The sequence below is a fragment of the Durio zibethinus genome, chromosome 16, assembly GCF_047325235.1.
Source record: "Durio zibethinus cultivar Kanyao isolate XHJ-2024 chromosome 16, ASM4732523v1, whole genome shotgun sequence".
Taxonomy (NCBI): Eukaryota; Viridiplantae; Streptophyta; class Magnoliopsida; order Malvales; family Malvaceae; genus Durio; species Durio zibethinus.
This window is the reverse complement of record NC_143177.1, coordinates 1,911,272-2,055,450: the sequence shown is the minus strand read 5'-3', so window position 1 is coordinate 2,055,450 and position 144,179 is coordinate 1,911,272. Positions and strand designations below refer to the sequence as shown.

The 144,179-nt window shown below is 31.3% G+C and overlaps 6 protein-coding genes and 3 pseudogenes across 15 annotated transcripts; 6 read left to right on the top strand and 3 right to left on the bottom strand.

Annotated features, from left to right (window-relative positions):
- Nucleotides 1-23,125: 23,125 nt before the first annotated feature.
- On the bottom strand, nt 23,126-25,162 carry LOC111298542 (uncharacterized). Its single transcript, XM_089745152.1, has one exon. It carries the CDS (start codon nt 24,964-24,966, stop codon nt 23,401-23,403), a length of 1,566 nt encoding a protein of 521 aa, XP_089601278.1. The 5' UTR covers nt 24,967-25,162; the 3' UTR covers nt 23,126-23,400.
- Nucleotides 25,163-37,576: 12,414 nt separating this feature from the next.
- On the top strand, nt 37,577-65,954 carry LOC111291998 (serine/threonine-protein phosphatase PP1 isozyme 2-like). 3 transcript variants are annotated; one of them, XM_022884176.2, is made up of 4 exons: nt 37,577-38,589; nt 39,679-40,238; nt 40,326-40,547; nt 65,594-65,954. In XM_022884176.2, the coding sequence occupies exons 1-4, from the start codon at nt 38,415-38,417 to the stop codon at nt 65,633-65,635; spliced, it is 999 nt and encodes a 332-aa protein (XP_022739911.2). In that variant the 5' UTR covers nt 37,577-38,414; the 3' UTR covers nt 65,636-65,954. The 3 variants fall into 3 exon arrangements, with proteins under 3 accessions (XP_022739911.2, XP_022739919.1, XP_089601277.1); XM_022884184.2 differs by lacking the exon at nt 65,594-65,954 and adding an exon at nt 63,841-64,065; XM_089745151.1 differs by lacking the exon at nt 65,594-65,954 and adding an exon at nt 41,392-41,729.
- A 10,487-nt stretch (nt 65,955-76,441) lies between these two features.
- LOC111298543 (inorganic phosphate transporter 1-4 pseudogene) lies at nt 76,442-78,272 on the top strand (annotated as a pseudogene).
- Nucleotides 78,273-80,670: 2,398 nt separating this feature from the next.
- LOC111292030 (low affinity inorganic phosphate transporter 1-like) lies at nt 80,671-81,546 on the top strand. Its single transcript, XM_089745705.1, has one exon. The coding sequence runs from the start codon at nt 80,671-80,673 to the stop codon at nt 81,544-81,546; it is 876 nt and encodes a 291-aa protein (XP_089601831.1).
- A 102-nt stretch (nt 81,547-81,648) lies between these two features.
- Nucleotides 81,649-82,422, top strand: LOC149514197 (low affinity inorganic phosphate transporter 1 pseudogene; annotated as a pseudogene).
- Nucleotides 82,423-84,093: 1,671 nt separating this feature from the next.
- LOC111292019 (cryptochrome-1-like) lies at nt 84,094-88,468 on the bottom strand. 5 transcript variants are annotated; one of them, XM_089745147.1, is made up of 5 exons: nt 88,108-88,468; nt 87,591-87,976; nt 86,658-86,879; nt 85,560-86,272; nt 84,094-85,079 (listed from the first exon to the last, which is right to left on the bottom strand). In XM_089745147.1, the coding sequence occupies exons 2-5, from the start codon at nt 87,946-87,948 to the stop codon at nt 84,447-84,449; spliced, it is 1,926 nt and encodes a 641-aa protein (XP_089601273.1). In that variant the 5' UTR covers nt 87,949-87,976; nt 88,108-88,468; the 3' UTR covers nt 84,094-84,446. The 5 variants fall into 5 exon arrangements, with proteins under 5 accessions (XP_089601273.1, XP_089601274.1, XP_089601275.1 ...); XM_089745148.1 differs by having other exon boundaries at nt 87,591-87,971; XM_089745149.1 differs by having other exon boundaries at nt 87,591-87,929.
- Nucleotides 88,469-89,540: 1,072 nt separating this feature from the next.
- Nucleotides 89,541-117,613, bottom strand: LOC111292039 (actin-depolymerizing factor pseudogene; annotated as a pseudogene). 2 transcript variants are annotated; one of them, XR_016328551.1, is made up of 3 exons: nt 117,406-117,613; nt 89,765-89,985; nt 89,541-89,672 (listed from the first exon to the last, which is right to left on the bottom strand). The product of XR_016328551.1 is annotated as an actin-depolymerizing factor pseudogene, transcript variant X2 (transcript). The 2 variants fall into 2 exon arrangements; XR_016328550.1 differs by having other exon boundaries at nt 89,541-89,985; nt 117,406-117,612.
- Nucleotides 117,614-120,625: 3,012 nt separating this feature from the next.
- LOC111292048 (chromatin modification-related protein eaf6-like) lies at nt 120,626-124,554 on the top strand. Its single transcript, XM_022884234.2, has 6 exons — nt 120,626-120,973; nt 121,101-121,201; nt 122,717-122,786; nt 123,840-123,867; nt 123,953-124,013; nt 124,184-124,554. The coding sequence occupies exons 1-6, from the start codon at nt 120,869-120,871 to the stop codon at nt 124,296-124,298; spliced, it is 480 nt and encodes a 159-aa protein (XP_022739969.1). The 5' UTR covers nt 120,626-120,868; the 3' UTR covers nt 124,299-124,554.
- A 9,436-nt stretch (nt 124,555-133,990) lies between these two features.
- Nucleotides 133,991-135,928, top strand: LOC111298279 (transcription factor MYB15-like). 2 transcript variants are annotated; one of them, XM_089744994.1, is made up of 3 exons: nt 133,991-134,375; nt 134,715-134,844; nt 135,196-135,928. In XM_089744994.1, exons 1-3 carry the CDS (start codon nt 134,264-134,266, stop codon nt 135,782-135,784), a joined length of 831 nt encoding a protein of 276 aa, XP_089601120.1. In that variant the 5' UTR covers nt 133,991-134,263; the 3' UTR covers nt 135,785-135,928. The 2 variants fall into 2 exon arrangements, with proteins under 2 accessions (XP_089601120.1, XP_022748799.1); XM_022893064.2 differs by having other exon boundaries at nt 133,994-134,396.
- The last annotated feature ends 8,251 nt before the right edge of the window (nt 135,929-144,179 follow it).

Genomic DNA, 144,179 nt, shown 5'->3' with positions numbered 1-144,179 from the left:
GAAATTTTTAAAAATTTCAAATAGCAAATTTTTATAAAATTCTTAGATGAAAAATTTTCTCTAAATTTATCCTAAATTATGAAATAATTTAGATAAAGTTTCAATAATAATAATTAATAATTATTTTTAATGAAAAACAAAAAAAATAAAAATTTTTGGAATTAAATATTAATTACCCAATAATGATATTCTTAGAAAATTCAAATGGTAAATTTTTAAGAATCTATAGGTAAGAAATTTCTCTAAATTTATACCAAATAGTGAAATAATTTAGATAAAATTTTAATAAAAGTAATTGTATTCTTTTTCCAATAAAAATTTTTTTAATTAAATATTTAACAATTATCCAAGGATGAAAATCTTAAAAATTTCAAAAAGTAAATTCTTAAGAAATTCGTAGGTGAGAAATTTCTTTAAATTTATCTAAAATAGTGGAAGAGTATAAATGAAATTTGAAGAAAATAGTTGTCATATTATTTTCTTTCCAAAGAAAAAAAAGAAAAAAATTTCTAAATAGGGCCAAATGGTGAAAAATTTAGAAATTAAAAAAAGAAGATATTTCTAATTTGACCTAAATGGTGAAATAATTAGATATATTTTCAAAAAAAAATTAATTAATTAAATCCCTTTTTGACGATGAAGTCTCTTCAAGAAAATGAATAGGATTCTTGAATACTTTTGAGGTGATGAAATATTTTTAAGAATTCTACTAGAAGGATGAAGAATCTTAAAATTTAATATGTAAACATTAAAACTTAAAACCATTAGAATCAAGACCTTATGATAAATTTAAAATTAAATGGTACCATCTTTTAGGTGGGTATGTGGGGGTGCTATAATCTTCTTCACATGTAATTGAATTTTCGAACCCTATTCTAATTAGTAGACTAAAACCTATTCTTTTAAGGACCTTTAGTCAAGCTTATGAGCTTTTTAAAAGGATAGATTCATTAGGTAGCCAATCACACCTAGTTAAAAAAGATTGGTGGTGACTCCTTTTGTTAAGTCTAGCTATAGATTTATAGATCTATATGTTATAACAGTTTGGCAACTCCATTGAGGACGCTATAGAGAGTCAGGCCATAATATTTTGATTTTATCCTATCTTTTAATCTAATGGTTTTAAGTTTTAATTTTTTGTTTACTAATATTTTTTTTTGTCTTTTATTTTATTTATAGGGTTGAGAATTTTATGTTCCTTCACATACACTATCACATGCATTTGCATTACATGAACTCTATACTCAGGCTTCATTCATCTTAGAAGGGAGTAAAGTACATATGCTCTCATGAGATAATAATTTCTGTAATAGCTAACAAAATACTCCCACTCAAATTGAATCTGTTTCATTGGTAGCCTATGGTAAGTGAAGATTGGACTATCTTACTAGTCTGTGATAGATAATAATGTAAGGAATAATTTGAGAACCTTTAGTAGTCAAAGTCACCTAACCCTACATATAGTTTACACTTAAGAAGCCAGCCTTAAGATAGAGCCATTCCCACCCGTTAATAGATGCAACTTGAAATTCAGACATAAGAAGGAGTAGTTTGATTATCCAACCATTTTGTTTGTTTGACTTTATGCATTTGCATTATCATTTCATGCATTATTTTCATTGTCATATTTAACATTGTGCATTTGCATAATTTTCATATTAGATTTCATCCATGAAAATGTACATTCCATTTATGCATTAATATACCAAACATAAAGCATAGCATTTCTAATAATGACATAATTGTGGTACTCAAAGTTAAAAAATAGCTCCACCAAGCAAAAACCCTACATAATCAAATCACCAATACAATACAAGAGCTCGAGCCAAACAAATGAAATAAAAAAATTTCAATTATTTCGAGAGGATAGAGAAAGCTCAAGAGAAACTTGAAAAGGAGTTGAATAAGATTTGAATGCTTTAAACAAGTTAAATAAGGAGAAAGGGATAGAAAAAAAATACTAGCCAACGGGACCATCCATCACAAGAGGTGATTGATCCTTTATACCTTTTTAGTTTTGGTCCGTAACAAGCCCAATCCATTCAGGATGCACCATCATAACAGTTTACATACCCTATAGGGTATACATACCTTGGAATGCCATCAGCTTCAAATCCGTCTCATTACCATAGCTATGTGAATATTTTCTTTACTGAGAAGGTAGTAGAACCAATCCAGTCCCTGATTTGGACGATTTAAAAGGGAAAGAGAAATTAAAAGCAAAAGGAGATAAGCCATTGGAAGATTCAATAACTGATAGAAAGATGAGTATGCTAGAGGAAAGGTTGAGAGCAATAGAGGAAGTTGGTTTTTATAGTTCTATAGATGCTATTGAGCTTTATTTAGTCCCAGATGTTGTTATTCCTTTGAAGTTTAAAATATCAAAGTTTGAAAAGTATGATGGTACAAAGTCTCCAAAAACTCATATTACTATTTATTGTCGAAAGATGATAGCCTATGCTAATAATGAGAAGTTGTTGATGTATGTGTTCTAAGACAGCCTTACTGGCTTTGTTACGAGGTGCTATATCTAGTTGAGTAAGACCTGCATTCATTCTTATAGTGATATAGCCCATGACTTCATTAGTCAATATCAGCATATTATAGATTTAGCTCCTAATTATTTGTCTTACAAAATATAAAAAAAAATAAATGAATCATTCAAGGAGTATGCCCAGAGGTGAAGGGATATAGCTACTCAAGTGTAGCCTCCTCTAACTGAAAAAAAGATCATAGTATTGTTTATCAGTATTTTAAAATCTCTTAATTATAAAAAGATGATAAGAAATACAACAAAAAATTTCACCAACATGGTGATCTCAGGTGAAATCATTGAGAATGCCATTAAGAATGGCAAGTTAGAAGGAGGAAAAGTTTCCACCAAAAGATAACAAAGAAAAAAAAGATTTAAACTCAAGCTGTGAGTTTTGATAGACAACAATTCAAGGGTTATCAACCTTATCCACCACAACCTTACTCCCCATATTATCCTGCGATAAACAATACCTTACCCATATTAGCCTACCCCACAATCTTCCTACCCACCAACATATCAGCTTGCTTTCAGACCTCAAATTACCATTCATCTTACTAGCCCAGCAAGTAGTTCACAAGAGCAATGAATTACTTGAGAAAAACTTGCATTTGATTTGATTCTCATGACTTATACAAAAGCTATATTAAGAGCTCTACAATAACCACTTGATTACCCCTCGCCAATTGGAGCCACTCAAGTCACCTTATCTTAAGTGGTATGATCTTGTAGCTCATTGTAACTACTACTTTGGAATTGCTAGTCACTTCACTAAAAATTACACTAATTTAAAGCATAAAGTGCAACGATTGATTAATGATGGAATGATAAATTTTAACATAGAAGAGATAATAATATCAAATGTTAGTGTCAATCCATTACCTAATTGCAATGTTAATGCTTTGAGTAAGGATCAAGAATGGGTTTGATTTGGAAAGGCTTGGTGAGCATCAATGAATTAGGGGATCAAATGCTAATAAAAGCCTTTCTTCTGATCATTGGGGGCATAATTTTGAGAAGGATGTTAATGTTAATTAAAAATGGCTTGTCATTTTAAGATTTCTTTTAGAATAATGTTAGAATTTCTTTAATGCAATAGGATTTCATTTGTTATCATTTTAATAAAAGGCAAGTTAATACATTTCATTACATTTTCTCTTTCATCCTGACCATTATTCCATGCTTTGTTATTTTTCATATCTTTTTATTCCCATTTTCAAATTTCAAATAATGAATGTTTAGACAATGATAACAATAACTTTGGGATTTAATTTTGGAAACTCATTCACATTGAACTATGAAGACTATTTGAGCAAAAGAAGTAAGCTACTGGCAAAAGTAAAATAGATATGTCTTGAAGATATGTAGTCTTTTATAAATATTCATAAGCTTGTTTTTGTTTAATAGATGATTTTCAAAGAAAGCATTCACATTTAAGATGAAAAATGGCCATATTTCTTTTACTATTCATAAAACCATCCATTACTACCTTTTTGAGCCTATTATGATTTTTTTCCTAAATAACCCCAACCAAGGATCACTTTTCATACTATGAGGTAAATTTTGAGAAGAACATGATTGAACAAGAAAATAAGTAAAATATCATAAAAGGTATCAAATATAAAGTCAAAATAAAAAAAAACCCTTTTATAAAAAAAAAACAAAAAAAAGAAGAAAAATGCCACAAATGAGTTGAGGCAAAGTAATAAGACTTATTTTGTAAGGAATAAGATAAGTGGAAAAAAAAAACAGTGAAAAGATGTGGAATGAGAGCAAAATGCCAAGTTACATCAAATGATGAAAAATGATCATTTGATTTTGAACCCTTTAAACATGTGTTTTGAGCTTATCTTATCCATTTCTTTTATAACGCCTTCACCATAGCCTATTACAACTTTGAAAATCTATTTTGATTAAATATGAATACTCAAATTAAATGATCATATATTAGGCTAAGACATGCTTATGATGGAACAATGGAATCATGCTATGTTGTTTTAGAGATTGATTGTATAAGATATCAATAATGGATGGAAAAAAATGAAAAAAAAAGGGAAAATGAAAAAAATAAAAAAAATGAAAGAAAAAAATAAAAAATGAAAAATGAAAAATGAACACTTAAATTGAAAATCCAAAAGGGAGATTTGGGTAAAAAAATAATCTTTGAACTAAAAGTTGGATGGACAGTTCAAATATATGGAGGATCAAAGAAATTTGAAGATCCTTCAAAGCTGGGGCAAAGTTAAATGAGCTTAAAATGACTTCGAAAGTCAATGAAATGAGTTTTTGAGAAATAATTCTAGATTATTGTTAAGAATAGTCTAAGTATTTATTGTTTGAACAATGTTACACCATTCAATACCATCTCTAGTGACGTACTTTGAATTTGTTCCTTTGTCTATTTATTTTTGTACCAGACTCACTCCTTATTGATTATCTTTCTCCAATTTACCTTATACTCTTTTATTTTTATATCCCCAGAATGAATCAAAAAAATGTATGCTTGCATTATATTTGTCATGATTTGAAATGATAATGAATGAATGTTAATGTGCATAAAAGATTCTTGCATTTCTTTCAAAAAAAATCTAGGATGATAAGAGGCAAAAGAAATGAAGAGATAGCAAAAACCTGAAAAGATGATTTGGAAAAGCACGTGATGTGACCAAATGAATATGGTGATGGATTGATCGACATAACTTATGAGATGTGATCAGATGATAAAAATAATGTGGATTAGTAAATGAAATTCATGGCTAGTGCTAAGAAGCCTATGAATAGTGATCAAATGATGAACATAATGTGGAGTAATTGATAGAATTTGATCTAAAATAGCTAATGTTGAGAAATTAAAAAAAGAAAAATGTGAGATGATGGAGTCTTAAGAACCATATCAACCCAATTAATTAGAATTTCATTACATTCATGTTAGTGACATCTACATTACATATATGTAATTTGGTTTGGTTATGCACTTGCATCATGTAATGAACATGTGAATCACGATTTAGAATATGGCATCTGTAGTATTGTGAGAATCTAGACCGTTGCATTTGCATCATTAAGAAAGTATTTGCATCATTATCATGACAAAATTTGGACTTTAATGAAAGATTGAGAATTTTCATGACAAAAAATTTTAAATTTTTAGAGGAAAGTATGGCTTTAATTACATTTCTAAATGTTTAGTGCATAGCATGCATAGCATGTGAGAATGTCCAGTGCATAAAGCAGAGATATTTTAAGATTCCCTATGGAGAAGATAAATATGAAATCTTTCCAATGAAAGAATTTCAACTTCTTATTTGAAAAAAAATACCTTTGAGGTAAGATTCTGGTCTTTGGAAAAGGATATTTCTTAATATTAGGAATGATTTATAAGACTTCTGGACATAATCTCCTAAAATTTATTCAGACATGATTTATGACTCCTCTGGACATGATTGTCGAGGATTTACTTATTTTCAAAAGTCGTTAAGCCTCTGTTTAAAGGAGTATTATTTATTTTTTCAAAGTCGTCGAGTCGTTGTTTAGAGGAGTATTATTCATCGAGCCATTGTTTAGAGGAGCATTATTTAGTTTTTGGAAGTCATTGAGCCTTTACTTAGAGAAGCCTTATTTTATTTTTCAAAGTCGTTGAGCCTCTGTTTAGAGGAATTTTTATGAAGTCTAAGTATGCTTAAAAAAAACAAAAAAAAAACAAAAAATAAAATAATATGTGTTGATTCCTGATTGGGTTGTCTACGTCTTTGCACAATTTTTGTTTTACAAAAAATACGTAAAGAGAGACAGCTATAGACACCCTAATCTATCTGGGATTCTATTTGGGTTAATTTTGTTAAAAAATAATAAAAAAAAGAAAAAACTAGAAAATAGGTGGTTAAATTTGTGTGAAATTGTTTAAATTGGATTTGATGTTGGGATTTAAAGAAAATTGGGATTCTTTTCTAGATTTTGTTCTTTGGATTTTTCTTTTATAAATACAGACCTTAAGCAAGTTCAAGGAATATAAATCATAGAGAAAAGCATAAAGCAATCAAAAAAAAAAAATTTTAAGATTTTTTTGGTTTAAAATTTTTTTTTTCCAGAACAGTTTAGAAAATTCCTAGATTCTAGCGATTTTTTCTAGTTTTTGGTGAATTTTTTGGCATCAGTTGAATTTTTTGGTAGGTTTTTCAAAATTTGATTGAAGATTCCAATAAAGTTTAAACTTTTTAACAAACTTCTGATGAACCAACCTAAATTCTGACAAAATTTTTTAGAATCTGACGTAGATTCCACTGGAGTTCTTTAAGTTTAGAGAGAGGGAAAGAAAAGAGAAAATGGGAGAGAGAGAGAGAGAGAAAAGAGGAAAATTTTGAGGAAAAAAAAAATTAGCCTTTTATATTGCTATCAAATGACATCATTTTGGGCATTTAAGAAACTCAAGATCCACGTGTTTAGACGCGCTCCAACCCAACCCAAGCGTAACCTGCTCCGTCGACCCATGTCCTAACTAAATCCTTTAGCTGAGTCGAGTCTCTGAGTCTTCTTCTATACCGGGAGCTGAGTCGCATCGAGCCATTCCAGCTGATTCGTTTCTGTTTTTTGATTTTTTTTATTTTATTTAGTTATTTATTTATGTGTTTGTTTATTTTAGGGATATTTTTGCATGATTAAGTTTAGAAAAAATAATAAAAAAAATATTTTTTGAGAATAAATAATAATTATCCAATGATAAAATTTTTAGAAATTTTAAATGATAAATTTTTATAAAATTTTTAGGTGAGAAATTTTCTCTAAATTTGTCCCAAATTATGGAATAATTTAGATAAAGTTTCAATAATAATAATTAATATTTATTTTCAATAAAAAAATAAAAAATTAAACATTTTTGGAATTAAATATGAATTACCCAATGATGAGATTATTAGAAATTTCAAATGGTAAATTTCTAAGAAATCTCTAAGTGAGAAATTTCTCTAAATTTATCCCAAATTGTGAAATAATTTAGATGAAATTTTAATAAAAGTAATTGTATTCTTTTCCAAATAAAAATTTTTGGAATTAAATATTTGACAATTATCCAAAGTTAAAAATCTTAGAAATTTCAAATGGTAAATTCCTAAGAAATTCTTAGAGAAATTTTTTTAAATTTGTCCCAAATGGTGGAAGAGTTTAAATGAAATTTCAAGAAAATAGTTGTCATATTATTTTCTTTCCAAAAAAAAAAAAAAAGAAAAAAATTTTCTAAATAGGCCCAAATGATGAAAAATTTAGAAATTAAAAAAAGAATATATTTCTAATTTGGCCCAAATGATGGAATAATTAGATATATTTTCAAAAAAATAAATAATTAAATAATTAAATCCTTTTCCGACAATGAAGCTTCTTCGAAAAAACAAATGGGATTCTTGAATATTCTTGAGGTGAGAAAATATTTTTAAGCATTCTATCAAATTGATGGAGAATCTTAAAAGTTATTTCTAATATTTAAACATTAAAATTTAAAACCATTAGAACTAAGACCTTATGATAAATTTAAAATTAAATGGTACCATCCTTTTTAAGCATTCTATCAAATTGATGAAGAATCTTAAAAGTTATTTCTAATATTTAAACATTAAAATTTAAAACCATTAGAACTAAGACCTTATGATAAATTTAAAATTAAATGGTACTATCCTTTGGGTGGGCATGTGAGGGTGCTATAACCTTCCTCACATGTAACCGAACTTCTGAACCCTGTTCTAATTAGTATACTAGAACCTATTCTTTTAAGGACCTTTAATCAAGCTTAAGAGCTCCTTAAAAGAATAGATTTATTAGGTGATCAATTATACATAGTTAAAAAAAAATTTATGATTACTCTTGTTAAATCTAGTTATAAATTTACAGATCTATATGTTATGACATACATAATGATATTATATGAAAGATACAAAGAATAAATAAATATAAGTAGTGTCACGTGCTAGCTAACATGATTTGAACGAACGTTTATTCATAGATTTTGAATGTAACTTAATTGGTGATCACAAATTTTAATTTCAGTTATACTGTAATTTTAGTTAATTTAGTAACCTATTCTAAATAGACATTCTCCTAATCTGGGTTTATGCAATATAAAAAATATTGTCAACTTTATTGTTACTTTTTCTTTGGCAAGCATGACCAACTTTTCTTTGTTCAGAAGATCAAAGCGATGGCCCAATATAATTATTTCTTCATTTAGAAGATCAAAGCAATGATCCTTAAATTTTGGATTGCATATTGTTTTACTCGTCAAAATTTCAAAAGTAACTTAGTCGTTTCTATACATCTAACGTTATAACAAAAGGGTCCTTCTATCAGTCAGACTGTTATTAGTTTCTATGTATTAACAATTCATGACAGAGGAAACCAGCTATAATTGACTGAAGGGTTATATCCTAAAATTAATTGGATGCCTTGAAATCTTAAAATCAGCAACTTAGCCTAATAGGTTATATGCTTGTTTCCTATATAAAGAAACTGACAAAAGTTTTACATATTCGGTGACTTTTATTTGGATTCTCTTGTCCTTTTGAGGTCCCTAAAATTTATGATTTCGGCTAACAATTGCGTGGTTTATTAGTAGAGTTTTAAACTCCAGAGTTTTGTTTGGTAGTAAGCTTGAAAAAGTTAAGAATGAAAAACCTATTAATGTAATAGTTAAAATTTATAACCTTTTTTTTATTTTGTAACTTTATCATTAGATTAACAAATTTTCCATCATCACCTTTTTTTTTTCTTACCAAACAAAATCTTGGTTATAGTAACCAAGTTCAAATCTTGGCAACCGAAGCATAAAAAAAAGGGAAATTTATGACTCCCTTGGCTTGTCAGTTCTGTTGCATACTACGTAGGCTTATTTGTTACCTTACCTGGAGCTAACTGTAACAGCTATAAATTTTTGCTGAACTTTAGTTGCTTCTATGTCGATATACTAGATAAGTAAATGTTGTTGATATGTCCAGAACTTTACTTGGCATAGTTTTGACATCTCTTGTTGGGTTAGATTTGTTTGGCAGTCTTCATAAGTGAGCGCATGCAAGTTGGTTTTTGTCTTGGTCAAAAGTGATACCTGAAGAAAAAGTAGGACATCGAATTGTCTAAATTCTTTAATACATGTCCTAGAGATTTTCTTCATTAAAGTTTTGCAGCTTTCAAGTTAACTTGGTTTAGGAAGTTGGAAGTCTTCTGCATGCAATTTTCTAGTTGTTGTGAGACGGTGCAGCATGATGTTTGGAACATTTTTGTGGATTGTGCAGTGGAATTCCATAACAGTCTAAAAAGGGTACTTCTTTTGCATTTTTGCAGAACAATCAATGATAGAATATCAAGTGCACCAAGGAAAAGTTCAGCATCTTAAGGTTTCTATCTGACAGTGGTTAAAAATGCTTTTATTTATTAACGCACGAGACTTGACAGTATTTTTCTATTTGAAAAGATGCATTTGAGCCAGTGGAGAGAGAAGGAAAGATAAACCATGATTGACTCTATATCTGGGAAAATCAGAAATAGAAACAGGTTAGTAGTTGTTTTTTTTTTTTTTTTAGAGATAGGTAGCAACGACTTTTAGTTATTGATCATGCTTCTCTTAGTATTCTAGTTGGCAAACACAAAATCAGAGAAGTATTTTAAGGGTGCATTTGGATCATTGGAAGGATAATGAGACTTTAGATCGGATACATATTTGAGTGTAAATATAATGATAATCGTAAAATTTTTTATTTTTATATTAAAATACTCATTTGTCTTAAGATACAATTGTTCACTGACCCTTCATCTTCCAATATGTGATTCAAAGGCAATCAAATCTCCTGTCAATGAAATCCAAACGGTCCCTAAAGCATATTTGTCAGGAAAAGTTTCAGAAATTGGCTATAATTGTGGCCAGCCAATTAATGGTGGTTGGTAAGGGTACCTCTCAACTGCAGTTAATGTGAGGATTAATAGCATGCTTACATTAAAGATTATAATAAATATATCACCATACAGGTACCATTTGGTTGTACCAACGAGGAAATTGGGGGATGGAGCTGCATGCTCTATCACAATGTCAAAAAGCATGTGTTAAACAATGAATTTATTGTTCTTGATAAGGACCAAGCCTAATCATGACCTCTACCATTCGCAGTTAGTACGTTTGGTAGAGATTTAATGTTTTTGCCCATTTCTTCGTATTTTTGTTGATTGATATTGAAGTTAACAACTTTTAGGATTCATGAGCTCAATTGAGAGGACTAGGTCCAGTTATAAAATGTAAATTTTGATACGGTGAGAATCCTTTAATTGGGCTTCCCAAATAGATGATTAATGGTGATATCAATAATAATATCATGCAGATTTATATGGTTGAAAATTAAGATTCTTAACGGATGTTTATAATCATTATTTTAGAATAGTTAAAATATTATTTTTTAAATATATATATATATATTTAATACATTGTTTTCATTATGCTAAAGCCAAAAGGGTTGTGACTAAATTAGTAGGAAATAAGCTGCCAGCATATGAAAGAAGCTAAGAAGGTGGGGAAAGTTCTGGGTTTTTTGTCTTTAGCATCTCACAGTAGTAGTTAGCAAAAGGTTTCTTTAAAAGATGCACCACACTCAAGTAATGGGGCAGTACAATGTAATCCGATGCAGCAGAGATACTGGTCCGATGGCATTGAATGAGATTTATGACAATGCAGTGGCGTAAAAGAACAAATCTATACAAGGAGTCACTAGGAAAAAGATGATCATATCTAATGGATCATCAGAAGATAAAATTTTCTGGTCTGCTAAATTTTTGAATGAAATTATGTTAATATTTTATGCTCTTTGCATGAAATGGACTGAAAACTTGAAATTTATGAAGAAAAAGAAGCATTTATTGACATCCTGTTCCAATGAACTGTAATCATCATTTGCATTTATGTGTAAGACCTACTCTACATTTGTTTGGGCCACTTTGCTAAATCACCATAATATGCTTGCTTGACTCTTCCTATCATTCTACAAAAGCAAAGTTTGTTCATTTGTAATTTGCAAAAGCACTTAGATGAAACTTGATTGTATGTGTTTCATCAACAAGCTCCAGGCTAGCTCAATACAACAACTAACCTGATGGAATGAACCAGAAAGGGCTAGAACATGGGCGTGATTAGATAGTTAGCTGGATATGGAAACACTATAACGTGGTTTAGATGGGCCATGATCAGGTATAGAACTTTTGAAAAAAAGAAGGGGAACAAACATTAGAAGAAAATTAAAGTTTAAAGGCTGATTTCAAAGAGTTGATATTTATAGTTTTATGAGGTGCTGCCGGTGACAGTGACTCTAAACTCTTTTAGCCCCTTTAAACCTCTAATTATATAACAAGGTGGGATTTGGTAGCAAATCCACAAACAGGGTGGTGGGGGGGGGGGGGGGGGACCTTGCATGGATAAGGTGCCCACGGTTAGGTATATACAAAAGATAATTTGGTGGTTAAGACAAGCCAAAGTCGATATGAGAAGAGTAGGCCTTTAACATCGTCTAAAAAAAGAAAAAAATTAGGCCCCAACAAAATTTGGGGTGTTAGTGCTGAACTCTGACTTAGGAGTATTCTTGGAAAGATAGAAGTTAGAGGCCAAAACTTAGTGTGTTTTTTACATTTACACTCTGACGCGCAAGTCTGAAAGATTTAGGTCAGAAAGGAAGTAGGAATGAAAGAAAAGGAGTAGGTTCAATCTGCCTTAATGGTGCTTAGACCTTCATATTTATAGGTAAGTTGTGGGCGACCATAAGAGGATAATAAGGATAGTATCAAGCTGATGTGGCATTGAGCATATCAGACTGACCCTGAGGTCTACTAAAGGTTTCAAAGAGAGAAAAAGACCATTATACCTTTTTGACCATTAAATGTCCTAAACATTTTGTCCCCTACCAGGTGGTCTGAGTATGAGATCATTGAATGTATGATCGATGTCCTCAATGTAAGATAGATTGGTTGAAGAAGAAAACCTAGAAGTTTGATTCTTTGAAGCTGACATTATAAAGGGAGGTCGATCTTAGGGGATAACTAGTTTTAAGTGTGGCCTAACCTTGCAGTTGCCTAATCTCACACGTACATATTGGGTTGAGTGCATAGCTGGTTTAAAGGTTATTGAGGTGATGATTGTTTGGAATAATTTGAGGTTAATGCTGAAGTTCATTTGGCCATGGTGAAACTTGTATTTTATTTTCAAAACTTGGATTTGAGCTTTTACTTTGAACTTTAATAGTGAATCAGGCTCTCGATTTGCCTTGAAGAGTCACTCAATTTAGTTGGTTCAACCTTGGGTTCGTCTAGTTAGCCAGTCTAACAGCATTAAATGAGGATAAAGGTAGTTTTAGTGGGAAAATTTTAAGTGGGGAGATGACAAGACGTCTTCCCACCTATGCTTCGACAAGTGGTGTGACCTACATTGTCTATTTGATCTATGACACGTTTATATAAAAAGTTGCTAGGGCTTCAAATTTTCACCTTTCTATTTTCTTTGCTCTCGATCTGTCCTGAATTTTTTTATCTCAAAAGCTTTTCGACCTTTAAAGTTATTCTACACCTTTTTCGGTATGTATTATTAACCATGTCTTCTAGTATGAGTTCTTGAGAGGCCGAAAGTTATCGAGTAAAACCTAAGAGAGGTCAGCGTGGGTAGCAAGATGATGATCTGATCCCATCAATTATCGAGGGTCGTAATTATAAAAAGACAGCTTACTGGTTCAATTCAATGTCCAAAGAAGGGTAATGACAAAATGAAGAAAATGCTCAGGAAAGAGCTGTGTGCTCAAATTGACTTCAGCTTGTAAAATACTCATATTTTCCCTATCTTTTAGGTTAGTTCATCTTCTATAGCCTACTTTTTCTCATCTTCGATTGTTCTCCTCTCTAGGGTTCAATTTCATTAACCTTTTTTTTTTTTTGCTCTCTCTTTATCAATGCCCCTATCGTCATTTCCATCCTTCCTCAATCAATTTTTGTTGATATCTCTTCTTCTCCTAAATGGTCTCTACCTCATTTTTCTTTCTCTGTTATTAAGTTACTTTCAGCCACTACTTTACCTTGGAATTCTACTTCTACTCGGGAGTCAGAGTTTTTTGGTGGTGAGGATTTTGACAAAAAAAGTTTCAAAGAGGAACAAGGGGAAGGGAATACCTTAGTCAGAAAAAGTGACGACGAGAAAAAAAACCCTATGATGTAAGATGAACTTCTTGAAGTCTCTGTATATACTCCTTATGACCTTAACATAATCCCTAAAGATGTGATGAGTGAACTAAAGGGCAAGGCAAATATTAAAGATTGTCATAACATGTGTTCAACTTATTATGTTTGTGCTTTGGGTACAACTTTTCTTTTTCTCTGAGAATAGTATAGTATAATAATGTCAAACTCTTTAGACCGAGTCATTGATAGATTTGAGCCACAATAGCTCTATGTGTATTAGGATTCTTTCATGGCTGGTCTGAGGTTCCCACTTCATCCCTTATTTGTTTTAATTTTTAATTTTTATAATTTGACTATCACTCAATTTACTTCTACCTCTATAAGGTACATAATAGCCTTCATCATTCTTTACTAACACTTAAACATTCCTCTTTCTCTCTTCCTATTTAAGGAATTCTTTTCTTTTAAAAAAATCCCAATGATAGCAGGTGGTATTACATAATAACTTGATCACATAAAAAATTTCTTGACGATTGCTCGAGCTTAATAAAAAATTAAAAGCTACTCTTCTTTTGCCTTGAGAAGTAAAATATAAATAAAGATGGTAAGCTTGGGTTGAGGTTGATCTTAAGGTTGAGGCTCGAGAAATAAGAAGTATGCCTGACTCTTTCATAGATGCACCGATAGCCTTTTCCATCTTGGATCATCAGATTATGATAAACTTTTAGAATATACCTATAGGGGGAGGTCATCATTAATGCCCATGAGTTGACTTCTTCAGAAGTAATAAGCAGGACAAAGTACTAAGGTAAGTTTAAGGTAACCTCATAAGATTTTATTGTAACTTGATTTTTATCTAATTGTTAGCTTGGTTTTGCAGAGATGGCTAACAAGGATGACTTTGATTTAGGGTTATACCAACAAGCCCTTAAGCCTAGAGGGGTTAAAAGAAAATTTAGCTTGGGGGCCCATCTTGGATGGGAGACAAGGTGATCAATACCTCCCTGCATTACTCTCCCATAGGTCAAAAAAATAAAAACCAAAGGTAGCCAGGTTCTATCTTTAACCTTGGCACTAACACCACCTCATTTTCCTACTAAAAAGCCATGTATGGAGGCCTCCTCTTCCACCTTGGAGAACCTTGAGGCTAGGGTATTAACACCCAACTCAAAAAAGATTTCTGCCAACTTCAAATACACTCTTGTCAATGACCCCATCACCAACCTACCATGGCAAAGACATTCAGCAAAGTCATGGTCCCTCATAATGGTAAGCCGTGGCTGACTTTAGCTCAGTTTTATTAGTATTATTCATTTTTCTAAGTTTGAGGTAATTTTGTACAGTCTAACAAAAATTTTCCCTTTAACCCTTAAAAAACATTAATAAAGCCCTTTACTATGCCTACCTTGTAATAACCCACCTATTGAGGTTTGAAAAGGATATGATTACCTTAGTTGAAAAACATAAGAATAGTTCAAATATGTTGAATAATGTTTTATCTAATCTTAGCATGTCCCACATAAAAAAAGCTAATCAGAAAAAAAATTGACAAGCTGATAGCAAAGTAAGAGGTTGTCTTGATTGACATAGCTTCAGCTGACTCAATAAGGGAGTAAGCAGAGCTTAAACTTAATGACACTCAGCAAGAGATAACCAAGGTTAGGTCTAAGCTTGAGGCCAAGGAAAGAAAGGAGAAAAAATAAAAAAAAAAAGTGATAGAGGAGTTCAAGGCCTTTAATGAGTGCCTCCAAATAAATGTGGAGTTTTAGAAGAAGAACATGTTAGATGCCATCTAATTGGCTAATGATGAGGTGTAGTTTAAATTTTTCACTCTCAACCTTGACCTTTCTGACATTGATATCAATAATATGATATCGAAGACTCATCCAAATCAAATTAGAAGGATAAAGAAAAGGAAAAAAATATGAGGATGAGGCCTTAGAGGTTAAGTTGGAGGTAGCTCTAAGGTCTGAGGATAAGATGTTAGAGGTCGAAAAGGTGAGGTCATCACTTTACTCTTGCTGATGAGGGTGCTACCTTCACCACTGCTGTCGTTGACGTTACTGATGAATAATTCTTTTGACTTCTTGTTTTTTATTTTGTAAATTTTTTGTTAATGTACAAGGTCTATTTTTTTGTAACGACCTCGAGTAAAGATAATCTATTTGACCAACAACTGATGTACTTAACAAAAATAAAATAGAAAAAAATTTTTGTTCTATTCAAGTTTCAACTTGGTTCTATTATGATTTTCTCTTTATTTGCACAAGTTTGAACATGATTAACTGAACTAAGCACGAATAATTGAACTGAGAATTTATGTGATCACTTGGATCAAATTAACTTGAGAATCTATCAAAGTTTTAGGTTAAATTTTGTTAGATCGGATAGGTGTAAGCTCATTGAGAATAATTTAACTCATGTATTCAAGTACAAAATAAAATATAAGTTTGATCGAATTAACTTAGATTCACATGATCACTTGGATCAAATTAACTTGAGAGTTTATTAAAGTTTTAGGTCAAATTTTGTTAGATCAGATAGGTGTAAGCTCGTTGAGAATAATTTAACTCATGTATTTTAGTACAAAATAAAATATAAGTGTGAGCTTGGTTTAGATCGAGCTACTGCTAATAGACATTCAAGTTATTTACTTTTAATGTCCTTGGGACTACATTACCATTTAGGTTCTGTAATTTGTAGGTTGCATCAGAGATGATTTTTTTAAAAACATATGGTCTTTCCTAGGTTAGGTCTAATTTGTCATCTCGATCATCTATTATTAAAGCTTTTACTTTTCTAAGTACCAAGTCATTATTCTTGATATGCTACACTAAACCTTTTTATTATAATAGTTGGCCACTTTTTACTGTAAGCCATTATTTGTGTTAAAGTTATATTCTTCCATTTTTTGATAAGGTTGAGGTTGGCCCTAAATGCTTCTTCATTTTTTTTCTCTGATCTTAATTTGACTTTTAAGCTTGAAAGGCTGATTTCAACAAGTACCATAGCCTCTATTTCAAATGTTAAATGCAATGATGTTTCATCAATGGATACCTTCGTGGTCGTATTCAAGTCTTATAATACTTTTGGTAGCTTGTTGGCCCATTTCTTTTTTGTTGCGTCAAGTCCTTTTTTTAGGATATCTAATATTGTATCGTTCACAGTTTTGGCCTGCCCGTTGGACTAAGGGTAGGTAACTTACGTGAATTTGAGGTTGATGTGAAGGTTTGAATACCATTCCTTGAATCTCGAGTTTTCGAATTGTTTGTCATTATCTATTATTATAGGTTGATGTAAGTCGAATCTATAAACTATGTTTTTTCACACAAATTTCTTAACTTAGGCCTTCTTAGTGGTAGCTAATGCCTCAACTTCAAGCCCTTTTGTTAAGTAATTTACTACTACTAAGATGAATCTCCTCTGATCCATGGACGGGATGAATAGTCCGAAGACATCCATTATCCACTGCATGAAGGGTCACAAGTTGATGATAAGAGTAAGATTGATCAAGGAGAGATGTTATACGTGATCGAATCTCTGACACTTATCGTATCTTTTTACTAGTTAAATTGCATCTCTCCCGATGGTGGACTAATAATAGCCCTACCTAATCATTTTGTAGGCCAATGGCTGAGGTCTCAGGTTACTTCCACATATTATTTTATGGATTTCTTGCAGAACGTAGTCTACCTTTTTCTCATTAACACATCTTAATTAGAGTAGGTTAACAGATCTTGTGTATAATTTCTCTTCAATCATTATATACTAATGGGTTTTTCTCATATATACCTTAGCTCAGATTTTTTCATTAAGCAGTACTCTTATAGTCAAGTATGCCTTAATTGGTGTCATCCAAGTTTTTTTTCTCTATAATCTATCCTATGAGCTTAATATTGGTGTTTTTGTGTGTTAGCTCTTCTACCAAGACTTAGTCTGAGCTTTTCATTATTATTCCTGAAGTTAATTTAGACAAAAAGTTTGTTAATGAATTCTCTGACCTCGATATCTTTTTTACCTTGGCTTTTTTTAAGCCAGCATCAAGGTTAGCATTTTATGGAGATACTTTTGAATCCTATCTTTTCAAGCTCTTAACTCTTTATTTATTTGATCGACCACTAGTTAAGAGTCATTATATGTGATAATGTGTTAAACGTTTAGCTCGGTTGCCAACTTTAGACGAACTATGAACACTTTATATTCCACTTCATTGTTGGATATCCTGAACTTGAATCTCAAAGTACATAGGTACTATAGCCCTTCTGAGTTGATCAAAATAAGGTTGACTCATTTGTCATGGCTTATGGCTAATCTATCAACATGGAGTTTTCCAATTATCTTTATCTATAATTTTCTCTTTTTCCTCAAATTATCTTTTTGAATAAGAGCTTTACGACAAAGTTTATCAGTACCTATGATTTTAGAGCTAATTTAGGTAATATGTGTAGATTAAATTCATTGAGCTCTGCCATCTATTTAATTAATCTTCTTGACATTTCTAGTTTTTGAAAAATCTATCTCAGTGGCTAATTAGTCAATACGTGAATCGTGTGGGCTTAAAAGTATGGCTTGAGTTTTCTGGCTAAGGTGACAATAGGATAAGCTAGTTTTTCTATACCATTATAGTTAATCTCTGGCCCTGTCAGTATATTGCTTATAAAATATATCGATCTTTGTTTCTCTTTTTTTTCTTAGATTAAGATCAAGCTGATGGCATGATCTGTACTAGTTATGTATAGTACAAGGTTTTGTTGGACCTTGACTTAAACAAAATGGGTAGAAAAGATAAGAATTTTTCGAGTTCTTTAAAAGCTTTTTGATACTGAGGAGTTCACCTAAAGTTAAAGACATTCTTGAGGATTTTAAAGAATAATAGGCATCGTTTTGTCGACATGAACATGAATTGGCTGAGTGTGGCTATTCTACCAGTTAACCTCTATGCCTTTTTTACCAAGGTCAGCGCCTTCATATTTAGGATTGACCAAACTTTATTTGTTAATTATGTAACCAAGAAACTTGCTTGATGTGACCTTAAAAGTATATTTGCTCAAATTAAGCCTTATATTATATTTTTTTAGAGTATTGAAGGTTTTTTTATGGTCTTTTAGATGCTAAATCAAACTCTTACTTTTAACTATCATGTCATCCATATATACCTCTATGTTATGATCAATTTGATTTTTAAACACATTGTTTACCAACTTTTGGTAGGTTACCTTTGCATTTTGCAATCTGAAGGGCATTAACTTATAATAGTAAAGGCATTTTTAATGATAAAGGCTATCTTTTTCTCATCATCTTTTAGCATTTTGATCTAATTCTAACCAAATACGCATCCATAAAATTAAAAAGGCTATGCTTGACACTATTATCCATCGATCGATCTATGCTAAGGAGAAAAAAATTATTTTTCAAGCAAGATTTGTTCAAGTCAGTAAAGTCAATACACATTCTCTATTTTCTGCTATGCTTTTTGACCATGACCACGTTGGCTATCCATTCAGGATAATAGACCTGCCTAATAAAGTCAACTCATAACAATTTGTCAACCTCCTTGATAGCCTATTGTCTTTCAAGGGTAAAAGTTCTCTTTTTTTTGTCAAATTGATTTTACCTTAAGATTAGTGTGTAGCCTATAAACCATCACTTCAGTATCAATACTGGGCATATCAAATGGTATCCAAGCTAATAGGTTAACATTATCTTTTAGGAGTTGAATTAACTGATCATTCTGTTAAAGTTTAGCCTCAATCTGTATGTGTTGTTAAAAGATGTTATCCTAAAACGGAACTGTTACGAGGTTCTCAATTGGTTTTGGTTTATTTTCATTCGAATTCAATTTTTGATCAATTATCCCTTTTTGTTCAATTAGGTTGAGATCATTATCTTTGAAAATAAATCCTGACATGATAATCAGTATGCTATGAATAACTTGTTGAATATGTATGTAGTGAAATTGGTGTGTATTTTTCATTTCATACTGTATTTTGACCAGCATAGTAGCTCGATCCAATGAAATATGGTCATTTACATTGGCTTAAAAGCTTAGTCATCTTTGGTGTTACCTCAAAAAATTTGAAAAATAGAACAAAATTTGTCGTTTTCTTTTTGTTAAAGCTTGAAAGTAGCTTAAGAACATGCTTTTGTTAGGTCAATCTTTTGTTCTATGCTCTCATTAGTGACTTCATGCTTTTTATCGATTTTTTGTAGTTATCTTTTTTTACTTTTGACCTCAATTTTTGTCAAACTACTTGCCTACTTTCCAATTCTGCCCCTCATAATTATGACATAACATTATCATGCCATTGACTGATCTTTCCAATCTTCTCTAACCTCACCAGATGTTAGGAATTTCACTTTCAAATGAAAAGCTAAACCTATAAACCACATTATAGATTGGCTAAGTCAGTCTAATATCATGTTATAAGCTGATGGGATGTCCACAACCATGAATTCTATGACCAAAGTGATCATTCTTGGTTTAGTCTTTAAAGAGATTAAAAGCTTGATAATTTCTTTTATTGGCATTTGCTCGTTCATAAACCTTATAAATATGATGGTGATTGGCTTCAACTGATCTTCACTAATCTCTATTTTTTTCATGCAACCATAGTACATGATGTTAGTTAAACTTTCATTATCAAATAAGATTTTTTTGACTATACAATTGTATATTAAGGCTATGATCACTGTGGCATCATCATATAAGTGTTGGATTCCTTCCAAGTCTTTTGAGCTAAATGAGATTGGCTGTTCTTTCCAATCTTTTTCTCTTTTTATTGAGGTACCTATCGCTATAACTATGCTCGAGTTGAACTTCCTTTTGGCTAAGATGGAGCTACCTCTGGTGATTACATTAATTACCTCGATAATTGGCCTATTATTGTTAACTTGGCCTTTTTTTTTAGATTAGTTCATCGTCGTGAGCTTTTTTTCTTTCATTTTTTACTTTTTTCTCTCTATCCTGGATGGCACCCACGGTCTTGCCTATAGTCAAGTCTAGATTGGTCTTGTCTATTCTATCTCACAAATCTCTTCAACTGATATTTATCTTATCAGAGTTTTTATCTCATTTTTTAGGTCGATACAATCTTCAGTGTTATGACCTATATCTCTGTAAAAGTCACAACTTTTAGTCAGATCCATTCTCATGTTTTGTCTTAGTGGCTTTGGCCATCTAAAGTCTAGGTTTCTTTCAATTTATATTAGAATCATCTCTCGAGAGGTATTCAGTGTGGTGTAGCTTCTTTCTCTACTAGGGCTTCTAACCCTATGTTGTCTTTCTCTTAGGAAAGGATCGTAAAAATCATTATCTTTTTTACAATCAAAGAGGAAGGGATAAGCCTCTCTCATCTCGATTAATTTTCATTTTAGCTTCAGCATTTATGTACTTTTCAGCTATCAGTAATATGTCGACTAGAGTTTTAGGCGATGCTAGAGATAGAGTTAACTTCAGGTGATACTCTTTATCACTAAGTCCACTTGTCAAGGTGACGACAATGGCTATATGCTCTAGGTCTTTAACTTGCAAAGTTTTTGCATTAAAATACGTGATATAACTCTTTAGAGTTTCATTCTGTCCTTGGTGGATTGACATCAAACTTAAAGTCGTCTTCTTCGCTCTTTAACTACTCACAAACCTAGATAGAAAAAAGTGGCTGAGCTCCTTGAATGTCATGATTGACCTCGGTTCCAAGCTACTATACCATAATTGAGTTGTGCCTTTTAGTATAATAGCTAAACCATTACACATTTGAGCCTTGTTTGCCCTCTACATCAGCATGTTGGTTCTATAAAATTCTAAAAGATCGAAAGCTCAGAAGTACTATCGTAGGTTTCTAAGGTCGGCATCTTAAATCTTTTGAGAGGCATGGCTCTGTCAATTTCTTTGATGAAGAGTAAGGTCTTCAAGAACTTGAGATCATTTTCAAAAGTTACTATTTTTGTTTTTAGCTCTTTTTTCATGGCCTACATCTGAGCATCTAAATCTTTATTTGATTAGGGTTTAAGGTTTGTTTGTTTGGATTTTTGGGTCATAGCCTATGTTGAAATGTGGTTAGGGACGTGTGCTTATTTTCCTTGAAGGCCAAAAAGTCTTCTACCTCTACATAGCTCGGTTGTTTGACAATGACTCTTTGACCAAGCGTAATTAAGTCAGGCACTTTTGAAATTTGGGATGGAGTTATAATTTATAACATTTGTTTGAGCACTCGTATCTATTCAGCTAGGGCTTGAAATTGTTTTATGATCAGGCTCACCTGCAGTTAGGCTATCGGACGGAATGCTGACTGTGGAGGGTTTCTATTCCAGTTGAGATGGTTGACTCTCCTTCCTTTAAGGTTCTATTCCTTGGCAGCATTGTTTTATGCTCGACTAATGAAAGAAAAGGTCCCTTAATTGGCACACCAAATATTAGTGCCGAGCTTCGACGTGGGAAAGACAAAAAAAAAGGGCAATTAGAGGCAAAAACATGGTGTGTTTCTTGCGTTTATACTCTGATGCGCAAGTTAAAAATATTTAGGTTGCAAAGGAAGTTAGAATGAGAGAAAATGAATAGGTTCAACTTGACTTAATGGTGCCTGGACCTTCATATTTATAGGTAAGTTGTAAGGGACCATCAAAGGATAATAATGACAATATCGAGTTGATGTGATACTAAGCATGTCAGATCGATCTAACATGTCAGGTCGACACAAGTGACAAAAATATTCTTAGTTGTTTGCGAAGGCTTCAAAGAAAAAAAAAATTATTATGCCTTTTTTACTATCAAATGCCCTTATCATTGGGCATCCATAATTTGCCAATAATTCAGTGTAACGACTTTCGTATAAATCTTACATCATGAACAATATCATTCTTAATTTAGGGTTAGGCAACTTTTTATTACTAAACAATTCAATGTTTCTTTCTGATTATTTTAGAAATAATAAAATTTTCATTTCTTATAAATTTTATAGAGTTAGATGTTCTTTTAAGTTTATTCATATTCAAAAATAGATAGCCCATTTAAAATGAAGCTATACTTGAAATTGAACTTGACCCACTTAGGATTCCTTTAAGGCATACTGATTGACGGCAAAATCCAAAGGAGAATAAAATTAGCCAGATTAATGTAAAATTGAAAAACATTTATAGAGATAAGATTGCTTAGTTTTCTAGCCAATTTTCTTATGCTGATGCCTTTTTTCCGTTTTTAGTTCACAAGCATGACAAATGTTAGCATTTTTGTTAACATATCCGGTCACTCTAGAAGATTGGCCATTGCAACTTTCACCATTGTCTCAAATTTATTTGCTATCTTGGTCTATCTGCCACTATTTTCTGCGCGCATGCATTGAAACATAAGAAAAGTTGAATTCTGAAGCTGTTTTGGATGGCCAAAATTAAAGGCACATGCATGAGAATACAAGAAAAATCTGTGATAAATACTCCTGCAGTTGGCAATTGCATTTAAGTTGAATGAGGATATGCTTATGGAGCAACAAGAAGATACAGAATAGACATTTCAAAGAGTACAGACATGAGCAACATTCTCGCTAGTGTCTCTCATCAAACATGACATAAATGAAAACATTACATGGAATAAAAGAAAACAGCACGAGTTGGCAGCAGCTCTTATTTATAGGTACTGATCTATCTATATAGCCATAGCAGCTCAGTTGTTTGGTTGGCTAGCTAATGGGGACTTTCTGTTAAGGCTTCTCCGATGGAGGGTGTCCTGGATAGTGACCGTAAGGTGGCTCATATACTGGTGGTTTCTTGGGAGGTTCATATACTGGTGGCATTGGTGGCTTAGGTTCAAAAACCGGTGGCTTTGGTGGCTTAGGTTCGTATACTGGTGGTTGGGGTTCTGGCTTTGGTGGCTTAGGTTTGGGTTCTGGCTTTGGTGGCTTAGGTTCATATAATGGTGGCTTTGGTGGCTTAGGTTCATATACTGGTGGTTTGGGTTCTGGCTTTGGTGGCTTAGGTTCATAAACTGGTGGCTTTGGTGGCTTAGGTTCATAAACCGGTGGTTTGGGTTCTGGCTTTGGTGGCTTAGGTTCGTATACTGGTGGTTTGGGTTCTGGCTTTGGTGGCTTTGGTTCATATACTGGTGGCTTTGGTGGCTTTGGTTCATATACTGGTGGTTTGGGTTCTGGCTTTGGTGGCTTAGGTTCGTATACTGGTGGTTTGGGTTCTGGCTTTGGTGGCTTAGGTTCATAAACCGGTGGCTTTGGTGGCTTAGGTTCGTATACTGGTGGTTTGGGTTCTGGCTTTGGTGGCTTAGGTTCATAAACCGGTGGCTTTGGTGGCTTTGGTTCGTATACTGGTGGTTTGGGTTCTGGCTTTGGTGGCTTTGGTGGCTTAGGTTCGTATACTGGTGGTTTGGGTTCTGGCTTTGGTGGCTTAGGTTCATATACTGGTGGCTTTGGTGGCTTAGGTTCATAAACCGGTGGCTTTGGTGGCTTAGGTTCGTATACTGGTGGTTTGGGTTCTGGCTTTGGTGGTTTGGGTTCTGGCTTTGGTGGCTTAGGTTCATAAACCGGTGGCTTTGGTGGCTTAGGTTCGTATACTGGTGGTTTGGGTTCTGGCTTTGGTGGCTTTGGTTCATATACTGGTGGTTTGGGTTCTGGCTTTGGTGGCTTAGGTTCATATACTGGTGGCTTTGGTGGCTTTGGTTCATATACTGGTGGTTTGGGTTCTGGCTTTGGTGGCTTAGGTTCGTATACTGGTGGTTTGGGTTCTGGCTTTGGTGGTTTGGGTTCTGGCTTTGGTGGCTTAGGTTCATAAACCGGTGGCTTTGGTGGCTTAGGTTCGTATACTGGTGGTTTGGGTTCTGGCTTTGGTGGCTTAGGTTCATATACCGGTGGCTTTGGTGGCTTTGGTGGCTTAGGTTCGTATACTGGTGGTTTGGGTTCTGGCTTTGGTGGCTTAGGTTCATAAACCGGTGGTTTGGGTTCTGGCTTTGGTGGCTTAGGTTCATATACTGGTGGTTTGGGTTCTGGCTTTGGTGGCTTTGGTGGCTTAGGTTCATAAACCGGTGGCTTTGGTGGCTTAGGTTCAGGCTTCTCCTTCTTAGGAGGTTCATAGACAGGGGGCTTGGGTGGCTTAGGTTCAGGCTGCTTTGGAGGTTTGTAAATTGGTGGTGGCTTCACCTCGGGAGGTTCGTAAACAGGAGTAGGTGGTTTCCCATAGTTTGGTGATTCATAGGTACCTAGGGAGGGAGTGGTGAGAACCACCACTCCAAGGAGCAATACTAGCAGGTACGTAAGATACATCGTCGAGCTCTGTCTTCCGATGTTGCAATGAGAAATGCGCTTTTATAGTGCTAAATCAGCCTTTTCTTTAGTCTCGGTGTCAAAATATCTCTTGTTTGCATACATCATGCAGTAGTCACCCAGATTTGTAAATCTTTCAGTAATTCATAATGTAATAGGGTCCATTTAGGTCCCACTTAGTTGAAAATTTGGACTACGGATACAAGGCCTTGTTCATGAGTTATTTCCTGTTTTAATGTCCTTTAAAGTCTGGGACTGCTACAATAAAAACCATACAAGTGTTTTGATGAAAGCATACAATATTGTTACTAATTTCAAACATAATGGCAGAGCTAAAATAAAAACAAAGCCTACAGGAGAGTTTGGTACCTTGAGCATTGCATATCTAAGTTTGATTAAGGGAGATTATTTGTCGGTAATGACCGACGATGGATACACTTTTTCTCTTTCTATTTTTCAACTACCTTCTTCTGTCAAGTTGGGAATTGGCAATTAAACTTTTCTTTTGCATCTAATGATCTTTATTGGCTTTTAGAAGTAGTATTTTAACTCTCTTGTTGATTGTACCTTAGCTGACTAAGTTCCAGAAAAAGCTTTCTTAAGCTATCATATTATAATTTTTTTACCAACATATGTTGGTTTGAGTAATAAAAAATGTAATTTTTTTAAGTAAAATTTTAATTTTATGAATAAAAAAATAAATTTAATAAAATTTAATTCAATTCAAATGTAAATTAATTATAATTTAAAATAATTATCAAACAGTAAAAAATCTAAAAACATATATTACAATCTCTCTCTACCCATTATCTAACTTAGGTGTATCAGCAATAGGTTGACACATTTTCTTACGGATTCGTATGACCCTCGTACTGGATTTGACACAGACTGTAATATTTTCTTTTCATTCTGGATTTTTTTTTTTTTCATGGCGTAAAATTGGACATTAGGCATCCGCGTTTCTTGATTTCCCGTATAGTTTGCGACGTTGATGGCTACTTGTTAGTCACAGCCCGTAGGTAGTTGAAACTGTGGAATCATGTGAATGAGTGCCCAACACTTCAATCCAAAAATGCAAATGAACCCGAAAAAAGATAGTTTATCAGATATCTTTGGACTTGATTACAATTAAAAAAAAAAAAAAAACAGAATTTCAATAATTCTAGGTGAAAATATTTTTTTTTACAAAAGAATTCTTAGTTTGAAAATTAAAAATAAAAATAAAATTTGAACTGCCAATGAACATGGTGAACTTTTTTCAAAAAGAACTCGCGACTACTGGTCTCCCTGCCTATAGTTTCTCCATGTGATATGACTTGTTTCATCAAGATCCATGAAGTACTAAGATCCTAACTTTATCCTCCAATAAGCCAGCTTCAACCCATGTCTTGCAAATAAGCATTTTTTTTAATATATCCTTTGGCTGATGTAAATAAATAAAGAAAATTTGGTTTGACTTGCCGGTGCACGATAGGTCCAATGCTGCATAGCTGTATGGTTTTCTAGGTCTTAGCTGGAGACTTTAATTCTCCGGACAGGGCAGGTGAAATTGAATAATTATATGAGTTGTTTAATCCTAAATGGCTCACCTTTTTTATCTCTCGCATTGCTTTTTTTTTCCCCCTAATAATTAAATGGTCCAACAACTCTATAAAATATTATATTTTCACTTGTTCATCCATTCAACCAAAGATATACTATAGTGTTTTTTACTTACTAGATTTATATATGTAATTTAATTTTTAATCTTGAATAATGACAAAAAATTTTTAAGTTAAATTTTGATTTTTCAAATTTCATGATCAAAATAAAATTTTTAAAAATTTAAATAGCTAAATGTGTAATTTATTTTTTTAATATGTAAAGGTAGATGGACAAAGTCAATGCTAACCAATATAAAATCGATTGATTGTCATTGTTACAACTATTCATAAGCTGGTTTAATGAGCTTTTCAACTTGAGTTTGGTATTGGACAAAACTTTTACAGCTTAAGCTCGATTCATGCGTGTTATTATATTATCCAATAATTTATTTTTTAATTTTATTTTAGTTATGAAATATATTTAAAATTATTAAATGTAAATTAAATGCATTTAATAATTTGATAATAAATAAAATTAAAATGAAATAAGCAGTTGGGATCAGTATGCACATGGGATTCTAAGGTGTTAGCTTGTCCCAGGTTTTAATTTTTCTTTAATATCATACTTGCTAAAATAATTTTAAATTTAGAGATGGGAAAATAAGCAATAAATTGGTGAATTTGATTATAATTTATGTAACATCATCGGTTTAATATAACCGGGTGGCAAAGGTCTCAAAATTTCATCACTCGATAGTTATTGGTGGGGTTTAAAGCTTTGTTGTTTGTCAACTAAAATCCAGAATATGAAACTTTAGAAAATCTACGTCATAAAAACAAAAACCATGGATATATGACGCAAGAATTTCTAAAACAACAAAAAAGAAATCTGCAGAATCCATGTGCAGCAAAGGACGATCAGGGTAACTTGGATATGTGACTAGCTACCTAGAGACTATAATAATAAAGAATAAAACAATATCAGATTTATATATATATATATATATATATAAAATCATAGTTCAAAAATATAAAATAAAAATTAAAAATATTAAAGTTTAAACTCAAAATTTATTAAATATTATTTGTACAGTAAAAATGTTTGAGCATGAAACAAGATGTTATTCCATGAATTCTAGACGTCTCCCTTCTAAACTAAAGATTACCTTCCGTGTGGTTTAAAAAATTTTGGGCTCGCTTGGCTCATTTTCGACTCTGAGGGCTTTTTTAGTTTTCATGATTGTGGTTTCGTTCTTAGTGCTTTGTTAGGTGTTTATGTTTTGGACTTTCTCAATCCAGATTATATAAGAAGTGAAGAGGTATCATGAGTTAATCTTGTATAAGATTATGATCAAGTATAGGATATCATGAACTATTTTTGTATAAAGTCATGATAAAGTAAAAATGCTAAGAAAGAAGGTAGATCTTATGTGTTAAGAAATAATGTATCAATTTTAAATATTATAATGATTATTGGTGGCATAAATGTAAAAGCTTTTAAACTCATTAAAGGGTGTAAGCAGTTGATGGATTGTTGGGCTGCTTTACTAATTAAGGTATGTGTTAGATCACTTATCTAAGGCTACCCCTTTAGCCCTGACAATAGTGAAAAAACTCAATGCTCCTTTTATAATCATTGTAATCTTATTGCTATAAATAAAATTTTTTTTTTTAGGGCACAAGAGTCAAACTGGTGAACATCCATTATGTCTCGATAAATCATTGCATAAACTCCATAGAAATACACTTTATGTGGCACTTTTTATTGCAGCTCTTTTTTCATGATATTTTTTAAAAAAGTGCCATTAGCTTGATTAAAGCTTGAGTTGTTATGTATCAAAATGGTTTATGCAGAGTGCACGCCAAGTGTTTGTGTTGTCTATTAGAGCCTTTCTCCCAACACTTCTATCATAATTCTTGAAGCATTTATCTTTGAATGAGTAGCTTTATTTCATGCAGATGATGGTTAAATTAGAATTGACTTTGTAGTAGCTTTCATGCAATATACATAGCAGCTTTCAATGATTTGATTTAGTAGGTGAATTTATGTGGTTTAGTTTAAAAACAATAGTTCCTATCACTTTAAATTTTGTATATCTAACTATTAATGGCATTATAAGCTAAATAAAAAGATATAGATCCTACCACTTACTTTTGTTCATCATGCTTTTGTGATAATAGAGAAACCTAGAGAGCTTATTTCATGCCTCTTGTAACAAAAACTTAGCCTATTCACGATTTCTTGTTAACTTACTAAGCAAATTGTAATATGCATTTTTGCTTTTGTATCCCTTTCCTATGTAGTATTTGCTCCTTTATTTTGGGGCTACATTCAAAGACACACACACACACACACACGCACACACACATACACACACTCTCTCTCTCTTTTATGGGTAATCAATATGTGCTCTTGACTTACGCCTTTTGGTCATTTGAGCTTTGTTAATACCTTTGATTGCATACCATCAAGCAAATATGAAGCTTATTATAAGAAACAAGGAATTGATAAAGATAAGGATGATGCAAGTAAACTAACTGTTATTGTTGGCACACGCATTTGTATTCATAAATCACACACACAGACACATATACATTATTGTTTCATTATTAGCTTGTTAATCGATTTGTATGCATCTTTCTTAGGCCCTACGTGAGGAACTGGCTTTTACAAAAGAGAGAGCAAAAGAAGAACATGTAGCACATAATGCTACCAAAATGGTTCATATTTGGAACATTGATTTATTTGTTGTTATCTTGCACTTTAATAATCTCTATTTTTGGAACAAGCTACCGTGGAAAAGGAAGTTAAATTGGAACATCGAGTTGTTGAGGCATCCACAGCTCTTGCTAGGATCTAGGTAATGTAAATATTCTTTATTTTTTATTCCATGGCCAAATCAGTACCTAATTTACATGCATAATATTCTTGTTTTGCTTGATAATCAAGTAACTTAGTGTTGCATATTCAATACATTTCAGTTAAATGTAATATTAGCCATTTAAATTTAGCCTATTCCTCAAGCTTTTTTAAATGGATATTAGCTAATTCAAGTTAATGCCTTAATGTGGTAGAAATTTTGCATTAATATCCATTTGGAGAAGTTATGTCAAAAATTTGGATTTCTAAATATGGTTATCCAAGAAAACATCATTTGCAAACATATTCACATTTTTATTAATAAAAGTTTCTTGTTTGGAATTTCTTTCCTAGCAAAGTAAGGTTACTAAGACAAAAATGTGATTGCAATGGTTTATTGGATGTTTTGTCTTTTGAATTCTTTGGATTCTGGTGTTTCGATATGATGTATAACCTAGTATGCCTGCACAATCTTATTTGCCACCACTCCTCTAAAAAAAGGTGGAAAATCAATGTTTAGTGATCTTAATTTTCTTATTAAGGTATATTAGTGATTGATGAGGAATATTTATTAGGATTATGATTACATTAAGCATAGTGCAGCTTTTTTATTTTTATTTTTATCTTTTTTGAAATAATTAATTTGCCTCATATAATCAATTTTGTTAGACCCAAAACTTAGCCACAAATTAGCTAAGGTTTAAGGCCAACCAAGACATGCTTCAAGATTGATATATTTGTTATTTGATGATAATTACATCAATAATTACAATAAGCTTTTGGCAAACTAACAAAGAAGGCATGAAAAAGCTCTCAAATTTTCTTAAAGTAAATCTTTAATTAGATTTTCATAGACATATTTAATTATTTGGTTTAATTAAGTTATTATAACAAACACTTAAGATTTATTAGATATACAATTATGAAATATTCATTTTCCATTAGTTTTAATTGTAATTGTTTTTTTTACTTAAAACATTAAAGATTTAAATCTTGATAATTGAAATTAAAAATTTAGTATTTTATCAACAAATCATATGATTGTTGATTAATTGTAATTGTTAACCATTAGGATTTTTTTTTCATGTAGAGACACTTATTTTTATAAGATTACACCATAAGAAACATTCCTCTTTCATCAAAAATATGTACTCTAACTCCCCCTTCATTTTTCAAGTTTAAATCTCAAGTTAGAATTAGGTTCAAAAGGTTCAGATGTTCCTTTAATTAAACATAATACTTATAATTAGTATATGCATAACAAATTTCTAACAACTAATTAATTTAACTAATCATATTAAAATAAAATTTCAAAGACTAGATAAAAAATATAAAATTACCATTTTTGGAATGCCTGAGTTATTGGATTTAGTTCTTCATTCATATTCTTACCATCTTCCTAATCATTGCTTGTAGTTCAATCGATCTTATATTAGAAAGGCTTTGTTTATAAGGTAGTCGAAGACAAACTAAGTATGCACTGCAAAGACACATTTGCCAATCGTACTATAATCTTTAGGATGTATAGCTCAGATTGCAATGCATGTTTTTGAAACGAAAGAGAATGAAATTGAAGAATTTGTTGAATGCACAATATATTATCCTTTTTATGTGTTTAGATATTTAAATATTTATAATATTTAATTTATGAATTTCAATTCATTTTTATTTATTTAAAAAAAATCTATTTAATTATACTAGTAAAGATTGAAAGAAATAAAAAAAAAATTTCTAATTAGCGGCATTTGTATGAAAAACGTCAATAAACATACAAATGTTACTAAATTCAAAAATTAGTGGTGTTTGTGTACAAAACTGCCATTAAATTTAGTGGCGTTTGTGTACAAAAATACTTTTAAAGTATACAAATTAATGGCATTTATATCCAAAAAATATCATTAAATTTAGCAACGTTTGTGTAAACAAATATCGCTAAGTTAGTAGCGTATCTTCCTAAATTTTACTATTTTCGTCTATGCAGGTATAGCCGATGCTCTTAACAATATTTTTGGCAAATGCTACTAATCATTTAGTAACATTTATAAACATTGCTAAACATTAAAAAAAAAAAAAAACACTGTTAAAAACTTATTCTCATGTAGTGATACCATTGAGATTAACTTATGGCTTGCTTGTTGCTTATTCAAATTTCAAGCTATCTTAGTTTATTTGTGTGGAAAGCATCTATTCAAGTGTTGTACAGTCTATTGCTTTATCAAAAGAAAGCTTAGTTCATGACGCATGGTATTAGAGCACAATTGATAAGTGTTAATGTGAAAATAATGATGGTTACAACGAATGGTGGACTAAATGACCAACAAAGAATTGAGAAGTTTGAGACCACATGGTGGCCATCTTAAAAGCTCACATAGTAACATATGATTAGTTAAAGGGGATTGAAACAGCTGAACAGGAATTGTCTAGTACTGTAAATGCCTTAAAGGAAGAGATAATAGACGCTATGAGCATCCTCTAAAAAAAGTTTAAGGAGTTTAAGGCCCAAATTAGTGTACTATAATTGTCAGTGGCCAAGCTTACCTTTACTTTAACAAATAAGGGAAATAGAGCCAAAGTGTCAAAACCTGATGCTATGAAGAGGTAAGAGATGCCAAAAATCTTGAAATTTTTTGTTTGATATAGAACAATGCTTTTGAGTTGTGCACACAAAATCAGAGGAAAACAAGGTTGCAAATGGCCTTAATGTATCTTGTTAGGGATGCTAAACTATGGTAGCATTCAAAGTTTGTTGATGATGAGTGTCCTATCAAATCTTGAGTGGACTTTAAGCAATAGCTGAAAAATCAATTTTTCCCTAAGAATGTGAAGTATATGACCTAACAAAAGCTTTGAGAACTAGTGCAAACAAGAATGATTCGTGAGTTTTTAAAGGGTTTTTCTACCCTGATATTAGATATAAGCACCCTAAACTAGTGAGAAAATTGAGATAAGCTAATAAAGATGGGTTCAATATGGTTTTCAATGCTATTCGTACCTAACTCAGCATGATAAAGAAAGAACCATGGAAAGGCTTAATGTATGTACACTTGGTGCTTAATAGCAAAGAAACAAAGGACATGGTAGACAAAAGTGCAACCGTTGCTAATTATTTATTATTCTTTAAGGAATGTTCGTGTGTTGTGCTAGCCATGATCCTCTCCAAAAGTGGGGAAAAAATTATTTCAGTGCTACAATTCAAGAAAGAAGTAAGAAAATGGAAACTTTTTTATGTGGCCATGCCAATTTATAAAGATGTCATTAAGTTGGAACCAGTGCCCAACAGAGTAGAAAAGGTATTGAAAAAGTTTAAAAATATGATGTTAGAATAATTACGCAAGGTCTTACCACCTTAAAAATCAATAGACCACGAGATTAAGCTTCTTTCAAAAGTTAAAGCTCCTACTAAAGGCCCATACTGCATGGCTCCACTAGAGTTGGCTGAATTAAGAAAACAATTAGATGCACTCTTGTAAGCTAAATTCATTAGGTCATCAAAAGCACCATTTGGGGCACTAGTGTGATTCTAGAAAAAAATATGATGGTAGTTTGCACTTAGTGTATATTATAGGGCCTTAAACAAAGTCACAATAAATAACAAGTATCTAGTTCCTCTTATCACAGATCTAATATATCAACTGAGCCAGGTAAAGTTCTTTCATAAACTTGATTTAAGGTTTGGCTACTATAAGGTTAGAACTATGTAAGGAGATGAACCAAGACCACTTGTGTATGATATTTTAAATTTCTAGTCATGCCTTTTGGATTGAGTAATGCCTCTACCACATTTTGCACTTTGATGAACTAGGTGTTCCATGACTATGTTGACAAGTTTATGGTTATCTACTTAGATGACATAGTGGTCTATAGTTCTACCTTGAAAAAACACTAAAGGCTCTTACATATTATGTTTTAAAAGTTTCAAGATAATCAGTTGTATGTGAAAAGGGAGAAATCTACATTTGCGTAAATGCAAATTCACTTCTTAAATCATATTGTTGAGTAGGGCCATATTCAAATGGACATGAAAAAGGTCAAGGCCATCAAGGAATGGGTAACGTCAAGGAATGTCAATCAACTTCACTCATTTTTAAAGATGACTAACTATTATAAAAAATTTTGGTGGGGTACTCTCGCAGAATAACAACTTTCATCGAGTTACTAAAAAAAAGTGCATAAATAAAGGTGAATGCCATAAAGGTTTTAAAGGTGTAGAAAAAGCTATGATGAAAGACCTTGTCTTGGTTCTCCCTGACATTGAAAAACCTTTTAAAATTCAAACACATACATCAAATTTTGCTATTGAATGAGTGCTTTTACAAATGCAACATTGAATTATATTTAAAAGTCAAAAGTTAAGCGAGGCCAAAAAAAGATATACAGCTCAAGAAAAGGAGCTGTTGGTGATAATCCATTGTTTAAGGGCATGACGACACTACTTGTTGAGTTTTCAATTTGTTTTTAAGACTGACAATACTACGATTTGTCATTCTCTTACCCAACTGAGGCTCACAGCTAAATAGGCTAGATGGTATGAGTTTCTAACGGAGTTTGATTTTTGCTTTTGAATACAAAACTGAAAGAACTAGCCAAGTGGAAGATGCATTAAATAGACTAACAGAGTTGGTAGCTTTAAAGAAAATCGCCTCAATGTCAGCTAGTAAGGTTACAACAAATATCCGTAAGCTAATTAAGGATAATTTGAAGAAAAACTTATAGCTAATGCCATCTTAAAGTTAGTAGAAGATAGAAAGTCTAAGTACTTTTAGTAGAAAAATGAGGCATTGTTAACAAAAGGTCCCTAGTTATTTTTGTTGAAAGTAGGAGGTTACAAACAAATGATAATGCAGGAATGCCATGACATACCATTAATGGGTCACCCTAGTTAGTAATGCATTTTAGCCTTACTAAGACAAGGCTATTATTTGCTTCATATGCAATAAGATGTGATGGACTATACAAAAACTTACTTCGTTTGCCAATAAGACAAAGTTGAAAAGAAGAAACCAATAGGTATGCTCGAAATGTTACTTATACCTATGAAACTTTAAGAATGTATCTCCCTTGATTTCATATCAAGCCTCCCTAAAGTTGGTGATCTTGGGTCTATTCTAGTGGTGATTGATTGTTTCTCGAAATCTGCCACATTTATTCTAAGACGAAAATATTATACTTGGAAAAATACAAACTCACTTAATATTTAATTATGTGATCAAGTACTGAGGCATTCCATAAACCATTGTTAATGATAAGGATCCAAAATTCAATAGTTCATTCTAAAGAGAACTTTTCAAGATTTTGTGATCTCAACTCAACATATTTTTAAGTTATCACCCACAAACTGATGGTCAAGTTGAGTGATTTAATGGTTATTGGAGGAGTACTTAAGACATTTTGTTCAAGCAAATTAGAAGAATTGGTCTCTATTGTTAGATGTAACTTAATTTTTTTTTTTAATTTTAACAAGTATTATTTCACAAATAAGAGTCTTTTTGAAGTGGTTACTAGGCAACAACCGAGGTTTCCTTTTAGCTTTCTTGAACCATATCGAGGAAAAAATCTACGAGCTTTCAACTTTACCAAAAAATGAATATAAAACATAGAAATTACACAAGCATACTTAGAAAAGGCATCGAAACGTATGAAGAAGTGGGCAAATAAAGGTCGAAAGGCACAGCAGTTCAAAGTTTGTAACCTTATGCTTGTCAAACTAGTGCCTAAGCAAATCGAGTTTTTATGAAAGTGGTATTGTAGGTTGGTACCTAAGTATGAGGTCTAATGATAATCCTTTCTAGAGTGGAGAATGCTTCTTTCAAAATCAACGCACCAAAATAGATGAAGGTACATTCGATGCTTCACGTAAGCAACTTAAAACCCTACCATATAGATCCCATAAATGCAAGTCATAATGAAATAACCAAGGTTGCCATCACCATGAAACCACCATTAGAACATCGAGTGAAAGAGATTTTAGTTGATAAGATAACTCGAGTATCTTGAAAACCAATCCATGAATACCTAGTAAAGTAAAGTAAAAATTCTAGCAAAAAATTGAAGAATTTTAGGCCAACAAGTCAATGAAGACGTTGATAGATTAAGTAGGGGAGTATGCTAGTAGCCAACTTGTATAAGGCTATTACTGGGTAAAGGTGCCAAGAATGAGGTAGATCTCATGTGCTAGGAGAAAATAACCCCATTTCAAATATTATAATGGTTCTTAGTAGTATAAATGTAAAAGCTTTTAAACTCTTTAAAGGGGATGAGCAATAGGTGGATTGTTGGGCTACTTTATTGGATAAGGTACATGCTATACTACCCATCTAGGGCTACCCCTATGGTTTTGATGATGGTGGAAAAACTCGATGCTCCTTTTGTAATTGTTGTAATCTTTTTGCTATTAATAACATATTTTTTCTTCCTGGGTCACTAAGAGTTAAGTTGGTGTGCACCCATTATGCTGTGATATATCGTTGCGTGCTATTAAGTTTTTTCTATCAATTTGTTTAAATCAAGAAAAAATCTAAAAACCCACATTCTTTTTTTTTTTTTTTTATCAATTTGTAAAGGAGCTTAAATTATTTAAAACAGTTCATTTTTTTTATGGTGTTATGAAAATTTTTCAAGATATTCTTAACCCAAAATGTAACTTTTTTTTTTAATTTATCAAATATGAAAATCCATTAAATTATATAACTTACTAATATATATGTATATATATATATATATACACATAAGAAAGCTTTAAAATAAAAATAAAAATAAAAAAGATAATTAAATAATTTCACTTAAAAAATTTTTTGAAAAAAAAAAAAGATATGGAGAGCAAAAATAGAGGTCTATTTAGAACCTTTCTTGTGCAAGTCGTTTGAATTATTATCCTCCTTCCATTTTCTTGTCTTCGGTTCTATTCTATCTGCGATTGTCGTCACATCATACTCACGGAAAGTCTTGTAGAATGTTGGATGATAAATGAGTGTTTGGAAATTAAGTAAGGCTCATGACAATAAATGTAGTTAATTAGAGATTTTAGACCAATAATTTAGCTGAAGAAAAACCCACACTCTTGATTATTTACTATCATACCAATGACTCATAATCTAGCTTTTTTTTTTTTTTTTTTTAAATTTTAAGTTTTAAACTTCTCTATTCATCAGTAGATATTTGTATATTAGCCAAAATTAAGCTTGAAACGTAATGTTTTCGATATGGAGTTTATTATTTTATTCAACTTATACATATCAAGCATCAATAACTATGTAATCTATTAATAAAATATTTTATTTTTAATTTCAATTATCAAAATTTAAATTTTAATAATTTTAAATAAAAAAATCAAGTAGGTATATGATAATTGTCACTTTAATTTTGGTCAAAAAAATAAATATTTGAATCTCAAGCTTAATTTAATTACTATATATAATTATTTTTAAAAAATAATTTAAAATTTAAAATTTTTCTTTTACCTTTAAATTTTTTAGTTTTTATATAAAAAAATAAATATTTGGGAGCTCGTAGAGTCCAATTCAATATTCGAAGCTTTGCATTGCAACAAATCTCAAGCGCGGAACGTAATCACAAAATGTCAGAAAATAATGGAGACGACGAGGAAGAGGAAAGAGAAAAAGAAACAGAGATTTGACTTAAAAAGAAAAAAAAAAAAAAAGAGAAACATACATTGGAGACTTACTGTTAAATGATGTAACCTAGTATTGAAACATATATTAAGGGATAAGAGTCAATGATGAAGGAAAAGAAAAGTTGATTCAGTTTACATTAATTTAATCAAAAAGTAATGTGTCAGCATAGCTAATAATTGCCGGAATTGACCATTGTTGCAATTTGCAACTCACCAGGGTTATTTGCAGCAATTTAAAGAGCAAAGAAGGAATAAAAACTTTACTTAGCCAATGATCGTGTTCTCTGTTGATGGAATATTAATTGAATTTTTTTATTTTAATTATAGATGTTAATCCTTAACAGTTTGAGATGTGTAAAAAAAAAAAAAAAAAAAAAAAAAAACCTTTACTTAAAAAAGAAAAGAAAATAAAAAGTTACTAATAATCCATATGCCTTCTTGATAAGAATAACTAATAAGGAATTTCTGACATTTCATGTGGGCAGCTTCGATTCATGCCTTACATATATGGGAATAATTAAAAAAAACAAACAGCAAACAATGAAATTCTTCTTCAGTGAGCGTGCTTGTGACAACCATGAAATTTTGGTTTGCTTTGCCAGTTGCCAAACTTACCTGTTGTTGCTGTCTGCCTACCTCGTGGTTTCAAAACCAAGCCTTCCCTCTAACCTCAAATTCCTCAGTTTTAAACATTACAAAAAACATCAAACAAATTGAAAAGACTCTCATCTATCTACATTTTGATGCTCCACCTTCTTTCATTTCATTTTCATTTGCCATCCTCTCTTTCTTTCAATGGTGCCACTGTTTCTCTTGGGGTCCATTTTTTCACCTAACACACTCCTTTGCTTTTTCAGTTCTTTTTTTTTTTGTTCATTTGAGTCACCTTCTCTTTCTCTTCTCTTCTTATATTCTTCTTATCATTCTCTTCAATATTTCTTTTCTTTTTCTTTATATAAAAACTGGAAAAAGAAAGCCAAGGCTATATATTCTTGTGGCTGCCATTTTGTTCCAAGGGACAACATTAAACCAACCAAACCATTCTTTTCAGCATGAACAAGAAAAGCTAAAACGAAAACAATAATTTAAAGTGTTAATGTAATATTCTGAAATAAAGCCCCCGCGCACCAAGATGCGACCATTCCATGCTTCAACCAAAAAAAAATATTCTCTTTCACTTTCACTAGGAGATCATAGCATGTAGGTGGTGGAGGACTTCTTGGTTCCTTTATTCTTTCTCTTTGCCTTTTTATCATCTTTACTTTCTGTTATTCTTCTTCTTCTTTTCTTGTTTCCACTTCCTTTTCTTGTTTTCTCCAAGGAGTCGATCAGTTTTGTTTTTTGGAGGATAAGAGAAGGAGGGTTTTGTTGGATTATGGAACCTCGAGTTCTTGATGGCATAATCAATAGGTTGCTTGAAGTTAGAGGGAAACCAGGCAAGGAAGTCCAGCTTTCTGAGTCTGAAATAAGGCAGCTTTGTCTTGTTTCTAAAGATATCTTCTTGATGCAGCCCGTTCTTTTAGAGCTTGAAGCGCCTATTAAGATCTGTGGTATCTTCTTTTACTCTGTTTTCTTCTATTTATGTTTGTCTCTCTGTTCATAATTATGGTTTAAGTTTGATTCTTTTGAAGTTGGTTGTTACGAGTTTACGAGTCTGAATTTTGGAAAGTTCTTGTTTTTGGTGTGCCATGTTGTTTTGGGGACGCTGATTGATAAATATGTTCATTTATTCTTAATTTCTGTGATGGTCTGGATGAATTTAAAGTACTTGAAATGGGTTGCCATCCATTTTTTGGGAGATAGGTTTGAAGTTCTTTGACTGTATGGGCAGTTTAGTATTAGTTGTTTTCTTCCTAGTTTGGTGATTATTGCAGGTTGTTAGTTACTACTGTCATCTTTGAACATGGTTTTGGTTTTTTAGTTCATGGATTCTTATTCAATTGACACATTTTGGTATGAACCATGTTGGTTTGTCAAATTCTGGCTTTGGCAATTGTGCAATTTGAATGCACAATGTTGACTGGTTTTGGTTTTGGCTTGAAAGATCATATTATGGCTAAAATTGAGTTGCTTTTTTGAAAGTTGATGTGGTCATATATTGTGCTTAGTAGTTCTCAAGCTTGTTAGTTCCATTCTGAGTTTCAAACTAGGGGATTCTGTCACTGAAATGCTGAAGAGGCACATTCCTTTCCCATAAATAAGGTGCAATTCACATTTTTTATTGCCTATGTGAATTTGATTGCCACTTTTGGAAATATCTTATTGCCATAGACATACACTTGGCAGACAGACGTATTCTGTTTCTGAAAACTACAGTTCTTTGTGTCCATGTCATTCCTACATATATATTATGTAATCTTGTTTGGAGATACAAGACCATTGGTAGGATTTGCAATGGATTTTCCTTGGTAATGTAATGTTATGAATCATACAATTGGAGATCTGGTATGTGTTTAGAAAACAGCAACTAGCATTTAGTGACAACTACTCACAAGGGATAGTTTCTTTTGTTCTGGAGTTTTCATAGGGCAATTTATTACTTATTTACTGTTTGTTATTCATTTCAAACCTCTGTTGAGAGATATAACATAAACCATTCCGAATTTATGTCTTATGTGCTGCTTCTTTTCATGATCCAGGAGACATTCACGGTCAGTATTCTGATCTCCTGACGCTTCTTGAGAATGGTGGTTTCCCTCCTCGTGTCAATTACTTATTCTTGGGTGATTATGTAGATCGTGGAAAGCAAGGCCTGGAAACCATATGCCTTCTCCTTGCATACAAAATAAAATATCCTGAAAACTTTTTCCTTCTGAGGGGCAACCATGAATGTGCTTCTGTGAACCGTATCTATGGGTTTTATGATGAATGTAAACGCAGATTCAATGTCAGGGTCTGGAAAGTATTCACTGATTGTTTCAACTGCCTGCCGGTTGCAGCTCTGATTGAGGAAAAGATTTTCTGTATGCATGGTGGCCTGTCACCTGAACTCCACAATTTGGATCAGATTAGAAATTTAAAGAGGCCTACAGATGTTCCAGAATCTGGTTTACTATGTGATCTCCTATGGTCTGATCCTAGTAATGACATTCAGGGCTGGGGGCCGAATGATAGGGGAGTTTCCTACATGTTCGGCGCTGATAGAGTGATAGATTGTCTCAAGAAGTTTGATCTTGATTTAATATGTCGTGCACACCAGGTCTAAACACGCTTTACATGAAGCATTTGCTAAATTCTTATAACTCTCGGGTTCCTTTATCTCATTAAATGGTATCTATGCTTGCAGGTTGTTGAAGATGGATATGAATTCTTTGCTAATAGGCAACTTGTAACCATATTTTCAGCACCTAATTACTGTGGAGAGTTTGACAATGCTGCCGCCATGATGAGCGTGGATGAGACGTTAACGTGTTCTTTCCGCATATTAAAGCCTGCAGATAAGAAACCAAAGTTTAGCTTTGGAACCTTAACTTCAACTAATAAGTCTTATGCTCCTTCTAGAATCAAGGTATATTCAAATCCCTGCACATGTTGCTTCAAATACATGAATTTATTCTTCATGCCCTTGTTCCTCTTTCTTTACTGCTGTCTTGGACAACTTGTGAAAGCATGTTGTCGAATTCTAGGGATCGAGGAGTGATTTCGCATTAGATCTAACCCCAAAACAATAAGTAACGGGGAATCTGATATTTTGTTATGCATAGAGCATAATGCATTGTCTAACAAAAAGGCCTAAAATGCAATTTTGAAGGACAATGAATTGTTCTTTCAGACATTTTAAAACATCACTTTTAAACCTGGGAATCAACTATAGGGTTATCTCATTTGCACAAAATGCCTTGTTTTGTTATTCCTCTATAAAGTTAGCCAAAAAGTTTCATCTGGGCATCAATAGCTTCCTTACTCCGTGCTTTTGTGGAAACTTGCAGCAATTTCTTTAAGGTCATGTTTGGTGTATAGGATGATATACAGAATAGTATGATAATCATTCTATATAATATTTGATTTGTATCTAATTAAAAGGGATATGATTACAATGAGGATTATCATCTTCTTGGTATAGAATGATTCAATCTTCCCAAAGTGAAGAGAATTATTTTTAATTCATGGGATTAAACTTATATATCCTATTATACTCTTAAAAATTACATTAATAATTCAAATTATATAAATCTTGAGGAAGAATAATTTTGACCAATAAATAAATTATCCTATTTTAATTGTTACACACATCAAACATAAAATAGAATGACATTATTTAATCTAATCATATTCATAATATTAGCTTATCCTATCCTATCATAATTTTGTTTACCAAACATGACCTAAACGTCTTATATTTTTGTTTTTAGTCATTTTTTGGAGCAAAGGTATAAAACGTTTGAACTGATGGAGATATAAGAAGGAGGTTGCTGCCTCTGATCAAAAGGCCTATGCAATGTTTCCTCCATCTGCAAAATTATTAGAGCCTGCAACTTTTTATGCTTTGACCCATGCATATTAGTTTCATCATAGTCTGAGTCCCTTCTTTCCCTCTTCTTTCATCTTTGTATTTGCTTAGCCTCTTATGTTGGGATGCTCTAGTTGTATAATAATCAAAGGATGAAAATGTAAAATGGATGGAGGCTTTGTGCATCAATTGGAAATCCAAATGCTCTTTGATCTTGAGATTTGCTGATTTTGGATCTCATTGCTTGTAAATTAGTTTAATACATACTTGTGGAAGCCTTAGGACATCAGTTTTTTTTCCCCTACAACAACTAATTTGGCAAGTCTATCAGTAGACATTAAGGCATCAATCTGAGAAATTAAGGTCTGTCATATTTATTTGCATAAGGCTAAACCTTGCTATAGTCTTCTATGGCTAATGTTCATTTCCATATAGTTTCTGCCAAGGTAACAAAATTTCTATATAAGCTCATTTCTGTCCCTTTATTTCCAATTGTTTGGCATTAAAAGAGAAAGAAATAAAAAACATCTCCTACTTGAGATTAAGGGGGAAAGAGATTGCCACTGTTCATTAGTATCCCTCTTAATGGAATATCTGACTTGAAAGATATATCAACTGGTCCCTCTCATCAAATTCACTAAACTTCAGAAAGCATATATTCATATTCTTAAACTCTTCTTCAAAAAGAAAATATGATTTGAAGTACTCTCTATCATAACATATAGATTAAAAAATCTATTGTTAGATTTATCAAATGATTGGAGTCGCCACCAATATTTTTTATTAGGTGTGATTGACCACCTAAGGAATCTATCATTTTAAGGAATACCTAAACTTAAGGATCCCTAAAATAATAGGTTCGGGTCTACTAACCAGAACAGGTTTGGGAGTCGATTACATATAAGGAAGGTTATAGCACCCCTATATGCCCATTCGAAGGATGGTACCATATTATTTCAAATTTATCCTAAAGTATTGAGTCTAATGGTTTCAAATTTTAAGTTAAATATTGAAAATAATTTTTAAGATTCTTCATCAATCTAGTATAACTCTTTAAAAAATATTTTTTCACCTCAAGAGTATTCAAAATTTTCATTTATTTCCTTGAAGAGGCTCTGTCGTTGAAAAAATGTTTAATTATTATTAGTCGAAAATATATCGAATTATTCCACCATTTGGGCCAAATTAAAAATATTGTTTTCTTTTTGAATTTCTAAAATTTTCAACAATTTGGGCCTATTTAGAAATTCTTTTTATTTTTTCTTTGGAAAGAAAATAATATGACAATTACTTTTATTGAAATTTTCATTTAAATTATTTCACAATCTGAGCCAAATTTAGAGAAGATTTCTTACTTAGAGATTTCTTAGAAATTTACCATTTGAAATTTCTAAAAATCTCATCCTTAGATAATTATCAAATATTTTCAATCCAAATTTTTATTTAGAGAAAAAAAATACAATTACTTGTATTGAAATTTTATCTAAATCATTTCACCATTTGGATCGAATTTAGAGGAAATTTCTCACCTAGAGATTTTTTAGGAATTTACCATTTGAAATTTGTAAGAATCTCGTCATTGGGTAATTTGTATTTAATTTCAAAAATTTTTATATTTTTATGCTTTTTATGTTTTTAATTTTTTTGGTTTGAAAATAACTATTAATTATTGTTATTGAAATTTTATCTAAATTTTATAAAAACTTACCATTTGAAATTTCTATAAATTCCATTATTGGATATTTAATATTTATTCTCAATTTATTATTATTTATTATTTTAATTTAATAATTAAAAAAAACTAAAAAAACAAATAAATCAAATAAATAAGAAAATACCAAAAAAAATATAAAACGGCTTGGCTCAAGACAGAAATCACGGCTCAAAACGCAGCTCGGGGTAATCGGCTCGACTCGACTGGGATGGTTGGCTGGAACTCGGGTCAGCGAATCGGGTTGCGATCGAGTTGGGTTGAACCAAACAGAAACGCATGGATCCTCTAGGATTTTTAACACCAAAACGATATCGTTTTAGCAGGGTATAAAAGGCTCCGAACTCAGCCTTTCAGTAGATTATTTCCTTCCCCTCTCCATTTCCTCTTCCTTTTTCTCCCCATTCTCTTTAAACAGAACCCAAATTCTGATTGAAGTTCTGTCGAAATCTGAAAAACCCGCCAAAAACTTCAAAGTTAGTCGGAATACTCGTCAGAAAACTTAAATATGACCAAAATTTTCACCAAATTCTGGAAATTTTCCAAAAAATTTTCAAAAAAAAAAAAGTCAAAAATTCTCCAAAAATTTTTAAAATTTCTAAATTGCTTCTAACCACTCCTAGAATATTTCTAAACTCTGCCTTTTATTTTTTAGCTTTCTGATTCGTCTCTATTTTTGTGTCCTCCCCCTTGTGGTTTTGATCTGTGTGTATTTATAGGGATTCAATCTCAGAGTCCCTAACCAATCCAAATTCTTTTTCTGATTAGATTTCTACTCATTGAATTTATACAATACATGATTTAATCCACCCATGATTCCCTGCTACCCTTATTTATAACAAAAATCTATTCTCATTTTAATTATTATCTCCTAATTAATGAAGAAAAGCAAAAATAAAATAAAATAAATAATAATAATAAAATAAATAATGATAATAATAATAAATAATAAACGAAAAAAAGAAAATAATAATAATGCTAATAATAATAATAAATAAAAATAAAATAAATGTGGGTCTATCTTGCCCATTTGGGCCAGGCTCAATTGATTCGAGCCTGGACCAAATTAGGTGTCTACAGCAGCCATTTTTTACACATTTCCTGTGAAACAATTCTTGTTTCACAGGAATTGTGCAAAGACATAAACACTCATTTAAAACTCGACTTGACACTTTTTGTTGTGATTTCTCCTTTTTTTATTAAAAACTTGATCAAAGCTCCTCTAATCAAAGGCTCAACGACTTTTGAAAATATAAACAAAGCTCCTCTAAGCAGAGGCTCAACGACTTTGGAAAGATAAACAAAACTCATCTAAGCAGAAGCACCATAATTTTGAAAATAAATTGCTCCTCTAAACAGAGGAAACAACGACTTTTGGAAAAAATAAAGGCAACCACGACTTTGGAAAAAAATAGATTACTCCTCTAAATAGAGGCAACCACGACTTTGAAAAAAATAAATTGCTCCTCGACAATCATGTCCAAAGGAGTTATAGATCAGATCTGATGAAATTTGTAATGAAAACTCAAAGATTCTCAATTTGAGTTCAAAATTCAAAGATTCAGATTCATAAGAACCTTTTAGTTTCATAAGAATTAACTGAAATTTGACTCTCAAAATTTCAGTTTCATAAGAATTCAAATTTGTAAGATCTTAATATTCGCATTCGTAAATTATAAGACTCGCATCCATATTCAAAGAGTCTCATTTGAATTTTGGAGATTCACATCCAGAAGTTTAAAGCTTCTCATTTGAGTTCAAAGGTTCACATTTGATAAATTTAGGGTTCACATCCAAAAGTTTAAGCTTTTCATTCGAATTTTGGAGATTCACATCCAATAGTTCAAAGCTTCTCATTCAAGTTCAAAAGCTCACATGCAATAAAACTTAAAGTTTCACTTCTAAGTTCAAAGGTTCTCATTCAAAAATTTAGAGATTCGGATCCAAAAATTAAGTTCAAAACTTTTCATTTGAATTTTGGAGATTCTCATCCAAAAGTTCAAAGATTCTCATTCTAGTTCGAAGATTCACATTCAACGAACTTTAGGGTTTCACACCTTAAAGATTTTCATTTAAAATTTAAATATTTTCATTTGAGTTCAAAGATTCTCATTCTTATCAAACATTCACAATTAAAATTACGCATGCAATGATTGTCATGATTAAAGACGCAAGTGTTTTCTCCATGATGCACATGCAATAATCTAGATTCTCACAATGCCAGATTCTTAATCATGATTCACATGTTTACTGCATAATGCAAATGCATATCCAAACCAAAGTTTTAAACATCTTTCAAAAAAACAATGTTAATGTAATGCATGTAATGCGGATATCAAAGTCATGAAATTCTAATCAAAATGTGGAAATATGGTCTTCAAGACTCAACCATCTCTTATCTTTCTTTTCCAACTCTAGCTTCTTAGCACTCTAGAACAAGTTTCATCAATTAATCCTTGTCATTTTGATCATCATTCATAGGCCTCTCAACACTAATAATTCCAAAACAAGTTCTGTCTGTTGTCCCATATCATTTAATCATGACTCACAGGCTCTTCAGTACTAGTAATTTCAGCATAAATTTCATCCATTGACCTATACTATTCTTACCATTTGACCACATCTCATAAGTTATGTCAGTTAATCCATCATCATCTTTTTAGATTTTTTCCCTCTATTCATTTTGTTAAGCAATCCATCCCTATGTTCATCATTTGGCCATCCCATGTGTCATTTTATCAAGTTTTTACCATTTCTTCATCATTTTTACCTTATCATCTTGGATTTCTTTCAAAGAAATGTAAGAATATTTTATGCACATTATCAATCATTCATCATCATTTCAAATCATGACAGAGATAATGCAATCATACATTTTCTTGATTCATTCTAGAAGCATTGGGTGAATTAGGAGAAAGGTAATCAATAAAGACAAGTTTGGTACAAAAACAAATGGAGAAAAAAATAAGTTGGATGCATGTCATTGGGATGAGTGGTATATTCAGATAATTTTGAGCATTAATCTAATATTCTTTTTCAAAAACTTATTTCATTGACTGTCGAAATCATTTTGAGCTCATCAAACTTTACTTCAGCTTTTTAGATGCCTTGATCTTTTATCTATTTGAACTGTTCATCCAACTTTCAGCTCAAAGATTTGTCTACTCAAATCACCTTTTCGGGTTTTTAATTTGAGTATTCCTTTTTCTTCTTTTATCTTTTTCATTTTTTTTTCATTTTTTCTCTTTTTTCATTTTTTTTAATTTGTTTTTTTTTTAATTTTCTTCATTCTTTCACCAATTATGGATATCTCTTCCATATCAATCTGAAGCATAATTTTGTCATTCCATAATGAGCATGCCTTAGCCCAACATATGATCATTCAATTTGAGCACTCACATTTGATCCAAATAGACTTTTAAAAGTTGTAATGTAGGTCATGGTGAGGGGTCATGAAAGAAATTGATAAAATAGGCTCAAAACATGTGTTTAAAGGGTTCAAAACCAAAATATCATTTTGTAACTTGGCATTTTACCCCATTCCACATTATTTCACTATTTTTCCTTTTCTATCTCATTCTTCACAAAAAGATTCACCTTACTTCACCTCAAATCAAGTGTGGCATTTTTCTTTACTCTCTTTTTCTTCTTTTTTTTTTTTTTTGAGACCTTTTAGACTATTTTCTTTCAAAAATTACCTTCCAATGTGAAAAGTGATCCTTGGTCGAAGTTTTTTTTAGAAAAAAAAATCATAACAGGCTCAAAGGGATAGCAATGAATGCTTTCCAAATGGTTAAAAAAAAAAGATCATTTTTCATCTCAAATGTGAATACTTTCCTTGAACATCATCTATTGAGCAAAAACAAGCTCATGAGTTTGTATAAAAGACTACACATCTTCAAGATATATTAATTTCACATCTGTTAGTAGCTGGCTTTCATCACTCAAATAGTCTCCTCAGATCAATGTGAATGAGTTCTCAAAATTAAATCTCATAATTATTGTTATCATTGTCTAAATATTCATCATTTAAAATTTAAGAATAAGAATGAAAAGGTAACAGAGCATAGAACAATGGTTGAGTGAAAGAGAAAATGTAATGAAATGCAATAACTTGCTTTTATTAAAATGATAACAGATGAAATCTTATTGCATAAAAGAAATCCTAACATTACTCTAAAAAAAATCCTAGCTTTATCTTCATTCTCCAAAATTATGCCCTTGTACAATCAAGTGAATGATCTTTATTAACATCTTTTCCCTTGAATCATTGTAGCTCTTCAGGCTTTTTTGAATTAACATGTTCTTGATTCTTATTCAGAGCATTGATATTATGATTAGGCAATAGATTGCTACTAATATTAGGTGTTGTTGCTCTTCCTTGATCAAAACTTACCATTCCATTATTGATTAATCGTTGCACCTTATGCTTTAGAGCAGTGTAATTTTTAGTAGAATGGCCAGTAATTTTATAGTGGTAGTCATAGTGAGCTATAAGATCATACTACTTAGGATAGGGTGGCTTAAGTGGCTTCACACGATTAGGAGCAATCAAGTGGCTGTTGTAGAGCTCTCGATATAACTCCGTATAAGTCATGAGAATTAGATCGAATATAAATTTTTCTTGGGTAATTCGTTGCTTTCGTAAACCACTTATTGGGTTAATAAGATGAGCCTGAGGCCTTATGAGAGGTTGAATATTAAGGCTGTATGTGGGAGCCTAGGGCTAAAAATAAGTTGGTATGTGGATGAGTAAGATGGTTAGGGTATGGGCTGGTATAGGTAAGATGAGGTATTGTTCATAACAGGATAGTATGGGAAATAACCCTGTGAATAAGGTTGGTATCCCCTGAACTGTCTGTCAAAACCTATGTCATAACGTCTAGATCCGGGGATCTATCGCTAGACATTAACTTTAGGGAGTCGCCACCAATCTTTTTTATCTAGGTGCGATTGGCCACCTAAAGAATCTGTCCTTTCAGGGAACACCTAAGCTTGAGGGTCCCTAAAAGAATAGGTTCAGGTCTGCTAACCAGAACAAAGTTCGGGAGTTCGGTTACGTGTGAGGAAGGTTGTAGCACCCTCACAACGCCCATCAAAAGATGGTACCAGCTTAAATTTGTGTTATCCAAAAGCTTTAAAATTTTACCAAGTAATTAGTTGTTGGAAATTATTCTCAATTGACTCTAATACTTTTAGCAGAAAATTGAGAAAATTCCCTCACCTCAGGAGTATGCAAGAAAAACTACTGTTTCACTTGCAGGGGCTCCGTCGTCGGATTTATTAAAGAAAAAACAAAATCATCCAATTAATTATTGGAAATTATTCTCAATTAACTCTAATACTTTTAGCAGAAAATTGAGAAAATTCCCTCACCTCAAGAGTATGCAAGAAAAACTACTGTTTCACTTGCAGAGGCTCCGTCGTCGGATTTATTAAAAAAAATACAAAATCATCCAATTAATTATTGGAAATTATTCTCAATTGACTCTAATACTTTTAGCAGAAAATTGAGAAAATTTCCTCACCTCAAGAGTATGCAAGAAAAACTACTGTTTCACTTGTAGAGGCTCCGTCGTCGGATTAATTAAAGAAAAAAGAAAAAAAAATCAAGATCAAAATCAAAGTCAAATAAAAAAAAAAAAACCTGGAGCGGCTCGGGTTGCGGCTCGGCTCGGCTCGGCTCAAGGAAGAGAAAACGGCTCGGAGAAGCGGCTCGGCTCGGCTCGGCTCGGAGGGGGGCTGGGCACGCGCGGGTCAGAATCGGGTCGACGCTCGGGTCGGGTTCGGTAAAACGCGCGGATCCTCTGATTAACTTAAAGCCAAAACGACGTCGTTTTGGGAGGGTATAAAAGGCACCTTCCTCCGTTTTTCGGCAGAACGCTCCTCTCCCCTCTCTCTCTTCCTTCCCTTTTCTCTCCCTTCTCTCTAAAAAACCGAAGAACTCCGGTGGAAGATTCACCGGATTCTGGAAATTTTAGCCGGAATCTGGGTTTTTTCGCCGGAAGTTGGCCGAAAATTCACCGGTTTCTAGGATTCTTTGCCGGTTTCTGGGATTCTTCGCCGGAAACTGGGCAGTTCGCCGAAAACTTCAATGTTGGCCGAAATTTTAGCCGGAAACTTCAAAGTTGGCCGGAAAATTCAACCGGAAACTGGAATTTTCCAGAAACTCCCAGAAAAAAAAATCTCGAAAAATCCCCAAAAAAATTTCTGATAATTTCTGGAACTCTCCTAAACCTTTTCCTAGCCTTCTATACTCTTCCCTACGCCTTTGCTTCTCAAATCAGTAGCTCTAGCTGACTGTTTTCTGTGTGTTCTTGAACTGTTCCAAAGGGTCCTTTATATAGGGGTTGATCAGGAGTTTCTGATCAATCCCAACTCCTTCTTGGACGGGGATTCAGTCTTTGAATCCAATTGGACTCTTTAGATTGAATCCCCACTCCCAGTAGGATTCTTCAGCTTCAATCTCAACCTTCCAAAAAAAAAAAAATCAAATAAATATAAAAAATAATAGATAATTAGAACAGATAAATAAAAAGATATTATAGTAAAAAACATATCTGATAATCAGGAAAAAATCAGAACAGATAAATTTAAAAAAAATAATAATAAAATAAGATAAATCCAAAAATATCTTACAAAAATAATAATAATAATAATAATAATAAATATATAACTATATAAATAATATACATATAAATCTAATCTGAATAAAAATAAATAAATGAATAAAGATATACATAATAATAATAATAATAGAATACATAAAATACAAAAGAAAAAAATATACAGGATTGAAATGGGCCTTACCCATTTGGGCCAGGCCCAATTGATCTGGGCCCGGACCCAATTGGGTGTCTACAGCTGCCCCTCTTTGCACATTTTCTGTGAAACAGAAATTGCGCAAAGACGTAGACACCCAATCAAGACTCAACTCAACATTTTTATTTTTTGATTTTTTTTTTTATTTTTGTTTTTTATTTTTTTGATTTTTTTCTGATTTTTTTGATTTTTTTTTTTTATTTTTTTTTGTTTTTTTTTGTTTTTTTTTTTTTTTGCCGAAGCTCCTCTAAACAGAGACTCAACGACTTTTGAAAGTAAATTGCTCCTCTAAACAGAGGCAACGGACTTTGGAAAGTAAATTGCTCCTCTAAACAGAGGCAACACGACTTTGGAAAAATAAATTGCTCCTCTAAACAGAGGCAACGGAACTTTGAAAAATAAATTGCTCCTCTAAACAGAGGCACCACGACTTTTGAAAAGTAAATTGCTCCTCTAAACAGAGGCAACGGAACTTTGAAAAATAAATTGCTCCTCTAAACAGAGGCACCACGACTTTTGAAAAGTAAATTGCTCCTCTAAACAGAGGCAACGGAACTTTGAAAAATAAATTGCTCCTCTAAACAGAGGCAACGAACTTTGAAAAGTAAATTGCTCCTCTAAATAGAGGCAACGAACTTTGAAAAAATAAATTGCTCCTCTAAACAGAGGCACCACGACTTTGAAAAGTAAATTGCTCCTCTAAACAGAGGCACCACGACTTTGGAAAAATAAATTGCTCCTCTAAACAGAGGTACCACGACTTTGAAAAAATAAATTGCTCCTCTCAACAGAGGCACCGAAACTTTGAAAAATAAATTGCTCCTCTCAATAGAGGCACCACGACTTTGGAAAGTAAATTGCTCCTCTCAACAGAGGCAACGAAACTTTGAAAAATAAATTGCTCCTCTCAACAGAGGCACCACGACTTTGGAAAGTAAATTGCTCCTCTAAACAGAGGCAACGGAACTTTGAAAAGTAAATTGCTCCTCTAAACAGAGGTACCACGACTTTGAAAAAATAAATTGCTCCTCTCAACAGAGGCACCACGACTTTGAAAAGTAAATTGCTCCTCTCAACAGAGGTACCACGACTTTGAAAAGTAAATTGCTCCTCTCAACAGAGGCACCACGACTTTGAAAAGATAAATTGCTCCTCTAAACAGAGGCAACGGAACTTTGGAAATTAATAGGCTCCTTGACAATCATGTCCAAAGGAGTTGAAAGCTGTGTTTGAAGGGATTTCAGGAGATTATGCCCAAAGGTCTTATAAATCAACCCTGATACCAAAAGACATCCTATTTCAAGGATTAGGAACTTACCTGACAAGTTTCTTCTCAAACTTGCAAAGTCTTTTCATATCTGTCTCCTCCATGTGGGATGTTGGAACACCCTTGCTTCTTGAATTTATACACTATATTCTCCTGAAAGTAGTGTATGCTGTGCAAATGCATATGAATTTCAATGCATGCTATGCAAATGTTGACCAATTAATTCATGTTTAATGTATGGTACTCAAGTTTCTCAAGCTCTTTTTTTTATTTCTTGGGTGTCAAGCCCTTTGATTTTTCAGGATCCAATTGCACTGCTCTTCTAAGATTGAACCAGTGTAGCTCTCAATTGTCTTTTCCACTCACATTCTTCCTTGTTCAGTTTCTCAATACTCCGGAATAAGCTTCATCAATCGATCATCCCTTGACCATCATCCATGAATTTCTCAGCACTAGCAAATTTCAAAACAAATTTCATCCACCATCACTGGGTCCTTGTCTCAGCATCAATCATTCCAAAACAAATTCTGTCCACTGATTGTTCCCACCATTCGACCAATTCATCCTTGTACTCATCACTTGGTTGTATCGCTTTTCAAGATTTGCCCCATCATATTCTCTATTTGGTCACATCATACATCCTTCTAAATCATCTCTTTTAGGTTTCTACCATTTCTTCATCATCTTAGATTTCTTTTCAAATGAATGCAAGACTCTTTTAAGCGCATATTCATTCATTCATTATCATTTCAATTCTTGACAAATACCATGCAATCAAGCATTTTCTCAATTCATTCTAGGGGTGAAACAATGAGAGAACGCAAGGTGAATTATGGTAAAGATAATCAATGAAGATCTGTTTTGGTACAAAACAAATGGGAAAGGAAATAAATTGGATGTCATTGAGATGGATGGTATGTCCAAATGATGGATATTCAGACAATTCTCAACATTAATCTAGGATTCTTTTTCAAAAACTCATTCCATTTACAGTTGAAGTCATCTTGAGCTTGTCGAACTTTGCCCCAGTCTTTGAGGGATCTTCAGATGTCTTTGACCTTTCATTCATGTGAGCCATTTGCCCTGGATCTTTTTTCTACTAAGATCACCCTTTCAGGTTTTCAATTTGAATCTCTTTTTTTCATTTTCTCATTTTTTCCTTTTTTTTCTATTTTTTTCTTTTTTTTCATCATCTTCTTTTTTTCTCATTTTTCATCCATTGTTGATATCTTTCATACATCCAACTTTAGAGCAATGTAGCATGATTTCATTGCTTCAACATGAGCATACATTCGCTCAACATATGATCATTCAAGTTGAGTATTCACACTTGATCCAAATGGACTTTTCAAGGTTGTAACGTAGGCCAAGGGGAAGGGTCATAAAAGAAATGGATATAATAGGCTCAAAACATGTATTAAAAAGGTTCAAAACCAAAGGATCATTTGATGCAGCCTGGCATTTTGCCCCCACATCATTTCACTACTTTTTTCTTTCATCACACAAAGGATTCTCATTACTTTGCCCCAAGTCATGTGTGGCATTTGTTTTTTCTTTTTTTTTTTCTTTTTTGAGACCTTTTGTGGTGTTTTTTTTTTTTTTTTTCTCTTTTTTTTTTTTTTTTTTTTTCAAAAATTACCCTCCAGTGTAGAGGGTGATCCTTGGTTGGGGTTCTTCAAGAAAAAAAATCATGATTGGCTCAAAGGGGTAGCAATAAATGGTTTTTCCAATGGTAAAAGAAAGGTGGCCATTTTTCATCTCAATTGTGAATACCTTTCTTGAACATCATCTATTGAACAAAGCTCATGAATCTGTATAAAAGATTACACATCTTCAAGACATATCTGTTTCTCCTCCAGTAATAGCTTACTTCTATTCAAATCATCTTCTCATATTAATGTGGATGAGTTCTCAAAATTAAATCCCAGAATTATTGTTATCATTGTCTAAATATTCATCATCTAAAATTTAAGAATGGGAATGTGAAGTTATGAAGGGTAGCAGGGTATGGAATAATGGTCAAATGAAAGAGAAAAATGTAATGAAATGCATTGACTTGCCTTTATTAAAATGATAACAAGTAAAGTCATATTGCAAAAAGAAATCCAACATTACTTGAAAAGAAATCTTAAAGTGACAAAAAAACTTTCAACCCGCCTTATCTCCATTAAAAATTAGCCCCCTATATGATCAGGTGAAGAAATCCCCATTGACGTCTTGCCCCTCAATTCATTGTGACTCTCCAGATCCTTTCTGTTCTTGACTTTCACTTAGGGTGTTAACATTGAATGTTGTTGCTTTTCCTTGATCAAAACTTACCATTCCATCATTGATCAACCGTTGCACCTTATACTTTAAAGCAGTGCAATTTTCAATAGAATGGCCAGTAATTCCATAGTGATAGTCGCAGTGGGCTGTAGGATCATACCACTTTGGGTAGGGTGGTTTAAGAGGTTCCACATGGCTGGGGGCAATCAAGTGGCTATTATAAAGCTCTCGATATAACTCTGTATAAGTCATAGGGATTGGATCAAATACAGGTTTTTCTCGAGCAGTCCGTTGTTCTCGCGAGCCACTTGCTGGGTTAGTAGGGCGAACTTGAGTTCTTACAGGAGCTTGAATGTTAAGGCGGTAAGTGGATGAATGAGATGGTTGTGAAGCTAACTGGTATGGGTAGGATGAGGCATTATTCACAGCGGGATAGTATGGAGAGTAGCCTTGGGATGGATAGGGTTGATAACCCCTGAATTGTTGTCTATCAAAGCTCACAGCTTGAGCTTCAGCTTCTTTCTTTTCTGATGTCTTCTTGGTTTCTCCTCCTTTCAACTTGCCATTTTTTATGGCACTTTCAATAACTTCTCCAGAGATCACCATGTCAGCAAAATTCTTTGTTGCATTTCCTATCATCTTTTCATAATAGGGAGGTTTCAAAGTGCTAACAAACAGCACTGTGGTCTCTTTTTCTGTCAGTGGAGGTTGCACCTGTGAAGCTATATCTCTCCATCTCTGGGCATATTCTTTAAAAGACTCGTTTGCCTTTTTCTCCAGGTTCTGCAAAGACAAACGATCAGGAGCCAAATCGATAATGTGTCGATATTGACTGATGAAGTCGTGTGCCATATCACTCCAAGAGCGAATACGAGTCCTATCCAACTGAACATACCATCTGGCGGCAGAGCCAGTAAGACTGTCCTGGAAAACATGCATCAGAAGTTTTTCATCATGAGCATGAGCTGCTATCTTCCTGCAATACATGGTGATGTGGGTTTTGGGGCACTTGGTACCGTCATATTTTTCAAATTTTGGTACTTTGAACTTATAGGGAATAACCACATCAGGGACTAGGCAGAGCCCAGCAGCATCTACTGACCCATAAAAGCTAAATCCTTCCACAGCCCGTAGCCTCTGCTCTAGCATGCTAATCTTGGAACTCTCCTCAGCTTCCACTTTCATCTTTTCTTTTTCCTTCTCCTTTAAGGCATCTAGGTCAGGAATTGGTTCTGCTACTTTTTCAGTGAAGACAGGATTTATATAGCTATTATACTGCCCTGGGTTGAAAGCTGATGGTATTCCAGGATATGGCGGGACCTCTTGAGCAGGCTGGACCTGAGATGGGCCAAAACCTGGAGGGTACAAAGGGTCAGCCACTTCTTGCTGGCTTGTACTTCCTTCAACTCCTTTCCCCTTATTCATGTTATTGAGGGCCTCCAGAATTTTGCTAAGTTCATTTTCAATCTTCTCCTGAGCTTTTCCTAGCTTTTCAAATCTATGAGAACTTTCCTCCTCCATTTGCCTTGCTCTGGATCTTGTGTTGTATGGATGAGCAAGGTTTTCGCTAGATGGAGCTATCCTCGGACCTTGAGTACCATACTCATGATTAGAAATGTTATGCTGTGCCTTATGTATGATGCTTTGATACACAAATGAAATGTACATTTTTTTGAATGAAATCTAGCATGAAATGAATGCAAATGATTGTGTTGAAACATGATCATGAAAAGAATACAGATGCATACAATCAGACAAACAACATAGTTAGTTTCATGAATGAAATGAAAGTAATGCTGATGCATAACATTACAAAAAATAATACACAAAGTTAAGCAATCAAAATGATTAGATAAACACCTTTTTTGTGTCCTAATTTCAGGGTATATCTATCATTGGGTAGAAAGGACTCTATCCTAGGGTTAGGCACTCTTAAGGTTCACTACATGTGGTTTTAAAGTCAGAGTCTAAAGGTCCTCAAATTGTTCCTTACATCCTTGTCCATCACAGACTAGTAAGGCACCCTAATCCTCACCCATTACAGGCTACAAGCGGAAAAGGTTCAATTTGAGTGGGAGTATTTCGCTAGCCACTACGGAGGCATTAGACCTCACGAAAGCAATAGGTACTTTACTCCCTCCTAGAGCTCATGTTATGCACATGCACATGAATGACATAATTAACAAGATAAATAAACAGGAATGAATAATAACACATATATACAAAAATGGTTCAATTTTATTAGGCTTTTGGATAACACAAATTATTTGCTGGCCTGACTCTCAAATTCCCCAGTGGAGTCGCCAAGCTGTCATAACGTCTAGATCCGGGGATCTATCGCTAGACATTAACTTTAGGGAGTCGCCACCAATCTTTTTTATCTAGGTGCGATTGGCCACCTAAAGAATCTGTCCTTTCAGGGAACACCTAAGCTTGAGGGTCCCTAAAAGAATAGGTTCAGGTCTGCTAACCAGAACAAAGTTCGGGAGTTCGGTTACGTGTGAGGAAGGTTGTAGCACCCTCACAACGCCCATCAAAAGATGGTACCAGCTTAAATTTGTGTTATCCAAAAGCTTTAAAATTTTACCAAGTAATTAGTTGTTGGAAATTATTCTCAATTGACTCTAATACTTTTAGCAGAAAATTGAGAAAATTCCCTCACCTCAGGAGTATGCAAGAAAAACTACTGTTTCACTTGCAGGGGCTCCGTCGTCGGATTTATTAAAGAAAAAACAAAATCATCCAATTAATTATTGGAAATTATTCTCAATTAACTCTAATACTTTTAGCAGAAAATTGAGAAAATTCCCTCACCTCAAGAGTATGCAAGAAAAACTACTGTTTCACTTGCAGAGGCTCCGTCGTCGGATTTATTAAAAAAAATACAAAATCATCCAATTAATTATTGGAAATTATTCTCAATTGACTCTAATACTTTTAGCAGAAAATTGAGAAAATTTCCTCACCTCAAGAGTATGCAAGAAAAACTACTGTTTCACTTGTAGAGGCTCCGTCGTCGGATTAATTAAAGAAAAAAGAAAAAAAAAATCAAGATCAAAATCAAAGTCAAATAAAAAAAAAAAAAAAAAAAACCTGGAGCGGCTCGGGTTGCGGCTCGGCTCGGCTCGGCTCGGAGGGGGGCTGGGCACGCGCGGGTCAGAATCGGGTCGACGCTCGGGTCGGGTTCGGTAAAACGCGCGGATCCTCTGATTAACTTAAAGCCAAAACGACGTCGTTTTGGGAGGGTATAAAAGGCACCTTCCTCCGTTTTTCGGCAGAACGCTCCTCTCCCCTCTCTCTCTTCCTTCCCTTTTCTCTCCCTTCTCTCTAAAAAACCGAAGAACTCCGGTGGAAGATTCACCGGATTCTGGAAATTTTCGCCGGAATCTGGGTTTTTTCGCCGGAAGTTGGCCGGAAATTCACCGGTTTCTAGGATTCTTTGCCGGTTTCTGGGATTCTTCGCCGGAAACTGGGCAGTTCGCCGGAAACTTCAATGTTGGCCGGAATTTTAGCCGGAAACTTCAAAGTTGGCCGGAAAATTCAACCGGAAACTGGAATTTTCCAGAAACTCCCAGAAAAAAAAATCTCGAAAAATCCCCAAAAAAATTTCTGATAATTTCTGGAACTCTCCTAAACCTTTTCCTAGCCTTCTATACTCTTCCCTACGCCTTTGCTTCTCAAATCAGTAGCTCTAGCTGACTGTTTTCTGTGTGTTCTTGAACTGTTCCAAAGGGTCCTTTATATAGGGGTTGATCAGGAGTTTCTGATCAATCCCAACTCCTCCTTGGACGGGGATTCAGTCTTTGAATCCAATTGGACTCTTTAGATTGAATCCCCACTCCCAGTAGGATTCTTCAGCTTCAATCTCAACCTTCCAAAAAAAAAAAAAAAATCAAATAAATATAAAAAATAATAGATAATTAGAACAGATAAATAAAAAGATATTATAGTAAAAAACATATCTGATAATCAGGAAAAAATCAGAACAGATAAATTTAAAAAAAATAATAATAAAATAAGATAAATCCAAAAATATCTTACAAAAATAATAATAATAATAATAATAAATATATAACTATATAAATAATATACATATAAATCTAATCTGAATAAAAATAAATAAATGAATAAAGATATACATAATAATAATAATAATAGAATACATAAAATACAAAAGAAAAAAATATACAGGATTGAAATGGGCCTTACCCATTTGGGCCAGGCCCAATTGATCTGGGCCCGGACCCAATTGGGTGTCTACAACCTACAGTTTGAGCTTCAATCTCTTTCTTTTTGGGTGCCTTCTTGATTTTTTCTCTTTTTAACTTATCATTTTTAATGGCATTCTCAATGATTTTACCTGAGATAACCATGTCGATAAAATTCTTTGTTGCATTCCCTATCATCTTTTTATAATAAAGAGATTTTAGAGTACTGACAAATAACACTATAATTTCTTTTTCAGTTAGAGGAGGTTACACCTGAGAAGCTACATCTCTCCATCTCTAAGCGTATTCTTTGAATGACTCATTTACCTTTTTCTTCATATTCTGCAAAAATAAATGATCAGGGGCCAAATCCATGATATATCGGTATTGACTGCTAAAGTTATGGGCCATGTCATTCCAAAAATGGATGCGAGTTTTGTCTAACTGGACATACCACCTGGCAGCGGAGCCCATAAGGCTATCCTGAAAAACATGCATTAGTAGTTTTTCATTGTGAGCACGGGCTACCATCTTCCGACAATATATGGTAATATGAGTCTTTAGGCACTTCGGACCATCATATTTTTTAAATTATGATACTTTGAACTTAAAAAGAATGATCACATCAGGGACTAAGCAAAGCCCAACAGCATCAATAGAACCATAAAAACTAATTTTTTCCATAACCTGTAGCTTTTGTTCTAGCATACTGATTTTTTAATCTTTCTGAGCTTTAACTTTTACCTTTTCATTCTCTTTTTCTTTCAGTTCATCCAGATTAGGAACTTGATTTGGTTCTACTGCCTTTTCAGTAAAGATAAGATTCATATAACTGTGGTAATGCCCTAGATTAGAGGTTGATGGCATTCCAAGATATGTAGGATATGTGAATTATTATGACGAAACCTCTTGTGTAAACTGGGCTTGAGGTGGACCAAAACTAGGTGGATATAAAGAATCAGTCACTTCTTGTGATGTAGGGCCCTATTGGCTTGTATTCTCTTCTACTCATTTCCCCTTATTTAACTTGTTTAGAGCATCTAGAATTTTACTTAACTCATTTTCAAGCTTTTTCTGGGCCTTCTCTAATTTTTCAAATCGATAAGATTTTTCTTGCTTTATTTGTCTAACTCTAGCTCTTGTGTTGTATCGATGAGTGGAGTTTTTGTTGGACGGAGCTATCTTTGAACTTTGAGTACCATAATTATATGATTATTAGAAACTGTGTTCTATGTATGATATGCAAATGTATGCATGAAATATACTAATATTTACCACATCATCAATATTGATAAAAGAAATCTCCATTTGAAACTTTATTAAATAAAATTTCAAATTTACATCCTAATAAAGTCAAAGTAATATTCTAAAGTCTTAAACATCATTCCTTATTTCTAACGCCTCCTTATAAATTTTCTAGCTTGTTGGTAATGATTTTGTGCTTCATTTAGGAAATCAAGTAAATGTCACCTATGTACTCCCATTGGTTGCACCACAGCTTTCAAACCTTTCATTTTTCTTTCATTTTTGATGCTTTGTCTACAGCAATGCGTATCTGATTGAACAAATGCCCTAGATGCCTTTGTTTTTTTGCGTACATGTCTTTTCATAGCTCACTCTAATGAGTTTGTCTCTTGCATTCATCAGACAAGGCTTCTACTTCTGCTATGCGTTGATCCACTATCTCTTATAGCATCTGGCTATGTCTATGTGCCCTAGCAGTGGCCTCTTGTTCTTCCTCTACCTTCGCTTTTAACAATTCATTTTATTTTAGAAGTCGGGCAAGCTCAGGTGTGACTGATGAATGTGTCATATCTAGATCATTAAATAAGGCTCTCCACTAATCTTTTTACTTTGTGAGACTTTGGATTTTTAGTTCTTGAAACTTCAAACACTCTTCCATTTCCAACTTCAATTGTTTATTTTCTTGTTCCAACTGATCTTTCTTGGATTGGAGTTTTCTCTTAGCTGTTTCTACTTTAAGCAAAGGATCTTGAAGAATGGGTGTTGAGGAATGCCCTAATTGTTCACTAGGAAACATAATGTCTTTTCCCCTTATCGCATGCCACACACTATATTCTGGGGTGACGTCATAAGTCAACCTCCCTTGGTTAACCATGGTGGTTTGCTTCCATACTTTTTTTATCTTTTCAACCATTCCATATACCCCTTTATCAATGAATGAGAACTCTCACTAGTTAAGCCATAGGTTTCTGGAATGAATTGCTCACACTCGGATTGTCTTCTCACCAAAATTGGGGCATAAGTAACAGCATCTCATAGGCCTAATAAAAACACCCACAGTTGATCTCCACAACTATATAACACTGTATCATGATGCATCCAAGGTGCTCTTCAAACTATCCTTTGACTATCAAAGGCTCAAAAATAAAAAACACATTCCTCTTTTGACTTTGCTCGAGGCCATGTGCTGTAATAAAACTTCTTGATGGGGATACTGAAATAAAGGTATGGTTTGCAAAACTGATTTTTTTTACATTCCATGTGACTCTTCATCCATAGATAAAGTAATTGTAGGCACCCATTAAATCGCCCTTTACCATTTCTGCGACAAAAGTTTAGAGAACGAATGGTTTTTGCCAAAATGGTTGGTGCTGCATTAACTTGGTATGCTAACTGATCCATAAAATCTATCACTGTAACATCAATATACCCGATAACTTTAGGGAAGATCATTGGTCCATATAAAGCTATAGCTATAGCCACAGCCACTAATCCCTGATTATCATATATGTGCCTCTGGATGAAGTCTCGTAGAAAACTCCACGAAATAGCCTTACTTTCACCTTTTATCTTGACACATGCATCGACTTGAGGCAAGCTACATCTAAGCATTTGCACTAGCTTTTTATAATAGCCCACCTTATTAGACCAGTAAATCTTGTCTGGGTTTGGCAGATCAAAGTGAAGCAGAACTATATACTCACCATGTCTGGTTCATTGAAAATGAAACATCTATAAGAAGGATCCCAAAATTGAATGATGGCCCTAATCAAATTATTGTCCACTTTCACTTGAAACAGTGAGGCTATGTCTCCATATCTATTCTCAAATGCCTCTTTTCTTATTCTACTCATACATCCCTAAACACTGCTTAGGTCGGATAGATCATTTTGCTATAGCTCGAGATGAACTCTTTCAGGTAATGATGACATAAAATTTTTAGGCAAGCAATCTTCTTGTTTTTTTTGACCTTTCTCTGACTTGATTTTCAATTGATGAGCAAACTCATAATGGACTAATGTAAACTTTGGTTGCATTTGGCTTTCCATGAATGTAAGTGTGAAATCTGATTTATCAATAACTGATATATGGCAAATATTTCCTATATGAGAATGATGCAAATGTTAGTGTTAAACATGATCATGAAAATGATGCATAGAATGAAATGACATGAAGATGGTATAGATGCAAAAAATCAAGCAAACAAAATGGTTAGATAACAAATTGTTCCTTCTTGTGTCTTAATTTTGGGTTATATCTATTGATGGATAGGAAGGGCTCTATCTTAGGTTGGTTTCTTAGGGGTGAACTATATGCAGGGTTAGGCGATTTTGACCACTAAAAGGTTCTCAAATTGTTCCTTAGATCATTATCAATCACAGACTAGTAAGACATTCCAATCTCTACCCATCACAGGCTACCAATGAAAAAGATTCAATTTGAGTGGGAGTATTTCGCTAGTCATTGCGAAAATTATCATCTTACGAGAGCGTAGGTACTTTATTCCCTCCTAAGAAGGACGAAGCTCGGGCATAAAGCCCATGTAATGTGATAGTGTGTGTAAAGGAACATATGGTTATCGACCCCATAAATCAATTAAGAAACAAAAAAAGAAAAACGTTAGTAAACAAATAACTTAAAACCATTAGTTCAAAGGATAGGATAAATTCAAAAATTATGGCTTGACTCTCTAGCGTTCCCAGTGGAGTTGCCAAACTGTCATAACATACAGATTCAAAAATCTATGGCTAGATTTATCAAATGAATGGAGTCGCCACCAATCTTTTCTACTAGGTGTGATTGATCACCTAAGGAATCTATCATTTTAAAGAACACCTAAGCTTAAGGGTCCCTAAAAGAATAGGTTCGGGTCTACTAATCAAAACAAGGTTCAGGAGTTGGTTACATATAGGGAAGGTTATAGCACCCTCACATGCCCATCGGAAGGATGGTACCATATTATTTTGAATTTATCCTAAGGTATTGAGTTTAATGGTTTCAAATTTTAAGTTAAATATTGGAAACAATTTTTAAGATTCTCTATCAATCTGATAGAACTCTTTAAAAAATATTTTCTCACCTCAAGAGTATTCAAGAATTTCATTTATTTCCTTGAAGAGGCTCCATTGTCGGAAAAAGGTTAATTATTATTAGTCTAAAATATATCTAATTATTCCACCATTTGGGCCAAATTAGAAATATTTTTTCTTTTCAAATTTCTAAAATTTTTTACCATTTGGGCCTATTTAGAAATTCTTTTTATTTTTTCTTTGGAAAGAAAATAATATGACAATTACTTTTATTAAAAATTTTCATCTAAATTATTTCACAATCTAGGCCAAATTTAGAGAAGATTTCTCATCTAGAGATTTCTTAGAAATTTACCATTTGAAATTTCTAAGAATCTCATCTTTAGATAATTATCAAATATTTTCAATCCAAATTTTTATTTAGAGAAAAAAATACAATTACTTGTATTGAAATTTTATCTAAACCATTCCACCATTTGAGCCAAATTTAGAGGAAATTTCTCACCTAGAGATTTCTTAGGAATTTACCATTTGAAATTTCTAAAAATCTCATCCTTGGGTAATTTGTATTTAATTCCAAAAATTTTTATATTTTTATGCTTTTTGTGTTTTTAATTTTTTTAGTTTAAAATAAATATTAATTATTGTTATTGAAATTTTATCTAAATTATTCCACCATTTGGGATAAATTTAGACAAATTTCTCACCTAGGAATTTTATAGAAATTTACCATTTGAAATTTCTATAAATTTCATCATTGGATAATTAATATTTATTCCCAAATTTTTATTATTTATTATTTATTATTATTTTAATTTAATAAAAAAAAAACTAAAAAAAAACAAATAAATAAAATGCTTAAATAAAATAAATAAGAAAATACCAAAAAAATCTAAAACGGCTTAGGGCAATCGGCTCAGCTCGGCAGGGATGGTTGGCTGGAACGCGGGTCAGCGAATCGAGTTGCGATCAGGCCGGGTTGAACCAAACAAAAACCTGCAGATTTTCTGGGATTTTTAACGCCAAAATGACGTCGTTTTAGCAGGGTATAAAAGGCTCCGAACTCAGCCTTTTAGCATATTACTTCCTTCCCCTCTCTCTTTCCTCTTCCTTTTTCTCTCCATTCTCGCTAAACAGAACCCAGATTCCAATTGAAGTTCTGTCAGAATCTAGAAAACCCGTCGAAAACTTCAAAGTTGGCCAGAATACTGGTCGAAAAACTTAAATCTTGCTGAAAATTTTCATCAAATTTTGAAAATTTTCCAAAAATTTTTCAAAAAAAAAAAACCAAAAATTCTCCAAAAATTCTTAAAATTTCTAAATTGCTTCTAACCACTCCTAAAATATTTCTAGACTCTGTCTTCTATTTTTTAGCTTTATGATTCATCTCTATTTTTGTGTCCTCCCCCTTGTGTTTCTGATCTGTGTGTATTTATAAGGATTCAATCTCAGAGTCTCTAACCAATCCAGATTCCTTTTTTGATTAGATTTTTATTCGTTAAATTTATCCAATACATAGTTTAATCCACCCATGGTTCCCTACTGCCCTTATTTACGACAGAAATTCATTTCCATTTCAATTATTATCTCCTAATTAATCAAGAAAAAAAAAGATAAAATAATAAAATAAATAATAATAATAATAAATAATAAACGAAAAAAATAATAATAATGCTAATAATAATAATAAGTAAAATAAAATAATGTGGGTCTATCTTGCCCATTTAGACTAAGCCTAATTGCTTCGAGCCTGGATCAAATTAAGTATCTACACTTTCTTATTTTATCTTTGCATGTGCAGGAGGAGGGGTGCTACTTGATGTAAGATTTAACTCTTTGGAATTGGAATTGTTGCTTCTTTTGGATCCAAGACAGGAAAAACGATACAATCCGAGTGTAAAACAAAGCAAACAGGAAAAACATGTGATGTGTAGAGACCAGAAACACAACAGGGAAGGAAAAAAAATGTCATGAATAATCCTTGATTTATAATAAAATATTTTATATGATATTTAAATTTTAAAAATTTTTAATGTGATATATGAATATATGAAAACTATTCATCTGTCATGCATCATCTTTTAGAATTAATAATATTAAAGGTAAGTATCATATTAAATCATATTAAAAAAATTTTAAATTAAAATATCACATTAAATATTTTATTATAATTAAAAACCATCGATGACATTAAGAAAAAGAAAGAAAGTAAGACTAGAAACATGGTACTCTAACATACGGGGCAAGACAATAATAATTGCAACAATCCAACAAATGAGGTGATGCAATTTTTAATCGGCTTCCTCAATCCACATTACAGGATTTTCTTTGATGCGGTCATTGATCTTCGAAATTGTTATACTGAAAGGGTGTTACCATTTGCACCCAATAATTACTCAATGTACCCTTACTTTTAACATTTAATAATTTATTCAATGCACTCTACATTCAAAATATAAATTTACCAAAAAACACAAACATTTGATCTCCCTTTTTCTCACAACCCATCCCTTCTCCTTCTTCCCAACCGAAAATTTTAAAGGATTTTAAGTCCAATCAAGCTAAATTCAAAGAAAATTTTATCCATTTGAAGTTAAAAAGCATAAAATGAAAAGTTAAGAGTTTATTCTTTCTATTTTTTAGTTTGATTTAGTGTTTAATTTTATAAGATTTCTTGTTAAAATATTTAAGTGCGACTCGAAATTTTCAAAAATAAATTTTCAAAAATTTTTAAAGGTTTTAGAAGTTTTTAAAAACTTCCGAACACCTATTTTTAGAAACTTTTAAAAAGTTTTTAAAAATTTATTTTTGAAAAAATATGAAAGACAAAAAGTAATATTTAACTAGTGAGTATTCAAAATAATTTTATTAAAGGTTAAATTATAATATAATTTTTGGAGTGTATTGAAAAGAAATTGAGTGCAAATAGAAGTCCTCATATTGAAACCTGAAAGAGTTTTATCATTTTTGTTACCTATGCTGTTAATGCTGCAAATTTTGAGTAAATTAAGATTTTACCAAATAATCAATATGGTAAAATTTTTTATTATATCAAATTTCAAATTTAATTCAATTAATTTATACAATTATTTTTAAAAAAATGATATTAATTTAGACTTCAAATCTTAAAACTTGCAATCATTTCCTCTATCTCCAAATTGTGAACTCTTGTGTACAAAAAAAAAAAAAAAACTCCTATATCAATTGGGGGCTTCTGCATATGATACATTGTTATATGAGATTAAAGAAATCTGGCTTTGGAATACTTGCAGAGCAGATTTGCCCAGGTTTGATATCCAATCTCAAATCAAAGAAATCTTTTTTTTTTTTGGAATAATTGAAAATATTTATTTCAACATCAAAATAAAGCAGAAAAAACTTCCACAAAGTAACAAGCAGCAAATAGAGTTCAAACAGCAAGAAGCAAGAAAATCAACACTTAATATCAAAATCCCAACTATCGCCAAGTCTTCTGTTCAATGGTTTGACTTTATTGACCTGTAAATAGTATAGAAATTTGATACAATCCCATTTGTCTTCGTGGCTAACTGCAGAAATCCAGCATCAAAGCAAGGTCTTACAAAGTTACAGCTTGAGTGAAAATTTTTCAAAGTGGCCCATTGCACATAACGATAAAGATTGAAGGTGTCTCATCTTGTGGACTTTGGCATGGAATCCCATTATCTTTTCAGGAATGCAAAAAACTGCAGGAATCTCACGTTTAGTCTTTCCTTTCGGACAGGCAATTCTCCAATATTGCTTCAGATTGGGACTGATCCTTTGGGGGAGAATATATATATATATATATATATATATATATATATATATAGCAGGTTTCTGCAGAATAAATTTTGGTGCTTGCACAAAATTAAAAACTCATTTCCTTACCAACTCCATTAATTTTTATGAATTTCGAGACAGGATATCATTTGTAATTATTATAATGTAATTAATCAATTATAATTTGATATTACGTAAGATTTATAAAAAAAAAATTATGTAAAACTTATACCTTTAAATAATAAATTCTGACATAATTCTTTATTATAATAATTTATTTAAAATTATAGTAAAAATTTTTGTTGGTGAAATTTCGCATCTTACACGTTTTATTATACGAACTGACTTTATTTGATTTAAAAAAGAAATTTTAAACCACTAGAAATTGGTATAAAATATTTTTGTTCTTTTAATATTTAAAAAATTCAAGCTATTGACAGGCAAGGTTTGAACTTGCTTTATATAGTTGAAACGAATGGCGGATCGTAGTTAAGGCCAGGCCCTCAAAAATTTTATAAACCTTTGATATGTACAAGGCATTGTCGAAGGCGTCAACGAGGGCAAACTAATCTCAACGTGCATTTTTTTTCTGTTTGTGAATCGATTTGTTTTTAGGTAGAATTTAAATATGAGGGATGAAGCATTGTTGATTTTGAAAGAAATTATGAAATTGAAACCAAAGATTAACGGAAAAGGAAGATGAAAAGGTTTAAATAATTTTGGATTAATGAAAGAAACTTCCCCTTCGTACGCCTTTGGAGATTCAATGAATTTTTTTTATTTTTTATTTAAAAGCGATTCATCTGTTAAATAATGATAAGTTACAAACAACAGAAACAATGAAAGAGTAGAAGATGATTGCGTTTTTTGCTGTGTATGATATAGAGACTATGAATAAAAATAATAGTATATTAGGTATATATTAAATAAATTTAAATTGATTTTCTAAATGAATATTGTTAGTTAATTTTATTTATTTTTATAATTTAATTTTATATATCATCGTTTAAGAGAAGTTAAAATCACATTATTTATTTATTTATTTATTTATTGTCCTCATAAATTATTATTTATAAACCTTTAAAATCAAAACACTTGTCATAAATATAAGTAATAATCATGTAAACTTAAAGAAAACACAAATTGATTCCAGCTAGAGGTGTTCATGGGTCGGGGCTATTAATAACTTATATGTTTATTTGAGTTTGATCCAACTTGATATTTTGGATTTAAAATTTTTTTCAATACCAATCTAAATTTAAAAAAAATAAATTTCAAACTCACCCATTGAACTTAATTTATAATAAAAAATTAAAATTTTTTTTAAAAAAATAAAAAATAAAAATTCATATATATTTATATAATTATAATATTTTAATTATATATAGTTTATTAAGGTTACGCCAGCTCGGATTTTAATTTTTTTGTTCAAAATCCGACTTAAAATTTGAACGAATTTAAAAATTATTTTAAAGCCATTTAATAAGCTTTAATTTCTTGTCGAAACCTTATTAAAATTTGGATGATTCTTTGAATTTAAACAAATAATCCAACCCTTAAACAGGTTTACCAACAAGACATCAAGGCTTCAACATTATCATACCTCTGTTGCTTTTGTTTTTACTGAGTACTGACTAAAACTCCTTTTTTTTTTTTTTCAATTTCTCTTATCAAGTTAAAATTGATTTAAGATTTGTTTCATAAATATATATATATATATTCATAAGTTTCTTTTCGTTATATGGTTGGGTAATTTTAAAACTTTTGTGTTATATGTCCTGCAATTTTTAATCACCAAAGTTAGATTAAGACCATTTTTTAAAAGATTGGAAAAACACTATAATGTATTATAATTTCAAAATTTTAATTTCATTGAACTGAAAATTAAATCTAAATGGTTCATCCATTTTTCTTAGAAGGTGAATTCCTGTAAAACTATAACTTGTTTATATTACAACATACAAAATTATATGATAAAATCTGCTTATGTGTAATCTTATATATATATATATATATATAATCTATTTTAATAACACAGGATAATTTCAAATATACAACTAGATAAATTTTCTTAAGGCTTACATGTACACTCCATCTAAATGATAAATAAGATAATTTTTTTAATTTTAATTATTTATCAAATAATTTTATTCAATTAAGTATTTAATTTTTAAAATTTTAAAATTTCAAAGTTAGATTTATCCAAATCTTTCAATATATATATATATATATATATATATATGTTATCTTAAATTTAAGTAAGATAAAACAAATTTCATAACTCACACTTACTTATATATTTCAAAATTCAAATATAGCTTTTAAAATTAAATCACTAAATCTTGGAAACTATATAATTCATACTCATGCACCGTCAAAATCATACACAATCTAAATCAATAGTTTTATAAATTTAATATAAAAGTAGCCTTATAAACTTGAATTAATTAGAGTTTGTGGTTGAGTAATTGTGGTTTACCAACTTTTTTCATCTTTTTTTTATGATTTAAAATAAAAAATATCTTATCTCAATTTTAAAATGTATACATATGTTAAATTAAAATTATACAAATCTTTGTTATCTTGATAAAAAAATGTGCATTTTCACTAGATGATTAAAGAATAGGAGATAAATAAACAAATCATGCAAAAATAAATAAAGAGTAATTGAGATGCATCCAAGATTAATATTTAATCTCAATAGTGAATAAATTGTAAATGGCAGCGGTAGATGATGTCAAGAGCAAATTAGGTCTAAAAAATGCAGGAGAAGGCAGTAGCACTCATGATTTTCAAAGGTAAAAGTATGTGAATGACTATCAAATTTTTTTTTTTTCGTGTTACACATTTTTTATTTCTTGCTTTCTTTTTTTTTTCTCTACTTTTTGCCTTTTTTGGCTATTATTCAAGTTAATTATCATATTAATCTTGATTTTTTTTAGATATTCTTTTAATCTATTGTAGGTGCCCATTTGATCTGTAATATGCCTCTTTGAATTTTTTATTTTCGTATGTACAAGGTTTATATATATATATATATATTATTACTTGCACATTATATAATAGTGTATTTATCATAATTAATCAATAATTTGAACATGATAAGTTTGTTTTATTTTTTTATTTTTTTCAATATTTGCAAAAATTTTTTCCTTTCTTTTTTCTTTTTATTTGGTTGTCCTTAAAGAGAATTTAAGATTATAATGAAATTATATTTTTTAAATAAAAAACCATGACTTTTCTTTTCTAATTTTATTTTCCAATTTGGTTTTTGTATTGTAAAAGTTTATTTTAGTATAATTCTTTTTTAATTTACATTCTATTTATATATTTTTATTTCCATTGACTATTTAGTTAGAAATTGATTAGACTGTTTAATTATCACAATGATGTCCTTATCAAAATCATTACTTTAAATTTCATTGGTCAATATTACTATTTCAATATTATATGTAGTATATTCTAAATATTAAAAGATCATTTTGAATCAAGCCTCAACGTTTATCTTTATAAATAATTATATTTTCTTATTTATCTTTTTCAATTGTGATGATTATGTAGGATTGTAAAATTAAATAAATTATATATTAAAAAACTTTTGAAGAAAGCAAAGGATATTATGAATTTGAATATGAAATATAAGATAATAAAAAAGATTTTAAAAGTATACAATTTGAACTTTTTTTGCGTTTTAGTGCATATTATTAATTATCATAGCTCTTTAAATTTTTAATATCATTTTGGAAAAGTTTTATTTCTTAAAAAAAAAAAAAAAAGGTGAATAGAATGGACTAATAAAGGAGTATAAATGAAAATAATGAAAACAAATAAATATATCTAATAAATTAAGAAAATAAACAAAACAAAATCTAATTTTACCTTGTGGCAAATAAATTTTAAAAAATAAGTATATCAATCTATAATTGTCAATATGCTCTGTAATTGAATTATAATTGATAGCAGCTCTTTAATATTTAATTTAATTATATTGAATATGATATTTAATGTTTAATGTTTTTTTGCTTTATGTTGATATTGAATTGTTAAGTCAAGAATCAAGAATTTTTTATTTTTTGGACAAATAATTTTTTTAAATTTTATTTATCATGTTTTTATTATCTTTATATTAAATAAAAATTGGACAATGAAAATGAAAGAAATATATAGCTTTTTTATTACTATTTCTATTGCTATCTTTTTTTAGTAGTTGATTTTTTAATTAACATTTATATCAACTTGTAATTATTTCAATTTTGACAAATCAAGTCAAGATATGTTGTAAATTAACTATTATAAATATTATATATATTTTACACATATAAATTAAATAATAAAAATAAATAAAGCTAATACGTGCGGATGCACGGGTCACAAACAAGTTGATTATAAGATTTATTTCATAATATTTATATATATTCACATATATATATATATATATATTCCTAAGTTTCTTTTCATTATATGGTTGGGTAATTTTGAAACTTTTGTGTTATATGTCCTGCAATTTTTTATCACCATCATTTTTTAAAAGATTGGAAGAACACCATAATATGTAATTTCAATTTTTTAATTTCATTGAACTGAAAATTTAATCTAAATAGTTCATCCACTTTTCTTAGAAGATAAATTCTTGTAAAGCTAGTAATTTCCCTTTTCTTATCTTGACCTTTCTTGTAATAAAGGTTTCAATTTCATTCTTTTAAAAATATATATTATTTTTCTTGTTTTCATTAAAAATATATTGATTGACTTTAACAATTTATTTATTTATATATTTTTTATTTTAAATTATTTATTTGATGTATTTTTATATTTTTATTTATAAATTGATAGAACTTATAATTATATGAGATTGTTATTATTTATTAGTATATTGCTTGCATATATATTATATTAAATATAATAAAATACATAAAAAAATATAATTTTAATTGGCCCTTTCAAGTTCAAATATTAAGATTCGCTGCTGGTTCAAACTCAAATTAAGTGTGGTCCAATATTTTTTGTAATAAAGATTGGTCCAATATTGATAGTCTAATAATATACTTTGAACAAATTCAATAATTGGATATCATCATTGAATATTAATTTAAAGTTATATAAGATTGATTTGTTGATTTCATGAAAAAAAAAATTTAACATAATGTGTAAGCTTATAACAGGTGAACTAATCAATCTAATCAATCTCTATCTCATTCACTCATTTATTACTTAAATCCCAAATATTAAGAATAATTGGAGCTTCCATGCTCAAGTCTCGTCATGCATGGGTTCGATCTAGTTTTATCTTGAATTTATCTAGTTATAGACTAATTCATTGATAGTTGATTTGTTTGTATGATTTAAAAAAATAGAGAAGGGATCCACTTATACTAATGTAACTCATATATTTTTTTAGACATTTGGATCAAAATTATAAATTTAAAAATATTATTTTGATTCAAATGAATTATGAATTTAATTTTAACCTAAGAGTAAAAAAAAAAAACAGTTATACTAATAAAAATGGATCCATATTCTTTTTTATATAAATTTAAAATTTAATTTTGATTGTAATTTTTCTTATACTTGTAACTTTATAAAAAAAATAAACTAAAATATTGTAAACAAGGGTAATTAGATTTCGAATCTAAAATCTCTATTCAAATCTCATTCACTTATAATTAATTCCTCATTACTTAAATAAATCCCAAATACTAAGAATAATTTGAGTTTAAATTACATACATTAGAATGATCCACTTCTCATATTTTGTCAAAACTTACAATTAATTCTATACAACTATTAATAGCAAATTAACTCTCATTGATTATATTACTTTTTATTAACTAAATAAAAATTATCGGTAATTTATTAAATAAAAAATGCCAAAAATATGTAAGAGCTTGGCCTTTCTTTGGTATTAAAAAAATGTCAAATATATATTGATGATGCAATTGAGATGCTTAATTATTGTTTTATTCCTAATTTTTACAAATTAATGGTTCTCCGAGAGGACAAAAGGATGGATTTTTTTCCCAAGAATACGAGTTTAAGTATTTTTTATAATTAAGCTAATTTATGTGCATTTTATGTCTATTGATACAGTGCTAAATTTTTTTAATTTTAATGATCGAATTCCAACATTAATAGTTTTAAATAAAAACATGATTGTAATTTGCAAATTTTGTTAATTTTCTTTACACTTTCAAATTCAACATCTTTAGCCTATATTAAAAAAAAATAACTCATCAACTAGCAACTAAAAATATATAATAGATGATGAATGTAATTGGTTTTGCTATAGGATCAAATTCACAAAGTTGTGTTTAATTTTTTTTTTAAAATCTTTATATAAATAATACAAATGATTTATAAATTTCTTGAAAAATGTAGAAGTTCCGTACGTTCTCACTCGTCGAATATTTTGTGCCAAAAATTAATTGAGTAATTTATTCATTAAATTGATGCCACCAATTTGACATTAATTCCTTTTTGATGATTAATGAAATGATAGTTAGTTAGGAAAAATTATTAAAAATTAAAGAAAATAAAACAAAGCAGCACATCTTTTCTGACTTTTGATGAAATTTTATTTATTAACAACAATTTTTTTTAATCAAAATTTGATTTTAGGTAACATTTGGAAAATGTCAAAATGACAACAATCCTAGTTTAAAGACACAATTGTTGATCTAACAGAAATGAGCAAAGCTACAAGGAAAGAGGCTGACGTGACTAAATAGTAAATGTTGTTGTTTATATTTTATACCCATATTAATAAAAATTATGTATCAAATAAAATTTGTACCCATAGAATTCTTATGGAAAATGTGGGATGCATCAAATTATTAAGTTGAAAATCATATGTGAATAGATCTCTTTACCAACCGAGTTTGACTCGGATAAGTTCTAGACATGAATTTTGAGTCAGAGTTGGGTATTTTATAAGAGATTTCAGAAAACAATCAAATTTGATTTAATTTGATTCATAAACACATTTAATTTTGAATATACATACACATTGTAATTAAGGTTTTTGTGGGTAAATTTTACGAATAGTAATTATCCTTTTAAAAGGAAAAAAAATGTAAAAATTACAAAAAAAAGACATACCTAGCTCATGAATTTTTGACCAATTACACGTATGATAAGATTATTTTTTTTTATGATAAGATAATTTTTTTTTGTTTTATCAAGAAAATAAAATTTTAATATAAATAAAAAAAATTTAATTTAAAAATCATATTTTTGATGTCTCTTCAAATACTTTTAATCAGTAAGCTAAAAGTTTGAAGACCTTACTATAAGTAAGATAATTATTCTTTGGTAAATGTTGCTTATCCAAAACAAAAAAATAGAGCCCTGATTTATGGGCACCAGCCTGAACAATTTCCCGCAAAGCTAGCTTTCTTCAATAGTTAATAAATTTAATTATATGGGAGATGATACGAGGATGAGTCACGTCCATGAATTTCTTTTCCTTTCAAAGAAAAAGAAATGCGGCTTCAAGCAATCATTATTTTATGCTACAAATTATGCTCTGACCAAATTAAATACTACTATTAAATAACTAATTAATCAGAGTAATATCTTGACTATGATCAAAAGTAGAGATAATAGTTCAATCTATTTCAGATGAATTTTTATTTTATTTAATTTTTTAAAGTTGAATTTTTTTTTTAAAAAATAAATTTTGGATCGAGTCGAATTAAATCAAATAATAATAAAAAAAAGTTAAGATTGAATTTTAGATAAATTCAATTTGATATATATAAAAAAATTATTTTTAATTAATTATTTAATTATATATATTTATATATTTATTTAATTTTATATTTATATTAAAAATAATATTTTATATTTAAAAATTAATATTTTATTAATTTCAAGTCAGATATGATTTATATAATATCAAATCAAATCGATTTGGATATAAAAAATATTTAAAAAAATTATTGAGTTGGAATGAGTAAAAATTCATCTCACTTTAACCCGTTGTCATCCTTAATCAAAAGTTAGAAAAGCTCAAAGCCAAGGTTGGTGCATGCATGCATGGCAGCTCTGAAACTAGTTCATATCAAATAATGGTTTGCAGCTTAGTTCGATGGATTCCATCAAGTTGTTGAGGACATGAAGTTTTGATTAGGAAACATTGGCAATTTGAAGGATTATTTCAAGCAAATTATTTATTACTGTACACTTTCTCCTCGAGAAAATGGCAACCATTCAGTTGACTTTTCTGTTTGCCTTCAAATTTCATCGAAATAGATAGCTTTGCCTTTAAGGCAAATTTCAAAAACTACATGACCTTATCCATGATGTAGTCTTCACTTCCTTGCAATTTTGTACCTTGCAAAAAATAGTCTTGAATTTTCAGTGCTACCCTATATAAAAGAAAAATATATACAGTTTATCAACATTTCTTATTACCATTGACAACTTGCTATATTTGTAAATTATTTTTTCTTTTTTCTGGTGAAAAAGATTAAAAAAATTGCTTATATAAGGTATGATGAAATTGAAAACTATGGCTCATCAAGTTAATAAAAAGGAGCAATCCCGAGCAATATTTAAATTTGATACAAAGAGGTCATAATTTAAAATATAAATATATATAAAGATTATAAATTCTGAAATTTAAATCTTAAATTATTAAATGTCACCTCAATTCAAAATTTTTTGCGAAAATCTTGTGTTTACAGCAAGATCGGTATCTGAGTTAAGTGTTGTTATCAAATCCCTTACGGGAATTGTCCTGGATGGTTTCTTCGGTTAATTCAGAAGCCTTTCTTTAGATGTTGGCTACTCAAAAACATTCTCGTATCGTATTAAATTTACTCGAAAGCTAGCTTTTGGATATCTCGCACTAGTCAAATGATATAATCTTTGCATTCATATCTGTATAAATAAATAGATACATAGATAGATATATTATAAAACCGAGAAAGGATTAGCAAAGTTAATTCAAAAGTAGTCGCAGTTTTCTACTAGTTGAGCCAAAGTAAGTAACCTGGTCTCCTGTTTCTTAGACAATGTACCTTTTGTGTACTTTCATTATCCAGACTATTTAGAACTACTCTAAATCCTCAAAATAAGTTAAAATAAGGATGCCAATGAAGAATTGACATTAAAAACAACTTGTTTCACTAACTTTTTTGTATGAATAATACTAGCTAATTTTTTAATTCTAATATTGTAAAAATTTTGGGATTCGGGACCACAACCTATGATCAAACTATCTTATAAAAAAAATTATGTAAAATTTGCATTACATATCTGAAACCATTCACTCTTATATGGATTTACATCCAATTTCGGATTCTATGTCATAAATCATACCGAATTAGTTATACAAATTCTGTAATATTTATAGATCAGCCAATATATCAGTCAATATTACAAAATTTGATGAAGGTTTGTTGAATAATGGAGAAGAAATATCCAAGCAAAAAAAATGGAGAGAGAGTAAATGACTTAATGTTGACAAGGACAATAGACAGAAGAGTGAAAGACTTGTAAAAGGGTTGACTTAAAAAATAATAAAAATAAAAATAAAGGGCATCAGTGTATCCTCCGTTAGATGCTTTAAGTTGAAGCTGTCATGTGAAGTTCTCTAACATTTAAAAGGCTGGCAACTTTAATCCTTTCCTTCACCATAAACGTTGCTTTTATCTCACAATTTCTCTTCCTGTCTCCACCTCATCCTTCAGTATTGTTCAAGAAACAGGTTGGTGTCTTCCTGCAATTTGAGAAGAAGCTGGGAACTTTTTCTTTTAATATATACATTTTAAGTGATTGTGATATGAAAGAAGAGTTCCCAGTTCCCGGCTTCTGTTAGGACCACTTACCCTTCACTTTTGTTTTTTGTTTCATGATCAAAAACAAAGTACATAAACTGACCATGGTAGTACAGGCTACCTGAAAAGACAATGCACTGACAGAAATCCCTCACTATAACCTGTTGCCACCAATTTTCCTTTTATTTTCTTTTACATTTTCTTCTTTTTATTCATTTTACTGATGCTTTATGTTTAGTGTTTCTGAAACTAGTTTTGTTTTCTTGGCATTAAGATTAATACAAGCACCTTAGAGTTGCCTTAAATATTGTTTATGGAAAACTCCATTTTCTACCCCCTAACTAGTGGAAACTAAGGGTTGCAATGGCCTTCCTTAACCATGGTTGAATTGGCTTACTTTTCCATTGTAAGAATAAGTTCAAGAAAAAGGAAGGTTTCCCTTTTTTGTTTCTTATTAGGGGGTCTCCTTGCAATTTATTTATTTAATGATTTTAGGTAAAAATTTTTGAAATCTTAAGCCAAATTCAAATTTATGAATCATATGTAGTATTGCATGCTCATGAACCTCATGATTTTTCTTTCTCAAATTTGTATTTCATCTAGTCACTTTCAGAGTTTGGTCTTAATTGCAATTTTTATTATGTAATGGCCGCTGGAATAGCAATATCGGTCGTTAGTCTAGATAGTGATATTTCAACACTCATTGACTAAAAATTTTTGTTTATGGAAAATTATTGGGTAATACTACTTTTTTAACAATAATGCCAATTCCAATTGATATCACAATTGTTCTTTTGCAGGACTGTGAAAAGAGTTTAATACCCTGATTTGCAATAATCATTGATGACTAGAGAACAATTAGGAGTGCTAAATGCGCTCGATGCAGCCAAGACACAATGGTATCATTTCACTGCAATAGTTATTGCAGGGATGGGATTTTTCACTGATGCTTACGATCTGTTTTGCATCTCCTTAGTCACCAAACTACTAGGCCGTATATACTACCATGTTGATGGTGCACCAAAGCCAGGCACATTACCTCCAAATGTTGCAGCTGCTGTCAATGGTGTGGCTTTTGTTGGCACTTTAACCGGCCAACTGTTTTTTGGGTGGCTTGGTGACAAAATGGGCCGGAAAAAGGTCTATGGTATAACTTTGATCCTCATGGTTGTGTGCTCTATTGCCTCAGGGCTTTCATTTGGAAAAAGTCCAAAGGGTGTTATGGCTACCCTTTGTTTCTTCAGGTTCTGGCTTGGTTTTGGTATTGGTGGCGACTATCCTCTTTCAGCCACAATTATGTCTGAATATGCTAACAAAAAGACTCGTGGAGCATTTGTCTCTGCGGTGTTTGCAATGCAAGGGTTTGGGATTTTGGGAGGTGGAATTGTGGCTCTTATTGTCTCTGCAGCCTTTGATCATGCATTCAAGGCTCCTGCCTACGCAGTTAATCCAGCAGCCTCAACTGTGCCTCAAGCTGACTATATTTGGCGCATGATTTTGATGTTTGGTGCAATTCCCGCTGCTCTGACTTACTATTGGCGAATGAAGATGCCAGAAACTGCTCGTTACACTGCCCTTGTTGCCAAGAATGCAAAACAGGCTGCAGCAGACATGTCAAAAGTTTTGAATGTGGCTCTTAAAGCAGAAGAAGATAAAGTAATACAGCTAGCAGGAAGTCAAGCAAATTCCTTTGGCTTGTTCTCCAGGGAATTCATGAAGCGCCATGGACTTCATTTGCTTGGAACTACTTCCACTTGGTTCTTGTTGGACATTGCATTTTACAGCCAAAATCTATTCCAAAAGGATATCTTCAGTGCAATTGGATGGATTCCACCAGCCGCAAGCATGAATGCGATCCATGAGGTCTACAAGATTGCAAAGGCACAAACATTAATAGCCCTATGCAGCACTGTTCCAGGGTATTGGTTCACGGTGGCTTTCATTGATCGTATGGGAAGGTTTACAATTCAATTGATGGGCTTCTTCTTCATGACAGTTTTCATGTTTGCTCTTGCCATACCTTACCATCACTGGACCTTGAAACCCAACAGAATTGGTTTTGTAATAATGTACTCCCTAACCTTCTTCTTTGCCAATTTTGGACCCAATGCTACAACATTTGTTCTGCCAGCTGAGATCTTCCCTGCCAGGCTAAGGTCAACCTGTCATGGTATATCGGCTGCATCTGGGAAAGCTGGTGCAATAGTGGGTGCATTTGGGTTCTTATATGCTGCTCAAAGCAGAGATCCAACCAAGACAGATGCGGGCTACCCACCAGGCATTGGAATCAGATACTCACTGATTATGCTTGGGGTCATCAATTTCTTTGGATTGTTATTTACTTTCTTGGTCCCTGAATCAAAGGGCAAATCACTCGAGGAGTTAACAGGTGAGAATGATGATGAAAGTGGTGAGACAGAACTACAAACTGGTCCTACCAGGACTATTCCTGTGTGATTCGAGCAAAGTTAATTGCAGAAGTTCTTATCAAAGTTATGTCCATGGAGTTTCATAGTGATTTTTAACTTCAATTGTTGGTTTCTATAAAATTCTTGTTTGAGAAAGATGGTTTAATGTTGATATATATGTTTGCTTAGAAAAGCTATGATCCAAGTGCAACTATTTATGTACTTTCTATTAAATTTGTTTTGAAATAAAAATATGTTTTTCCTTTTCCCTGTATGACATTTTATGTCAAACTAAGATGTGTATGGTAATTGATCAATCTGCATCCAAATTCAAGAGTCACTTTCATTTAATTCAAGTGATTAAAATTGCACTTTCAACTTGATATTTGTTAATCATATCATAACTCTCCACTTGAAGTCCCCCATATTCAATGGTAAAACTGCTCTTTATTTTTGCTGCATCCGTATCCCTTGATCTAACTTATTAGCTCAACCACACAAACAAAAAGTCCAATTCTTGTTGTGTAGCATATGAACACGCCATAACTTTTTGACTTTCTTGATCATAATTAAAATCCAAAACGAATAAATTATTCCACTAATTCATGGAATGGATCTCATGCAGAAAATTTCTAATCTGTTTGTTTAATATCTCTCATAGGTTTTTGGAATAAGGAAAACTTAAATGAAATTTTTTAGCTGAGTTTTATGATTGTTTTTATTTAAAATATTTAATAAAAATTAAAAATTAAAAATCAAAATGAATAAATGAAAAGGTTTTATTATAAAGTATATAAATTTTAAAAGAATTAATAAAATTTGATATATTTTTTAGATAAATATTTTTAATAAAAATTTTAATAAAATTTTTCTCCTTGAATAAGTACTTATCAAATTTGAATTATAAATAATATTTTTAATAATTTTTTATATATTATTAATTTCTCATTTAATTCCATCATCCATCAATTTGATTTTTAATTTTAATTTTTATTGAATCACTTTTAATGAAAAATTCATAAATTTTATCTAAAAAATTTCATATAAATCTTTTCGTTTTAGGGGCTTAGTTTTCAGTTTTCACTTAACCTTCAATTTCTGACATGCATAAATCTCTCGATTCGATTATTTTCTGGACTGCCAAGAGGGAATCGACTACAAAATAAGATTCCTAAATCTGTGCTCCCAAGCCAATTTCAATCCATGAAGAATTCAAATAACTCAGCTTTTAATATGTTTTCCCAACCAATTTTTCGATCTAAACCAAAGAGCCATCCTCCATACAGTCTCGGCAATGGCCACCAATTGACTGGCTACTTGAAAGTTTTGGAATTAAATCCTCATATCAGAAATTTCCTTAAAGATGAAATGGATGTTGTCAATCATGAATTGGAATACAAGAGCAAAATATAATAATGTATAAAATATTTGTGAATAATGGTTTAAATTTGAAACATAGATTTTGATGTATAATTATTTTGATTAAACTAGATTATGAACTTGGTCCCATAAATGAATATCATCTTCCAAAATTAATTCTTTGGTTCTTAATAAAAAATAATTATTTTGTTTCATCATGATTCAAGTTTATTCATAAGCTAAATTAAGAAGCTATCACATATTTTATTTTTTAATTTCTTTATTATATCTTAACGGATATGTGTGATTTTATTAATCATGATGTAATCTCTAAAAAAAACTCACTAAACTAACCACAATCTTAAGAGACTAATTCAAAAAAAAAAAAAGAAAAAAGGAGTATTCATACTCATATCCCTTATCACAAATCTAATTAAGCAATTTAAAACCTAAATCAAATTGGAAAACTCAAAGATGAAAAAAACTTCTGAAAAATTAACCAATTGTAGAAAAATGTGGAGCAATTATAGAGATTATGCCACATTGAAAAACAAAAAGGATTGTCATATTTTGTTTCCTTTTACTTTTAAAACTCCTCGAGGATAAATGGAAAATAAAAAGAGTGTCCATTGCACTTAAATACGGAAGTAACTTCTTTCTCTCCATACCAAATCCATCTCTTCTTCTTCATTAGCTTATTAAAGTATTGAAAAAGGCCGTTTCTTTTACTACTAGACTTGGTTCTTATTCTTGTTCTTGTCAACACCTCAGTTATTTCTCTCTTTGTTCACTGGTTTGAACATTAAACGTAAGCTTTTTGATGTTAAGGTATGAATAGTAATGAGTTTTGATCGATTTTTTTAGATGATATTTGATCATGGAGTTTTTGTTTTGTTTCTTTATCTCCTTTTGGGTCAAAAACCTAAATCTTTACTTCTTTATTTAAGAGTTCATTTCATAACATAATGGGAGGGACTCAGATCACGTTACAGTTATGTTTTATGATTAAATCTTTATAAATTCATTTAGGGTTCAGTCATAAAATGAGTCGTAAAATGATATCACGGTACGGTAAGAGTCAGTCCTATCATATTGCCAAATCAACCTAAGGTTGTGTTTGGTTCAGTTGTTTTATGTCATTTATTTATTTATTTATTTTTGAGTTGAGATGGTTTTGAGATACCAGAGTACTAAGAGACTGTGTTTTCATTTTTCTTTTATGTGTACTATATTACTCCACATAAATTGATGTTTCCTGATCTGTTGCAATATTTTTCAGGGAAAGACTTCTGAGGAAGGATTGTCATGGTAAAGGATCCACTGCAAGTGCTTAATGCACTTGATGTAGCCAAAACACAATGGTATCATTTCACAGCAATTATCATTGCTGGCATGGGATTCTTCACTGATGCATATGACCTGTTTTGCATTTCCTTGGTCACCAAATTGCTTGGTCGCATATATTACCACAAGGAAGGTGCTGCTACCCCTGGCAATCTTCCTTCTAATGTATCAGCTGCTGTCAATGGTGTAGCACTCTGTGGTACCCTTGCAGGCCAGCTCTTTTTTGGTTGGCTTGGCGACAAGATGGGACGAAAACGTGTTTATGGCATGACCCTTTTGCTCATGGTTATCTGTTCCGTTGCCTCTGGCCTTTCCTTCGGTCGTGACCCTAAATCTGTTATGACTACCCTTTGCTTCTTTCGCTTCTGGCTTGGTTTTGGTATTGGTGGTGACTATCCTCTTTCTGCTACCATCATGTCCGAATACGCTAACAAAAAAACTCGTGGTGCTTTCATTGCTGCTGTTTTTGCAATGCAAGGTTTTGGGATTTTGGCTGGAGGGATGGTTGCTATTATAGTTTCTGCAGGTTTTAAGGCCAAATACCCTGCACCAACTTATGAGATGGATGCAAATGAATCAACCATGCCAGAAGCTGATTATGTCTGGAGGATCATTTTGATGTTTGGAGCACTCCCAGCTTTACTTACTTATTACTGGCGCATGAAGATGCCTGAAACTGCTCGTTACACTGCCTTAGTCGCCAAGAATGCCAAACAGGCTGCTGCAGATATGTCAAAAGTTCTTCAGGTTGATTTGGAAGCCGAACAGGGGAAACTAGAACAGAATAAAGGGAGTGATTTTGGTTTATTCACCACAAAATTTCTTCGTCGACATTGACTTCACTTGCTTGGTACCGCAGGTACTTGGTTCTTGTTGGATATTGCCTTCTACAGTCAGAACCTGTTTCAAAAGGACATCTTTAGTGCAATTGGTTGGATTCCAAAGGCAAAAACCATGAACGCACTTGAAGAAGTTTATAAAATTTCAAGAGCTCAAACTCTCATTGCACTATGCAGCACTGTTCCTGGATATTGGTTTACCGTAGCATTGATTGATAAGATGGGGAGATTCAAAATCCAAATGGTGGGATTTTTCTTCATGACAGTGTTCATGTTTGCGTTGGCAATTCCATACCATCATTGGACTCTACCAAACAACAGAATCGGGTTCGTTATTATGTACTCTTTAACCTTCTTCTTCGCAAATTTCGGTCCAAATGCCACGACATTTGTAGTCCCTGCTGAAATTTTCCCTGCAATGTTAAGATCAACATGCCATGGAATATCAGCTGCATCAGGTAAGGCAGGTGCAATTGTGGGTGCATTTGGCTTTTTGTACGCTGCAGATAGCATTGGAGTGAAGAAAGCACTTATAATTTTAGGTTTCATCAATTTCTTGGGGATGTTGTTCACATTTTTGGTGCCGGAGTCGAAAGGAAAGTCACTGGAAGAAATATCTGGGGAAGCTGAACAAGAACATGAAACTGAAACACAACCTGAGCAGCAATCTAGTAACGATGTCAGAAGTGTACGAGTTTAATCAAGCATCGTAATCTCTTATTAATTAGTATCAATTTCCAAATCACATTAGGGATTGTACTTGTTGATAATGTGTCTTAAACATTGGATCTTTGGATGTTGCTTCCACTTCTTACTAATTTTCTGGTTTGTCTTATCATTTAAGTTAATTAATGTTATGCTCTCTTGAGTGTCTGAAAACATATTATGTGTTGAACTCCAACAAAGAACTTTGTATTGCACGTGTTATTGGTTTCGTTCCAGTGCTATATGGGGCATTGTAATAATTATTTGAGTGACAAACCAACATTCAAAATTAAACTTAGGGAAGGTGCAGAAAGGGTTTTTTTTTTTTTTTTTTTGCAGACAGACCATACCATCATTTGTGGTGTAAAATATCGTCTGGTTTTCATACTAAAGAAGCTAAATGAACAACATGAATTTGGTTTTCATTTAGGTACTGCTACAGCAGCTAGGGAAATATATACGCCGCCACCATTGGTTTTCTAATTTTTGCATGCTTATTTATTGGTTTCTGTCATTGTATTTTCATAGGAGGTAGAGAATTTTTATAATGTATGATGATCTGACAACATTTTCAAGGATTTAACCATATTTGTATTATTTTTTAAGCCTCAAAATTTAAAATACGATATAATAATATAAGATAAAAATAATATAAGTTAAATTTTAACAAAAATTATATATAAATTTAACAAAATTAAAAAAAATATATTTCATATCAACATGATGGTTTTATATAATTTTCATATAAAACACAACATAAATATATAAATTATCAATATTTTATTTGATACAATATATAAATTATCGATCTACTTTCTCTTTTAATTTACAAACTTCAAATATATATTTTCCATATATCGTAAGGTAAATTAAAACGTTTAAATCATTCACTTTTGAGCTATCTTTTATCACCTAATTTTCTAATTATAAAAAATCACGATTTGATTATTATTATCTTTAAAATTTAATTTTTTTGGTTAAAAAATTAACAATTAAATGATGTAACATAAGACATTCTCAAATTCTCTTTTTAATCAACTCCGACAATATCCTTAATGTAAACAAGATTCTAATCCCGACATCTCTAGCTGTCAATTAAAGTATAAATGTTTACCGGAAAAAAATCTTTTTTAAGCGAGCTGATGATCATGAAGTTTTGTAATTTTATGTCTAATTCAACATTTGATTATGATATCATTGATGAACTTTAATTAAAGTCGGAGACAACATTATCCCTAAAACACTTACGTTAGATTTATAAATTGCCCATATAAAAAGATTGTGGGTAGCGAAAATCAAGTCTAAACCTTATAAGTGAAGTATTCGATTCTTACCAATTCGATCAACCCTTTGACAAATGTAAAACAGCTTTCTAGACTATATCGAATCCTGGATTACAGTCATCAAGGTATAAGGGTAGATAACAGATTGACAGCTTTATTTATTTGCTTACAAGATGTGACCTTGATTACATATAGGTAAAAACTCGTTTGCAGGATTATGTACAAACATGAGCAACTAAACATAAGCTGAAACACCACATATTCGGTGGATCGTTCTATACTTGGAGCAATAGCTAAAAGGGAATATTGATATAGAATCAGCTGACTAGAACACAAGCATATGATAGGAAACATTTAAGTTAGTCAAGCCTAAATGAAACAGAATAAAGCTGCAGCATTCATGAAATGATGACCATTTTGATTTTATTGATCAGTAGAACATTGCCCATAACCAACCAAGCTGTGCTTTATTGCTTTTTTCAAATTGTTGAATGATAAAAGGAAGTATTTAGAATAGCCCCAAATAAATAAAATGAAGATCAAATTCCCCATGCACATTACTCACCAAAACAACTTAGCCATTTTCTTTTCTTGAAGAGTAGTTTACAGGAAATTACAAAATATTGTTGAAGGTCATGGCTTAGCATCATCCAATAATTTGTAATTGTCATGTACATGAAAGCACACTAATTTCACTAACATCTATCCTGATTGTAGTTCATGTCACCATAGGTTAAGAAAAAGGCTTGAGTTTGCAGGTTGGATTAATCTCATGTATTATACAGATAATCAAAAGAACTAGAAATGGATGCAAAGTCTGCAGTTTCTTAATAGCCAAACTGTAAATTAACAGCATTTATTTACCATTTTTGCTTGAATTCTGTTCCAAGTCAATCTTTTCTTGCCATGATCACTTCAGATCAGAAGATTCATATTCTTGCAATGGCCTGCCATCTGAAGAAGAACAAGATTGAGGAACGGAGAATGACGTCCTGCTAGTACTCAGCCTCTTAGATGCTGAAGATTCAGCTGTCGAGCATAAGTCTTGTTCTCCTCTCGAGGTCCCTGCATCTTTATTGTGATAATTCAATTTATCTGCATGCAACTTTTCTTCTTCTACATATCTTGCTCTCTTCCCATACAATGAACCATTATTGCAATTTTGAAATGATGGCACCCTCTGATCATTAGATGAATATGTTGGACAAGAAGACATTTCCTTTAGGATTACTTTTGGGATGGCGGAAGTTTCGATACCATCAGAATTATCAAAAACTTCTTCATTCATCCTATCTGAAGTTGCAGCCTTTGCAGCTGCTTCCATTTCCCACATTTTAAATATAGCTTCTGTCAGATGTTCTCTAGCTGTATCTATATCTTTTATGGGTTTTGGATAGTTTAAGCCCAACTCCACACCTGCAGCTTTAAGCACAGTAAGAGGTGCATCCCAAGGATGATGGATCCACTCAGTTGGCATCCTTGCTAGTTCTGGCAGCCATTGCCTTACATATTCACCTTCTGGGTCATATTTGCAACCTTGAATCTGATTCCAAAAATCAACATAAAATTAGGTCAAAGATAGGAAAAAATAACTTACAGTTTCAATTGACAAAATCAGTCTTTATTTTAGTCAACACAAGCCATTTTCCTCAATTAGAAAATTCACCAACTGTTGACTAATATCATTTGATTTTGCAGGTTGGAAATCATGCTAAGAATCATATTTCAAAAGTTTGTAAGGATGAGTTTGCACTTTTAAACTATTTGTGTAGGCAGAAAGATATGTTTCATTTGCAACTTTGCAACAGCAGTCCAAAATCACCAGGCCACAACCTATATTTCGGAAAGCTGATACTTGATGAATATCTCTACTACCAAACACAACATTAATCAGATGGAAAAGAGTCTAAATCACAAGTTAAATGCATGGTCTCGAAATGGAAGGAACTGGAGATGTTTGTTTTCTGTGCATTAGATTGCTAATTATTTATCCAGTTATAAATTTATTAGGGAATTCACACACCTGTGGGCTGTCTAATCGTTCTAGCTGATGACCATCTGGTAAGCTCCCAGATATGTACTGCCAACCAAGAATATCACATTCCAAATCTGCATCCAAAAGTGTGTCCCAGAAATACTTCATTCCCCATTTCCATGGAAGAAGAAGAAACTTCACTGCAAAACTTGAAACAATCACTCTTATCCTGTTGTGTATCCAACCAGTTGCCCAAAGTTCTCTCATTCCTGCATCCACCAATGGATAACCAGTCCGACCTTGTCTCCAAGCCTTAAAATGGTTCACATCAGAATGCCAAGGAAAATACTTCAAGTTGCTCAACAATGATCGCTCATGGGTGAATGGAAAATTGAAACAAAGATAACGGGAGTATTCTCTAAGTCCAATGGATTTTAGAAAAAGTGTTACGCTCTCTTCCCCTTGAGAGTTCTGTTCTCTTCTCCATAGTATCTGCTTCATCCACGCACACTGGAAAACTTTCCTTACACTTATCTCTCCAAAATGAAGATATGGTGACAAAAGTGATGTAGAGTTGCCACCAACCTTTAGCCTATTTTTTGAATAGTCAACTAGATGCTGTTCAACAAATTCAGTTAGAGCCTTATCAGCATTGCTCCAACCTGGAGACCATCCTCTTCCCAGCAATGCATTGCTAGATTTTTCTGATTCGTTTTCAAGGCCCAAATCTTCAATAGAGCACCTTGCTACTGTCCCTGTCACTAATAAGGAAAAAATTCAGCAATTAGTTACTATTTTGCATGTATACACACACACACACACACACACACATATATATAGTGGTCCTTCATACATATTCCACCTTTCCTTTTCTTCACAGTCCTTACATGAATACATATAAGCCTACATTTTGCCTGTTTTGCATGAAGTGCAACTTCATATGCATCTGCCTAAGGAAATGAGTTTATCAGTAGCTCAAAGTCATATTTCTGCTTCCCCCTAGGAATGAACACGGTCATTCATAACTTTTGTAGGTGGTAACAAGCGATCTGCCATCTTCATTTCGGTACTATTGCTTTAACCAAGCTAGTTCCCAAACTAGAAGTCAATTGCACTATCACGAAAGAAACACTCTGAATTATATACCTGCAGCTGGCACCAATCTCCATGGGGGAAGAAGTGAAATGGGTTCCGAATGCATGTTCAAGCACTTGTCCCAATATGCATCAAAGGTCGTAAAAGCTTGCCCCTTCTCATCATATATCTCCCACGGTTCATATAACAAATCTCCATTATAGCTATGTACAGAAATGCCAACCTCTGCCAGTTTCTCTTTGATGCTATGATCGCGAACCAGCGAAACAGGATCTGGAAAAGGAGGAAAAAGGCAGGAATCATGACACCATCTTAGAAAGACAGCTCAAAAAAAAAGAAATGGAATAAGAAGAAAATCCGACAGCATTTGACAATAGATCAATTCTTAGACTCTCTATTTTGCAGAAATATAAGCATTAATTATGATGTCAAGGAAATTCCATGATGACAATTATGCTTCTTATGCGTTACTTCCATCCAATTTCATTCTCCAATGTCTCTAGATTTTTAATCAACAGTTTTTCTCAACTAATTCTTAAGCGTTTGAAAACCACACAATTTAAACTAAACATTTCTCCAACTTTTTTCAAAACTCACTACCAAATTTACTGTTTTATCTCACCAAAATTTCTGCTTGATATTTTCTCTTTTTATGCGGAAAAAAAGGCTGCGAATTGAGAATGGAATTATCTTCTATAAGGCCTATCATCAAGCTTCTGTAAGTAAGTCGATGATGATGTCATGATTGGAACTCAATATAGGAGAAGAATAAATCATCCAACAGAAGCTTAGATTATAGCAACTATAATATTCTTATAAGCAGTCAGCATGCCTGATTCAATATGGGCCATTGCAGTACGATTGTTTGGATTCCAGGGTACCACGAAAGATATCACATTAGAATTCAATGATAAACATGCTTCATTAATATAAAGCAAATTAAAATTCAAAGCGGTTAAAAAAGCAGCATTGATCAGAATATACCATAAAGATGGTTGAATACTACTTTAGTCGCGCCAGTAGCGTTGATGCATTCTAAAAGAGCTGAAAGTGTACTTTGGGTCTTAATTACTACAAGTTCGGCCCCAAGAGACTTCAAGGTCTGCTCCAAATAAGCAAGAGATTGCTTCAGCCACCACCGTGATACTCGACCTGGGTAGAACTGACCTTCCTCTTTGGGGCACCATATATAGACAGGAAAGACACTACCATCCCTTGCAGCAGCAGCCAAAGCAGGATTGTCATCAATCCTGAGGTCCCTCCTAAACCAGACTATCGTCTTACTGCTACTCATGTTGAACTGACAAGATCTTTCAGATAAGACTGAAGTGTTCAAATTCATAAAGATATGAATAATCTCTAAATCTTTCCTTCAATCCAAAACATGAACATCAATAAAGGTCTAAATAGCACAAACTTGAAACAGAATCAGATTTGCCAAACAGTTGCAAAACATCTCAATAGCAACAAAAGCCCCTTGAAACATGATAGTCAAAATTACCTGTTGCTGCTATAGCCAGAAGAACCAGACTTTCCGGCTTTTTGCAACTTCTATGCTGCTCTTATGTATCCAGGATATAAAACCAGATTAACTTCAATAAGTTCTTCCCTACCTGTCTCATGGATCCCCAATTCCACCAATCAAACACCAGAACCATACAAAATATCTCCTACTCCAAGACCTTGATAAAGGCCACCAGAACTAGTAGAATACACAAGCAAAAACTCTTCAAATCTTAAAACCACTGTTCATGATCTTTCCAATATTCAATATACGGTGGAAGATCAGATTTCTACGAGTAAAGAATATAGATCCGAGACACCAAAAAGAGAAACAATTCACATGAAAAAATGTTATCCACAAAGAAGGACAACTAAAACACAAATACTTGGTATATATCTTTTAAGACAACCAAACTAAAGTAAAAAATTGACCACAACCAGTTTTATCCCATGTAGCTAGTAGCTAGAAACACAGCAAAAACAGACAAAAAAAAAAAGGTCATGAAGGGTGATTTTTTTCGTTACTTAGCATTCAACAGTGACATTCCTTTGAATATATGAAACTGGCGTTGTCTTTATGCCAAGGGAGTGGTTTGTGGATCCTTGTACATTTGTCAAGATCACGTATGGCACAAGACATCGAAAATGGTGGGAGACATATCTTGTCTGCTAAACTTCTCGAGATAAGGGTCCTTTCTCTCCTTGTCTCATCCAATTCACATTATTGTATCGCTTTGGTCGTATGACAGTTGTTTCATCTTTTAATGATCAAAAACTGTTTTAAATGAAGCACAATTCATTGAAAACATGTGGCATGAAGTAGCAGGCAGCTCATTGCCAAAGTAACTGGTTCTATGGTGATTTCATTTCATTTACTTTATTTAGAAAGATTTTGCCCTTTTCTAATAAGCTTTGCAATTTGCCTCCGTATTGGCTTGGGAAAACAGCTTTTGGTTGAACAGGACCACAAAGGTGGACCTCCATTGGGATAGAACGAAAATGAAAGAATAGCAGCTTAAACACAAGCATGTTCAAGCACATTGAACAAATGAATTTGGGTAAGTTTTTTAGCTCATTCGAAAAAGCTCAAATTCAATCAAACTGATTTGATTAGAAAACAAAGTTTGAGTCAGAAAATGCACCAGCAGGAAATAACTCAAACCCGAAATAATTTAAATTCGAATTCTAATCCAACCTAACTTGAAAAGCATGATGAAATAATTAGGCCAACAACCCTTCTTTTGGTTGGAAGACTGCTTCTTTTCAACTATCAGAACTCCAAATAAAACAAAAGCAGTTGAAAATATATGCCAAAGGACTGTTGATATGTTTGATTCTGTGCCTCTGACTGTAGAAATTATTTGCATTTCAACAGCCCCTGTAAGACTACAAAACTTTATCAAAAAAGGCTCAGACAAACAGAAGAACAAGTGATTGAAATACCATTCCATTAATAAGAGTCAAATATCCATATAATCACACCCATTTTCACCTGAGAAGCATCATGGCAACGAGGAGCCCAAAGTCGCAATACCACCCTCAGATGTTTGAACCCCAGAGCTCCTAATCAGACCTCGCAGGTGTTATTTAACGATAACAACATATGCACTGTGTCAGAAACAGATAACTGCACTTAATTCAGCGACTAATTGTACCAGGCAATGATCCTTAAAGAAACTCTAGTGAGTTCCCTAAGCATGCAAAACCCATGAATGGAGTAATCACTTAACGTGCCCGCTCTCTGATCACCTCAAGATCCATCTCAGTCGGGTCAGTTGCCTGGATTTCATAATGAATGCCCTCCAATTCCCTTCTGAACCTTTCCTTGGATGTCGCATACAGCATCTTGGCACTGATACTTGAAACAGAAGGAGACCTTCAGAAGAACATACAGTCAGATTTGTATACAGAAAACAGAGATGACAAATAGAAAAATGTAAACCAGTTAATTTTCACTCTTGTTTTCTCTTACAATTCCACAAGAACTTCAACTGTCAATGGCAAGAAATGAAAACTAATTTCATGATTTTCCTACCACTGCCTTGCACACTCAAACAACTTGAATTTATTTTTCTGAACCTTAAAGAGAAAGCAAAGCAGATACTCAATATAGCAATAGATAAGCAAGGAATGCACCAGAAAGCAGGACCAATGATGAAGCATCTTGTAATCACACACAACATTCTTTGCTTAGCCTAGTGTAGAAGCCATCACAAAACCAACTCAGCTCCAAAGTTTAATTTGACTAAACATCCTACAGCTTTCATGAATAGAAGTTCCATCTTTCTCAATGCCAGAACACACACACACACACAAAAAAAAAAGAAGTTACCAGATCATAAAGGCAAATGTGCCAAACCAGTAGATAGTAAAGAAATAATGTAAAAGAACCAGAAGAATCAAATCCAGAGGTACTAATCAAATCTTGTGAACAGAAACTGCTTGGAAGTAAAATGTCGTTCTCAGAAAGCAAAAAAACTAACATCCAATGTGAAGAGGATGATTTGATTTTGGATTGAACCTAAGGACATAATGTCATTCTCAGAAAAAATACTCTTAAATTCACATACAAACACAGAAGTAGAAATGCAAGCAGGACATCCATGGATTCAATCACCACTGATATTTGCCCCTCTCCATCTCTTTGCATGGCATCATCCATAAATCATAACCATATGAAGTTCTGGCAAACCTGACACAATCTACAATAACCTGAGTGAAGGAAATAGTTCGACAAATGTCCCCAAAAAACCAACAGAATCCAAAACCTTAGGCTCCTGGTATTAACAAAGCATAAATGATTAAGTTTTCAACCATAAGACTGTTGGCAAACAACAAAGCAATGGAGAGATATGGGAAAGGGATTAAATAATTGTTCCAACCATAATTGCTTCCATTTTCTGTCAAGTTGCACTACACATTGGGCATAATAGTGGTGTTGAAGTTTTAGAAGCTGTAGACACCGGTTTTGTCCGGGTTTACTGTTTCCATTTTAGTTTAATAATAATAAATATATTTTTTAAAAAAATTATTATTATTATTAATTATATAAAAAAAAACAAAAAAACAAAAAAGAGAAACAAAAAAGGGCAAAAATCAGGGCGGCTGATGCCTGGCACCAGCCACCCTGCAGCCACCACTAGCTGCCCACGCTCACCAGCCTACAGCCACCCCATGTTCCCCTTTTGAGCTCCTTAAAAACCCTTAACTTCTTCCCCTTGATCTCTCTCGAACCCCCCTCTCAAAAACTCTCTATCGGATGCCTAGGAGCCTATTCACTTCACCCCTACTAGAAATCACCAAGTTCAGACAAACTATCCCCCACAAAACACTTTCAACAACCCCAAACAGAACCCCTATCCCTACCCATAAAAAGCCCAAAATTTCAAACAACCCCCCCCCAAATACCCCAAACAAAAAAACGAAATAAATCTACACATAAAAAAGAAAAACACAGTCCTCCCCGCAAGGAGGAACCTCAGCGCCACAGCCGCCTGAAACAAGAAAGAGAAATCATCAGTTTAAACCGTCCAAAAATAAAAAAAGAAAAAGAAAAAAAAGAGAGATCAGAAACTTCGAAAGTCGATTCGCGACTATCAAGGCTCTTTCAAGCCAAACAAAGGTCGGATTCAGAAAGAAGGCGTCGAGAGGAATTTTTGGTAATTTTCTAGCCCTTTTCCAATCACCGACGACCCACACGGTGGCAGGTGCAGCGTCTGGCACTGGATTTCGGCGGAAGCCAGAGAACCCCCAAAGCCTTTTTTTTCTGTGAAATGAAATGAACTGAGGAAAAAAAATCTGATTTTTATAGAAAACATATGGGCAAAACGATGTCGTTTTGAGCATAGGACCAAAACGACTCCGTCTCAAGTATAGAGGTTCCGCGCATGAACCGAACACGACCCGAGATCCGCACAACCTGACCCGACAGTCCGCTTCAACCAACCTTGAACAGGTTCAGATGAACCGTCAGTAAACCGGTCTGAACCGCTGGATCACCGAACAGCTGATTGAACCGTCAAACCGATCAGACCGGCCCAGACCAACGTTGACCGAACTGTTGACCGGTCAGATTCAGGTAAAAAAATTTTTTTTTAAATTTTTCTAATTTTTTTATACTATTATTTTTGTTATTTTAAGTTTTTATATTTATACATGATAAATGTTTAAATTTATTAGGATAAATATCTAATTATTTTTTAATAATAATAAAATGAAAACAATATAGGATAATAACTAAAAAAATATTTAAATAATAATAATAATGAAATAATCTTTTTATTTTCTCTGCTTAGGTGTTGGAAGGAATAAAAAAATATTTTTCTAAAGAAATAATTTCGCCTAGATGTTAGAGAATTATTATTATAAAAAAAATTACTAAATAAGTTAATAATTTTGATAAGTTTTCATAAAAAAAGATTTTAAACAAAAAAAAATTTTAAATAATAAAAAATTTTAATTAAAAAAAATTACTATGTTTCTTAAATTAATTTTTTTTTAAATCATTATAAAAATTGAACTTGCTCCGAAAATCCGCCTAAATGATAAAAATTTTAGAGATGTTCGCGTTTTAATTAAACCCCAAACCCTAAACTTAAACCTAAACTTTTACCCTAAATCTTTTTCTAAACTTTAAGGATACGTATAAAAATCTCACATGAAATGGTTTGTTCCCGAATGCTGCCTAAATGATGGGGTATTTAGGAAACTCCATTTCATTAAATTTTTCACACGAGTTCTTAATTTACATTAATAATAAGATTAATAAATAAAAAGTATAACAGTAAATTGGGATCTTAAATACAAACAATCGCACCTAAACTCTTCCTAGATGTTGGACAGTCGTGGTGGTCTCATTATACTTAAGAATCCAACTTTAAAATTGCATCTCATCCTACATAACATTCATTGGCATACATACGTTAGCATGTTATCATCGATAATTGTTTGTATTATTCTCTCTTTTTAATTTACTGTTTGACGATAAAATATTTTATAATAAAAAAAGAATAATACTTTAAAAAAAAATTTTTATGATATTATAAAATAAAATAAAAATAACATTCCGAAAGAAATAATTCTTGGTACTTGCCTAGATGTTGAAAAGTCACTAACAATTATTTTCTATAAAGATTGTTATTTCATTTTAAGGATTATTATGTTAAATCTTAAGCAAAAAGAATTATTTTAAATTCTACCTAGATGTTGAAAAATTTTAAGATAATTCTTTAACTTAAAGATTTTCTCAATATTTCTAAATAAAAATTTTAGCAAAATTTTATTTTTCCAAATGAAGGGAATTAGTGTTAAATTTCAAATTAAAACCATTTTTTATCTAACACCAAAAATAGTGCGTAATTAAATGGTACCAATTTATGAGCGTTATGGGGGTGCTAATCCTTCTTCACACATAACCGACTCCTAAACCTAACTTGATTTTTCGTAGATCAAAATTTATCTTTTTAATAAACTTTAAACCCGTTTTTATAGTTTTATTAAAAAGATAAACTCTTGGGTGGCCAATCACACCCTAACAAAGATTGGTGGCGACTCCTTTTTATTTTTCTCGATTTTAAAACACTTTACGTCTGACGGTCCCAAAACCGTTACGACAGCTTGACGACTCCACTGGGGATGAAATTCAAAAGTCAAGCCAAAACTTCTAATTATGCGCTATTAAGAATTGTTGCATTTAATTGGTTTTATTTGACATTTCATTTAATCTCCTTTATTTTGATTTTTTAAAAATATATATGTTAATGAATAAGCTAAATTGTAAGTTTGTTGTTATTTTATTTTAATTTTGGGTTTATGGTATTTTGATTAATACATTATTTTGCACACACTTTGCATATTCATGCATGAGCTCTAGACTCGGGCTCTATCTCTTTTAGGAGGAAGTGAAGTAGCTACGCTCTCGTGAGGTGATAACCTTCGTATTTGCTAACGAAACACATCCACTCAGATTGAACCCGTTCCGTTAGTAGCCTGTAATAGGTGAGGATCGGGGAGCCTTACTAGTTTATAATAGACAATGATGTGAGGAATAGTTTGAGAACCTTTAGACACGTAAATCTTAATCCGGCATATAGTGAGCTGTAAGATCCAACTTTAAGATAGAGCCATACTGTTCCTTTTACGAGAAAATTACCTAAATTAAGACACTATGTATATTTTGTTATGACGTATGTTATACTTGTTCATTCATTTATTCATTTTTATTTATTTGTTTTGTTTACATTATTGATTTGTTTTGTTGTCTTCGATTTTGTTGAATGCATCATATAGGTACCATATTTCTAGAGGGTATTATTTTGGACCAATCTTCAGCAAGAAAAACTTTCAAAAAACCTAAAAGGATGTCGTCTGTGTGTAAGAGCTACTTAGAGGTCAAGAGCCATTCAAAAAGTACTTAGGGAAAAAAAAGAGATTACTTAGTAAATGGTCACATATCGGCACTACCACAATCAGTGCATATGGATATTAGTCAGAATAATATATTAAAATTGGAACCCATTTGAAAACAGTGAAGAACAGAGAGAAAGAAATCTTTTTTCAAGAAATACGAGGATATGGCATTGCTTATGTCGGTAAAAGTTGATGAATAGCTGATAAGAGCCGCAATACAATTTTGGGACCCATCTTATCGATGCTTTGTATTCAACCAAGAAAACTTAGCCCCCACGATCGAAGAGTATTCTTCTTTACTCCGGATAGAGTCTACCAATCAAGATAAGATCTATTGGAAAGAGCATAAGACTACCGGATATAGAAAGAAGCTAACGAAGATCATGTAAGTAGAGGTTGAAAAGATAGACAAGCACAAGAAGAAAAAGAACGAGATTGAGACCATTCCATTAGCTTTTCTGTTCAAGTACATAAAAAAGTATATTGAAATTGATCAAGGATTGGATGTGTTTGCCTTGGCTGTGTATGGATTGATGATATTTCCTAAGGCATTAGGACATATAGAAGCATTAGTGATTGACTTTTTTGAGCAATTAGATAAAATAATAAATCCTTCACCAACTATTTTGACAGAGACTATTAGATCACTTAATTTTTATCGAAGAAAGGGTGAAGGATGATTTATGGGGTGTGCTCAATTGATTTTTGTCTGGCTCAGAAGCCATTTTTGGGGAAAAAAACAGACATCATTTCGACCATTCTACGTTCATTTTTGTCCTATCAAGGAGTTTATTGCTAAAGAATGGAGAAAAAATTGGACAAAAGGTCAGTGGTTGGCATTCTTTCTGAAGCTCACTAGCGATGATGTAACGTAAAAGGCACCATGGATGCTTTCGATGGCCATCTTGTATAGTTGTGGAGACAAGTCATAAGTACCTTTGTTAGGAATATGGGGGGCAGTGAGTTACGTGTCCCTTATGGCTCAAAGACAATATGACTCATGGCAGTTTATCCCTATGACTCATAGGCTCGGTTCACTCGAGTTTGATTATGAAACACCCGGTTATGTGAAAAGGGTTCATGAAATCATCAAAGCATGAAAACAGATCAATCAAATGAGCCCAGCTAGATTCGCAGATAATGTTACAGAAGGTTACCTTGCGTGAAGGATGAAAAGGGTTAACGAAATTAAACCTCTACTAGCCGATGTTTCAGAGAAGTTGCCAGCTCCTATTTCAGTACCAATATTGTCGACGTTTGAGATTGCTCAACGAGAGTTTGAGATTGAAAAGAAAAGGTTAGAGAAAGAAAAAATGGCTATGATGGATCAGGTTAACCAATTAAGATATGATTTGATGATGATAGATGATGTAGTACAGAAGTTGACTAAAGAACGAAAAGTATTGAAAGAGGATCTGTAAAATCTGCATCAAGAAAATAAGAAATTGAGGTTGGATAGTAGACCTTTGAAGGGATCTAAGAAAGATGTGGAAGAACTACGAGATATGATGGAATATTGGAAGAACAGAGCTCGAGAGAACAAAAAACTGATCTCTACACTCACCAAAGAACAGCATGAATGGAAAGAAAAACTTTCAAAAGCTTCTGAAAAGGTAGCAAGGCACCAAAGAGAAAGTGAAAAGCTAAAAGTTGAACTAAGAAGGGAACAAAATAAGAACTTCGATTTGCAAAGTGAGAAAAAAGCCTTAGAGCATGAATTAATGAGCTTGGAGCTTCAATTGACAAGCAATCAGAGTCATATAGATAAGATTTTGACTAAGTGACAAGAGAGAGAGGATTATTGGGCTCACACTTGCAATATAAAGGTAGATGGTCGAGAGATGTGGAGAGCGAAAAGTTTAAGGAGACAGTAATACATCGAACATCTGACTGCTCAAATCTACAAGGCTATTCGAAAAGCAAGCAACATGATTGAAAAGGCGAAAGCACTGGAACGAAAGATTGTACCAACCCAAGGCCACAGTCAAAGATTATTGCACTTTTTGTATGAAGCTAGAGAGCAATATGCTCAAATCAAATATTTTTATGGCTTTAATACAAGAATGATCGAATGATGTATAAAGACTCACATGGTTAATGAAAGTTTCTTTTTGTTTCGATTGATCCAAGACAATACCGTAATTTGCATTTCATTCATTTCATGCATGCATTTTCATAAATGTAAATACTAACAATAATATCAACGACATTATATCATGCGATTTAATTCATGGTTAATAAACTAAGGTTCAAAGATAACAAAGTTGAGGAATCAAAATCCATCAATTTCGCATAGATATAATACTTGTTCTTAGACTCGAGCCATGGAAGAAGAGAATACAACTAGATTTGAAAGGGTCAAAAGGGCACAGGAGGAGATACGAGAAAGAGTGATGAAAATACAACAAAGCATCGAAGCATAAATGTTGAATTAAGACAACTGTTGCTTGGTTCAATGAAAGAAAAAAGAGTCGCTGACGCGTTAAGGACAAGAGATGAGGTTAATATGAAAAAGCCATTATACCCTCCGGGATTCACTCCGCCTTAGGTTCAGGTTCAAGTTCCTCAAGGTATACACATACAACCACCAAGTGCATAACCATACCCCTATGTCAATCATTCTACAAGTCAACAACCAACCCACTTGAATACTAATTCGAGACCCATCCCAGTCGATCCCATCATGGTATCGAATCTTGATGACCCTGTTGAACAAGAAAAGTCTCACGAAATGTTAGAACCTATTATAAATTCAAAAATTCGAAACAAGTATGACCAACTCGAAGAGAGGCTCAAAGCGGTTGAAGGTAATGACATTTATGGGGTTATTGACGCCAATGAGCTCAGCCTAGTGCCTGACTTGGTTATCCCACCAAAATTTAAGACCTCAAATTTTAAGAAATACGATGGAATAAAATATCCTTCTGCTCATATTACCATGTTTTGTAAAAAGATGACGGTCATACCCATAACGACAAACTATTGATACACTGTTTCCAAGATAGTTTGACTGATTCAACAGCTAAATGGTACGTGCAGTTAGATCGGAGCAAGATCCATTCGTGAAAAGACTTGGCCAAAATTTTTTTTGTTCAGTATAAGCATGTATTGGATACAGCCCCTGATAAGCTGTCATTACAAAATATGAAAAAAAAAATTGACGAAAACCTTTAAGGAATACACACATCGTTGGAGAGATGCAACGGTTCAGGTCCAATCGTCACTAACTAAAAAAGAGATAACTGTACTATTTGTCAATACACTGAAGGCCTCGTATTATGACAGATTGGTGGGAAATGCCACGAAAAACTTCTCTGACATGGTAATCTCAGGAGAGATGATAGAAAACGTTATCAAAAGCGGCAAAATTGAAGGGTTCGAAAAGAAGACAGCAACTTTAAAGAAGAAAGAGCATAAGACACATGCTGTCACTCACAGAAATCCCTCACACCATCTTTTTGTCCCATATATTCCATATCCCCCTTACTACCCTGCCACAAACCAAATCTCTCAACAACCATACCATTACCAAGCACCCCAACAACAGCTACCCAGACCAAATTTTAGCCATCAACCATCCAATTATACCTTTGCACCTTCAGCTCGACCATTTACTATCAACCTACCCAAACAGCAATCAAAGAAACTCACAGAATAATAACAATCGAGAAAAACCTCATTTTGACCCAATTCTCCTGACTTACACCGATTTGTACCCTCAGTTAATGAGAGGCCACCTTGTCGCTCCTACTTATGCAAAACCATTAAAACCACCTTACCCAAGTTGGTATGATCCTAACGTCAAGTGCGATTATCATTACGAAATTACATGACACTTTACTAAAAATTACACGGTATTTAAACACAAGGTGCAAGGTTTGATAAATGATGGGCTTTTGTCTTTTGATACCAAATTCAAGCCAAGTGTCAGTGGAAACCCTTTGCCCAATCACACCGAAAGGAAAATCAATATGTTGGGTAAAGAAAAATATGTGAAGATCAAAAGATGCACGAATGAAGTAAAGACCCCTTTTGAACAGGTGTACGACTATTTGTATGAGACAGGCATGATTCAACCATTATTTTTGGATGACAACGAAAGTTATGAAGACCCTGACCATTTTTGTAAATACCATGAGAAAACAATTGGACATTCGATCCAAAGTTGTGAGGTCTTTAAGCGAACATTGCAGAGCTTAATTGTTGAGGCCATCATTGAGTTCTATGATGAATGTGATAGAAATAGTGTGAATACGTGGGTGACAAGCATACGGACAAACCTTTTATCCCCAAACCTTTCATTGTCTACTATGATGAGAAATCAGAGCCCCTAACTGAGAAAACTCTCATCTTTCAGGACACCAATGACCATTTATGTCTCTAGTCCATTCCTTTATCAGACCGACAAAGCAATCCCATAGAGATACGATTATGATGTAGTGATGTGAGGGTCTAATATGACCTCGAATAATCCAAGTACGAAAAATACTGCTAACATAACGGGGAATAGAAGGAATGACTCGAAGTGGTCGAATTTACACTCTTAAAATGTCAGAAAAGGTCAGGAAAGAGAAAGGCAAGATAAAAGAAGAAGACACAAAAGAAAGCCAAGATTCTCAACCGGTGGTAAGCTCAAAAGTGCAAGTTAACAAATCGATGACAGAAAAAGAACCTTATGACTTTCTAAAGATCATCAAACACAGTGAATACAGTGTGGTTGACCAGTTAAATAAACTGTCAGCTCGTATTTCCTTACTATCACTACCAAGGATTTAAATAGCGATCGCGATCATGTTTTCGATCGCGTAGCATTTATCGCATTTTCAGATATAACGGAGATAATTACGGTCACTGTGATCATCACGGTCGTGAAATTTTTTTTTTTTACATAATTTATTATAAAACGTAATAATTATAATTATAATTATAAAAACTCTTATTCAATGATTTTAAAAATAGTGTATGACACTCTATGTTTTTTATTTTCTAAAAAAATTATTCATAATTTTATTTAGATTATAAAAAGCATTCATATTTGGTTTATCCATAAAATTTTTCTTGGCCAAGTTCATATTCAATATTCATTCTAGACAAATCAAATATTAACAAAACATAATATGTTAAATACCAAGCATTTAATTTAATAAAATTACAAACTTAAAAATATAATAAATTCAAATTCCATCAACTACAATTATTGATACATATTTCAAATTTACCACATGGTAGAATGACGAGGAGGATCAGATTCTCTATCTTTACTATGAGAGCCAAGTTGACTCCATCCCCATCCCTGAGACTTTTGTTCTTGATACATTTGAGGTAGAGGATATATTTGAGGATGATACATTTGTGGTGGAGGGTACATTTGTGGTAACTAATACATTTGAGGTGGAGGATATATTTGAGGAGGTGGATGATACATTTGAGGTGGATAATAACCATATGGAGGTGGATAACCATAAGGAGGTTGAAAATTATGTTGTTCTAGTGGATAGTAATGTCTTTGAGTACTAGCAGATGATTCACTATACTCAAAGTTACTAGAATTTGGTCTCTCACTTGAAGATGAAGAACCTCTAGAAATTTCATAGTGGTGTTTCTTTGCTTTTCCTTTTATTCGAGCTGTACGTGCACTTTGACCCTCATTAGATTCAGCAAATGGATTTCCTCCGTATTCTGCCATATTAATAAAAAGTCCACCAATAGCAGCAAGCCCAAATTCTCCTTCAAGTGGGCTATAAGGTCGATTTGCATCCATATTATCACCAAAATTCGCACCATCACCATCACCATCACCATCTCCATCACCATCTCCATCACCATCATCCTCTGGACTTAAACCACCACCATCATCACTCTGACTTGGTGTTGGACTTGAACTTGAATGAGACACATTCCTTTATTGAGATTGACGTGATTGTTCAACATTCATTTCATTATCAGAATTATCTGCAGGCAACCAATCAGAGTTTTGACCATCTAATAGAGGATTTTCTTTCTCTTGCAACCATTCTGTTAGTGGATCATCATCTTCAAAAATATGGTCAAGGCTAATAGGATTAAAACTATTATTTATTTCATCAATGCTCATTCTTTTCTGATGTCTCATCCTCAACCTCATGTTATAATAGGTATATAAAAGTTTCTAGAGTATTGCAAACTTCAATCTGTTTCTTGCTTTGGTGTGAATATAGCTAAATGTGCTCCAATTACGTTCACAATTTGATGCAGATGTTGTTTGACTAAGCACTTTGATTGCTAGTTTTTGTAATTCAGGAACACAAGTGCCATATATCATCCACCACTCAGCTGTATAAAATTATTTAAATTAAATTTCAATGGGCTATACAATTAAATAATATAAATAAATTATAATTATTTAACTTACTATTTATCTGGATTCATTTGCTTCCAAGCTCTTTGTGCTTGTAGACTACCAAATGTTTCATGCTTATCTCGAAATAATAACTACATCGATTGAAAATACAATAATAAATGAATAAATAAAAAATAATTTAATTTTTAATACATAAAACAAATGTTAAAGTTATAAAATAGTATTAAATACTAACCTGATTAATCATTCTGATTTGAGTATCTATCGAAGGTTCTAATCTTTCAATAACTGCTTTTATACCTTCTAATGTTTCCTTAAATACATTTGTAGAATGTTCTACTCCAAATTGAAATTGTGGATTTAAATAGTAACCTAAACATAATTTATAACAATATTATATTAAAGTAATAAAAAATAAATATATAAGCAATTTAAGTATAAAAAATAAACATATTTTTTAAATACCATCTATATTCTTGGTTTACTTACCAGCTGAATGCAAGTCAGAGTGCATGAAACTCCATCTATTGTCAATAATATTTTCATATTCAGCAGAATAACGACAAGTTTGTTGAATTGCTTGTTTAGTTTTATCCACAGCCTCGTAAATAAAACCCATTGTTGGTTTTTCATTACCATCCACAAGGCACAACACTTTTACCAAAGGCTCATAAACTTTTATTATATCACCTGCTTTTTTTCAAAAATCTTTTTTCAAAATGATTTTTTTGACTTCATAAACAGGTCCTGATTTTTGTTATCCCCATTTTGAATCTTTAAATTCCTATATATTCATCAATAAATTTTTAGAGTAATATATTTTAAATTAATATTTTAAAACAATATTATCATAAAAAGATGCTAGATTTAAATAATTGTACTAATTACTAAGTACTAACCTTTGAATTGAACATTTCTCTCAAACTTTGCTTTTGCCTCATTATTTCTTCTAATTGTATGAAATGAGTGGCAAATGGGTAAGAGCAGGAAGAAGTATTTGCTTCCCTTGTGTATATTTCTTCATCAAATTAACAGTCCAAATATGATTGTATATAAAACAAGTCAATTTCTTTGCATCATCCAAAACCTTTGTCACATTTTTTTCCTCCCAATATCTTCAAGGCACAAGTCCAAACAATGAGCTGAACATGCTGTCCAATACAAATGTTTTTTCTTTTCCATTAGTCTTTTTCCTACAGCCTTAAGCGTTGCCTCGTTATCAGTGACTATTTGAACAATGTATTTTTCTTCAATTTCTTCCACAACTTCATCTAATAATCTGTAGTAAAAGTTTGTATCTTTACTACGAACACTTGAGACATCTACAAATTTTCAAAAAATAGTCCCTTTACTACAGTAAACAAAAAAATTAATTATATGCATTTGATTCAAACTATTAGTCCAACCATCACACATCAAAGTGACACCAAATTCATTCCAATAAGCTTTTAATCTATTAACCCATTCATGAACTTGTTGATACTTAGACTCTAAATACACATCTAAGACCTCATAAGGTGTTGAAAGTCTTACATGTTGGCCAACTTCTACTGCGGCAGAAATCAAATTATGCAACCATGAAAAATTTGCTAATTGAAAAGGAAGTCGATCATATATCAAAAATTTTGATATTGATTCACCCATTTTTCTTCTTAATGTCTTTAGAAATGAATCACTTACTTTTGGTTGTTTTGAACTTTTACTTCTAATCAATTCAGGAACAGCTCCCCTTAATGAAAATTCAGACTCATTTGGAGTTGATTTTCTTTTTCTTTCTTCAAAATATTCAGCAACTGAACCATGAGAGCTTCGTCCTTCTTCATATATGTTACTCCAACCACTAGTTTTTTGTCTGAATTCTTGTCTTCTGTGCCACTCATGTTGTGATTGGATACTATCTCGCACGGCTTGTCTAGTAGCAATGTCTTCATCAATAAATCCTTCATAATCATCTTCCCCTCTTAACTATGATAAAAATTCTTTTTTTTTCTTTTGTTGTCAGCCTTTTTTGATTTGCTTTCTTGAAGGAGTTTCATCATACTTTCTTTTACTATACCTATTAATAATATAGTTAAAAAGAAAATTAGTTGCACATGCTTATGTAATTTTATAATTTTTATTAAGAAATTAACAATAATATTTTCAAAAAAATTAAAAAAACATAACATGCCAGTAACATTGGGGCATGGGGCAACATTGCCAGTTTTAAGAGCAATGTGTTCTTTGAAACGTGTTATTCCTCCTTTTACAACTTTACCACAAAGTTTACATAAAACATTTCCTCTTGTATTTCGCACAGGTGTTCCAAAATGCCAACCTATACCATCACTTGACGCGCCATCTACTCCTTTACTCAGGAACTCTTCACGTGGTAACATACTTACTATTTTGTATAAAAACAAAATAAACTTATATTTAAAAATATTAATATTACTTATTACATCATTAAAAATTGATTTTACGCTAAATTTTTTAATTTTTAATTTTTAATCTTAAAAATATTATTAAATAACTTAATCTTTTTGATGCACTAATTGATATTAATTTTTTTATAACAAATAACTTTAAATAATTATATAATAAATACAATCTTCAATAATTACATAAAAATAATAAGAATTAATCTAATATCAATAGAATTGACAACAATATAAATATCAAAACAACAAAAAAAATATTAAATTTCATATACAAAATTATAAATTAATATCTAACATAATCAAAATATAATATTTAATTTTAATTAATTTTTGTCTAACTTATATAAAAAATTTATCAATAATTTTCATCTACAATCTCTATGTATATCATATTAAATTATTAATCTCTTATTTTTTTTAATTATAAATCTTCAATCCCTCTAATTAGATTTTATCTAAAAAAAATTTCAAAAATTAAAAGTTTTCAAACTTATTTTTTAATAAAATTTTCAAACCTATATTTTTTATTTTTTAGTTTTTAATCTTAATAAGAGTAATAGATAATAAAATGTTAAATTTGTTAAGTAACTTAATTTTTTTGATACAATAATTGATATAAAAAAATTTTTATCACAAACAACTTTTAATAATTATATAATAAACACAATCTTCAATAATTACACAAAAATAACAAGAATTAATATAATATCAAAAGAATTGACAATAATATAAATATCAAAACAACAAAAAAATTAAAATTCTTATACAAAATTATAAATTAATATATAACACAATCAAAATATAATATTTAATTTTAATTATTTTTCATCTAACTTATACAAAAAAATTTATCAAAAGTTTTCATTTAAAATATATATATATTATATTAATTATAAATTTTCAAAACCACTAATTAAATTTTATCTAAAAAATTTTCAAAAATTAATTATAAAATTATATAAAAAAATTCAATTCCACCCTCCAAACACCCTACCACACCCAATCCCTCCCCACCCCCATCAATCCCTCTCCACCTTCCCCCCCAACATCCCACCACACCCAATCCATCCCCACCTTCCTCCCAACGCCCCACCACACCCAATCCACACCTAATCCCTCCCCACATTCCCCCTAACGCCCCACCACACCCAATCCTCCCCACCCCATCCAATCTCTCCACGTGCCTAATATATCAAATTGTTTAATTCTTTCTAACAAACGAAGACCCTTCTAGAAACGCTCCATTTTTCTGTTCATTTTTTTATTCGTCTTACATCTTACTTTCTCTGACTTTCCAGAAATTTTTTCTTATTTCTTTTTTTTTCATCTCTCATTTTCTCTTACATCCTTTTATCACTATCACTTGCTGACTTACCTAGTATCTACAGATATCTCGTTCGTCTTTTAAACTCTCACAACACAAGACACAACAGATCATTTTACAGAAATTTTACAAAAAAAAAGTAATTTAACTTTCTTTTCTTACCTTGTTTGATCTTGAATGTTAATTGAAAACTTGAAGTTGATTTGAATTTGAATGCCGAAAATACCGTTGAATGGTTGAAACTTGAAACTTGAAATAATTGATCTGTTTTTTAGCTCATTTTAAAATTTCTTTTGATGATAAAGATCTGAGATTGTGAGCTTTATTTTTTGATTTGGCTTTTACTTTTACTTTTGCAGGTTTATTTTATTTTGCAGGCGTAAAATTTTATTTTTTTGTTAGAACTATTAGATCCGTGAGTAAAAAAACGGAATAGCAACAATAACGGTCTGTTATTGCCGTTATTGCCCGTTACGTCGTTATTTTACGATCGTTACTCTCCGTTTTTGCTGTGAATGAATTTCTCAACCGTTTTCTATCTATCAACGGTGGCAGAAGGCAGCGCTACCGTAATTTTACAGTCGCTATTCTGCTATCAAACCGTTATTTGAATCCCTGGTCACTACTACTGAATTCTGAGTCACATAAGAATGCTTTGCTGAAAGTGCTCTACCAAGCTTATGTTGAGCATAACATTTCTGTTGATAAGGTAAATCACATGGTTGGAAATATTATAGCCTCGAATTTCATCACCTTCAATGATGATGAAATACCTCTTGAAAGAGGTGGTAGTGTTAAGGTTTTACATGTTACTGTCAAGTGCAAGTCCCACACTATGGCCAAAGTGCTGATTGACAATGGATCTATTAATGTTATACCTCTGACGACATTATCAAAGCTTTCAGTGGATCTCTCTCACATGCGGAATAGCCATATGATTGTAAGCATTTGACGAGGCACGAAGAGAGGTAATTGGCGATATAAAGATCCTATTACAGATTGGTTCTTGTACCTTCAACGTCATATTTCAAATAATGGACATAGCTCCTACTTATAGTTGTCTACTTGGAAGACCTTGGATTCACACGATCGAAACTGTACCTTCATCTCTACATCAGAAGATAAAATTTATCATGGAAAGAAAACAAGTTTGTGTGGATGGGGTAAGGATTTATTGGTAACAAAAACCTTGACAACTCCTTACATTGAGGTAGCATAAGAAGCGATTGAATATTCTTTCAGAGCTTTTGAAGTAGCAAATGCTACTTACATAAGAGAAAGGTCAAGGATGTCGATCTCTCAATTGTCAAAAGCTACGAATATGGTGATCAAGTAGATTGCTGGTAAGGATTGACGAGCCGAGCAAGGCTTAAGAAAAACCTTACAAGGAATCGCAAGAGTACTATACCCGATTGAAAATAAAGAAAGATAGGGGTTAGGCTAGATAAAAAGAATGTAATGCTAGGATTAGGATTAAACCACGAATCAAAGAATAAAGAGATCGAGATTAAACCGTGAACCAGAGAATAAAAAGACCGAGATTAAATCGCGAATCAGAGAATAAAGAGACCGAAATTACATTCTTTTTTCTTTCTTTTCTAGCATTACATTCTTTTTATCAGCACTCATAAGCAAGGATTCAAATAACGGTTGAATAACATAATAGCTACTGTAAAATTACGGTAACGCCACCCTCCGCTACAGTTATTAGATAAAAAGAGGTTGAGAAATTCATTCACAGTAAAAATACAGAGTAACAATCGTAAAATAATGACGTAACAGGCAATAACAGCAATTACGGACCGTTATTGCCGCTATTCTATTTTTTTACTCATGAATCTAATAGTTCAAGAAAAAAACAAAACTTTAAGTCTGCAGAATAAAACAATAAATGTGCAAAAGTAAAAATAAAAGCCAAAACAAAAAATAAAGCTCACAATCTCAGATCTTTATCATCAAAATAAATTTAAAAACGAGTTAAAAAATAGATCAATTATTTCAAGTTTCAACCATTCAATCAATATTTTCGGCATTTAAATTCAAATCAATCTCAAGTTTTCAATCAACATTCAAGATCAAATAAGATAAGAAAAGAAAGTTAAATTACCTTTTTTTTGTAAAATTTTTGTAAAATGATCTGTTATGAGAGTTTGAAAGACGAACGAGGTATCCGTAGATACTAGGTAAGTCAGCAAGTGATAGTGATAAAGGTATGTGAGAGAAAATAAAAGATGAAAAAAAAATAGATAAGAAAAAAATTCTGGAAAGCCAAGGAAGGCAGCACGAAGAAGAAGATGAATAAAATAGAGTATTAGCATTTCTAGAAGGGTCTACCGTTTGCTAGAAAGAATTAAATTTGGGATATTAGGCACGTGAGGAGAGATTTGATGGGGTGAGGAAGGATTGGGTGTGGTGAGGCGTTGGGAGGAAGATGGGGAGAAATTGGGTGTGGTGGGGTGTTTGAAAGGTGAGATTGAATTTTTTTTATTTAATTTTGTAATTAATTTTTTAAAATTTTTTAGATAAAATTTAATTAGTGGTTTTGAAAATTTATAATTAAAAAAAGAGATTAATAATTTAATATAATATAGAGATTTTAAATGAAAAGTTTTGATAAATTTTTTTGTATAAGTTAGATGAAAAATAATTAAAATAAATATTATATTTTGATTGTGTTATATATTAATTTATAATTTTGTATCTGAATTTTAATATTTTTTTGTTGTTTTGATATTTATATTATTGCCAATTCTTTTGATATTAGATTAATTCTTATTATTTTTGTGTAATTATTGAAGATTGTATTTATTATATAATTATTAAAAGTTGCTTGTGATAAAAAAAATTTATATCAATTAGTGTATCAAAAAAATTAAGTTACTTAACAAATTTAGCATTTTATGATCTATTACTCTTATTAAGATTAAAAACTAAAAAATAAAAAATCTAGGTTTGAAAATTTTATTAAAATATAAGTTTGAAAACTTTTAATTTTTGAAATTTTTTTAGATAAAATCTAATTAGAGGGATTGAAGATTTATAATTAAAAAAAATTAAGAGATTAATAATTTAATATGATATACATAGATAATATACCCTTCACCACAAATGTATCATCCTCAAATATATCCTCCACCTCAAATGTATCAAGAATAAAGGCCTCAAGAATGGAGATGGAGTCAACTTGGCTCTCAAAGTGAAGATAGAGAATCTGATCCTCCTCGTCATTCTACCATATGATAAAATTTGAAATATATATCAATAATTGTAGTTGATGAAATTTGAAATTATTATATTTTTAAGTTTGTAATTTTATTAAATTAAATGCTTGATATTTAACATATTATGTTTTGTTAATATTTGATTTGTCTAGAATAAATATTGAATATGAACTTGACCAAGACAAATTTCATGGATAAACCAAATATGAATGCTTTTTATAATCTAAATAAAATTGTGAATAATTTTTTTAGAAAATAAAAAACATAGTGTCATAAATTATTTTTAAAATCATTGAATAAGAGTTTTTATAATTATAATTATTACATTTTATAATAAATTGTGCAAAAAAAAAATTCACGACCGTGATGACCGCAATGATCGCAATTATCTCCGTTATATTCGAAAACGCGACAAATGCTATGTGACCGAAAACGTGATCGCGACCGTTATTTAAATCCCTGGCCAACCCTTACCAGCAATCTGCTTGATCACCATATTCGTAGCTTTTGACAATTGAGAGATCGACATCCTTGACTCTTCTCTTATGTAAGTAGCATTTGCTACTTCAAAAGCTCTGAAAGAACATTCAATCGCTTCTTCTGCTGCTTCAACGTAGGGAGTTGTCAAGGTCTTTGTTACCAATAAATCCTCCTCACCATCCACACAAACTTGTTTTCCTTCCATGACAAATTTTACCTTCTGATGTAGAGATGAAAGTACAACTCCAATCATGTGAATCCAAGGTATTCCAAGTAGACAACTATATGCAGGAGCTATGTCCATTACTTGAAATATGACGTTGAAGGTACAATGATCGATCTGTAATGGGATCTCTATATCGCCAATTACCTCTCTTCGCATCTCGGCAAACGCTCTTACAATCATATGACTATTTCGCATGTGAAAAAGATTCACTGGAAGCTTTGACAATGTCGTCAGAGGCATAACATTAATAGATGATCCATTTTCAATCAGCACTTTGACCATATTGTGGGACTTACACTTGACAGTAATATGCAAAGCCTTAACATTACCACCTCTTTCAGGAGGTATTTCATCATCATTTAAGGTGATGAAATTCGAGGCTATAATATTCTCAACCATGTGATCTACCTTATCAACAAAAATGTTATGCTCGACATAAGCTTGGTTGAGCACTTTCAGCAAAGTATTCTTATATGACTCAGAATTCAGTAGTAACGACAGTAAAAAAATACGAGCTGACAGTTTATTTAACTGATCAACCACACTGTACTCACTATGTTTGATGATCTTTAGAAACTTACAAGTTTTTTTTTCTGTCACTGGTTTGTTAACTTCCACTTCCGAGCTTACCATCGATTAAGAATCTTGACTTTCATTTGTGTCTTCTTCTCCTATCTTACCTTTCCCTTTCTTGGCCCTTTCTGACATTTTAAGAGTGTAAATTCGACCATTTCGGGTCATTCCTCCTATTCGTGTTATGTTAGCAGTATTCTCCGTACTTGAATTATTCGAAGTCATATTAGACCCTCGCATCACTACATCATAATCGTATCTCTATGAGATTGTTTTGTCGGTCTGATAAAGGAATGGACTAGAGACATAAATGGTTATTGGTGTCCTAGAATAGGAGATGATTTTTTCAGTTAGAGGCTCTGATTTCTCATCATAGTAGACAGTGAAAGGTTTGGAGATAAAAGGCTTGTTCGGATGCTCGTCACCCACTGTATTCACACTATTTTCATCACATTCATCATAAAACTCAATGATGGCCTCATCCATTAAGCTCTGCAACATTCGCTTAAAGACCTCACTACTTTGGATCGAATGTCCAATTGTTTTCCCATGGTATTTACAAAAATGATCAAGGTCTTCATGACTTATGTTGTCATCCAAAAATAATGGTTGAATCATGCCAGTCTCATACAAATAGTCGTACACCCGTTCAAAAGAGGTCTTTACTTCATTCGTGCATCTTTTCATCTTCATATATTTTTCTTACCCATTATATTGATTTTTCCTTCGGTGTGATCCGACAAAGGGTTTCCACTGACACTTGGCTTGAATTTGGTATTAAAAGAGAAAAATCCATCATTTATCAAACCTTGCACCTTGTGTTTAAATGCCGTACAATTTTTAGTAGAGTGTCTTATAACTCTAATGATAATCGCACTTGGCATTAGGGTCATACCAACTTGGGTAAGGTGATTTTAATGGTTTCGCATAAGTAGGAGCGATAAGGTGACCTTTCATTAACTAAAGGTATAAATCGGTGTAAGACATGAGAATTAAGTCAAAATGAGGTCTTTCCCGATTGTTATTATTCTGTGAGTTTCTTTGATTGCTGTTAGGTAAATTGGTCGAGTAAATGGTCGAACTAAAGGTACAGAGGTGTAATTAGATGGTTGAAGGCTAAAACTTGATCAAAATAACAGTTGTTGGGGTGCTCAATAATGGTATGGTTGTTGAGAGATTTGATTTGTGGCAAGGTAGTAAGAGGGATATGGATTATATGGGACAAAAAGATGGTGTGAGAGATTTCTGTGAGTGACAGCATGTGTCTCTTACTCTTTCTTTTTTAAAGTTATTGTCTTCTTTTCGAACCTTTCAATTTTGCCACTTTTGATAGCGTTTTCTATCATCTTTCTTGAGATTACCATGTCAGAAAAGTTTTTCGTGACATTCCCCACTAATCTGTCATAATACGAGGCCTTCAGTGTATTGACAAATAACACAATTATCTTTCTAATAATCAGTAGCGGTTGGACCTGAACCGTTGTATCTCTCCATCGATGTGCGTATTCCTTGAAGGTTTTCGTCGATTTTTTTTTCATATTTTGCAATGACAGCCTATCAGGGGCTATATCCAAGACGTGCTTATATTGAGCAAACAAAATTTTAGCCAAGTCTTTCTACGAATGGATCTTGCTTCGATCTAACTACACGTACCATTTAGCTACTGAATCAGTTAAACTATCTTAGAAACAGTGTATCAATAGTTTGTCGTTATTGATATGACCTGTCATCTTTCTACAAAACATGATAATATGAGCAAAAGGACACTTTGTTCCATCGTATTTCTCAAAATCTGAAGTCTTAAATTTTGGTGGGATAATCAAATCAAGCACTAGGCTGAGCTCATTGGCGACAATAACCCTATAAATATCATTACCTTCAACCGCTTTGATCCTCTCTTCGAGTTAGTCATACTTGTTTCGAATTTTTGAATTTATAATAGGTTCTGACATTTCGTGAGAGTTTTCTTGTTCAACAAGATCATCAAGATTCGATACCATGATGGGATCGACTGGGATGGGTCCCAAATTAGTATTTAAGTGGGTTGGTTGTTGACTTACAGAATGATTGACATAGGGGTATGGCTGTGCACTTGGTGGTTGTATGTGTATACCTCGAGGAACTTGAACCTAAACCTGAGGCGGAGTGAATCCCGAGGGCTATAATGGTTCTTCCATATTAACCTCATCTCCTGTCCTTGATGACCCAATGACTCTTTTTACTTTCATTGAACCAAGCAACAGTTGTCTTGATTCTCAACCATTTATGCTTCGATGCTTTATTATATTTCCATCACTCTTTCTCGTATCTCCTCCGGTAGCCTTTCGACCCTTTCAAATTTAGCTGTATTCTCTTCTTCAATGGTTCGAGTCTGAGAACGAGTATTATATCTATGCGAAATTGATGAATTTTGATTCCTTGACTTTGTTATCCTTGAACCTTAATTTATTAGCCATGAATTAAATCGCATGAGATAATATCGTTAATATTATTCTTAGTATTTACATTTATAAAAATGCATGCATGAATGAATGAAATGCAAATTAGGGTACTATCTTGAATCGATCGAAACAAAAAGAAACTTCCATTAACCATGAGAGTCTTAATACATCATTCGATCATTCTTACATTAAAGCCATAAAAACATTTGATTTGAGCATATTGCTCCCTAGCTTCATACAAAAAGTGCAATAATTTTTTATTGTGGCCTTGGGTTGGTACAATCTTTCATTTCAGTGCTTTCGATTTTTCAACAATATTGCTTGCTTTTCGAACAGCCTTGTAGATTTGAGCAGTCAGATGTTCGATGTATTGCTGCCTCCCTAAACTTTTCGCTCGTCATATCTCTCGAGCATCTATCTCCATATTGCTAGTGCAAGCCCAATAATCCTCTCTCTTGCCACTCAGTCAAAATCTTGTCTATGTGACTCTGATTGCTTGTCACTTGAAGCTCCAAGCTCATTAATTCATGCTCTAAGGCTTTTTTCTCACTTTGTAAATCGGAGTTCTTGTTTTGTTCCCTCCTTAGTTTAGCTTTTAGCTTTTTACTTACTCTTTGATGCCTTGCTACCTTTTCAGAAGCTCCTAAAAGTTTTTCTTTCCATTCATGCTGTTCTTTGGTGAATGTAAATATCATTTCTTTGTTCTCTCAAGCTCTGTTCTTTCAATATTTCACCATATCTCGTAGTTCTTCCACATCCTTCTTGGATCCCTTTAAAGGTCTATTATCCAACCTCAATTTCTTATTTTCTTGATGTAAATTTTACAGATCCTCTTTCAATACTTTTCATTCTTTAGTCAACTTCTGTACTACATCATCTCTCATCATCAAATAATATCTTAATTGGTTAACCTGATCCCTCATAGTCATTTTTTCTTTCTCTAACCTTTTCTTTTCAATCTCAAACTCTCGTTGAGCGATCTCAAAGGTCGACAATACCGATACTGAAATAAAAGATGACAATTTCTCTGAAACATCAACTAGTAAAGGTCTAATTTCGTTAACCCTTTTCATCCTCCACGCAAGGTAACCTTCTGCAACATTATCTGTGAATCTAGCTGGGCTCATTTGGTTGACCTGTTTTCATGCTTTGATGATTTCACGAACCCTTTTCACATAATCGGGTGTTCTATAATCAAACTCGAGTAAACCAAGCCTATGAGTCATAGGGATAAACTGCCGTGAGTCATTATCTTTAAACCATAAAGGGCGCATAACTCACTGCCCCTCATATTCCTAACAAAGATACCCATGACTCGTCTCCACAACTATACAAGATGATCATCGAAAGCATCCATGGTGCCCTTCATGTTACATTCTCACTAGTGAGCTTCAGAAAAAATGCCAACCACTGACCTTTTGTCCAATCTTTTCTCCATTCTTTAGCAATAAACTCCTTGATATGACTGAAATGAACAAAAAATGACCGAAATGACGTCTTTTCTTTTCCCCAAAAATTGCTTTTAAGTCAGACAAAAAGCAATTGAGCACACCCCATAAATCGTCCTTTACCCTTTCTTCGACAAAAATTAAGTGATCTAATAGTCTCTGCCAAAATAGTTGGTGAAAGATTTATTCCTTTATCTAATTGCTCAAAAAAGTCAATCACTAATGCTTTTATATGTCCTAATGCCTTAAGAAATATCATCAATCCATACATAGCTAAGGCAAACACATCCAATCTCTGATCAGTTTCAATATATTTTTTTATGTACTCGAGCAAAAAAGCTCATGGAATGATCTCAACCCCGTTCTTTTCCTTCTTGTGCTTGTCTCTCTTTTCAACCTCTACTTGTATGATCTTAACTAACTTCTTTCTATATCCGGTAGTCTTATGCTCTTTCCAATAGATCTTATCTTGATTGGTAGACTCTATCCGGAATAAAAAAAAATATTCTTTGATCGTGGGGGTCAAGTCTTCTTAGTTGAATACAAAGCATCGATAAGATGGATCCTAAAATTGTATTGCGGCTCTCATCAACTGTTCATCAACCTTCACTGACATAAGCAGTGCTATATCCCCGTATTTCTTGAAAAAAGATTCCTCTCTGTTTTCCACTGTTTCCAAATGGCTTTCAATTCTGATATATTATTCTCACTGAGATCCATATACACTGACTGTGGTAGCACCGATATGTGACCATCTACTAAGCAATCTCCTTCTTTCCCTTGAGTACTTTTTGAATGACTCTTGACCTCTAAGTAACTCTTATACACAGACGACATCTTTTTAGATTTTCTGAAAGTTTTTCTTACTGAAGATTGATCCAAAACAATACCCTCTAAAAATATGGTACATATATGATGCATGCAACAAAATCGAAGACAACAAAACAAATCAATAATGTAAACAAAACAAATAAATAAAAATGAATAAATGAATGAACAAGTATAACATATGTCATAACAGAATATACATAATGTCCTAATTTATGTAATTTTCTCATAAAAATGATAATATGACTCTATCCTAAAGTTAGACCTTACTGCTCACTATATGCCAGGTTAAGATTTACGTGTCTAAAGGTTTCCAAACTATTCCTCACATCATCGTCTATTATAGATTAATAAAGCTCCCCGATCCTCACCCATTGCAAGCTAATAACGAAACGGGTTAATCTGAGTGAAAATATTTCGCTAGCAAATACGGAGGTTATCACCTTACGAGAGCGTAGCTACTTCACTTCCTCCTAAAAGGGATAGAGCCCGGGTCTAAAGCTCATGCATGAATATGCAAAGTGTGTGTAAAATAATGTATTAATCAAAATACCATAAACCCAAAATTAAAATAAAATAACAACTAACATACAATTTAGCTTATTCATTAACATATATATTTTTTAAAAATCAAAATAAAGGAGATTAAATGAAATGTCAAATAAAACCAATTAAATGCAACAATTCTTAATAGCGCATAATTAGAAGTTTTGGCTTGACTCTCGAATTTCATTTCCAGTGGAGTCGCCAAGCTGTCATAACGATTTTGAGACCGCCAGACGTAAAGTGTTTAAAATCGAAAAAAATAAAAAAAGTCACCACCAATCTTTGTTAGAGGGTGATTAACCAACCAAAAGTTTATCTTTTTAATAAAATTATAAAAATGGGTTTAAAATTTATCAAAAAGATAAATTTTGATCTACAAAAAATCAAGTTGAATTCGAGAGTCGATTACATGTGGGGAAGGATTAGCACCCCCACAACGCCCATAAATCGGTACCATTTAATTACACGTTATTTTCGATGTTGGATAAAAAATAGTTTTAATTTAAAATTTAACACTAATTCGTTTCATTTGAAAAAATAAAATTTTGCTAAATTTTTATTTAGAAATTTTGAAAAAATCTTTAAGTTAAAGAATTGTCTTAAAATTCTCCAACATCTAAGCAGAATTTAAAATAACTCTTTTTGCTTAAGATTTAACACAATAATCCTTAAAATGAAATAACAATCTTTATAAAAAATAATTGTTAATGACTCCAACATCTAGGCAGAGTACCAAGAATTATTTCTTTCGGAATATTATTTTTATTTTGTTTTATAATATCACAAAAAAAAAATTTAAGTATTTTTTTTATTATAAAATATTTTATCATCAAACAGTAAATTAAAGAGAGAATAATGCAAACAATTATCGATGATAACATGCTAACGTATGTATGCCAATGAATGTTATATAGGATGAGATGCAATTTTAAAGTTGGATTCTTAAGTATAATGAGACCACCACGACTCTCCAACATCTAGACAGAGCTTAAGTGCAACTGTTTATATTTAAGATCTTAATTTACTGTTATACTTTTTATTTATTAATCTTATTATTAATCTGAATTAAGAACTCGTGTGAAAAACTTAATGAAATGGAGTTTCCTAAATACCCCATCATTTAGGCAGCATTTGGGAACAAACCATTTCATGTGAGATTTTCACACGTATCTTTAAAGTTTTAAAAAAGATTTAGGGTAAAAGTTTAGGGTTTAAGTTTAGGGTTTGGGGTTTAATTAAAACGTGAACATCTCTAAAAATCCTCATCATCTAGGCGGACTTTCGAAGTAAATTTAATTTTTATAATAATTTTTTTAAAAAAAATTAATTTAAGAGATATAATAATTTTTTTAATTAAATTTTTTTATTATTTTAAAATATTTTTTTTAAATCTTTTTTTATGAAAACCTATCAAAATTATTAACTTATTTAGTATTTTTTTATAATAATAATTTTCCAACATCTAGGCGAAATTATTTCTTTAAAAAAATATTTTTTTATTCCCTCCAACATCCAGGCAGGGAAAATAAAAAGATTATTCCATTATTATTATTATTTAAATATTTTTTTAGCTATTATCCTATATTGTTTTCATTTTATTATTATTAAAAAATAATTAGATATTTATCCTAATAATTTTAAACATTTATCATGCATAAATATAAAAACTTAAAATAACAAAAATAATAGTATAAAAAATTAGAAAAATTAAAAAAAAAAAATTTTTACCTGAACCGGACCAATCAACAGTCAAGTCAACACTGGTCTGAACGGATCTGACCGATTCAATGGTTCAATCAACGATTCAATGATCCAGCGATTCAAACCGGTTTACTGACGGTTCATCTGAACCAGTTCAAGGCTGATTGAAGCGGACCATCGGATCGAGTTACGTGGATCTCGGGTCGGGTTCGATTCACGCGCGGATCCTCTATGCTTGAAACGACGTCATTTTGGTCCTATGCTCAAAACGACGTCGTTTTGCCCCTATGTTTTCTATAAAAATCAGATTTTTTTTCCTTAGTTCATTTCATTTCACAGAAAAAAAAAGGCTTTGGGGGTTCTCTGGCTTCCGTCGGAATCCGACGTCGGGTGCTGCGCTGGTCGGCGTGTGGGTCACCGCCGGCGGTGGTCGCCGGTGACCGAAAAAAGGTCAGAAAGTCGCCAGAAATTTCTTTCGACTCCCTCTTTCTGAATCCGACCTTCGTTTGGCCTGAAAGAGCCTTAATGGTCGCGAATCGACCTTCAAAGTTTCTGATCTCTCCTTTTTTTTCTTTTATTTTATTTTCGGACAGCTTAAACTGATGATTTCTCTTTCTTGTTTCAGGCGGCTGTGGCGCTGAGGTTCCTCCCTGCGAGGAGGACTGTGTTTTTTTTTTTTTGTGTAGATCTGTTTCGTTTTTCTGTTTGGGGTATTTTGGGGGGGTTGTTTGAAATTTTGGGTTTTTTACGCATGAGGATGAGGGTTCTGTCAAAGGCTGTTGAAAGTGTTTTGAGGGGGATAGTTCGTCTAAGCTTGGTGATTTCTGGTAGGGGGTGAAGTGAATGAGATCCTAGGCACCCGAGAGAGAGTTTTTGAGAGGGAGGTCCGAGAGAGATCAAGGGAAAAAAGTTAAGGGTTTTTAAGGAGTTCAAAAAGGGAACAGGTGGTGGCTGTAGGGTGGCTGTAGGCTGATGAGCGTGGGCAGCTAGTGATGGCTGCAAGGTGGCTGGTGCCAGGCAACAGCCGTCCTGCTTTTTGCCGTTTTCTGTTTCTCTTTTTTGTTTTTTTGTTTTTTTGTTTTTCTTTATATAATTAATAATTATTTTTTAAAAAATATATATTTATTATTATTATTATTATTATTATTATTATTATTATTATTAAATTAAAATAGAAACAGTAGACCCGAACAAAACCGGTGTCTACAGAAGCCAAACAGAGAGAAAGAGGAAGAAGGAAAGCTGTGTTATAATTAGATCAGACTCACTGAGTTATGATGCAAATGCAGCACAAAATTTTGACAGAATTGAATTATTTTGAAATTTGAAGAGACACTGACCATGCAATAAAAAAGATCTTGCTTTTCTGGCAGTTCTTAGAAGTCACAAAATCAAAGTCATAAACTGCGTATCGGCAATCATTCTCAGGCAATGAGGCAGTGAAATCATCATAGCTCTCAGCTGGACTACCAGTTTTTTCAACTAAAATCTCTTTTTTCTTTTCATCAATCCTAAAGATCACATATCAAAACGCCTTCTTCCTTTGCAGCTCCAGGTATGTGTTTTTGCCGTGTTCAGCCACTCCCATTCCAGATGATGCATTTGCCTGAAAACCAGAAACAAATGCTCAATGTTCAATGCTTACTCTAACCAAAATTGACTAGCAATGACTTTTAATATTAAAAAACCATTATATTTTCTGTAAAGCAGATCAAACTTGCTTCAATGAACCCTAAACAAAAGGTCCAAGATGCAGAAGCCTCTGATACAACATGAAAACTTTCACAAAATTTAAGAATGTAAAATGTGTAAATTGACACTCTAAACACTATTTTCCACCACGATCCATAATTTCTAACTCCATCACTATTCAGTATTCACAAGTACCATAAATGTCATGTGGGATTTTAGGCTAATGCAGTGCACATAAAATTTTATGTCCATCAATAAACAAACCAATCGAACATAATTCAAAAGCCTAATCCTGGTTTAAATCTCAAGGCCCATTTATTTACAACGAGATGCAGTGCTGGCATTACAATTGGAGACGAAGATGCACCAAAAAAGAGATAAAAAAGGACAGATTTTAATTTAAATTAGCTTGGATAGACCTACAAAAGATACTATTTTGAGTGCAAAATCAAAATCTTTCTTTTCTTCAAGCTGTGTTCTTGAGATAACTTTACTTCAATTAATCTCAATGGGATTGCAGTGAAATACCAAGCTTGACTTGCTTAACATTCTCAACATATTTTAATTAATGAAACTGCAAACGAATCTAATCTAATAATCCATTATTTCATGATCCTAAAATGGAAAATAAATGGAAAAACCAAAACTAACAGCTAAGATCTAACAAGCCATGGAAGATTCAATATTACCCAAGAAAAAAACCCAATAAATTAAACAAAAATAAAAGCTACCGATATAGTAAAAACCTTAACTTTGTTTAAGTTTCAGCCTGGAAAAGAAAATTCAACTATTTTTAAGCTAAAACAAAGAGAATAAAAAGAACCCAAACTAAATCAGATACAAAAGAATCAAAAGAATGAGAGACTTACTCCTCTAAAAGACATGGCTGCTTCACATTCAAATGAAGAAAGAAAATGTGAGTTTTGGAAAGAAGAGAACAAAGAGAGAGAGAGAGAGAGAGAGAGAACAAGGAGAAAAAGCAGCCACCAGAAAGAAGAAAAAAGAAAAATTTTAAAACTGTTTTGAAATTTTAATTAAAAATTTATACTTTTTGTGCTTTTTGAGATAAACATGAAAAAAAAAATTGAAAAAGGATTCTTTTTGAGAGGGAAGGAAAGAGGCGAGTCGTGTTCGATTCTTTTATGACAGTGACGGTCATATGATCATCATCGCTTCTTGCTCACGTGGCTATTTTTAAGTGGTCCATTTTCTGTCACTGTTAAAAAATTGATATTTTAGTACAGTTTTTTTAGTTATTTTGGATTAATATGTAATTTATCAGTGAATTACACCTTTTTTTAATTTAAATTATACGGTCTTTTAGTAATTTAATACTAATATAAAATAATTTATGATTGGATATTTAAATTTTATTTTAATCAAATATTTTATATTATTTATTAATATCATTAATCAAAATATTAATATGATAAATATTGATCAATCAAAATATATTATGTGTAATAATATTATTAATTTTTTCACATTAAATTATTGTTAATAGAATTGGTACGTGAGCAATACGGTTGGTAGCCCAACCCACTTTCGACAAATTTCAACTCGATTTTATTTTGTGCGATGAAAATTTTTTTTTTTTAAATCAAATTTTGAGTCAAATAAAATTTAATGTTATTAAAAAAATTAAATTTTAAATAAATTTAATTTGATTTGATCATATATATTATTTTTAATTATTTATTTATATATTTATATATTATTTAATTTTATATTTATATTAAAAAATAATATTTTATTAATTTCAATCTAATTGAGTCGAATACGATTTCTTTAATATTAAATCGAATTAAATTTAAATATGAAAAAAATAAAAAAAAATTTGAATCAAATTTAAATTTTATAAATATAAAATTAAATTAAATTCAAAATAAATAAAAAGTCTATCTGACTCCATCTGTTATCTTTCTTGATAAATAAAATATAAGTAAATAAATTTTGAATATTTAATGATAATATCTTATTTGTCATTATTGAAATACAATTAATTAATTATTATTGAATATTAATAAATTTTAATAAATTTCCATACGTCATGAGTTAAGAAAAATAAAAAACTTTGATAATTGTCGAATGGACCCAAACAAATACTTTTATAATTTTTTTATTTTGACCTATAATTATATAATTTGTTCATAAAACAATAAATTTTTAATTTTTAATAAATAAAATCTCATATTTTATTGTTTTAAACATAAAAAAAATTATTGATTTTGAGCCTAATTGTACGAACTTTGTCATTTAAAACAATTTTTATAAGGGTGTTTTTATTTGTATTTTATTTTTTTCTCTTTATATTTTTTTTAAATTATTTTTAAATAAAATTATTTAATTATTTTTATCTCAATTTTAAGATTTTTAAACATGTAAATTTGGAAGTTATATGATTAACTAAATTTCTAGTAAGTTATATAACTTATCAAACTTTTATATTTAGTAAATTTTGAAAAAAATTATATTTAAGGTTTAAGAAAGAAATTTAATTTAAAAAATATTGTATCTTAAAGAATTTTCACAATATTACAAAAAAAGTACAATTTATTTCAAGTAATTATAAACTAATTTACAAATAGATAAATAAAAACTATACAAAGAGATATTTAGATGTTTTCTTAATTTCAACAATATGATGCATAAAATTTTAAAATTTTCCAAATATATGAATCAGATTCACAAATTCATAAAATTTTAAAATCACCCGAATTTATAAATTTAAAAATTTAAAAGCAAAAGAATTTTTTTAAAACTAAATTATTTTATTTAAAACTTATTTAATAAAAATATATAAATAAAATGCAAATAGGAGCCCTATTAAGCCAGCCGATCAGTTGCGTGCCCTAGCGCTTTTTACAATAAAAACCGGCGAGACTCAACTTTCAACTAATTTTTTTATTATGGCCAAAAAAAAACTTTAATTTTTATACGAATTCAAACCCCGCGGGAACATGGAATCCCAAATCTAACTGTTTTTTGAATTAAAATATATATATATATAAATTCTATAAAAAAATTAAAATTTTGTCAAAATCTTTGTTTCAATTTTCTGTCCTCTTTCCGGAGAACCAAACAGAAAGTTTTTTTTGTTTTTTTAAGAATATGTCTTTAGGGCACAGAGGTTCGGCGAATCCAGCCGCCATGCTTGCTTCTCTCATGACCAAAAGAGAAAAGCTTCAAGACGAGCTTCGCAATATCGAAAAGCAGGTAAATTTTTTACCTTTTTAACCCCGGTGAATTTTCCCTTTTTTTTTTTGTGTATTATTGGTAAAGAAGTAACACTTTGAGGAATTACCATTAAAAATTCTTAATTTAATTGATATTCTTGCTGTAGGTTTATGAATTAGAGACTAATTATTTGCAAGATTCGAGCCATTTCGGGCATGTTTTGAAAGGATTCGAAGGGTTTCTTGCTTCATCCAAGAACACAGCAAAGTAATTATTTTTCCCCCTATGCTGTTTATTTACTGCCGGTAATTTTTTGTGTAATTTTATTTTAATCATTGAATTGCAATTTGCAGTTTCTAAATATCTTACTGTATGCAGATCATTATCTTTATAATTAAAACTTTTTTACTGGAAATCTTGAGTTTGATAGAAACTTATTGAGAATTTCTTACATAAGCTCTTGTTATAATCAAGTTACTATATTTCTTCCGATTAATAGAAAACGTGTTACGGGCCAGTGCCAGAGTATACTGAAGCTGGGCTAATGAATTAGCAAAACCTAACTGTTGATGAGTCCAGTATTATACTATAGTATTTTTTTTTTTTTTAAATTCCTAATCTACCATTATCCCCCTACCCTACTACTTACCTGCCCAGAGCCAGAGTATACTGAAGCTGGGCTAATGAATTAGCAAAACCTAACTGTTGATGAGTCCAGTATTATACTATAGTATTTTTTTTTAAATTCCTAATCTACCCTTATCCCCCTACCCTACTACTTACCTGCCCAGAGCCAGAGTATACTGAAGCTGGGCTAATGAATTAGCAAAACCTAACTGTTGTTACATAAGCTCTTGTTATAATCAAGTTACTATATTTCTTCTGATTAATAAAAAACGTGTTACGGGCCAGTGCCAGAGTATACTGAAGCTGGGCTAATGAATTAGCAAAACCTAACTGTTGATGAGTCCGGTATTATACTATAGTATTTTTTTTTTTTTAAATTCCTAATCAACCATTATCCCCCTACCCCTACTACTTACCTGCCCAGAGCCAGAGTATACTGAAGCTGGGCTAATGAATTAGCAAAACCTAACTGTTGATGAGTCCGGTATTAAACTTTATGTTTTTTTTAAATTCCTAATCTACCCTTACCCCCCTACCCTACTACTTACCTGGCTGAAGAGAACATTATGCGCATAAACTCCCTTGAACCTGCAACCTGCAAGCACCAACTCCAATGATAGGTCAACTAATCCAAGAGATAGTCGGCTTGTACTATAGTATTTTAAATAGCTGTTTAAGTTAGTTATTAATGGTCATATAGAATTAATTGCTGGTTGGGATTAGTTACGCTGGATTAGTTAGGGGAATGCTGAGTCACTGTCTGTTATGGATATTTAAGGGCGTATGCTACAATTGTAAGCCATTCAGGAAATTCATACAATAGAATACAAGAACTATCTCTATTCTTTCTCTGTACTCTCTCTCTTTTCTCTCTACTTCCTTCTCTCACTGGGGAGACTCTTTGCGTCAGCTTAATCTCTTCATTCTCAGATAGCTCGTATCAAAATGTAGAGCCATTTATGTTGACATAGAAATTTTAATGGCGTGTTGTATCTTTATTATTTGAGAACCCATAATTGAATAGTAATTTCTCAAAATTATCAGATTCAAAGAAGAGCATAAATGGCAATCCTACTGATTAGTGCTGGTAATCATGTTAGGTATTTCATGTTCTATTTTTTGTGACAGAAAATTCATGTAAATTTGTTTTTGTAGCTTAAAGAGGTCCAGGAAATTTCAGCCAGAAGATAGACTGTTCTCATTGTCATCAGTCACATCACCAGCGGTATGTGATAGTAAAAGCTTCTGTAATTATGCCTAACTGTGTTTTACCACTTTTTTGCTAGGTTTTTTTTTTCTTTTTGGTTCATTCTTTCTCATGGATAGAGGTGACACTTGAAACATGTATTCAGCATTAGACAGTTAGAGTTAATAAATGTTGCGAGCATTTACTTGGGCTTAATTTATCTGTGATCTTGTGTATCTTAAATTGAAGTTTCAAATAAGTTTCCTAACAGATTAGATCACAGAAGAAATATCTAGCAATCAGTATATGTATTGAGCTTAGAAAGGCCATCATGTTTTAGTATGACATTAAATATGCTGCTGTTATTAAATGTCATTCTTACATAGAATAAGTTTATTTGAGCTAAAGAGAGTTGAGATGGGGTAGTTGGTCTTGTCAACTTTCTGAATGGCATCTTCTGAGCCATCCCCGTATTAGTATGCGGTGATATCAAGTAGTTGCATATTAATGTTTATTGCCTGGAAGCTCAAGTAGAACTTGTTGCCTACTATGATAGCAACAACGCATACTGAGATAGTAGGCTGAAACTCTGTATTAGGTTTCGTTCAGCACTTGATTGAACTAGAAGCATAAAGGTGTTTTTTCAATAATATACCCTTTTAGGACTTATATGCTCTACATTTTTCTGCTTCTGTCCACTTTTAGGAATCTATGATCATAGTTTAAAATGAGAGCATTTAACTGACAGAATTTAAAATCAGTACTGGTGATGATTATCTTCAATCTACTTGTTGAATATTTTTCTCTTGAGAACTTTGGTTGCATATTGTCCCAAGATAAACCATTATTTACATGAGTTGGTGATTAGAATTGTCATTGTTTATAATAATATTTTGTTATCTTTAAGTATTATTCAACTATTTCTCTAGTCTCACCATCTCTGTGCAATTGTGCTGCACCTTCCATTTGTTTTATCAGAAATCAATTGTGCAAAATGGTCATGACCAGGCTGTGTCTCAAAAGTACATGTAGTTGAGATAGTTATTCAGATTTAACAAGACTGGTTTGTTCACTTTGCTTCTTTATGTTCAGGCTGAAGAACTCAGAGTTCGACAGGATGGTAAACCTTGTTCATTATTTTACTAATTCTTTCCCCCTTAAAAGCTATTTTTGACATACTTTATTTGGAATCCTCTCTGTTGCAGATGGAAGATCTGATTTTGGTCCAGGTCGGTCTAAGGGAGGAGGCTTAGCCGCCAATGGCCAGTGAGTCTGCTTATTCATATTTACCATTTGAGTTCTATAAGCATTTTAGTTTTGAGGAGATACAAGGAAAGAAAGCAGTAGTAGGTTCTAGATTGAGTTGGAATTACTCAGTCAAGTGAAACTTTACATATCAGTTCATAACATAGACCTTTTATTTATTTCACTTTTAGAGGCAAACCAAAGAAGGGAAGAACTGCCTCATCAGCAAGAGATGGAAAGAGAATCAGGCCATCAAGTGAACAAGATTTCGATGATGAAGATGATCATGATATGAGTTTGAGATAAGTTAATAAGGACTTGTAATGTAACTTTAGATATAACCATCTTCTGTAACAATTGGGGGAATTCTTAATATGTAGTCTCGGTAGTCTAGCATTCAGGTGATGCTGATCGCAGCCTTTAGGATAGCTGCATTGCATGTGAAGAATGTAGTGAATCTAGGGCTCTCATGTATAATATATTGTATAATTCCCCCCCCCCCCCCCCCTCTTTCTGTATCTTGATTGTTTCGAATTATATTCTGTTCGTTATGTCGACATCATCAAGAATTATATAAACTTAGGAAAGAAAAGTCCGTTAAGCTTCAATTACACCTTACAAGTAAAACATAGTTATATGTAGTTTTGTACTGTTTATCTGGCAGGGTTTGGAAAGAAAGGAGTTTAGAAGGCTTGGCAGCTGATTGAGGTTGGTTTTAAGCTAATAACAAATGCAATCTGTACAGGTCTAGGTGAAAACATAGTTCATTTTCTCTATAGAATCTGTTTCCTCTTCCCCTGAATGATTACATTCTGATTCATACTTTAATTGGTTCTAATATTCTCTTTTTTAAAATAACATTTAATACGTCAAAAATTTAAATTTTAATATCTGTAACTTATGTTTTTACTTTTACGTTGCAATCTTTTTTATAAAGTAAAAAAAAAATTAGAACAGAGATAATTTATTGGCTAAACTTATCCAACTTTATTTTGATCAGAATTCTTTTTACCAAACACGAGCTTGGCAGACATAGCTTAAACTATTCTTCGCCAAGCTGAAACAAGTTAAGACTTACAAAAGAAAGGGTACAATTGCCAGCCATTGTATCATGTGAAGCAAAGAAAGAATAGAATTTGACGAAGCAAGAAGCGTATTTTGACTGTTTTCTCTATTATATAACAGAGTATTTCTACAAAAATATGGTAAAGTAAATACTAAATCATTTCAGGTTCAAGCTATTAAACAAACTCTAGGATAGTACTTACCGTTATAAATAAAAAATTTAAGCAGGTCCTCCGTTTAGATTTGTTCAAAGATTGGATTAATTATTCAAATTTAAAGGTTCATTCAAATTTTAAGAAGAAATGAATAAAAAATTAAGATTCGTTTAATGAGTTTAGATATAATTTTGAGATTTATTTAAATTTAAAGTCAAGTCTTAGATAAAAAAATTAAAATCTAAACTTAGTCTTATTCTACCTGAACAAAAAAATAATTAAAATATTATAATTATGTAAGTACATATATATATATACGTAAAATTTTATTTTTAAAAAATAAAGATTTTTTTTTAATTTTTATTATATAAATTAATTTTAATAGGTGGGTTTGATAGTTATTTTTTTTTTAATTTGAGTCAAATTTTAAAAAAATTTTAAAACCCAAAATATTAGATGAGGCCGGATTTTTAAAAAAATATATAGACTATTAATATTAAGTATAAGATCGACCTAAACCCAACTCGACTTAGCCCATCAAAATATCTTCATTGATAAAGGATTAAATTTTTAATTTCAACAGTAAATATTCAAATCTTAACAATCTCAAACAACCAAAAAAAAAAAAAAAATTTAACACGTTTTAATTTTTTTAAACACTTTATGAAGATAGAAAAGTCGATATGAAAATTAGATTGTGAAAATGTTACTGTAAATAAATTTTTTTTATATAAAAGGAATTACAATCTAAAAGTAAAAGTAAAAGAAAGGGTTCGTGATACTAAATATTAGGAAAAGTAAATTTCTAAGTTCTTCTTGTTACTTAAAATTTAAAGAAAAACATTGAACCATCACCATTAAGGCAACGACAAAAATAGAAGGGAAGTTGTTCCTTGTTAAAGAACGGTCAGCTCACGGCACCAACTGCATTTTTGCAATCAGATTAGAAACAACAACTGCAACTGGGCTATCTCTTCGTTCAATTGTTTTTATAATGAAAATTTGTTGAAGAAAGTACAATCATGGTAGACATTTACACACTTTTTTTAATCAAAAGAGAGAAAATGCTTGTTTTTTTCACTTGATCAAACTCTATCTATTTATTTATTTATTTATTTATTTTTTACGTTCAAATCATTTAATATTTGTCCAATATTTCATTTTAATCGCAGGTTTTTAAATTTAATTTTTAGATCATAACTTTTTAAAATATGTTCCAAATCTATTGTTCCATTAATCATCCTAAGAATTAAATAAAATATGTTACACATGAATATATTTTACCTGAAATTCATATGAGTTTATTTTTTATCACGTGACATTCACATTCATATTAAATTGTAGTTAACGGAGTTGAAGAATTTGAAGATTTTTAAGAGGTCGATCATTTAATTATTTAAAAAATTATGTTTTAAACATCATGATGAAAATGAAGTATTAGGAAAAAATATATGATCATCTTAAGCAAAGAAAATGGGAATTATTTTATTTTATTTTATTCTTTTTTATTTTTATTTTTTTTATTCGTGAGAGATGAGACTGGTCTGAACAAAGAACATAAGAAAGCAACACCAAAAGCATCAGCTAGCAAGCAAGATTTGCAATAAAACTATAAAAGGGGTTTCCCCCTCAAAACATGTCTCATTTATGAGATGAAAGAATATTATCTTCAATTATATGATTAAAATCCATTAAATTTGGAATTAATGTCAAATTTGTCACTGCATTATGGATTAATATTGGATTTTGTAATGTATCTTAATTTCGTTGTTAAGATTTGTCTTTGGTCTTTTAATTTTATTGATTTTTGTATATAAAGTAAAGAAATTATTGCAAAATTTTCATTTACATTAACAGAATATTTCGTTAAATATTTTAATTCCATTACTTTTTGTCTAAGAACCAAAAAAATAAAAATACAATGGTAAAATTTGTTATTTGCATTAACTTATTTCACGAAAATTTCAAATTCCATTATTTTATTAATCCAAAATTAATTTAAAAAAACTAAAAATTCAATAGCAAAATTTAGTATTAACTCATAAATAATAGCAAATTTCACCTTTAATCCCATTTAATTTTCAAATGGAAGGAAAAAATTGAAATTTTCATTACAAAAAAAAAAAAAAAAAAAGTTGACATGAAATAACCTTTCGATTTAAAATTTTAATTTAGATAATTAACTATTATTACATTATTGCTAACTCATTGCTTACTTTTCTACCTAGTCCTCTCTCGTTTTCTCAATTTTAAATTTTTATAAGGAAAAAAAAATTAGATTTTTTTTACACGTTGAGCATTCTGTAGCAATTTCTGGGTCTGCAAATTTCTTGCTCCTTCAGATAGCTTAGTTGATTGAATCCAAGAGAATTTTGTTGGCTTTACAATTAAATCTTCGGGTTTGTATTAACTAAGCAGTTTTAAATGATCTTTGAACATAAAAAAAGTTGTTAAACCGCTTTGATTTTAATTAATTTGAATGGTTTTATGAAATATTAATTGCAAGTGGATTAATCTTCCGGCAGCCATGGGTGAATTCAGTTAGTATAAGTTTAAAAATGTAGGCAAAACTATCTTTTTTTTTCCTCTATCCATTGGTTTACGTACCTTTTTTTTAGCCAACTCTATTAGGTAAACTTAAAAAAAAAAGCATAAAATATGTAAACCATTCAAAGACATAATAGTAGCATTATATATTTTAAGCAATTATCAAAGCTATCAAAGCCATCATTATTCTTAATGATGCATAGACCATGGTTGATGAATTTTAAAATGAAGCTAGTGGTCAAAATGATGCCACTAGTTTATTATTAGGGGCATTTTTTGTTCAAATGGTAAAATGCGTTTTTTTTTTTAATTAGAGATTATTAACAAACAGTTAGGAATATGTTTAATTTTTAAATTGAATTGATCTGTCAGGATAACCTAAATTCTTGGGATCATATCAATTCGGCCACATCATCAGTCTATCCACTAGACCCTCCTAAGTGCTGATTTGTCATTCCATAGTTAGGTGGTCAACATTCAGTTCAACTCAGCCTATTAAGTCATCCCTAACCCTAGTTTGATCTTGGGCAACTTATCTTGCCTGAAACCCCCACCTTACATGTATAAATAACATCTTTTAGATACCTTTTAATCTCTCTCGCTCTCTTATATTTCATTGCAATCTCCTTCTTATTTTCCTTTTTGATCGATCTCTAATTTGAGTGTTAAAAAATAAACTCTAAAAATACTCCCAGCCTTTATCTTTAACAACTCTCTTTTTATTTCTTCTATTTTCAGGGTTTATCCCTAAAGGAGTAGCTCAGCACCAATAGGTATTATATGGGTTAGTTATTATATGATAAGAAATGATTAAACAAAGCTTATTACATGATATACCATGTATGTATGTATATATGTGTATAATGTCATAACGTTCAAGTCCAAAAACCTATCCATTAGATATAAAAATTATGAAATAACTACTAATTCTTTTTTATTTAGGTGTGATTGTCATTTAAGTGAATTTATTATTTTTAAGGTTATCTTAAGTTTTAAGGTTATGTGCAGGGAAAATGTTAACATCTCATTACGCTCAAAATTGATACCAAGTTAATCACATGTTATTTTGTGGTAAGTCTTAATCAAAAATAACTTTTTATTAGTTTAAATATTTAATTATTAGAAAAAAATTTTTAGGATTTCACCAAAAAAGAAAATTTTCTTACATCATAAATATTCAAGATAAACTTGTTATTTATTTGAAAAGACTCTATCGTTGGATTTATTAAATAACTCATCAAATTCAAATTCAAATTTCAATTCTTTTTATTTATTTACAAAATATTGTCATACAAAAATTTTATAATAAGTATCATGCAATAATATTAAAAAATCATGCAAATATATAATAAATCATGAATAATAAATCATGCAAATAATAAATAAAAAATAAATCATGCAAATATATGCAAGAATATTAATCATGCAAATAATAAATAGTAAATAACAAAAAGACATCATGCAAAAATATTATGTAAGCAAATTAAATTCATGCAAATATCATGCAAATATATTATAGTTATTCAAAATAAATGCATGCAATTAAATATTATAGAAATTATGCAAAATTAAACAAAAAATCACATAAATAAAACTATAAAAATATATTACCAAAGTTTTTTTTCTTTTTTCTTTTTTCATCACAATTAACTCAATCACAATTAAAATAATAAAATAACAAAATAAAAAAATAAAAAATTAGGAAAAATAAAAAATAAAATCACAATTAAAATAAAAAAAAATTTAAGATTTGAGTCGGATCAAAACGCAAGTTGGCACATGGGTCATTGGGTTGAAACAGACATCTTATCCCTCTAAAACAACACCATTTAGTCTAACTATAAAAGCCAAAAATCATTTTCTTTTCATAAGTACCTTCCTCCTTTCTTTAGCCTTTAGGTTCTTTAACTTCTCTCTAAAATTCTCCACCTGAAAATTCAACCGCCTCTGAACTTTCAATCAAAATTGCAGAATCTGGCATTGAAAATTTCAAATAGTGCTGAAAAATTCAAAGAAAATCCATAAACCCAAAAAAAATCCCAAAATCCGATCACTGTAAATTCCTTTAGCCACCATGGGCCTTTAAGGAAAATTCAAGTCTCATTATAAAATTCAAACAATTTCCAAAAAAAATCCAAAAATTCAAATGAAATATTAAAAAATTCCTAAAAAATCTAAAACCCAAAAATTTAACCAAAATTCAAAAAAAAAAAAAATCCAACAATTCCAAAGTGAATCTTTAGAAAATTTTCATATTAACCTAAAATTTCAAATATCAACCAGAATTCCAAACCAAACAAAAATCAAGCCAAAATCCAAAAAAATGATTGAAGCTTAAAAAAAAATCCGAAATCTCCAAAACCCCAGAAACACCAAAATCATAAATCAAATTAAAACCTCTTAAAAGTTACCCCATCCCAGAAACAATTTAAAACACCAAAAATTTACTTCTTAAAACCCAGAATTGAACCCAAAAACTTTTATGCTTTGATTGCTAATTGCTTCCGATTGCTTCTTGCTTATTGCTTATATCTGCAGTTGCATCTTAGGGTCTTTTTATAGGGATTAATCCCACTTTTACTTGGAAAATCCAAGATTTCAATTTGGAAAATCATAATTATACCGAATCTAGGATTTCCCTCAATATTTTGTTCTTTGTGCAATCTTTTGTTTTTTTCCATGACTTGGGGATCAAGAATTTCCTTAGACAATTGATCTTTAAGGTCCAAAATCTAAAATGAAATCCAAGATCAAAATCTGCAGCTTTTCTTGTACAAATTAAATTCCACATTTTTTTTTTACTTTGACTCTTTGATTTTTTTAAAAAACAAAGAATAATAAAACTAAAATTAAAATAAAAATTAAACTAAAACTAAAATAAAAATTAAGCCAAAAATTAAACTACAAAATAAATTATGGGCTCTTCATTTTTTTTTATCTTAAAAATCAATTTCTCAATTAAAACCCAATTAAGATTAAAAGTCCATTTTGATATAAAAATTTTTTCGAACAAAATAAAATGTCTACATATATGTATGTATGTATTATTAAGATTAGCTTTTTTATAACTCTTCAATTTTGTTCGGCTGCCAATGAGTGGTAGGCACCAATCAAATTATTGTAATTAATCATGAGTTAGTCATGCTTAATTTAAGTTTCCAACTATTTTATTTATTTATTTCGTGATAAACAATATCTTAGGATTGAAGTCTTAGTTTAACAAAAAGATAATAAAATAAGTGTAAAAATTTGAACACACCTTATTGATAGTAATTAATTCTGAATGGAGATCAATTACACAATCAACAAAAATATTTAAAAGCATCCAATTTTAAGATAGAATCATGAAACATGGTTGAATTTGTGTTTTATTTGTTCCTTAAAATAATCTTACATCTTCCATGCTAATATCATTTGAAACATGGTATCATTCCATAACTAGCAACACTTATGCATTTAACAAAAGGAAACTAACAAAAGAGAAGAACATGCTTGTAAGCTTAGAAACAAGGTTTTGATAGGTAAATGGAATTATATAAATATATATATATATATATTGTAGATATATATTAATTGTTTATAAATCTATAGATATATAATATTTAAAAATATAATATTTCTAAAAAATAAAAATATAATATTATATATATAGTTTAGCCCTCATATTTTGACTATGACCAAAAAAACATGCACTTGCACTCCAATTTTATAGAAAAATAAATAAATAAATTCAAAGCAATTGACCAAGTTTTCAAATGGTTCCGTATCTCAACTCCCATAATTTCATTAGTGAGAAAGTCGGCCTGGATAATTTGAAGAACAACTCAAAATTTGGAAAAGAAAAGGGTTAATTGGAAACTTCTTTCTAGGCCAAGTTTGCATTTTCCTTTCAACTCTCTGATGATTTATTGATGGCTGCCAAATTTGTAATTGCCGTTTTTATTCCAGTTTGGATTAGATATTGAAACAAGAATAATATAAATTCTAACCATCATGTTGTTGTAGTTTTCCAATGGATTTTTGCTACTGCTGCTCTCATAATTTATATATATTTTTAAAAAATGAATCTTCTTTCTACCATATGTTATGATGTTGCTCTTTAAAAAAAAATAAATGCATAAAATAAATTTCAAAATTCTTGAAATAATATCACACGTAAAATCTTAAATACATTAAATTGATATAAGGATATATGACCTTAAAATCGTAGCAAAATTCAAAATTTATCTTTGACCGTATCATAAAAAAAAAAAATCCCCAACAATGAACTAGTAAATATAAAAATAAAAATTAATAAACAATGGGATTGAATCAATTGTTACCATATTATAATTGAAAAAAAATAATCTTGATTTGAAAAAACTGTCTTCCATAAAGAAAATTTAACATAAGTTAATTACATCAAGTCAAAGTCTTTATATAATAAAAACACACATTTCAAGTCCCAAATATCCACATTGGTATGCCAATCTCAATGGTTGGGGAAAGACTAGCAAGTTGGCAAAATTGGGTTAATTTAAAAAAAAAAAGCTGGGTTAATTTGAAAGAATGTAATAATAAGATTGATCAAATTTTCATTTGTGATCTATTTCTCTTTCAACCCATTTTTCTTTGTGTCAAAACTCAAAAACCAATAATATTGGCCTCCAAATCCTTGCTTTCTTTAGCAGTCATTTTCAGAGTTTGAAAATTGCAATGATCCCCCTTCTTGGTTGGTACGTATGCATGCGATCTTAATTAATATTCAATTGACATATCTTAGAAGTTACTCACATTCTCTCATAAAAAAAAAAATTCAAAACAATTAATAAAGAAACACATCAATTTGGACTTTCTTATACAAGTAACACATGTAATATGACAGCGATATTGTAATGCAATAAAAAGAATTAAACCCAAAATCTTAAGTTAATTAGGCATGAACATTATATAATTAGCTTTAAAACAACATGAATTAATTACAAACTCTTCTTCTTCTTTTAATTTTTTTCATCATACATAAATATATTATATCTTCAAGATTGCATAATTGTGAGAGATAATTCGATTGCTAATATTATTCTATAAGCTCCAACTGCAAACCATCTCATAATTCGAATTGAAAATCTAAAGTTGGAATTTAATAGTATTTACCAAACATTTTGTACTGAAAATTTATTTTTGTGAAGCACTTAAATCAAAGAAAATTCTCTTTAAAAATCAATCAATTTAATTGTTGAATTTATTCAAATTTTACCAACGAGTGTTCTCAAAATAAAATTTCAAATTATTTTATATATTAAGTAATTTATTTTTATAACATCTTGAAATTTATAACATTAATTGTCAATTATCATATTTATTACAAAAATATTATCATAAATAACATTTTAATTAATTTTAAAAAATTTTCTAAAAACACTAGTTAATAAAATTTATTATCCAAAATGCTACATATTATTATAAAAATGATTCAATGCTACTTGTGGTTACAAATTCAAGATCCTCAATTTTAGTATTCTAGTATGTCATTCTACTTGAATAAAAGTATCTTTCATGTGAAAAATTTTCTTTCTTCAACATTAATCTAAACTTTTTTTAATGAATATTTTTAGTATAAAAAAATAATAATTTGGGGATAATGGAAAAAAGTTATATATAATGAAATTTAAATTTTAAATTTATTAAATGCCCTCTCTTGAAAATTACTGAATGTTTCTATTAAATTAAATATTATATTTGTACCTTTTGATGAATATGTATTTTGTAACTTTTGGTTTATAAAACTAAACAATATACCAATCAATATATTTATTTCAAATTAATCAAACCCATGTTTGTTTAAAAACGGTTTGTCGTTTTGGAGCTGGCAATTTGTTTTGGTTTTACCGATTTGATCCAATAATAATAATAATAAGAATAAGAATGTCCATGTGCAGCAATTCTAGTGCTATTTTTTTAAGGATATTAGAAAAAAAAAAAAAACCAACAATGAAATGTCAATGTCGAAGCTCTGCTTTACGTTTGGGTGCTTTATTTTTTTATTTATTTATGTAAAAACGTTATCTGCTCTCGTCTGCTTAATAATTATTTAATTAAAATTAATCATATTTAATTGGAGTAATGCATGATTTTTTTGACTGATCAATGTTCGCTTGCTTATGTTCTTGCAACTTTTTTTTTTTATAACAAATTCTCCATAACACGACAAATTGAGAAATTCATGTAGTAATTGTTCAAAGTTTTGGTAATAAATAAAATTTACTTTTGGAGGATGGCTGTGTGAGAGAGCAGGGAAATCCTTTTTCCTGGAAATTGCCTTCTAGCTTTTGAATATAGAAGCTTTAGCTTCCATGTCTTGAACTTTTCAAGCAATTTGTGAATATAAATAGCCCACCAGGTGGCCTAGGAAATCTTAAGCTGAGGGCTTCATTGGCAAGAGAAATAGAGTTGGGGTGTCTGGGAATTCATCTTACTACAGCTTGTTAAACCCTGTTTTCAATGAACTAACAAAAAAGAAGAAAAATGGCGAGAGCTCCTTCCTGTGATAAGATGGGATTGAGAAAGGGTCCATGGGCTCCTGAAGAAGATCAGATTTTGATTTCCTACATTCAAAAATATGGCCACGCAAATTGGCGTAAGTTACCAAAGCAAGCTGGTAATTTCCAAAAATCTGACCTCGGGGTCTTTTTTTTTTTTTTTTTTGTACGAAGGAAACAGTAGTCTGGAAAAAAGAAAACAGTAGTTCGAATCTTTTGAATTTCATCTTTTACAAGTGATTACGTAAATCAACTGAGTTAAAATTCGGATTCATATCTGTTTTTTCTTTTCCGTTATATATTTAGGCCATAAAATATCAAAATAAATTAACAAAAACTAGTTTTCCTGGAATATTCTGGCATCTAAAGGTGATTGTGCATTATCATGGTTTCTGTCTGGTATTTTTCTTCTTCTTCAACTTGTTTTCTGTATATAGGTCTTGTAAGATGTGGGAAGAGTTGCAGATTGCGTTGGATAAACTACTTAAGGCCTGATATTAAGAGGGGAAACTTCACTTTGGAAGAAGAGGAAACTATCATTAAGCTGCATGAAGTGTTAGGGAATAGGTATATATAAAACCTTTACTAAGGACTTCAAGTGAGCTAAAATATCGAATACAGATAATAGATTTATACAATTATATGTAAGAAGTGATATTCAATAAATCTGAAATTTAAATCTTAATACTTATAATTCATTTCCTTATCTCTAAATTGCGATTTTTTTTTTTTTTGGAAAAAAATCCCTTTTTCTGTTTTGTTGTTTGTTTTGAAGGAAACTATGGAAGAAAAGTAGTATCCAACTATCCTTAATTTGAAGCCTTGTGCATTCCACAATTAATGCATACAAGATTATTTATAACTAGAAAAGTCTCATGCAAATGTGTTGTATCAATATTTTTTTTAATGAACTTCCAGATGGTCAGCAATTGCAGCAATATTACCTGGAAGGACAGACAATGAGATAAAAAATGTGTGGCATACTCACTTGAAGAAGAGACTTAAACAATACCAGACCAAACCAGACACCAAACGAAACCCCAAGTCCAAATCCGAAATGAAATGTGAGTCGTCAAACTGTATCAGCAGAAGCCAATCAGAGTCTGGAGACTCAAGTTCCATTACAGGCAACATTCTATCAAGTACTGAAGTTTCAGGGAAGACACCGATGTCGCCTCAGCCTTCATCAAGTGAAGTTTCCTCCATTACAGATGCCACCACAGCTATAACTGGCCGGAAAGCGAACAACATGGATATCAAGGCTGTAAACATGGGCTGCTGGGAAAGTTTCTGGTCGGATGCACTGTCTGCGGATAATTCTAGTGCAATATCATTAAATTTTGAAGGAGTCAATGATGGATTCCAATCTCATCAAGTTCCTTCAAGTTCAGTTGATGTCATGGAGCCTGACTATGAATATGGTCAAAATCTTGATGATGCAATGGAGTTCTGGTACGACCTGTTCATTAAGGCTGGTGGTGAAGAAGAATTAATTAAAGCATTTTAATGATTTTGGTTGAAATATTTATCGATTCCTTATCTTCCTATCCTTATTCTTACCTAACTGAAAAAGATATTACATGTATAAATTTTTTTAAATTTGTAATCTCTAAATGTCAAACTCTAATATTATACCACTTGTCCAATTTGTTCATTCAAAAAGGAAATTGAAACTTGAAGGTATTGAAGGGCTGATCAAAATCATAGAGTGATGATATTGAAAATTTCTAAATTTATCATACTACATGGTATGATTTTGTATTTACAAAGAGATAATTACCATTTTAGTTACTTAAAACTTTTTTTTTCCGTCATCTTGCAAATGGACCACTTTTGGCTATACATTGGATATTCAGGAACTCATTAACTTAAAATTTTGGTTCCTTTACAATTGATTGCAGAAAGGTTTTGAAATTTCTCTTCCTACTGTTGATTGTCGGGATGGATGTGGATGAATTTAAGAAAAAATGAAGTGATAAACCACCGTTTGAAAAAAAAAAAAAAAAAGTGAACAAACAACAAAAGAAATGTGATTCAAAATTCGAAATTTAGCTCAAAAAATTCATATAATTATTTTAAAAAATAATATTTAATATTTTTAAATTTTAAATTTTAACATTTATAATTCATTTTCTTAGACTTCATTTGGATCAGCCTGCAATGTCAGTGAGGTGCGAATTTTGCTTTGAATCTCTCCGCGCACTCATTTGGCAAACACTGCCATGTCGCGGTGAAGCATAATCTACCGCACTGGCCCCCATTTTTTCAACTGGACCTTTAAGGTCCAGTGGAGTTTTATTTTTTCAACCACAGCTCTCTTTCCTTTTATACCCCTTTTATCTTCTTACAAGAATTTTATAATTATAAAATATATTAGTTATCTAATTTTATAATAAAATTATTAATAAATAAATAGATAAATATAATAAATATAAAAAAATAATTCATTTTTGTAATCAAATAAATTTCTAGTAAATATTAAAAAACATTTTTTATAATTAATTAATTAAAATATATAACTAAATAAATAATAAAATAAATTAGTATTATTAACTCTTATTTTAGGATGTGTAAATATGTTTTGTTTTGTTTAAATAACAATTATTTTTTATTAATATTTGAATATTTTATTTTGTTATATATATTTATTCTAATATTATATTTATAATTGTTACAAGTATTATTTTTTGAAATATTAAATATTTCAAATAATTTTTTATACTTAAAATTTTAATTATTATTTTAATATAATTTAACATGTGTCAATATTTTGATTGAATAAATTTTTAATATATTAAATATTAAATAATATTAAAATATATATGTAAAAAATAATTGATTAATATACTTTTAAACTAATATTTTTAATAATCAATTTTTTTTATTATAATTAATCCCACCACTATTATTACTTTTGTATCTAAACGTATATCTCACCACAATGCGAGTAAAATCAGAAAATACCTCTTACCACGCATGTTAAAAAAAAAAAAAAACCTACTTCAGAGGTATTTTTACTGCAAACAAACCCCTATTTTAGCTGTATTATCATCGCATATTCAACATGGCATAAACGCTAGTCAAGTCAAAAAAATAGAAAAGTCCAACCAATAAAGGGTATTCATTTGGAGTACTCAAAACGTTGGACGGATTATTTGCTCATCTGCCTCTTTCTCTACCAAAGTCATCAGAAAATTTTCTGATTCTTTGCGAATACCTTGTCTTTTACTTTAATTTTTCTCAAGCTTAGAAGGTGATGTTGCCTGCATTCCAATTTGTTTTTTCCTCCCATCCATCTGTCATCTTCTTGGAATAAATAATTCTTTTTTATTTTTTTTATACTTGAAAATTTTAAGTAAAAAAAAATTATCTCATTTCAAGATCAGAACAAATCGTAAATTTCAATAGAAAACATATAAAATTTTAAACTTTTTCGTGTTTACTCATAGCTCCGATCCATTCACTTTCCCACAATTTAGTGTTCACTAATGACATGAGCTAGTGATTTTATCATCTTCACTTCTTTGATAAAAGCCATAGATTCTTCACTAAAGAAACATGTGCTGACAGAGAGGATGGAACTGATTAAGCTTGTTTTTTTTCTTTTTTTCCTTACTTTAGATCAATATATTACTATATTCACCAAAAGAAAAGGAAACAATTGTGCAACAGTAAAAAGCTTTGAGATTTGCCCCTTTTTACCAAAAAAACAGAACTTATTTATATTTCATAATTTTACCGGATTTCTTACGAAATCCTTACAAAAAGAAATCCCACATAAAAATTATTAATCAAAATTTGAAACAAATTCTAAATTTCCAATAATTTTTTTTCTGCCTACTAATCCTTTATTAATTCCAAGAAGCTTTCTAGCCTTTTTTTTTTCTTCCCACCTACATTTTATCTTCTTACTTTTTCTTCTTTATATATTTGCATGAAGAACTAATGGCACCGAAGATCATGGTAGACCACCAAAAGAAAATAAATATACATTGTATATTTCCATGTTATGGATTTCTTAATTGAGGAAAATACAAATACTCGTTGTTCATAGTCCAATTCCAATCTCATCAGGTTCAAGGTGAAGGTTTTTCCACGTTTTTCCAACACTAAAACGGACTTGACTACAGTTTACTACATTTCATTAAGTATAAGAAATGACAAAATGTAGAAATACGCTTGCTGATTTATTTTCTGCGTTGGAAAGGTACAATCTGCTCATAGCTTGCACATCCTAATAGAAATTTTTAAAATAAAATTTAAGAAATAATCTCATATTGAAAAAAAAAAGTCAGATAGTTAAGTTTATTCAAAACATATAAATAAATCTGTTCAAAATAAATAATTTCAATTGTTCAAAAGTATATAGTTTTTATTTATTTAAAATAGACAGCCATATCTATAGGAAAATACATTTATCTGTTTATAAAAGACTCCTTTGGTTTTTTGAAAATATACAAAAATAATTTTTTAAACTTTCTCTTTTTTTAAACTCCAAATTTCTTTTATAAAAGTTTTGCTAAAAACTTTTATAGAAGTTCAATGATCTTATGATATGCCAGTGATTGCTTAGTAGACTGATTTCATCAGTAGAAAACGCAGTTAATCGCTGGACTTCATTATATCCTTAAGGTTTATTGCTTGCAATCATTTTGCACACTTACTAAGTAAATAATAGGGTGAGAGCAAATAAAACCTTAAGAAAAGTGACACCATTACACACCTTATAGCCCTTCTTCAAAATTTCAGATTTACCAAAAAAGTAATTTCAGTTTTTCAATGTTTGCTTTAACAATCTTAAGGTTTTATTCGGTTCAACAATGGCTATTGAAGCAACACTCAAGGAATTGGCTTTTGATTTTATCAAATTGGATCATTTTAATGGTGGCAATTTTCGAAAATGGCAAAAGAAAATGCATTTCTTACTTTCAACCTTAAAGGTTGTATATGTTCTGCCTATTCCCAGGCACAAAGAAATGAAATAGAAGAATCTGTTGTTGCAACAAGAGTGAGGTAGAAATGGGATAATGCAGACTACATGTGTAAAGGTTATATTTTGAATGATCTGTTTGATAGCCTATTTGATATATACCAAAACAAAGCTACTACCAAAGAGTTATGGGATAAATTAGAGACCAGGTATATGATCGAGGATGTAACAAATAATAAATTTCTCATTAGTCATTTTAATAATTATCATATGGTTGATGGACGTTCAGTGATTGAACAACTACATAAAATTGAAAGAATATTTAATCAGTTTAAACAATATAATATGAGTATTACTATGTCCTTTATAATAGACAAGCTTCCTCTATTATAGAAAGACTTTAAAATAAATTTGAAATAAAAAAAAAAAAAAATCACTCTTAAGGCTTTGGTTAATTATCTTCGAATTGAAGAGGAATATAGAAAATAAGAACAAAATTTCAATTCTGTTGATATCAAAGTTCATGTTTTGAAAGAAAGATAGACTATTATGTTTGACAAAAAGAAATTCAAGTTCAAGCATATTACTATTAGGCCTAAATTCGAAAAGAATAAGAAAGGCTCATGTTACCATTATGATAAGTGAGGATATTTTAAGAAAAAATGTCGATTGTTACAAAAGAAAAATAATTCCTTAAAAAGGATACTTTTGAAAAATTTATTGACATAATTTTCGAGATCAACATGCTTGAAAATGATAAATCTTGGTGGGTTGATTCTAGGGCAATAAAACATGTGTGCAAAGACAAAAGCATATTCACAACATTTAAACCAATTGAATGTAGTAGTGTCCTCTACATAAGAAATTCTTCTACAACAACAATCAAAGAAAAATGGACTATTGACTTTGAATTCACTTTTGGAAGAAATTTAACTTTGAATAATATTTTATTATATACCAGAAGTTAGAAAAAACTTAGTGTCTGAAAATCTATTAAACAAGTTTGGTTTTAAACTTGTATTTGAAACAGATAAATTTAATTTGTCTAAAGGAAAAAAATTTATTGAGAAAAGGTATATGTATAAAGGAATGTTCAATCTCAATATTATTAATAAAAATAAGAATGTTGTTTTTCCTTACATAGTTGAATCTTCATATTTATGGCATTATATATTAGGTCATTTAAATCATAAAAAATTACATGATATGTGTAAACTTTTGTTAATTTTTGAATTTAGTCAAGGCATTAATAAATGTAATACATTCATGTTGATTAAGATTACAATAAATCATTTTCCTAATGTTAAAAGAAATATAAAGTTACTTGAATTAATTCACAATGATGTTTGTTATATGCATAGCACTTCTACATTATCTAAAAATAAATATTTTGTCACATTTATAAAAGATTATACTAGATATTGTTATGTTTATCTGTTATATTCCAAAAATAAAATATTTGATAGTTTAAAATATATAAATATGAAGTTGAACTTCAGTGTGAATCTTTTATCAAGTGCTTGAGGATGAATAAGGGTGGAGAATATTATAGTCCAAGTTACTTTGAATCTATCGAAATAATCCACCAAGTTACTGCTCCTTATACACCATAACAGAATGGTGTAGCTGAAAGGAAGAATAGGATTTTAGCAAAATGGTATATGCAATGTTATCATATTCTGGTATTGGACAAGAATTTTAGAGTGAAGCTTTATTAACAGCTTATCATATGCTAAATAGAATTCTTAACAAAGAAACAAATATAACCCTATATAAGCAATGGAAGAAAAAGAAAACTAAATCTTAATTATTTTAAGGTTTGGGGATGTAGAGTTGTAGTTAAAATTTCAAAACCCAAATGAAAAAAGTTAGGTGAAAAAATAATAAAATACATATTTATAGGATATGCACAAAATAGTAAAGCATATAAGTTGATGGTTATTAAATCGAATGATTCAATTTAGTTAACACTATTATTGAATCAAGAGATGTAATTTTTTTGATGAAAATAGATTTAAATCTATTTCAACACAACTAGAAGCAATTCATCCTACAAGTGGAAAAGAAATTTCAAATCCATTAGAACAAACTGAAATTAATGATAAATTTTGTCAAGAAATAAGGACAAGCAAAAAGGTTAGAAAGGCAAAAAATTTTGGACTAAATTTTTTTATGTTCCTTATAGATGAGACTAGTGAAAGCATAAACAATAAATTTTCTTATTATTTTAACGCGAAGTCTGATCTTGTTACATATGAAGAGGTAATGAAGTCTCAAGATTTTACTTTTTGAAAATAAGCAATAAATGATGAAATGCACTCAATAATGAGAAATAACACTTGGATTTTGGTTAACCTTCCACCAGATTCTAATCCAATAGGCTGTAAATGGATTTTCAAAAAGAAAATGAAAATGGATGAAATCATAGATAAATTTAAAGCAAAATTGGTAGCCAAAGGCTTTACACAAAAACAATGGATATTCTACTTTGATACTTATGCTCTAGTAGTTAGAATAGCTACAATTAGGCTTTTAATTTCACTTGCCTCAATTTATAATTTGATTATATATCAAATGGATGTAAAGACAACATTTTTAAATGGTGAATTAGAAGAAGAAGTATATATGAAACAATCAGAAGGATTTATCATTTTAGGTCAAGAGCATAAAGTTTGTAAGCTTGTAAAATCCTTATAGACTTAAGCAAGCACCAAAACAATGGCATGACAAGTTTAATGAAATCGTTCTTGTTAATGGTTTTAGAATTAATGAGTCAATTAAGAGCAAATATAGCAAATTTGAAAATGGCAAATGAGTCATAATTTGCTTATATGTAGATGATATGTTAATATGTCGCACTGATTCAAAACAAGTTAAAGAAAGAAAAAATTTTTTATCAAATAACTTTTTAATGAAAGATATGGGTGTAGTAGATGTTATTCTTGAAATTAGAATAATCTGGAATGATAATGGCATAGCCTTATCACAATCATATTACATTGAAAAAGGATTTAAAAAGTTTGATCTTTTCAATTGTATTCTAGTATCTATACCTATGGATTCTCAACTAAAATTAGTATCTAATATTGGTAGAACAATCGATCAATTGCAATATATAAGAGTAATTAGTTGTCTGATGTATGCAATGACTAGAATAAGGCTAAACATAGCATTCATTGTTAGAAAGTTAAGTAAGTACACAAGTAATCCAAGTAACTTGCATTGACAAGCAGTTAAAAGAGTAATTCGATATTTGAATAAAACAATCAATTATGGGTTGTGTTAGTAGATATCTTTTAGTTATAAAAAGATATTTTGATACTAGTTGGATTACTAATATGTAAGATCATACTTTTACAAGCGGGTAGATCTTTGTACTTGGGTGGGGTGCCATTTCTTGGGGTTCTAAGAAACAAACATGCATAACAGATTCCACCATGACAGTCGAGCTTATTGTATTCGTCGTAACAACTAAGGAAGCTGAATGGCTTAGAAATTGATTATATGAAGTTCCTTTATTGCCTAAACCAATTTTTTCAATTTCTATCCAATGTGATAGTGAAGCAACCTAGGAAGGGCATATAACCAAGTATACAATAGAAAGTCTAGACATATTGGATTAAGGCATAGTTATGTTCGATAATTAATTTCAGATTGAGTTATCACTATAAATTATGTGAGGTCAAGTGAAAACTTGATAGATCTTTTAACCAAAAGTCTTGCTAGAAGGTTGGTTAAAAAGACCTCAATAGTGATAAGACTCAAGCTCATAAAATAAAGTCACTTATGATCGAAACTCGACTTAATGCTTGGTATAACGTCAAGTCTTGAGTTCAATAAGACAAAATGCATCATCTATATGTGACTGCTAGCACTATAATAATGTTTAATGTTATCCCAGGTAAAGTGCTAGGTCCCTGTAATGGTAAAAGAAGGATGAGTAATATATTTTTAATAAATCCATAACATAAGTACCTTAGAGTATTATAGTTACAGAAATACTTTTGATGGGAGTTACATATGTCAATGTGAAGTATAACCGCTTCTATGAGCTTAAGAACTTGACTTTAACAGTAGTCATAAAAAGAAAATGCAAACACATGACCATAAATGTGTCATTGAATACCAAGCATTCATTAGGTGTTGAAATCATTGTATGAGACAAGTTCAGTTAATTAAATGGAATAACTAGTTCAAAGCATAATCTACCATGCAATTTTTGTTAACTTTAACTTGTTTTCACTAAGTAAATGTTCAACATTGATTTCCAAAATCATCATAAACCTGAATTATTTTAAAAATGGTGAAAAATTGTTAAAGAGTTTCAAAATAAAATACAAGAAATAATCTCACATTGAAAAAAAAAAAACAGAAAATTAAGTTTATTAAAAACAAAAAGATAAATCTGCTTAAAATAAACAATTACAATTGTTAAAAAATGGACAAGTTTTATCTATTAAAAATAAAATCATGTCTATATAAAAAGATACTTATCTATTTATAGGAGACTCATCTTATTTTTTAAAATATACAAAAACAATTCTTGAAATTCTTCCTCTTTTTTCAAACTCCAAATTTCTTTTATAAAAGTTTTACCGTAAAACTTTATAACAATTCAATGATCTTGTGACACCAATAATTGCTCGATAAACTGATTTCATCAGCACATAATGCAATCAATCATTGAATTTTATTGTATCCTCAAAATTTATTTTTTGTAACCTTTTTACACACCTATTAAATAAATAATACGATGAGAGTAAATAAAATTTTAAAGAAAATGACAATGTTACATACCTTAAAAGTTTTTTTTCAAAATTTCAGATTTATCAAAAAAAATAATTCCAGTTTTTCAATTGTTGCTTTAACACATTCGACTTATAAAAAATAAAGGGTTAAGAAGGCATTGGGAGTTGAGATTTCGAGAGTAAAGAAGAAGAGCTACCCTAAATTATAATAAAAATAAAAAAAA

Coding starts and splice junctions, on each gene's coding strand:
- LOC111298542 (XM_089745152.1), bottom strand. CDS start 24,966: ATGTATCTTACGTACCTGCTAGTATTGCTCCTTGGAGTGGTGGTTCTC.
- LOC111291998 (XM_022884176.2), top strand. CDS start 38,415: ATGGAACCTCGAGTTCTTGATGGCATAATCAATAGGTTGCTTGAAGTT. Junction 38,590..39,678: donor AGCGCCTATTAAGATCTGTG/GTATCTTCTTTT, acceptor TTCATGATCCAG/GAGACATTCACGGTCAGTAT. Junction 40,239..40,325: donor TAATATGTCGTGCACACCAG/GTCTAAACACGC, acceptor CTATGCTTGCAG/GTTGTTGAAGATGGATATGA.
- LOC111292030 (XM_089745705.1), top strand. CDS start 80,671: ATGGTAAAGGATCCACTGCAAGTGCTTAATGCACTTGATGTAGCCAAA.
- LOC111292019 (XM_022884203.2), bottom strand. CDS start 87,948: ATGAATTTGAACACTTCAGTCTTATCTGAAAGATCTTGTCAGTTCAAC. Junction 86,880..87,590: donor AGTATTCAACCATCTTTATG/GTATATTCTGAT, acceptor CTCCTTTTCCAG/ATCCTGTTTCGCTGGTTCGC. Junction 86,273..86,657: donor GAGATTGGTGCCAGCTGCAG/GTATATAATTCA, acceptor TTTCCTTATTAG/TGACAGGGACAGTAGCAAGG.
- LOC111292048 (XM_022884234.2), top strand. CDS start 120,869: ATGTCTTTAGGGCACAGAGGTTCGGCGAATCCAGCCGCCATGCTTGCT. Junction 120,974..121,100: donor TTCGCAATATCGAAAAGCAG/GTAAATTTTTTA, acceptor TTCTTGCTGTAG/GTTTATGAATTAGAGACTAA. Junction 121,202..122,716: donor TCATCCAAGAACACAGCAAA/GTAATTATTTTT, acceptor TTGTTTTTGTAG/CTTAAAGAGGTCCAGGAAAT.
- LOC111298279 (XM_022893064.2), top strand. CDS start 134,264: ATGGCGAGAGCTCCTTCCTGTGATAAGATGGGATTGAGAAAGGGTCCA. Junction 134,397..134,714: donor TAAGTTACCAAAGCAAGCTG/GTAATTTCCAAA, acceptor TTCTGTATATAG/GTCTTGTAAGATGTGGGAAG. Junction 134,845..135,195: donor CATGAAGTGTTAGGGAATAG/GTATATATAAAA, acceptor ATGAACTTCCAG/ATGGTCAGCAATTGCAGCAA.